General features: G+C 51.0%; 1 protein-coding gene across 1 annotated transcript; it reads right to left on the bottom strand.

Annotated features, from left to right (window-relative positions):
- Positions 1–55208: 55208 nt before the first annotated feature.
- Positions 55209–119966, bottom strand: TOR3A (torsin family 3 member A). Its single transcript, XM_069227781.1, has 6 exons — positions 118203–119966; positions 96974–97084; positions 95204–95469; positions 90424–90599; positions 63950–64074; positions 55209–56686 (listed from the first exon to the last, which is right to left on the bottom strand). Exons 1-6 carry the CDS (start codon positions 119017–119019, stop codon positions 56442–56444), a joined length of 1740 nt encoding a protein of 579 aa, XP_069083882.1. The 5' UTR covers positions 119020–119966; the 3' UTR covers positions 55209–56441.
- Positions 119967–142648: the final 22682 nt, after the last annotated feature.

Raw genomic sequence — 142648 nt, 5'->3', positions numbered from 1 at the left:
ACCCCTGACCCCCCCCCCGCCTCCCACCCCCCTGTGACATCAGCGCGCGAGCGTGCGCTGACAATCACAGAGCCTCCCCCATCGCGCTGGAAGCTCAGCTTCCAGCGCGATCGGAAGAGAAATGCTCTGCATTTCTCTTCCGATCACGTGGGGGAAGCCGAGAGAGGCTTCAAAGGGAAGGAAATGTATTTCCTTCCCTTTGAAGTCTCTCTCTGCATTTTGGCAGCCGGATTGAAAGCAATCTGGCTGTCAAAACGCCCACTAGACACCAGGGATGTCTTTTTGGAAAATGAAAGTGGCATAAGGGAGCGACCCCTTGGGCAAGGGTCGCTCCCAAGGGGGGCATTTTTTTTAAGGCCTTTTCTGCCCCCCCTGGGGGCAGATCGGCCTATTATTAGACCGATCTGCCCCCAGGGGGGGCAGAAACCTCTAGGCACCAGGGATATATATTTTTTTCTTTTGTTTTTGTTTATTTTTTTGTTTTAGGTGTGGGGTGCGACCCCTTAGGCAAGGGTCGCTCCCATAGGGGGCAAATTATGTTTAGGCCATTTCTGCAGATTGGCCTACTTTTATGAGGTCAATCTGCCCCCAAGGGGGGCAGAAACCACTAGACACCAGGGAGGTTTTTTTTGTTCGGGAGTTTCACGTAAGGGGAGCGACCCCTTAGGCAAGGGTCGTTCTCCTGGGGGGGCAAATTTATTTTAGGCCATTTCTGCCCCCCAGGGGGGCAGATCAGCCTATTTTAATTAGGCCGATCTGCCCCCAAGGGGGGCAGAAACCACTAGGCACCGGGGATTTTTGTTGTTGTTGTTGTTTTACAGATGGGGAGCGACACCTTAGGCAAGGGTCGCTCCCCTGGAGGGGCAAATTGTATTTAGGCCATTTCTGCCCGCTTTGGGGGCAGATCGGCCGATTTTAGGTCAATCTGCCCCCAAGGGGGGCAGAAACCACTAAGCTCCAGGGATCTTTTTTTTTTGCGCCGTCAGACAAGGGGAGCGACCCCGTAGGCAAGGGTCGCTCCCTGGGGGGGTGGAGGGGGGCACATATATTTTAGGTCATTTCTGCCCCCCGTGGGGGCAGATAGGCCTATTGTTATTAGGCCGATCTGCCCCCGGGGGGGGGGGCAGAAACCTCTAGGCACCAGGGCAAATTTATTTTTTTTGTTTGTTTATTTTTTTAGAGATGGGGAGCGACCCCTTAGGCAAGGTTCGCTCCACTGGAGGGGCAAATTGTATTTAGGCCATTTCTGCCTGCTTTGGGGGCAGATCGGCTGATTTTAGGTCAATCTGCCCCCAAGGGGGGCAGAAACCACTAGGCACCAGGGATCTTTTTTTTGCGCCGTCACGCAAGGGGGGCGACCTTGTAGGCAAGGGTCGCTACCCAGGGGAGGGGTGGGGGGCACATTTATTTTAGGCCATTTCTGCCCCCCTTGGGGGCAGAAACCTCTAGGCGCCAGGGCAATTTTTTTTTATTTTTTTCTTTTTTTCTTTTTTTCTTTTTTTCTTTTTTTCTTTTTTTCTTTTTTTCTTTTTTTCTTTTTGTTTGTTTGTTTTTTTAGAGATGGGGAGCAACACCTTAGGCAAGGGTCGCTCCCCTGGAGGGGCAAATTGTATTTAGGCCATTTCTGCCCGCTTTGGGGGCAGATCGGCCCATTTTAGGTCAATCTGCCCCCAAGGGGGGCAGAAACCACTAGGCACCAGGGATCTTTTTTTTTGCAGTGTCATGCAAGGGGAGCAACCCCGTAGGCAAGGGTCGCTCCCTGGGGGGGGGGGGGGGGGGGGGCAAATTTATTTTAGGCCGATCTGCCCCCAGGGGGGGCAGAAATGGCCTAAAATAAATTTTATTTAATATAATTTTTATTAGGAGATCTACCCCCAGGGGGCAGAAACCACTAGGCACCAGGGATCTTTTTTTTTCCGGTGTCATGCAAGGGGAGCGACCCCGTAGGCAAGGGTCGCTCCCTGGGGGGGGGGGGGGGGCAAATTTATTTTAGGCCGATCTGCCCCCAGGGGGGGCAGAAATGGCCTAAAATAAATTTTATTTAATATAATTTTTATTAGGAGATCTACCCCCAGGGGGCAGAAACCTCTAGGCGCCAGGGCTAATTTTTTTTTGTGGTTTTTTTTTTTTTTTTTTTTTTTCTTTTTTTAGAGATGGGAAGTGACCCCTTAGGCAAGGGTCGCTCCCCTGGAGGGGCAAATTGTATTTAGACCATTTCTGCCCCCCTTGGGGGCAAATCGGCCGATTTTAGGTAAATCTGCCCCAAGGGGGGCAGAAACCACTAGGCACTGGGGATCTTTTTTTTTTGCGCCGTCACGCTAGGGGAGCGACCCCGTAGGCAAGGGTCACTCCCCGGAGGGTGGGGGGGCAAATTTATTTTAGCCCATTTCTGCCCCCCCTGGGGCCGGCTGAGCTAGAGGGCAAAATCCACAGGTAGGCACTTTGCAAAAAAGACCTCAGTTTTCTGTGAAAAAATGTGATGTGTCCACGTTGTGTTTTGGGCCATTTCCTTTCGTGGGCGCTAGGCCCACTCACACAAGAGAGGTACCATTTTTATTGGGAGACTTGGGGAATGCTGGGTGGGAGGACATTTGTGGCTCCTCTCATATTCCAGAACTTTCTGTCACCAAAATGAGAGGAAAAAGTGTTTTTTTGACCAAATGTTGAGGTTTGCAAAGGATTCTGGGTAACAGAACCTGGTCAGAGGCCCACAAATCACCCCATCTTGGATTCCCATAGGTCTCTAGTTTTCAGAAATGTGCTGGTTTGCTAGGTTTCCCCAGGTGCCGGCTGAGCTAGAGGCCAAAATCCACAGGTAGGCACTGTTTTCTGTGAAAAAATGTGATGTGTCCACGTTGTGTTTTGGGCCATTTCCTTTCGTGGGCGCTAGGCCTACCCACACAAGTGAGGTACCATTTTTATCGGGAGACTTGGGGGAACGCTGGGTGGAAGGAAATTTGTGGCTCCTCTCAGATTCCAGAACTTTCTGTCACCGAAATGTGAGGAAAATGTGTTTTTTTAGCCAAATTTTGAGGTTTGCAAAGGATTCTGGGTAACAGAACCTGGTCAGAGCCCCACAAGTCACCCCATCTTGGATTCCCCTAGGTCTCCAGTTTTAAGAAATGGGCTGGTTTGGTAGGTTTCCCTAGGTGCCGGCTGAGCTAGGGGCCAAAATCTACAGGTAGGCACTTTGCAAAAAACACCTCTGTTTTCTGTAAAAAATGGGATGTGTCCAGGTTGTGTTTTGGGCCATTTCCTTTCATGGGCGCAAGGCCTACCCACACAAGTGAGGTACCATTTTTATCGGGAGATTTGGGGGAACGCTGGGTGGAAGGAAATTTGTGGCTCCTCTCAGATTCCAGAACTTTCTGTCACCGAAATGTGAGGAAAATGTGTTTTTTTTAGCCAAATTTTAAGGTTTGCAAAGGATTCTGGGTAACAGAACTTGGTCAGAGCCCCACAAGTCACCCCATCTTGGATTCCCCTAGGTTTCTAGTTTTCAAAAATGCACAGGTTTGGTAGGTTTCCCTAGGTGCCGGCTGAGCTAGAGGCCAAAATCTACAGGTAGGCACTTTGCAAAAAACACCTCTGTTTTCTGTTAAAAAATGGGATGTGTCCACGTTGTGTTTTGGGGCATTTCCTGTCGCGGGCACTAGGCCTACCCACACAAGTGAGGTATAATTTTTATCGGGAGACTTGGGGGAACATAAAATAGCAAAACAAGTGTTATTGCCCCTTGTTTTTCTCTACATTTTTTCCTTCCAAATATAAGAGAGTGTGGAAGAAAGACATCTATTTGAGAAATGCCCTGTAATTCACATGCTAGTATGATCACCCCGGAATTCAGAGATGTGCAAATAACCACTGCTCCTCAACACCTTATCTTGTGCCCATTTTGGAAATACAAAGGTTTTCTTGATAGCTATTTTTTACTCTTTATATTTCAGCAAATGAATTGCTGTATACCCGGTATAGAATGAAAACCCAAGGCAGGGTGCAGGTCATTTATTGGCTCTCGGTACCTAGAGTTCTTGATGAACCTACAAGCCCTATATATCCCTGCAACCAGAAGAGTCCAGCAGACGTAACGGTATATTGCTTTAAAAAATCTGACATTGCAGGAAAAAAATTTCACCTCAATTTCAATATTTTCTTTTTTCAGTTGTTATTTTCTGTAGGAAACCCTTGTAGGATCTACACAAATTACCCCTTGCTGAATTCAGAATTTTGTCTACTTTTCAGAAATGTTGCGGTTTCTGGGATCCAGCATTGGTTTCATGCCCATTTCTGTCACTGACTGGAAAGAGGCTGAAAGCACAAAAAATCGTAAAAATGGAGTATGTCCCAGTAAAATGACACAAATTGTGTTGAAAAATTGGGTTTTCTGATTCAAGTCTGCCTGTTCCTGAAAGCTGGGAAGCTGGTGATTTTAGCACCGCAAACCTTTTATTGATGCAATTTTCAGGGAAAAAACCACAAGCCTTCTTCTGCAGCCCCTTTTTCCCAATTTTTTGAAAAAAACTAAATTTTCACTGTATTTTGGCTAATTTCTTGGCCTCCTTCTGGGGAACCCACAAAGTCTGGGTACCTCTAGAATCCCTAGGATGTTGGGAAAAAAGGACGCAAATTTGGCTTGGCTAGCTTATGTGGACAAAAAGTTATGAGGGCCTAAGCACGAACTGCCCCAAATAGCCAAAAAAAGGCCTGGCACAGGAGGGGGAAAAGGCCTGGCAGCGTAGGGTTTAATACTGTTGAGTGTAGTTTATTCAAGGATACAGGCAGTAAGACGGGAAGCAGTTCATTGTTAGTGCGGTCTGTGTATTCATATTGGAGCGTGAAAGGTTGGCCGCGGACCGGATGGGCTGGTGTGCATGCCTCCGAAAACGTTTGGCCTGTTACAACAGCCTGACCGCTCTGATTATATTTGCCACCAATGCCCCACCACTTTCAAAAGTCACCAGCCGCCCCTGAGCACACTCCTACCCATCTAGTGATGTGAGAGCGCTGCTCGTGCGGCCTGAAGCCCCTCCCCGGGGGGCACACAAGACCCTGGTGTGAAAGAGCACATCAGGGATCCAAAACCACTTATGAAACACTCAAGACGGGAGGGGAGGAGGGGCGCTACATGTCAGGGTGGTCTGACAGGCGCACAGCTGCCCCCAAAAGGAAGAGTCCAGGAAGAATAAAACATTTATATCAGGTTTCAAGGCGCTACAAACCACACTCTTTGAGGGCACACATCTCTTACCCCTCTCCGGGGCACTCCATAGTTATTTAAATATTTTTATGAAGTGTACATATGCCAAGAGTCATCTAGGCGCTAGCAGTGCTAAGAGACAGCTAGGATAAATTAACAAAAAAACAATCCAGGTCCTTCCTGAACTGGTGAAAGGCACAAACGGACGTGGGAGATCAGAAGTGCGCCCCATACCTGTGCCCCTGATACTTTGATTGAGAGGCCTCCATTGCTGGTCCGATTGAACAGATGCCAGACAGCCGACTGTCAGAATTCAGAGTCCTAGCTGCAAGGTGACCAGATATCATAACAAAACCAAGCACGCCGACAGGCCCGAGTCAGGCGGGAGTCTCCCGATTTTTAAAGCCAAAAGCAGCTTTATCTGAGCCGTCCCTGCCTAAAGCCCTCCCAGATGCGCGAGCACCCCCAGATTTTGTCCCGGCCATTAACTCCCTTTCTACCCTTGTCCCCTCCCCGGCCCCACGTCATCACGGGAGTCATTGTTGGGGGTTACCATGGCCACAGTTTATTACAGATCACAAACACGGTGCATAAAACATCACATCCGGTGGTCATACATACGTTCCATCATGTTACTGCCCTTTAACATCCTTCCTGCCCAATTGTTGCCAGTGTTCCTCTTCATTCTTTGATCGTCGGCCTCGTTGGCCCCTGCTGCAGGTGTCTAGCTCCTGGCGGCCGCTAGCCTCCTCTTGCTACCAATCAATCAATCAATCAATTTGTAAAGCGCGCTACATACCCATGAGGGTTTCAAGGCCCTGGGGGGTGGGGGGGGATGGTGCTGCTACTGCTCGAAGAGCCAAGTCTTGAGGAGTTTTCTGAAGGAAAGAAGGTCCTGGGTCTGTCGTAGATCCGGCGGGAGGGTGTTCCAGGTCTTGGCGGCGAGGTACGAGAATGATCTGCCGCCTGAAGATTTGCGTCGGATGCGGGGGATGGAGGCGAGGGCGAGGATAGCGGAGCGGAGATGCCGGGTGGGGGTGTAGAAGCTGAGTCTGTTGTTCAGGTATGATGGTCCGGTGTTGTGGAGTGCCTTGTGTACGTGGGTGAGGAGCTTGAAGGTGATCCTCTTGTTGACGGGGAGCCAGTGAAGGGGGGTGATGTGGCAGTGGCGAGGGATGTTGAGGATGAGTCCGGCGGAGGCGTTTTGGAGGCGTTGGAGGAGTTTGGATGAGATACCGGTGTAGAGGGCGTTGCCGTAGTCGAGTCTGCTGCTGACGAGGGCCTGGGTTACTGTTTTTCTTGTTTCTGTTGGGATCCGTTTGTAAACTCTGCGAAGCATGAGGAGGGTGCTGTAGCAGGAGGAGGAGATAGTGCTGACCTGCTTTGACATGGAGAGTGAGGAGTTGAGGGTGAAGCCGAGGTTTCGTGCGCTGTCGGTGGGTGTCGGTGGGGGACCCAGCGTGGTCGGCCACCATGAGTTGTCCCAGGCGGAGGGGGTGGGCCCAAGGATGAGGACCTCTGTTTTGTCCGAGTTCAGTTTTAGCCAGCTGTCTCTCATTCAGTCGGCAATGGCTTTTAGTCCCTCGTGGAGGTTGGTTTTGGCGGTGTGCGGGTCCTTGGTGAGGGAGAGGATGAGTTGGGTGTTGTCGGCGTAGGAGATGATGTTGAGGTTGTGCTGACGGGCCACTTGTGCGAGGGGGCCATGTAGATGTTGAACAGCGTCGGGCTGAGGGATGAGACCTGGGGTATGCCGCAGATGATGTTGAAGGTTTTGGATTGGTACGGGGGGAGGCAGACTCTTTGGGTTCTGCCGGCGAGGAAGGATGCGGTCCATTTGAGGGCCTGGTCCTGGATTCCTGCCGCATGGAGGCAGGATTTTAGCGTGTGGTGACAGACCGTGTCAAAGGCGGCTGATAGGTCTAGGAGGATGAGGGCTGATGTTTCTCCATTGTCGAGGTGGCTTCTGATGTCGTCTGTGGCGGCGAGGAGGGCGGTTTCAGTGCTGTGGTTGCGTCTGAAGCCGGACTGGGAGGGGTCGAGGATGTTGTTGTCTTCGAGGTACCGAGTGAGCTGAGTAGTTGACGATTTTCTCGATGACCTTCACCGGGAAAGGGAGCAGAGAGATGGGCCGGAAGTTTTTCAGGTCCTTGGGGTCCGCCTTTGTTTTCTTGAGAAGGGCGATTATTTCGGCGTGTTTCCAGCTTTCCGGGAATCTTGCAGTTTCGAAGGGGATGTTGATGGCTTTCCGTAGGTGTGGTGCGATGGCTGTGTCTGCTTTGTTAAAGATGTGGTGTGGGCAGGGGTCCGATGGTGATCCGGAGTGGATGGAGTTCATGGTCTTGCGGGTTTCGTCGTCGCTGATGTTGGTCCAGGAGGTCAGTCGCTGGAGCGGGTGGAGTTCGTGGTGGGTGGGGTAGGAGCATCCGGAGTGTGAGGGGAGTTGAAGCTGTCGTGGATGTCCGTGACTTTTTGGTGGAATGCAGTTGCTAGGGCGTCCCATAGTTCTTGGGAGGGGGTGATGTAGTTGACAGTGGCGTTTGGGTTTGAGAGTTCTTTTACGATGCTGAAAACTTCTTTGCAGTCGTGGGCGTTGTTTTCTAGGCGGGTTTTGAGGGAGGATCTTTTTGCTAGCCTGATGAGTTGGTGATGTTTGCGTGTGGCATCCTTGTGTGTCGTGTGGTTGTCTGGAGTTCGTTCGAGTAGCCATATTTGCTTGAGTTTTCGGCAGTGGCGATTGGAGGCTTGGAGGTTGTCGGTGAACCAGGTGGCTTTTTTGTTGATGTGGTTGTTGGAGGGTTTTCTGAGTGGAGCAAGGTGGTCGGCACAGTCATTGATCCATAGCTTGAGGTTGTGTGCCGCGATGTCAGGGTCGGTGGGGTTGACGGGTGGTTTCTGTGCTAGGGCTTTGGTTAGTTGAAATTCGGTGACTTTGCCCCATCGACGGCGTGGTGGTTGTTCGGTGAGGTGGTGTTCTGTCTGTTTCTTGAAGGTGAAGTGGATGCAGTGGTGGTCGGTCCAGTAGAGTTCGGTGATATGGTTGAAGGTGACGTGGTTGCTTGTGGAGAAGATGGGGTCAAGGGTGTGACCGGCTGTGTGGGTGGGTGTGTTGACGAGCTGTGTGAAGCCGAGGATGGTGAGGTTTTCGGTCAGTGTGGTGGAGTTGGTGTCATTGTTGTTTTCGAGGTGAAAGTTCAGGTCCCCGAGGAGGATGTAGTCCGTGGAGGCGAGTGCGTGGGTGCTGGCCAGGTCGGCGATGGCGTTGCTGAAAGGTGCCCTGAGTCCTGGGGGTCTATAGATGAGTGTTCCTCTGAGCGTGCTGTTGGGGTCGGTGCGGACTTGGAAGTGAAGGAGTTCAGCGGCGCTGAAGGAGTCGTCCAGGGTGGTTTTGACTTCGAGGGTGGCTTTGTGGACAATGGCTATGCCTCCTCCGGTTCTGTTGGTGCGGTCTCGTCGCACGACTTTGTATCCGTTCGGGATGGCAATGGCGATGTCGGGTGCTGAGGAGTCGTCCCACCAAGTTTCGGTTAGAAAGGCCACGTCCGGGGAGGTGAAGTCAAGCAGGTCCCAGACTTCGATGGCGTGCTTGCCTGCTGAGCAGGTGTTGAGGACTATGCAACGGAGGTGGTTGGTCTTGATCCTAGGAGGTTTGTGGGCTCTGTTGCAGGTGAAGCTGTAGTTGTGGCAGGAGAAGGGTCCGTGCGTGCTCTTTGGAGAGGCCTGGAGCAGGTGGTGTCTCCGCTGGTGTTGAGTGCGTTATAGCGAATGCTGACGGGGTGGCTGTTGCCGGGGCCAGGGGTTCTGGTGCTGGGCACGGTCCTGGCACGGACGGGCGCAGACGGGCTTGCCTTTGGCGTGCCTTCGGTGCGCCAGCGGCGCGGCCGCGCTGCGGCTGCCATAAGAAGAGGGGAGGGTGGGAGTGGCAGCTGGGAGACGGGAGGGCCTGGCGAATGAGAGGGCTGAGGGGTGGGGCCGCAGGGGGCGCAGCGGCCGGAAAAAGAGGCAGGCAAAGGAAACGGTGAGAAGGAGGGGGAGGCGGGAGGGGCTGCAGTGGCGGGAAAAAGAGGCAGGCAAAGGAAACGGTGAGAAGGAGGGGGGAGGCGGGAGGGGCAGCAGGGGGCGCAGCGGCGGGAAAAAGAAGCAGGCAAAGGAAATGGGATGGAGGTGGTGCGGAAGGCGGAGCGGGGAGTGACCTGCCTGCAGAAGCAGGGTCAAAGGTTGCTCCCTGCTACAGCGCCGCGGCTGCCATAGGAGGAGGGGAGTGGCAGCTGGGAGGTGGGAGGGCCTGGCGAATGAGAGGGCTGGGGGGTGGAGCCCCAGGGGGCGCAGCGGCGGGGAAAAGAGGCAGGCAAAGGAAACAGTGAGAAGGAGGGGGGAGGTGGGAGGGGCCGCAGGGGTCGCAGCGGCGGGAAAAAGAGGCAGGCAAAGGAGATGGTGAGAAGGAGGGGGAGGTGGGAGGGGCCGCAGGGGGCGCAGCGGCGGGAAAAAGAAGCAGGCAAAGGAAACGGTGAGAAGGGGGGAGGCGGGAGGGGCCGCAGGGGGCGCAGTGGCGGGAAAAAGAGGCAGGCAAAGGAAATGGTGAGAAGGTGGGGGGAGGCGGGAGGGGCCGCAGGGGGCGCAGCGGCGGGAAAAAGAAGCAGGCAAAGGAAACGGGATGGAGGTCGTGCGGAAGGCGGAGCGGGGAGTGACCTGCCTGCAGAAGCCTCTCGTGAGCAGTCTTCAGGCCTTGCCCAGTCTGCAAGTCCTGTGCCCGCCTGACCCCCTTTTAGGTCAAGCGAGCAATCTATCAGTGGGCTTTTAACCATGCCCACCACATACCCATCACTTTCACTCATGTGTGAGCTTGCCTTTCAAAAATCCTTTGTTATTAGTAAATGCTTTATGTTTGTCCCTCCGTGGGGCAGTTTTCGTTTCCGCCTTGCAGACTACCCCGTTACATGGATAATTGCACTTTTGCCCATACGCTTGGCTACAAATGAACGTCTTTTTCCTTCTGTGTCTCTCCTTTGCGCTCATGGCGGTCGTGGCATTTTGAATAGGCTCTGTTACATCCACTGTTTTACTTTTCGTTTTCAGTTTATGTGGCAAGGAAGGTGCAGTTGGGGATTTACAAACCTATTAACCATTGCATTGCAAAATGCGTGTTAGCCATGCCCGCTCCCCAGGCCCCGGCAGTAAGGCATCCCACGGACCCTGTCAGAGAGGCTCTCCTTAGGCTGTTTATTTTCTGTCTGGCTTTTTGCTTTGTTTTGTCACGCTGCCAGTGGTTTCTTGACCATGGGCAGCTTCCCCCTTTCGTTGCCCTCATTAGAATCCTAGTAGTCCTAAAGCACTGACTATATTGAGCAAAAACATGTCTATCCCTACCGCTGTCAGATGAACGCCGTCCTCTGTATAGTACCCGGGTGTCCTGAGATTGATGGAACTATGCCTTACAAATCCCCAAGCGTTGGCCTTGCACGTCTTTCCCATGGATATGTTTAATTTTCGCCTCGATCTCTTGAGCGCCCTATGGTCCCCTATCCCCCTCCAGACCAGCCTAGCTAAAACATCTAACCACAAATCCTCTGCTTGGTGCACTAGCCTTGCCACCGGCGTGAGCCCGGATACCATAGCCCCTAGCAGGCCCTTCATCCAGAGGCAAAACAAGTAGTTGTTCCCAAGATGTATGAGCACAACGTCTGGTTTTCCATCTCAAAGTAATGTACTCTGTATGGAGGGCAGCAGCCCGGCCCATCTCATTCCTGGTTGAGACAACCATGTTACTGCTGTCACCCAACCAGATCCCTTTGGAATCCCTCCTTGCCTCTGCCCATCACTGCACCCATGCAATGTAAGTGTGGCCCAGGATCCATACTCAGCGCTCACCCCCTGGAGAGTCTGTCATGAACGAAACAAGATTCAGAGGGTTGCCAGCCGTATGTACCCCTTTGAAGCCCCTGAGGCCCATCTTCCCAGTCTGTTTATCCCTTCCTCACTCAGCCCACCAGCCGCTGCTGTAATGGCCGCCCCTATGGGGGGAGCCATCCCTGGCCCACGGCCAACCTGAGCACTGCAATGAACTGGAAGCAGCTCAGGTAGGACCCAACCATGTGTTTGAAAAGTGGTTGGCCCGCTAGTATTCCCACATGTTGCAGGATTCACTGTTTTCTAGGCAGAAGAGGTGAGAATATTTTCCCTTTGCTTCCTGGTCTGGTTTTGATCTTCTCAGTTGAATAACCATGTATCTGTCCCCTAGATGCGCATCTTCTTCCTGGAGGCAGGCCACCCCTTGATTTGTGTTGGAGGGGGCAACCAGTTCACTAGTGCGGTACACCCCGAAAAACAGCCAGTAGGAAGTCTACCCTGAACATGACAGCCTCATGCCCTGGTCTGCAAACCCGTCTAAGCTTTGTGAGCAGCTGCTGTAAAACAAACTCAAGGGGACGGCTCTTCTGTTTGCTTTTCCCTTGCATCCTCCCCCATCCTTTTTATTGTATTATATTGTAATAGTATTTATATAGCGCTTACTACCCCTGACGAGGCGTCAAAGCGCTTTTTGGGAGTAGCACGCTACTCTGGAACCCAAGAGGAATTAGTGGTGGATTAGTATGGGGAAATTAGTACAGTTTTAGTATTATTATGAGTTAATTTGAGCAGAGGATATGTGAGTTTGTTAGTTGCAAATGCTTGTTCAGCAGTGAAAAGTGCATGGTTAAAGGCATCAGTCAAACAAACATTTATAGAGCACGGGTGTAGGAAGCTGGCCTAGTGTGTGTTCGGTACCTAAGGTACTTGTACCAGGTATCCCCTATTAGTGGAGTGTAGGCAGTGTCTAGAAGCCAGGCTCTCTAGAGGTAGCTGTGGATGAGCAGCCAAGGCTTATCTAGGAGACATGCAAAGCTTATGCAATACCACTCTAGTCACACGGCACTTACACGCATGAAAGAAAACTCAGTTGAACAAAAATAACATTTGTCACACAATACCACAAGATACTAGAAGGACAACCCTCCAATAGGAGGTAAGTAATACACTAAATATATACACTAGTAAACAGTAATAGGCAGAGAAAAGGCTAGAAAACAGTGCAAATACCAATAAGCAATAGTGACCCTAGGGGGAGCCCAAAAAAATGGAATGCGAACACAAGACCCCCACCTAGGTAAGTGGAATGTGCAGAGGGGAGCTGGGAGTACTAGAAAACCACTGAGGTAAGTAACAGTACCCCCCCCCCCTCCAAGCGACCAGGAAAGCAGGAGTAAATCACTGGAATTTCCCCAAACCACCCAAAAGGAAGGAAAATAAGAAAATAAGACATCCAGACAAGACTGCAAGAAAACCAGCAGTGGATTCCTGGAGAAGATGATCTGTGGAGAGTGGAGACCAAGTCCAACAGTGTCAGTGGAGTCCAGGAGGAGTAGAAGCTACTACCCACCCAGCTGTACTTGCAGGAGTTGGTCGACGGTGAGGAAGATCAGGCCAGCACTGCAGCCCTGGAGCCGGAGAAGAGTTCCTGAAGGATGCAGAAGATGTCCCACACTGGAGTGAAGATTGCAGACAGGTGTTGGTGCAGAAATTCCACGAACAAGCCTTGGCAAAGGCAAACTCATGATTAGTGGAATAGTGGTGCTGCCAGGGACCAGCAACACCCAGGAAACCTCAACCGGACCCTCAGCGACAGAGTCCACAGGAGCAAAGGCAGCACCTACAGGAATCCCACAGGAGGGACAAACAGGAGCCCACACAGCACTACAGAAAAGGATCCCATGCCGCAGGAAAACCGCTCAGAGGGCTGTGCATCACAGGAAGGAGTGCTGGGGACTGGAGCTACACGTCGCCTGAAGATCTCTTGGAGGAGATGCAAACAAGCCTTGGCAGCTGCAAGAGATGCAGGGGGGATACTGTCCTGCGTGGGAAAGCAAAGGCTTACCTCTACCAAAGTTGGAAAGCTGGCAGAGAGGACCAAGAGGACTACTCCGGACCACCACCCGTGATGCAGTATCCATGCAGCTCATGATGAGGGGAGATCCACGCAGCCGGTTGTTGATGCAGCAGGTGGCTGCGGATGCAGGGGAGTGACTCCTTCACTCCAAGGGAGATTCCTTCTTCCTTCTAGTGCAGACTGAAGATACACCACCCTCAGTGGATGCATAGCTGGTGGAAATGTTGTAGTTGCTGGCAGGAGCCCTGGAAACAATGTTGCAGAAGAGTTCTTCTTGGAGGCAGATTGTTGGGTCCTGGAGGGTCCAGTCTCAGTTCCAGAGGCCAGACGTCGAAGTGAAGGTTGCAAAGGAATCTTGCTGGAACCTTGCAAGCTGAATCTGATGACCCACCCAAGAGAGACCCGAAGAAGCCCTGAAAGGGGGTTTGGTCACCTAGCCAGGTAAGCACCTATCAGGAGGTGGCTCTGACGTCACCTGCCTGGCCACTCAGATGCTCACAGAGTTCCCTGCCAACCTTGGAAACAAGACGGCAGAACCCAGGGACCCTCTGGAGGAGCTCTGAGCACCACCCCAGGGGTGGTGATGGACAGACAGGGGAGTGGTCACCCCCTTTTCCATTGTCCAGTTTCACGCCAGAGCAGGGGGTCCCTGAACAGGTGTGGACTGGTTTATGCACAGAGGGCACCAAATATGCCCTTCAAAGCATACCAATGGCTTGGGGAGGCTACCACTCCCAAGCAAGTCAAACCTATTTCCAAAGGGAGAAGGTGTTACCTCCCTGTCCCAAAGAAAATCCCTTGTTCTGCCTTCCTGGGCTTGATCAGATCAAACAGCTGGAGGGCAGAAACCTGCCTGAGGGGTGGCAGCAGCTTGGGCTACCCAGAAAACCCTGGAAGACTGGTGGTAGCAATGCTCTAAGGAGCCCCCAGAGTGCACGGAATCATACTTCAAATACACGCAACAGTATTGGGGTATGATTCCGACATGTTTGATACCAAATATGCCCAGGTTCAGAGTTACCATTGTGTAGCTGGACATAGGTAGTGACCTATGTCGAGTACACGCATAAAATGGCATCCCCACACTCAAAGTCCAGGAAAACGGATCAGGAGTTTGTGGGGGCACCTCTGTTAATGCAGGGGTGCCTTCATACACAGGAACCTGCACCCTGCCCTCTGGGATGAGACGGCCTACCATAGGGGTGACTTATAGTGAACTGGTGCAGTGACCTGTAGTGAAAACAGGTGCATGCACCAGTTTCACTCAGACTGAAATGGTAGGCCTGCAGAATCCTTTCTATGGGCTCCCTATGGGTGGCAGAATAACTGCTGCAGCCCATAGGGATCCCCTGGAACCTCAATGCCCTGGGTACCATATACTAAAGACTTACATGGAAAAGGGGTGGGGGGAGAAGGAACCAGTATGCCAGTTGTGGGAAGAAAAAGGTACAGTTACCAACATTTCCAGGAGAGAGCACAACCACTGGGGTTCTGGTTAGCAGGATCCCAGTGGACACAGTTAAACACAATGACAACAGGCAGAAAATGGGGGTAACCATGCCAAGAAAGAGGGCACTTTCCTACAGTGGAAAATCACTTGGGAGGGTCTCAGGCACTGGCTGGAGCTGTATGCTGCTGCATGGAGGAATGATTCTTCTAACATCAAGTTCTTTAGTTATCTTCTGAATCGCTGGAGTAACGGTGTGGTCCTGAGGTGCAGGGGGAGGTTTGTCCAAGCCTTGGCTGCCAGGTGCAAGAAGGAGTATCCTCTGCTGTTGGCACGACAGATCTGTAGGGTGTCAGAGGGATAAGAAAGCTGATTGGAGGTGTCTGGTCGGTTGGTGGAAGGTCAGGGTTTTTTTTTTTATGTATGCTGATCCTTCATTGTGCAGAGTCTTGAGGATATGGGTCCCCATGTTGAATTAACATCTCTTCTGAATCGGGAGCCAGTGTAGTTTTTATGGGCAAGCGCAAAGCGTTCCGTTCCGTGTTGTTATCTCTCTTTGGGCTTCAAACCATGGCCATGTCACATCATTGTCTTTCATTGGTTCGTGGGCATGCCTTTTAAAATCTGCTTGCTTTCATTAGTGGAAGGCATGCATAGGTCATGCCTTTTCCGGTGGTTAGCCCTCCTCGAGCGCAGCGACCAAGTACTGAAAACATACAAGGCTCACTGTTTTCTGTCCGGTTTGTGGACTACTTTTTCTCTTTTTTCGCAGTGCAATCTCGCTTGGCAGAAGTCGAGCGCTTTGCATGATATCGACCTTTTACATAGTTCATTTCACTTTTTCCGGTTACGTAGATAATTGCACTTTTGCCGATAGGTTTCACTACAAGTGAACTGTTATTTCCGTTTGTGTGTCTGCTTTGCACTGATGGCGGCCGTCAGCTCGCTTATATGAAACTTTTACTTTTCAGTTTATATGGCCAGAAAAGTCCAGTTAGCTATGTGAAACTGTTTTATTTTCATTTTCAATTTATGTGGCAAGAAAAGTCTGGTTAGGAGTTTACATTGCTAATTGCTCGAGCTCAAGCAAACACGAGACCGTTTGCATTGCAAATGCTTGTTTGAGATGGGGTGTGATTATGGGTCCTTTTGGAGAGGTTGAGTATGAGTCTTGCTACTGAGTTATGTATTATCTGGAGTCTTTTCAGGAGTCATGCTGTGATTCCTACATAGAGCATGTTTCCGTAGTCCAGTCTGCTGGTGATGAGGGCCTGCGTCAGTCCTTCTGATGTCTGCTAGGAGCCACCTGAAAATCTTGCTGATCATGCAAAGGGTGTGGAAGCAGGCAGATGTCAACTTGTTTCTTCATGGATAGCTTGCTATCCAGGATGCAGGCACGATCTGTTGTTGGGGGGGCAGGGTGGGAAATTATATATGCACACACACACATACACAACAAACAAAACATAAGTTAATACTCTAGGACAGATCCCTAATGTTTGAACATGGCTACGCTCCTAAATAAAGTTCCAACACCTCCTCCTTCTCGAGGCTTGCAATTTAGGATTTTAACGCACAGATCCGAGATAAGTTTTTGTATTTTTTTTTAACAGATTGAAGGCATGTGAAAATCTTGGTCAGATACTTGTTCTGGAAACCACCACTAGTACAGCCAATATGCACTGTACCAACAGTATGCCTCACAGCCTCAGTTTAATTAACAAGAGAATACGATATGCCACATACTGTGTGAATTACATTGACAAACCTGGGATGATGGAAGATTGTTTAACTTCTATGAAAATACCTACAATGCAGAACCAGGATTACAACGAACACTTTCCTCTGTAGCTCAAGATTCTCACTGAGTCATAAACGTAGATGTAGGAAGTTGGCTCTGTATATTCCATCTCAAAGTGAGAGATAGTGTGCACAGAGTCCAAGGGTTCCCCTTAGAGGTTGATAGTGGCAAAATTAGATAATACGAATGCTCGATTTTGTGGTAGTGTGGTCGAGCAGTAGGCTTATCAGAGGGTAGTGTTAAGCATTTGTTGTACACACAGGCAATAAATGAGGACACACACTCAAAGACTTAACTCTAGGCCAATAGGTTTTTATATAGAAAAATATTATTTTCTTACATTATTTTAGAACCACAAGATTCAGAATTTAGTTAAGTACATAAGCTGTAAGGTACTTGACCCAGGTAAGTATGGAACTTCAGATTAAAACAGTAATGTACACAGTTTTGGCAAAAATGGCAAATAGCTATTTTAAAAGTGGACACTGCAGAAACCAACAGTTCCTGGGGGAGGTAAGTATTGGTTAGTTTCTCAGGTAAGTAAAGCATTTACAAGTTCAGTCTCCTGGGCATAGGCAGCCCACCGTTGGGGGTTCAAGTCAGCCCCAACCACCCAGCACCAGCAACAGATGGCCGGTCAGGTGCAGAGGTCAAAGTAGGGCCCAAATAGCATAGGTGCCTATGGAGAACAGGGGTGCTCTGGTTCAAGTCTGCTAGCAAGTAAGTACCTGCGTCCTCGAGGAGCAGACCAGGGGGGTTTTGTAGAGCACTGGGGGGGTCCCAAACAGGCAAACAAAATACACCCTCAGTGGCACAGGGGCGGCTGGGTGCAGTGTGCAAAGTAGGTGTCGGGTTGTAGATAGGAATCAATGGAGAGACCCAGGGCTGACTCTGGCGATGCAGGCAGGGCACAGGGGGGTTTCTCGGGCCAGCCACTGACTGGGCTAGGATGAGGGCTGCCTGCTGGTCACTCCTGCACCGGTAGTTGGTTCCTCTCAGTCCTGGGGGCTGCAGGTGAAGTGCTTCTTCCAGGCGTCGGGTTCCTTTGTTACCGGGCAGTCGGGGTCAGGGGGAGCCTCTGTGTCCTCTCTGCAGGCATCGCTATGGGGGGTGCAGGGAGGTAGTCTCAGGGTGTCCACATCTTTGGAGTTGCCTGGGGGTCCTCTCTGCGGTGTTGGTTTCTCTGGACATGGGCCGGGGGTGTCAGGTGCAGAGTGTTGAGACCGGAATGAGGCTGGAGTCTCTTTAAAGATGGTTTCTTTGGGGGCATGGCCAAGATGGCGGCCGAGATGGACGCTTAGAAAGCAGCTCCGACTCGGGCCTGCGAAAATATCCTGCCAGACATCGCCATCCACCAGCCACACATAATTGGATAGTGGCAGAAATGAATTGGAGGCAATCGGGTCCCCGCAGAGACTGAGACTGCGTCCCAGGGCCATTGCTGTGGACACGCGGTCAGTGCGGCCTATGTGAAGGTGGAAGCCCTGTGCTCTGCGGTTGAACAGAGGGCAGACGTGAGAGCGGGTCGGCGGGGCACTGAAGCGGCCTGTGACCGAGCAGCACCCCGCTAGTGGCGGAATGAGGATGCAGCTTGAGCTGGCAGCAATATCCGAGATGCTGACACCAAAGTGCAGAACCTCGTGAACCACGCAACAGGGTGCTCTGTCGGCTAGATTGCCCGGACAGGCTGGGTCGGCCTCGCGCCTGGTGGGTGCAATGCAGGAGCAATGAGGAGTGGCACGAAGAATACAGCGTGGGGGCTCCCGGCTGGGACCCCACAGCACAGTGCACACGAAAGGTTCTACTTGTTGTTGGACTTACTACTTGCAGTGCGGTGGCACCCTTCGGGACGCGGCGATCAGGGGAGGTGTGGGATGCCTCCTGGGGCACCGGCCCTAAAGAGCTGAAGCTGCTGATGTTGTGGTGGCTGGCGTAGGTGGAGGAACTTGCAGGTACGGCTGGCGGCTGCCAATTGGATCTGGGCAGGAGGAACAGAGTGCATGCACAAACAAAAAAAGGGGGAATGCTCAGAAGAAGCTACTCCTTGTTCTTAATCCTGGCTGGGATAGTGCACCACGGGGCCTTGCTGTCTACTCCACTGGGAGTCTTGATCCCATTGCAGGGGTTGAAACGGACGGACTGAGACCGGAGGGGGCGACGATTTTTAGGTTGCGACGATGGAACAAACTGGGCCAATCTGGAGGGTACCCCTCCCCTCACCTGTAAATTAGATTTTCGCGCAACACCACATGGGGCCAACGCAAGAAATATTGCACAAAAAGGGAGAACAATTGGAATTATACCTACTAAAGGTACAGCGATTCTCATTCCCACGATATGGCCACGAAAGGGGTCGGACAACAGGTGTAGACAGCCTACACAAATGCGAAAGTGAACTGAGACAGAAATTTTGGGGAAAACCAAAGGTGCCAAATCCCTAACGCGGTGTGAGCAAGAAGCTTCCTCTGATGCACTGCTGGGTGCACTGACCCTGATGACTTTGCAAACTTTGGAGGCCACCCTGCACAAGCATTCAGGACAGTTTGAGAGGATACTGCAGGCTATTATGGACACCAAGCTGTCTCTGGAAAACAGAATAGATAACCGTTTCCCAAGATGTCAATTTGCTCAGAGCTGATCATCGTACTCTGGCAGATAGAGTGACGGTAGCGGAATCCAGCTTACAGGCGATGGACCCTACTGTCTCGGAACTGCAGAAACAAGTAAAGAGGCTAGATCAGGAAGTGAAGACTCTGCAGCACCGAGCGAAGGATGCCGAGGGGAGATCCCGCCGCAACAATGTTAGGTTTCTGGGATTCCCGGAAAAATCAGAAGGACACAACACAGAACTGTTCTTGGAACAATGGCTTATGAACACGGTGCTGAAAGGGATGATACCAAATGTTTTCTCTGTAGAACAGGCACACAGGATTCCGGGCCAGCCACCTGCTCCGGGACTTCCCCCTCGACCGCTTATAGCACGTTTTCTTAATTGCATTGATCGGGACATGATTCTGCAACATTTTCAGAATAATGGTCCAGAACGCTGCGAGGGGGCTTCCATAACGGCTTATCCAGATTTTATAGCGGAGGTGCAACGCCAGCACTACTCATATGTGAAAATCAAACAACGTCTCAGAGAACACAACATTAAGTATGCCCTGATGTTTCCTGCCAAGCTCCAGGTGATTGTGGATGGCCGCACTCATATTTCCCACACCGGCAGATGCCTGGACATGGATGCATGCTAAGAGTATCGCCCAACCCTTGGCTGAGGACAAGGAGCATGGGGAGTGGCTTGTGCCAGCTGCCCATCGACGTTCCCGGAGGAGTTCAAAGACACAATGCACGAAAATGCAAGCAGCCACAGATCGTGCGAAAGCATTGAGGGACATGACGATCCATACTCAAAACTCCTTGATGCCACTACAAAGCAACTCACAAGTACACTCCGACTCAGACTGGGGAAGCTCTGAGTCAGCGATCACGGGCGTGATCAAGGGACCGGATGTCACTCCCCAAACAGCAAATAATCTGTAGTATATAGACATGTATTTCTTGATTCCACTCCCACCTGAGACAGTGTTTTCATTATTCCCTACGAACTCAAGATGTAGAATATTGACTGAGGTTGTGGGTAACTGCAGAACAATTTAGAGTCTACAGATCCTCCGATTGGGATATAAGGAGGCAATAAAATTCTCAGTCCGTTCACAAACAGTGAGCCACTTTTCCTTCTCTTTATGGACGCTCTACAATAAAAGGAGTCCCTGCCCGTGGTTAATTTGGCACAGTATGAAACTGTGCTAAGGTGTTCTGAAGTGTGCCTGCGCCCAAGACTTGGTTTTCCCACCAGTGCATGCCCAATCAATAAAAAACAAAATATACTTGTTATATATTCTCTCCTCCCCTGGGGCGCCAGTCACGCTTTGGAAGACCTCCCAGCACTTACGGTATCTTGCTGCTGTTTAGGGGACCAGTGTATTGTCCAGCAGCATCTTCAGGTTGGGTCCGCAACTTCCCAGAGGTGCTACGGCACCAGTGTTATGTGTTGGTCAGCGTGCAGTGCCAATTCTCTGAACCTTTGCCATTGAAAGTGAGAAATTGCGTCAGCTACCAAATTGTCACAGCCTGGTATGTGTCTGGCCCTAAGTGCTATACTACCTTTTAGCTGGCAGTCCACCAGCTGCCTCAACAGCCTTACCTCCACCGAGCACTTTGCTGTTACTAAGTTCAAACAAAGGGGTCACCTGCTTCTGAGGGGCGCTTTGCCCCCTTTTGACCCCCTTGCCTGGCGCCAATGTCGCTCCTCATTGGCAGGCTTGAACTAAGGCAACAAATTGCCTTTGCAGGCTTGGCGCATTTGTGCTCCTGGCAGCCCACCCTCGGGAGGCGTTTTGTCGCAGGCCCCTGTCTGGTCCACCTCGTGTCCCAGCCTGTGCCATAAATTGAAGTCCAGTGATGAGCCCACACGTTGGCCAATATCATGTCGCTTCGGGCATTGACTGACCCCTCTTTACACCCTGCAGTACTACCAAGTGTAAAAAAGTAGCCTCTTTCTAGCATGGTTGCCCCCACTTCTGGCCTGTTTGTTGGTGTGTGTCAGTGTGTTTTTACTGTGTCACTGGAATCCTGCTAGCCAGGACCCCAGTTCTCATAGATAAAAACCTATATTTCAGTGTGTTTTGCCTGTCTCACTGGGAGCCTGCTAGCCAACACCCCAGTGCTCATAGTTTGTGGCCTAATGTATGTGTTGTCAGTAGTGCTTAATTGTGTCACTGAGGCTCTGCTAACCAGATCCTCAGTGCTGATGCTCTCTCTGCTTCCAAATTAGTCACTATAGTTTAGTGACTTCATTTACCAATTCCAATTGGCACACTGGACCCCCCCTAATAAGTCTCTAGTATATGGTACCTAGATACCCAAGGCATTGGAGTTCCAGGAGATCATTATGTGCTGCAGCATTTCTTTTCCCACCCATAAGGAGCTCAGACAAACCCTTTCACAGGACTGCCACTTCAGCCTGCGTGAAATAGTGCACACACTATTTCACAGCCATTTTCACTGCACTTAAGTAAGTTATAAGTCACCTATATGTCTAACCTTCATTACTGAAGGCTAGGTGCAAAGTTACTAAGTGTGAGGGCACCCTTGCACTAGCAAAGGTGCCCCCACGCAGTCCAGGGCCAATTCCCAGGACTTTGTGAGTGCGGGGACGCCATTACACGTGTGCACTACATACAGGTCAATACCTATATGTAGCTTCACAATGGTAACTCCGAATATGGCCATGTACGGTGTCTAAGATCAAGGAATTGTCCCCCCATTCCAAATCTGGTATTGGGGAGCCAATTCCATGCATCCTGGGGGCTCCACCATGGACCCCCAATACTGCCAAACCAGCTCCCTGAGGCTTCCACTGCAGCTACAGCTGCTGCCACCTAACAGACAGGGTTCTGCCCTCCTGGAGTCTGAGCAGCTGAGTCCCAGGAAGACAGAACAAAGCATTTACTTTGGGAGGAGGGTGTTACACCCTCTCCCCTTGGAAATAGGTTTTACAGGCTTGGGAGGGTTAGCCTCCCAGAGCCTCTGGAAAATGCTTTGACGGGCACAGATGGTGCCCTATTTGCATAAGCCAGTCTACACCGGTTCAGGGACCCCAGTCCCTGCTCTGGTGTGAAACTGGGCAAAGGAAAGGGGAGTGACTACTCCCCTGTCCCTCACCACCCCAGGGGTGGTGCCCAGAGCTCCTCCAGTGTGTCCCAGACTTCAGCCATCTTGTTTGTGGGGACACTCTGGAGGCCTCTGAGTGGCCAATGCCAGCAGGTGACGTCAGAGACCCCTCCTGATAGGTGCATACCTGGTTAGGTAGCCAATCCCCCTCTCAAGGCTATTTAGGGTCTCTCCTGTGGGTTCCTCTTCAGATTCTGCTTGCAAGTTTCGATTAAGAATCCCCTGCAACTACTGCTTTATCCTCTGACCTTGGATCAACCACAGACTGCTCCAGGAACCGCTTTAACTGCAACAAAGTATCCAGAAGGGCTACTTCGACTATGCAACTTCAGCTCCAGCCAGCAACTGCAACAGTTTCCACAGTGTGCACGGTCTGGGGACTCCCTCTCTTTACCCTGCACCAGAAGGACCAAAGAAATCTCCCATGGAGTAACAGTCACTTCCCTGCTCCAGCAGGCACCTTCTAAGACGACAACCGGTTCTCTTGGACTCATCTCCTGGGGACGAGCGTGCTCCTTGGAACAAAGGTGGTGGACCCCTTCGACACAGACTGTCCTAAGGACCTTCTGTCCAAATTTGGAGGAGGTAAGAGCTTGCCTTTCCCGTTTGCGACAGTATCCCTGTGCACCGCATCATCTTCACCTCCTGAGGCCTCTGTGCACTGTTCGCAAGAATCCTTTGTGCACAGCCTGGCCCAGATCCCCAGCACTCTATCCTACTATGCTCAACTCGCTGAGTTGTTCTCCGGCGGTCTGGGAACTTCCTTTGTAGTGTGCAGCAACTGCAATTTGCACCTTCTTTGTCCCTGTGTCCTGGGACCTCCGTGGGTGCTGCCTGGTCATCTGTGGGTCCCCTCCAGTATTGGGAGCTCCCTCTGCCTCCTCAGTCCGAGTTGAGGCCCCCAGGTCCCTCCTGGGTCCAGGCAGACCCATTTTGATGCAATCCTTCTGGCCTTGGTCTCCTCTCTTTGCAGGTCTTCAGGTCCAGGAATCCACCGTTTGTTGTTTTCAGTCTTGCTTGGTTCTTTCAATAACTCTAATCACGACTTGTAGTGTGTCCTAAGGAAACTTGCAGTACTCCTACTTTCCTGGGCTCCGGGGTGGGGTATTTTACTCACCTTTGTGGTTTTCTTACTTTCCCAGCGATTCTCTACACACTACACTTGTTAAGGGGGGAATCTGTGATTCGCATTCCACTTTCCACATTCCACATGGTTTGTGTTGCCCCTAGACCTATTTCTTCCTATTGAATTCTATGGTATTTTCTATTGTTTGCACTTTCCTATGACTATTTACTTACCTGATTTTGGTGTCTAGTGTATATTTTGTGTATAATACTTACCTCCAGAAGGAGCATTGCCTCTAAGATATTTTTGGCCTTGTGCACTAAAATAAAGTGCCTTTATTTTTGGTAACACCGAGTATTGTCTTTTATTGTGTGTAAGTACTGTGTAACTATAAGTGGTATTGCAGGAGCTTTGCACGTCTCCTAGTTCAGCCTAAGCTGCTCTGCTACAGCTACCTCTATCAGCCTAAGCTGCTAGAACACTACTACATTTCCCTAATAAGGGATAACTGGACCTGGTTTAAGGTTCAAGTACCTAAGGTACCCACTAACAACCAGGCCAGCCTCCTACACCAGGGTGATGCCAAGTAGCACAGCAGGCGAGACTTTTAAGAAAAGTACCTTTCATCCACATGTAAATCGTATGAGAGAGGGTCAGTGGAAATGTAAACATACATGCTCACCTGGGCCTCTCAAAAATGGGGGCCTGTATTTGAAACAGCAAAGTGTATTGTAACGTTGGGCCAGTCATAGGAAAACCAGGACAGTCTGGGGAAATCCGGGACATCTGGTTACCCTACCGGATACCCAGCTGGCACTTATCGCTAAACCGGGCTGGGCGATGAAGACGGGCTCACGGCCAATAGAAGGCCTAGTACAGAGTCTACCATTGGTTCTGATCCTTAACTGGCAGCCAATCAGGGACTTAATGTGTGGCTGAAACATCCTCCCTACATTTCAAATTGCTCATCCAGGTTTTGAAGCTCCCCTATAACACACCTGAATACTCTTGATTGGAAGCCCCAGGTATAATGATTTGCTGTAGTCTGTATGAGACACCTTGCCAGTTCCAACCACTGTCGCACGCATGGAGCAAGAAAACAAGCATTGACAAACCCAACTGGTTTCGCCATTGGGACTTATTAGCTTTGCCAAAGGTTTTACCCATGCTGCATAGCATCCCAACACTGTGCACCATGGTTTCTAAAAAAGAAAAACAGTCTTCGGCCACCGTTGTTTTCATTCTCTTTGCCAAACCAATCTGGATCAGAAAGGAGACAGAAAAAAAGTATCACCGGTAGGAAAAAACAACAAAGGGGGCATATGGGATCACAGAGTGCTGTAGATGTAATAGGATGGCAGGGAAGGGCAAAGCAAGCTGGTGGGTGAGTGTGGGGGGAGGCAAACTGAGACAGAGCAACTTGGGGGCAAGCAAACAGATGAGAGAGACTGCTACCTGGAACTGGGAGGAGAAGCATGCAGGGAATAAAATGTAAACAAGCATTAGCAATGCAACAGGTCTTGCATTTTCATGAGTTAGAGCTATTGGCTTTGTGAATTCATAACTGGACTTTTCTTGCTAAACAGTTGACATAAGCGAGCCGATTCAAAGCGCCACGGCCGCTATGAGCATGAGCACAAAGGAGAGACACAAAAAAGAAAAATAAATTTGCTCGCAGTCAAACTTATCGGCAATCGTGCAATACTTACAACAGGTCAAAGCGCTTGCGCGCTCCACCTAAAAAGGGCATCAGCTTGAAATGCACACAGGCAGCGAAAAAGCAATATGAGCAAACACAGCAGAGGGTGAAAATTACACCAGGGAGGCATCTGAAAAGCACATGCACTCTTGTAGAATGCTTAAACAGAAAGAAAAATTGACACCTGAACAAGCAAGCAGTGGAAGACACAGTAATGCGTCCATGCTTCAGGGGAGGGACAAAGACACGAAGAGAAAGGAAAGCCCACTCATGTAAGCAAGCAAATGAGAGTGACATTGAATCCAACCAACAGTAAGCCCACTGTCAGCTAACAATGTGTCCCAACAGAGAGGGCGTGCATTATCCAAGATGAAACTGAAAAAGGAAGCTTGTTGCATAAAAATGTAAGGTGCATGAATCTCATGGACCCTACCTAATGTCAAGCGCGCAACAACCATTAGGCCGAAAAGACTCCTATCAGGTGGACTGAGTCTGCTTGCCAGTGACTGAGGCCTATCTAAATTATTGCACAGGCCCTCTTAAAACCTGTCTCTGGTGTTGATAGCACTACAGTAAAGCCTAGGCTGTCCTCTGTGTATTTTTCTTTTTTCTTTCAATAGCTTCCTCTACTGGGTCTCTTGCTGCATTAGCATGATAAAAGGAAGGAGTATTCACAGGTGTGAAGTCAGCCCCTCACCTAGGGATGGGCAGGGGGCTATCTGCATGGGATTGACCATGTTGGCGCCCCCTTGATACTGGTACTGGCTGGTCAGATATCACAGCCCAGATCTGCCTGCTGCAGAACCTGAATTAAAGTTACTTCTGCAATCTGTAGTGCCCTCACCACAAACCACACCAAGCCTTTTTTGGCAGTGATATGACAGCATATGTACGTAATTATCATATGCATTGAATCTGCTCTTAATAGTGTTGCCCCCTGAAGTTTTCCTGCCCTTCAAGATCAACAACCTCATTCCTGTGGTGTTCTGAACAACTGACAAAACGCAAATATCAGGGAAAATCTCTTGAAAATACACGGTGCTAGGACTAGAGTCTCTGCTAAAGCCACCTATCATCTGGCCACTGGAGACTTTAAAAACACACAACTAAAACTGTTTGCTCTGTAAACTCGGGAGCATCCACGGACCCTTGCCCCCACCATGTTTTCAACCTCGGAAGCAAGACAATCGGCGACAAGCTCAGGAAGGTCGTGAAGACCTCCATCACCGTGGCCTCCTTCCTGGAGGTCTGGAAGCATGTGGAAGTGAGGCCCCTCCTGAAAATACCATCCGCCGACCCAGCTGAACTAAAAAACTACTCATCCATCTCTCTGCTCCCCTAACTACCAAAAGTCCTTGAGAAAGCAATCAACCAGCAACTCACCCAACACCTAGAAGTCCACAACCTCCTGGACCCCTCCCAATCTGGATTTTGAGCTAACCACAGCACCAAGACAGCCCTGATTGCAGCCACAGATGACTTCAAAGCCATTTTGGACCATGGGGAAACAGCATCCCTCATCCTCCTGGTCCTGTCTGCTGCGTGAGACAACAGGCACAGCACATTAAGGAAAGAGGTAGGTTTGTAACTGTTTCTTAAAGCACAGCCTATTCTTTTCACCTCTCAACTGGGATGAAAGAAAATTCCACAGTGTAGGAGCAAGATATGAAAATGAATGTCCGCAACACCTGGCTCTTTTTTATTATGGGTATGACTAAGAGATCATGTGTGCCAGATCTAAGGGCCCTATTCGGTAGATAGGATTTAATCAGTTGGTGCAGTATTTTGGGGCCCACTTTATATTTCACATGATGAACGACGCAAAGTGCCTTAAACTGAACTCTGCTACTTATGGGCAGCCAACGCAAAGTTCTAAGAGCTTCCCTGGCTGACTGTGATTTTGGAATCCGTAAAATAATCTGGGCTGCAGAATTCTGGATAACTCAAAGTTTCCTAATCACCACCTTATGCCTGCCTAAATAAAGTGAGTTACCATAGCCCAAGCGAGATACAATTAGCCCCTGGATCACAATTCTTCTGGAATCCAGTGGGAGCCACTTCAGAGTTTTCCTGTGTGCTCTCAGAAGAACAAAGCAGGTGCCAGCAAACTTGTCGGCCTGCGAAGTCATCGAGTGCTGTTTATCTAAGGTGAAACCCCGGCTCTTTACCTCTTCTCTGGGTGATGGGCGTTCCCCAAACCCAGTAAGCCAGCTGATTTGTTAGCAGAAGGATATGTTGTTACCTACCACCAACACCTCAGTTTTCTCTCCATTTAATTTTAGACAACTGCCCACCATCCATTCCGCCACCTTCTTCAAACAGCTGTTGAGTTTTATTGATGTGGCAAAGGTATCGTGGGATAGCGAGACTCTCAGCTGCGTATTGTCCGCTACGTATTGTTTGATAATGGGCGAACGTAAATGTTAAAGAGTGTAGAGCTCAATGATGAGCCCTGCGGGACTCCGCATCTCAGCTGTTGAGTAGTGGAGTAACATGACCTCTCACTGACTTGAATCTTCTGTCACTTAAAAAGAAGGCGAGCCATCTTAATGCATTCCCAGTAATCCCTATTCCTTCCAGAAGTTGCAATAAAATAGCATGACATACCCTGTCAAAAGTGGCACGCAGATCAAGAAGTATGAGTGCCACTGATCCACCGTGATCAAGGACCGATTTTAGGTCTACTGTCACCCTCAAAAGCTCAGTTTCTGTGCTATGGTCCACCCAGAAACCTGTCTGTACATCCCAAAATGACATTTTTCTGTCATTTGTCTGCAAATCAGGCCATTTGCAACAGGACAATTGCTTCGTACCTGTGGCCCTTAATCTTTAATGTACCTCTTTACATACAGTGTTCTGTTTATGGAGTTGGGTCCATGGCCCAACACTGCTGAGTCAGTAAATAATCTCTCCTCCTTTGAACAAATCTATTGTGTTTCATTCACTGACTTTTACTACATCCATAAACTGTGCAAAACCATCCTGTTCCTCACATCTCACTGTTTTATGATTGTTGTAAATTCAATTACCTTCTCATGCCTAGGTTATGGAAATTATATTTTGGGCTTTCAAAATATGTCGTTCACCACACTGAAAATCATGTGAAATACTGCCACATGCTTTATATGAGGGCTCTCCTCTCACTTTTCCATTTCCTCTTATGTTTCTGCTGCCCATTGGATTCCAATTCATCCACTTCCAAAGCGTTGTGTGCCTGTCATTGTTCACTGCATAAAAGAGGTACTGAGTTTCTTCAGCATTATATCACTCCTAAAGTTTTTTCTAGAACTGTCGTAGTTTGGACTGTTGCTCTGAGCAAGACTGCTAGTTTAAGGATGGCAGTACTTTTGTTTGTAGGCGACTGCGTCTTTCCTACAACAAGTCGCAACTGTTATCCCAACCTTACTGGCTCACTAGCAGCACCTCACCAGAAACACTATAGTAAAATGGCAGCCGTTTACGCATGGACTCAAAAATAAGACATCTCGGGAGTGTCGTGGTTAAACGGAGATTACCCTTTTCTCACAGATATATTATGTCTCATACAAACACAGGCAATGGCACAGATGCAGTAAAGTTATAATAGCTTTTTATTTAACATAACTGCAATTTGCGATAAGTTGCATGGACTACAATGATTAGGATAATGAATATAGCAAGTAACAGTATTGTGAAGACAAGAGTCATTGTTACGAAGACCCCCACCATTTTGCAATACATAGAAAAGATATATGAGATGTAAGATTCCCTACTATCCTAAAAAAAAGGCCTAACCTCCTACCTAAAGGAGAGCTGGGTTCGTTAAACCTAATCTGCCAATGCCGTGTCCATGAGAGGAGCCCCCAACCCTCGTTACCTTGGAGTGAGGTCTCTATCTCAGACTCCGCAGGGACACGAAGACTGGGTCAGCGTCAAGATGACTGCAGCATCGGTATCAGCGATGGTGGCGATGCCCTCTGGTCGGAATCCCTCTGATTATCTGTCTAAAGTGCGATGTATTTATACAGATCTACAAGGTCCCCTGACGTAGGTGTGTTCCTAAACAATAGATAACAGGCATGCTTGGGACGGCAATTAATATCAACAATCCCTCGAAAGTATAGAGAGGGAAAATCCCTAAGTGTGAACACCTACTGTTTGTTTGTCTTTGTCGCTTGATCTTGACGCCTTAGCGCGGTGGCACTGATAATGCAAAGCATAACAAGTGGCCTAACTATAAACAAGGCAGTCATCTTAGAAGAAATAAATAATTAAATGGGCTATGACAGAGCAAGCTAAGTAGGTTAAAAGTCACTAGGTGAAGGGGGTACAAGTCTGCAAGCCAGAGGCTAAGCTAACTCCTCCTATCCCATTAAAACGAACTAGGATTCACTACAGAACCCTACACTCTGTGACAGCCAACCTCCTCCACCAATCTAAATTTGAGAGCACAGCTCTTGGAGGTTCATCCTTTCTGTCTGAAAAGCACCAGAACTATTCCCACCTGTGCACTGGTGTGACTTCTATCTTTTGTCCTTCAGAAAATAAATCACTAAAAATTATCTATCTCACATTTGTGAACTTTCCACCTCGACTTATTGGTAACCACCAGTAGACAGTGTTGGGGTAGTGTAGGAGGCTGGCCTGGCTTATAATGGGTACCTGATGGTACTTACACCTTGTCCCAGGTCCAGTTATCCCTTATTAGTAGATTAGTAGTGTTCTAACAGCTTAGGCTGATAAAGGTAGCTATAGCAGAGCAGCTTAGGCTGAACTAGGAGACATGCAAAGCTCCTACTATACCACTTATACCATATAGCACTATATCACAAGAATCACAATACTCAGTGTTACTAAAAAATAAAGGTACTTTATTTTAGTGACAATATGCCAGAAAATATCTCAGAGGATATACTCCCTTAGAAGGTAAGTAAAATACATAAAATATATACACAAACCAAAATCAGGTAAGTAAACAGAAAAGTAGTGCAAACACTGTAGAATACAATAGGATACAATAGGCCTAGGGGCAACACAAACCATATACTAAAAAAGTGGAATGCGAACGACTTAGGGACCCCAGGTCTAGTGTAGTGTGTAGAGGGTCGCTGGGAGTGTAAGAAAACACTAAGGGTGTCCAAGATACCCCACCCCAAGACCCTGAAAAGTAGGAGTAAAGTTACCCTACTTCCCCAGAAACACACTAAAGTCGTGATAGGAGATTCTGCAAAGACCACAACAGACTGCAAAGCACTGAAGACGGATTCCTGGACCTGAGGACCTGCAAAGGAAGGGGACCAAGTCCAAGAGTCAAGCAAGTGTCAAGGGGGGGCAGGAGCCCACTAAACCCCGGAAGAAGGTGCAAAATGGCTGCCTTCGGGTGGAAGAAGCTGAAGATTCTGCAACAACAAAAGATGCCAGGAACTTCTCCTTTGCACAGAAGATGTCCCACGGCGTGCTGGAGGATGCAGAGTTGTTTCCACGCAGAAAGGCCACACACAAGCCTTGCTAGCTGCAAAGGTTGCGGTTGAAGAAAAAGGGTGCTGCCCGGGCCCAGGAAGGACCAGGAGGTCGCCACTTGGAAAAGGAGACAGAGGGGTGCTCAGCAACACAGAGAGCCCACGCAGAAGCAGCCAGCACCCGCAGAAGTATTTGAACACGGGTTCAAGAAAACTGAGCACGGTAGTCGTCTCAACACTACAAAGGAGGGTCCCACGAAGCCGGTGGTCAACTCAGCGAGTTGAGCAATGCAGGACGGAGGACCTGGGCTGTGCTGTGCACAAAGGATTCCTTGCAAAAGTGCACAGAAGCCCTAGCAGCTGCAGTTCACGCAGTACACAGGATTACTGTCTGGCGTGGGGAGGCAAGGACTTACCTCCACCAAATTCCGACAGATGGACCACTGGACTGTCGGGGTCACTTGGATCCAGCTCCTGTGTTCCAGGGACCACGCTTGACACGATGAGAGGGGATCCAGAGGACTGGTGAAGCAGAAGTTTGGTGCCTGCAGTAGCAGGGGGACGATTCCGTCGACCCACTGGAGATTTCTTCTTGGCTTCCAGTGCAGGGTGAAGGCAGACAGCCCCCAGAGCATGCACCACCAGGAAACAGTCGAGAAAGCCAGCAGAATTAGGCGCTACAATGTCGCTGGTAGTCTGCTTGCTACTTTGTTGCAGTTTTGCAGGCGTCCTGGGGCAGTCAGCAGTCGATCCTTGGCAGAAGTTCAAGAGGGAGATGCAGAGGAACTCTGGTGAGCTCTTTCATTCTTTATCTGAAGCGAAGCCCACAGGAGAGACCCTAAATAGCCCTCAGAGGAGGATTGGCCACCTAGTCAGCTAAGCACCTATCAGGAGGGGTCTCTGATGTCACCTGCTGGCACTGGCCACTCAGAGTCCTCCATTGTGCCCTCACACCTCTGCATTCAAGATGGCAGAAGTCTGGGACACACTGGAGGAGCTCTGGGCACCACCCCTGGGGTGGTGATGGACAGGGGAGTGGTCACTCCCCTTTCCTTTGTCCAGTTTCGTGCCAAAGCAGGGGCTGGGGGATCCCTTAACCGGTGTAGACTGGTTTATGCAAGGAGGGCACCATCTGTGCCCTTCAAAGCATTCCCAGAGTCCTGGAGAGGCTGCTCCTCTCAGGCCCTTAACACCTATTTCTAAAGGGAGAGGGTGTAACACCCTCTCTCAGAGGAAATCCTTTGTTCTGCCTTCCTGGGACTGGGCTGCCCAGACCCCAGGAGGGCAGAATCCTGTCTGTGGGATGGCAGCAGCTGTAGCTGCAGTGAAAACCCCAGAGAGCTGGTTTGGCAGTCCATGCTGGAGCCCCGGGGATGCATGGGATTGGCACCCCAATACCAGATTTGGCATGGGGGGGACAATTCCACGATCTTAAGACATGTTACATGGCCATATTCGGAGTTACCATTGTGAAGCTACATATAGGTATTGACCTATATGTAGTGCACATGTGTAATGTTATGGTGTCCCCGCACTCACAAAGTCCGGGGAAATTGCCCTTAACTATGTGGGGGCACCTTGGCTAATGCCAGGGTGCCCTCACACTTAGTAACTTTGCACCTAACCTTCACTAAGTGAGGGTTAGACATATAGGTGACTTATACGTTACTTAAGTGCAGTGTAAAATGGCTGTGGAATAATGTGGACGTGATTTCACTCAGGCTGCAGTGGCAGTCCTGTGTAAGAATTGTCTGAGCTCCCTATGGGTGGCAAAAGAAATGCTGCAGCCCATAGGGATCTCCTGGAACCCCAATACCCTGGGTACCTAGGTACCATATACTAGGGAATTATAAGGGTGTTCCAGTGTGCCAATTAAAATTGGTAAAAATGGTCACTAGCCTGCAGTGACAATTTTAAAGGCAGAGAGAGCATAAGCACTGAGGTTCTGATTACTAGATCCTCAGTGATACAGTTAGGCACCACACAGGGAACACATTCAGGCCACAACTATGAGCACTGGGATCCTGGCTAGCAGGATCCCAGTGAGACAGGCAAAAACAAACTGACACACAAGTAAAAATGGGGGTAACATGCCAGGCAAGATGGTACTTTCCTACAGGTAGCACTGCACTTTATATATTAGTTCCATCCATTAAATAGAACAATAACTAATTAAATGTGCTTGAACTGCATTATTTCCCCCATTTTTCCAAAGCACCTCAGGGAGGGAGAAGAGGGAGGAAGTCCAAATTTCTTTAAAAATAATTTTGGATGAAGCTGCCCCAGTGTGTTTTATAAGGCACTGTTTGCCAATAATTGTCCAGGTGCAGAAGCAGGGTGGTTGTAAGTCTTTTATGTCCCTGAGACTTCAGATCAGGAGGCCAGTCAACTAGCTCTTGGAGTCACTCTGTGCTCTGGGTTGGAGAGATGCAGGTCCAGCCGTTCTCACTTCCAGGCAAGAGGGCAGCAGGCAACAGGTCAGCATAGCAAAGCAGGTGTCCAGCAGAGTGCAGTCTAGCACAGTGACAGTCCTTCAGCAGCACAGCAGTCCTTCTTCCTGGCAGAGTATCCACAGGTCCGGAAGTGTACTGAAGCGGTGGTGCCTGAGGTCCAGTTCTTATACCCAGTGGTGCCATTAATGTGGGGGAGACTTCAGAGACATGCCTTTGAAGTACATAGAGGTACTGCCCTTCCTGCCCTGGCTCCAGACTAACTACGGGGGATGAGGCCCTTTGTGTGGAGACGGGACACAGCCTATTCAGGTGTGAGTGAGGCTATGCCCAGCTTCCTTCTACCCATCCTGCCAAGGATGGCCCATGAAGTCACACCAAAACTCCCATTGTGTGTGGCTGTCTAAGAGGATTACACAAAGCCCAACTACCAACTACATTCAGTAAGGTGACCAGAGACAGGCCGTAGGCACCACATGGCTAAGACAAGAAAATGCCAACTTTCTAAAAGTGGCATTCCAGAGATACCAACAAACATATAATCACCTCTATGGCAGTGCCTTTTTAAAGAGTGCAGGAACTGGCTAGTGAGTGGGTCAAATTCTCCCACCACCGTGCAAAAATAGCACCTAGTCAGGCAAGCAGAAGTGGACTCTGTAAAACATGAGCTTCAATCAGAAATACCATCAGGTGTAACACAGAGCAGAGGTGGGGGAATGTTTCTCTGTTTCTCCACCCCCCCCCCCCACCCAAGGCTGAGGGCCCCTATGTGATCACAGAAAGGGTATCACGCCTGTCCCTGAAGTAGCTCCCTCATACAACAAACAAGCAGGCTTCTGCCTGAACAGAGAAACAACAATTCAAATGTAAATAAATGTAATTATCAGCAGCTATATAACGAGTCTGATCACTTATAGTTAGGCTTTAAAGTAAAGACATGGCAACGAGTCGGTGTTTCTCAAAATACAGATTCAAACAGTATCTGGCGGAGAAAAAAGAAGGGACTGACGCGAAAGGAGTGGATTTCCATAACCAGATTGTCATCCACCGGGGTGGGTTCTTCAGATCTGTATGGGTAGAGGGTACAACAGAGGACAGGACGAGGGTCTTGAGGTGGGCTTATGTTCGGAATTTACTGAAGGGGTGTCAGATAGATCAGTGAGACCAGTGCTTAATTTGTAAATAAAAATGTGCCGGTGCCCAAAGTTCTCCTCTGAAACAGCGGCTGCTGCAATTCATTGTCCCAGCACAGAATACTGTGGCAGCTAATTCTAAACCATCTGGGGCCTCTTGAATCTATTTACAGCCACTTCCTGCCCCATCAGCTCACTCTTGCAGCTTTCTGCTTTCTCTCTTTGTGACGCGTTTTCGTTTTTATCTTCCTCCGTCTTTTGCTCGCAGTAAATGTTTGTGGCAGAAAAAAAAGTGCCAGCCCTCAAAAATGTGTTGGTGCCCCGCACCGGAAACCACGGGCTCAAATTAAGCACTGAGTGAGGCGCACAGAGATACGGGAATGTCGATGAAGAGCAAAGAAACTTCGGGAAATGTGAGTAGATCGAATGTAGTATGAACAGGTCAATAATCAAAGATATGTGCTTAAACAACACCATTTTCCACCATTTTGGCAAAACTTAATTGGGTGGCAACTGATGGAAAGCGCCCCTGACTAATAGCAGGGGGCGTCATCGAGCTATGGGCCGGAAGTGGAGCCCCTCCTCAGGTTACCACACCTGTTATTAGCCCTTGCACCTTATAGTAGGCGTCGTTTCCGTTTAGGGAGCATTGCAGCTTGGCAGGGGCGTAGCTTTGGGGGGGTGGGGGGGGGGGGGGGGGTTTGAGGTGTGACATCCCACAAATAATAGCATTCTTGGCTTGAGAGCTGGGTCTGGGGCACTGAGCTGGGTCTCTTGTGCCTTTGTTGGTCCTAGCTTGACTATAGATTGAATTTATTATATTTTTAATCAGGAAGTTTGACAGGGGCCCACCTCCTGCAAAAGAGTTTTCGAACCTGGGCTATCCCTAACCTTGGTCATTGCGCCACCCTTTGGCATACTTCACACACACCCCCTGTCCACGAATCTCACTGAGAGAGCTGCACCCCTGGACCCTGGGGGAGGGAAACCTGAGCCACCCCCTGGAAAACCCTCTTTCTCCTCTCTTCCCCCGGGGCTGCACAAACACCAACCCCCCCGCCTCCCAGACCCTCGTATGTGGCAATAGTTTACCAGATGCAGTGGTCGCACTATACCAGAAAAGGTGAATTTATTGTATTGTATTGTGTTAGTATTTATAATTTATGTCCTAAAATCCCTTCATTTGATGTTTTCTAACCCTATTAATAAGGGTTTGCGGTGGGCAGACGGTGGAGGGGCGTGCGCTACTGGTGCCCCAGCCCCACCCCGTGGTATGATCCTTGACGGGGTGGACCGGTGTGGGTCACGTGGTGCCCTGCGCAGAGCAGTGCGGTATGCAGTGCCCTGGTTACTGGTTTTGTAAATATACAACTGTGTGTTCATACGCAGGGCTTGTGCTAACTTTAACATCAATTATGCAAATGTGTTCCAGATCTGAAAGAAGGATGTGAATATCCTACATGTGTCATACATTAGGCCAGCATTGTGTTTGTTGTCAAGATACATAAATTGTGTTCTCCAATGTCTGCATATGGAGACAATCTGTACAGCTTGTTTGGAAGTAAATCTAAACTAAGCCCTGCCTACCACAAAGCTTGTCACGTGCGCTGCTTTCAGAACTGGTGGTGTGAGGGGCGGCGCGACATTGCACGCATGCGCGCACTAGGTGGAGACTAATGGAAATGAAGTGTCACAGAGTGGACCACAAGCCCATAGGAGTTCCAGAAAATGCCACCTCCAGCAGGGCTAATGCTTTCCTGCGATACCGCGAGGCTGGAAGGGTGGGGGGCACTTTTACCGGGGCCCTGGGGCGGTTTTCAAGCAGTGCAGCACTTTTAAAAGCACTGCAGAGTTCCTTGTAGATCCAATAGTGTTCAGGCAACAATAAAAGTGTTGTAAGAGGCTGGCCCTCTAGGTAGTGTGCAAAGCTAGGCAAACGGTGCAGGGCGTCCAGCCTACCACACGTTCGTTTAAAAACTAGACCACCTAATGCTCTAATTTTTATGGTAGCTTGGTCGAGCAGTTAGGCCAATCTTGGAGAAGTGCAAACCATTTGTTGTAATAAAATGTCAAAGTACCACAAAATGAGACCGCACACTCAAGACAATAACTCAAGACCAATTACAAAAATACTTCAGATTCTTATAAAAATTTTAAGACCAAGATTATCAAAATCGGGTAAGTACTATTTAAGTTATGAATTTTTGAAGTTTTAATAAAACAAATCTTTTTGTGCGTAATTACGCACCATAGGAATCAATGAAGAAAATAATTTGAAAATGCACATAAGATCAGGCAATGCGTTTACCCATGTCTCCTTTGGCAGGTATGTTTAGGTCAGCGCAGGGCACTAGGGACCAGCTGGAAAAGTTCAGGCAGCTCCTGTTTTCAGCGGGAGCAGCTGCAGAAATTCAATGGAGCTGGTGCCAGGCCACTGCTAGGGATCACTTGGAAAAGCACTGCACAGGTGGACTTAAAGGTAAGTCTAGTGGGTCCCCTTGGAGTGTTGAGGTCGCAAGGGGTGGGAGACCCTTAGGGCACAGCTGGATCTTCAATGCAGGGTACAGGGCAGCCGAGTGCAGAGCGAATCGGTGAGCCAGGGGCTGTGCGCAAAGGTGCCCTAGGAAGCCGGAGGAAGCTCTCTTGCAGGTCAGCATGGACACTCTGGTGGGAGGTCCTGGTGGGGGTTTCGGAAGTTCCTCAACTGGGGTTTCCTCTCGGTCATTTTACAGTCCAGGTTGTACTGTCCTTCTTGGTGTCCGACATGAGGTGATCAGTACCTAGGGCTTTTGCACGCTTTCGCCACTGGATGGCGCACTGCCACCAAACTTGGCACACTTCCAGGGTTTGTCCTCATGGCCTGTCGGGTGGAGATTGGTATAGCTGCGGCATCTGGTTCCTTGGACAGCAGCCGGTCAGAGCAGTGGCCTTCACTGGGTCTTTGGTCCTGGGTTGCAGGAGAGTGATGCCTTCACTCTCAAGGGACATCTTTGGTGATTCTGGAAGAGTGGAGGTCCTCTGGGGGTTTGTAGAGTCTGTCCAACGTCCAAGCAACCCCTCAGTGGCAATTGTCAATTCCTGGGTGCAGCAGGCAGAGTTTGGCGCCTTTTCTTGGTGCGGCAGGACTTCCGTTCTCGAGCCTTGGGTCTTCTTTGTTGCTGGTCCTCTTTTGTCCTTGGAATGATTCCTTGCTCTAGTGGTGCTCACTAAATACTTATTTACTGGGTGTTTAGGGGAATACCTGGTAGTGACCAATGGGCCACCTACCTTAGGTTACACCCACTAAGCTACCACTTCCTGTGGGCAGAGGCCACTTCCCTACACCTTATTGGCTATTTTCCTTCCATAAAAGATGGAGGAAAATGAAATGGAGAGGTCACCTCACATAAACTGTAAACTTCACACTTCTATAGCACACTACTCACCAGTTAGGGTCTCAAGGCGCTGTACGCATACTGCTGTGGAACCCCTCCTGGCTTTTCCCTGTGAGGCGCCCACTCCTGGGCACCCCCAGGGTGAAGCCAGGCATCCAAGCGCTGTTAGGGCCGTTGTGGAGATTAAGGGCCAGATGTAGCAAAGGGTTTTTCCTATTCTGTGTCAATGGGAAAATGTGTTCGTACATATGGCCCTAAGCAAGCTGTTGCCCAGAGTTACAGAGCGGGACCCATTAGTTAGATTAGGCACCGAGGCGAAAATTATCTGGTCCAAGGGAATTGAGCCCAAGACCCGCCTAGGCGGGAATTGAATCCTGGTCCCAGGCTAAATCTCTGGATCAGGGTCTGCTGCCCTAACCATTGTGCCACACTTCTCCACATACAACTCCTTAGGGGTAGTGAAGACTGAGGGTGATTCCTCCTATCCTTTGTGTGATTTCCCGCCATTGCTCCCGCCAAAAGTGAGGGTTTGCAACGGGGGTGGCCATCTGCCGCTAGCAGCAGGCTTGGGGGTCAGGTTTCTAGGGCATTAAGCCCTTTGAAGCTCGCTTGCAGGGCAGTGCACATTCCTGAAGGAAGGGGTGTAATCACCTTCATCCAGGAAGGCCTCTGTTCTGGGACCCAGAGAGCAGGATCTCTCACCCCAGCATACCTTGTCTGGTAGTGGCAGGCTGGTTGTGACCAGCCAGCAACCATGCCAAGCCAAGCCAAGCCAGTTTTTACAGGGGGGAACTCTAAGGTCACCCGGGTACATTTTGTAATAAATCCAATACTGATACCAGTTTGAATTTATCATTCTGGGTTGTCCGATACCATACAACCCAGGGTTCAGAGGGGCCATCATGTAGCTGTGAAACTTGTACTGACCAGTGTCCAGCACATGCATTAAAATGTCTCCTCTGTTCACTCACTATGTCCCAGGTGTGGCAAGGACACAGTAGAGGCATATTGCTCATGCGTCTATGCCCACACATAGTGCACCCTAGCTTAGGGCTCGAAGGCCGGCCAGAGGGTCGACTTACCTATAGTGCCTGCAGTGTGTAGTGGACAGAGAACACAGGCTGTGTGTTGTGTCGAGTTTGTCTTTTAGGATTGCAATACAACACTCAGCCTGCAATGGTAGTGCTGGGTGCTTCTGGATGCATGGCCTTAGAGAGTGGCACAATCTGTGCCGCTGTCCTCAGGGACCCGCCCTTAGTACCCCAGGCCCTAGGTGCTCGAGTACCATTTACTAGGGACTTATAGTGGCAGCTAACAGTGTTGCCAATTGTGCCAATGCATCACAACAGTTTTAGGGAAAGAGATCTGGCCCAAGGAACCTGGTTAGGAGGGGCACTAACAACTTTGAGACTACATCAAATACCAGGTAAAAGGTGGGGGCTAACCATGACAAAAGAGGCCTTTTCTCACAAGTGTAGGAGGCTGGCCTGGCTTGTACTGGGTACCAAGGGGTACTTACACTCTGTACCAGGTCCAGTTATCCCTTATTAGTGTAGAAGAGGTGTTTCTAGCAGCTTAGGCTGATAGAAGGTAGCTTAGCAGAGCAGCTTAGGCTGAACTAGGAGACATGCAAAGCTTCTACTATACCACTGGTGTCATATGCACAATATCATAAGAAAACACAATACACAGATATACTAAAAATAAAGGTACTTTATTTTTATGACAATACGCCAAAAGTATCTCAGTGAGTACCCTCAGTATGAGGATGCCAAATATACGCAAGATATATGTACACAATACCAAAAATATGCAGTAATAGCAAAAGGAAGTAATGCAAGCAATGTAAAGTTACAGTAGATTGCAATAGGAGCACATAGGTATAGGGGCAACACAAACCATATACTCCAAAAGTGGAATGCGAATCACGAATGGACCCAAACCTATGTGAGCTTGTAGAGGGTCGCTGGGACTGTAAGAAAACAGTGAGGGTTAGAAAAATGGCCCACCCCAAGACCCTGAAAAGTAGGTGTAAAGTGCACCTAAATTCCCCAGAGAGCACAGAAGTCGTGATAGGGGAATTCTGCAAAGAAGACCAACACCAGCAATGCAACCAAAGTGGATTTCCGGACGAGAGTACCTGTGGAACAAGGGGACCAAGTCCAAGAGTCGCGACAAAGTCGAGATTGGGCCGATGCCCAGGAAATGCCAGCTGAGGGTGCACAGAAGCTGCCACTGGATGGTAGAAGCTGTGGATTCTGCAAGAACAAAGAGGACTAGGAACTTTCCCTTTGGAGGATGGATGTCCCACATCGTGAAGAAGCTTGCAGAGGTGTTCCCACGCAGAAAGACCACAAACAAGCCTTGCTAGCTGCAAGGGTAGTGGTTAAGGTTTTTGGATGCTGCTGTGGCCCAGGAGGGACCAGGATGTCGTCAATTGCGTGAGGAGACAGAGGGGGCGCCCTGCAAGGTAGGGAGCCCTCACAGAAGCAGGCAGCACCCGCAGAAGTGCCAGAATAGGCACTACGAAGAGGAGTGAACCGGAGCTCACCCGAAGTCACAAAAGAAGATCCCACGACGCCGGAAGACAACTCAGGAGGTTGTGCACTGCAGGTTAGAGTGTCGGGGACCCAGGCTTGGCTGTGCACAAAGGAAATCCTGGAAGAGTGCACAGGAGTCGGAGCAGCTGCAAATCACGCGGTACCCAGCGATGCAGTCTAGCGTGGGGAGGCAAGGACTTACTTCCACCAAACTTGGACTGAAGAGTCACTGGACTGTGGGAGTCACTTGGACAGAGTTGCTGAGTTCCAGGGACCACGCTCGTCGTGCTGAGAGGGGACCCAGAGGACCGGTGATGCAGTCTTTTGTTGCCTGCGGTTGCAGGGGGAAGATTCCGTTGACCCACGGGAGGTTTCTTCGGAGCTCCTAGTGCAGAGAGGAGGCAGACTACCCCCACAGCATGCACCACCAGGAAAACAGTTGAGAAGGCGCCAGGATCAGCGATACAAGGTTGCAGTAGTCGTCTTTGCTACTTTGTTGCGGTTTTGCAGGCGTCCAGAGCAGTCAGCGGTCGATTCCTTGGCAGAAGGTGAAGAGAGAGATGCAGAGGAACTCTGATGAGCTCTTGCATTCGTTATCTAAAGAATTATTCCCCAAAGCAGAGACCCTAAATAGCCAGAAAAGGAGGTTTGGCTACCTAGGAAGGAGGATAGGCTAGCAACACAGGTAAGAGCCTATCAGAAGGAGTCTCTGGCGTCACCTGCGGGCACTGGCCACTCAGAGCAGTCCAGTGTGCCAGCAGCACCTCTGTTTCCAAGATGGCAGAGGTCTGGAGCACACTGGAGGAGCTCTGGGCACCTCCCAGGGGAGGTGCAGGTCAGGGTATTGGTCACTCCCCTTTCCTTTGTCCAGGGCTGGGGGATCCTTGAACCGGTGTAGACTGGCTTATGCAGAGATGGGCACCATCTGTGCCCATCAAAGCATTTCCAGAGGCTGGGGGAGGCTACTCCTCCCCAGCCCTGACACCTTTTTCCAAAGGGAGAGGGTGTAACACCCTCTCTCTGAGGAAGTCCTTTGTTCTGCCTTCCTGGGCCAAGCCTGGCTGGACCCCAGAAGGGCAGAAACCTGTCTGAGGGGTTGGCAGCAGCAGCAGCTGCAGTGAAACCCCGGGAAAGGTAGTTTGGCAGTACCCGGGTCTGTGCTAGAGACTCGGGGGATCATGGAATTTTCTCCCCAATGCCAGAATGGCATTGGGGTGACAATTCCATGATCTTAGACATGTTACATGGCCATGTTCGGAGTTACCATTGTGACGCTATTCATAGGTAGTGACCTATGTATAGTGCACGCGTGTAATGGTGTCCCTGCACTCACAAAGTCTGGGGAATTTGCCCTGAACGATGTGGGGGCACCTTGGCTAGTGCCAGGGTGCCCACACACTAAGTAACTTAGCACCCAACCTTTACCAGGTAAAGGTTAGACATATAGGTGACTTATAAGTTACTTAAGTGCAGTGGTAAATAGCTGTGAAATAACGTGGACGTTATTTCAATCAGGCTGCAGTGGCAGGCCTGTGTAAGAATTGTCAGAGCTCCATATGGGTGGCAAAAGAAATGCTGCAGCCCATAGGGATCTCCTGGAACCTCAATACCCTGGGTACCTCAGTACCATATACTAGGGAATTATAAGGGTGTTCCAGTATGCCAATGTGAATTGGTGAAATTGGTCACTAGCCTGTTAGTGACAATTTGGAAAGCAAATAGAGAGCATAACCATTGAGGTTCTGGTTAGCAGAGCCTCAGTGAGACAGTTAGTCATCACACAGGGAACACATACAGGGCACACGTATGAGCACTGGGGCCCTGGCTGGCAGGGTCCCAGTGACACATACAACTAAAACAACATATATACAGTGAAATATGGGGGTAACATGTCAGGCAAGATGGTACTTTCCTACACAACCCCCCCTAAACGAAGGACAATAATACTAGCCATGACCTGATGAGTCTTCATTGTCTAAGTGGAAATATCTGAAGAGTCCATCTGCATTGGAGTGGGTACTCCCAGGTCTATGTTCCACTGTATAGTCCATTCCCTGTAGAGATATGGACCACCTCAACAATTTAGGGTTTTCACCTTTCATTTGTTTTAGCCAAAGTAGAGGTTTGTGGTCTGTCTGAACAATGAAGTGAGTGCCAAACAGGTATGGCCTCAACTTCTTCAGTGCCCAGACCACAGCAAAGGCCTCCCTCTCTATGGCAGACCAACGCTTTTCTCTAGGGGTCAACCTCCTGCTGATAAAAGCAACAGGTTGATCCTGGCCCTCAGAATTGAGTTGTGATAAGACTGCCGCTACCCCTAATTCAGATGCATCAGTTTGAACAATTAATTTCTTGGAGTAACATGGGCTTTTTAGGACAGGTGCAGAGCACATGGCCTGTTTCAGCTCATCAAAAGCTTTCTGACAGCTAGCTGTCCACAATACCTTTTTAGGCATTTTCTTAGAAGTGAGGTCATTAAGAGGGGCTGCTATGGAGCCATAGTTCTTTATGAACCTCCTGTAATACCCAGTGAGGCCTAAGAAGGCTCTCACCTGGGTCTGAGTTGTAGGGGGAACCCAATCTATGATAGTTTGGATTTTCCCCTGAAGTGGTGCAATCTGTTCTCCCCCTACAAGGTGTCCCAGATAAACCACTTTCCCCTGCCCTATCTGGCACTTTGAAGCCTTGATAGTGAGGCCTGCCTTTTGCAGGGCCTCCAAAACTTTCCATAGGTGGACCAGGTGCTCATCCCAGGTGGAGCTAAAGACAGCTATATCATCTAGATATGCTGCACTAAAAGCCTCCAACCCTTGCAGGACTGTATTCACCAACCTCTGAAAAGTGGCAGGTGCATTTTTCAAACCAAAGGGCATTACTGTGAATTGGTAGTGCCCTCCAATAGTCGAAAATGCAGTTTTTGCTTTAGCATCCTCTGATAACTTGATCTGCCAATACCCTGCAGTCAAATCAAAGGTGCTTAGATACTTGGCAGATTCCAGTGTATCTATTAGCTCATCTGCCCTGGGTATAGGGTGAGCATCAGTTTTAGTTACCTGGTTGAGACCTCTGTAATCTACACAAAACCTCATTTCCCTTTCCCATCTTTGGAATGAGGCTTTGGTACAAGTACCACAGGAGAGGCCCATGGACTTTCAGAGTGCTCAACCACTCCCAGTTCAAGCATTTTCTGAACTTCTTGTTTTATGCAGTCTCTGACATGGTCAGGCTGCCTATAGATCTTACTTTTGACAGGCATGCTGTCTCCAGTATCCATAGTGTTCTCACACCAAGAAGTGGTGCCTGGCACAGTAGAAAAGAGTTCAGAAAACTGACCCAGGAGATTTATGCAGTGGTCTTTCTGCTCAGCAGTAAGACAATCTGCTAAAACTACACCTTCCACTAGAGCATCTTGTTCTGTGGAAGAGAAGAGATCAGGGAGAGGGTCACTCTCTTCTTCCTGTCCTTCATCTGTTGCCATGAGCAGGGTGAGATCAGCCCTGTCATAGTAGGGTTTTAGGCGATTGACATGGAGCACCCTAAGGGGACTCCTGGCAGTGCCCAAGTCAACCAAGTAGGTGACTTCTCCCTTCTTTTCAACAATAATGTGGGGTCCACTCCATTTGTCTTGGAGTGCTCTTGGGGCCACAGGCTCTAAGACCCACACTTTCTGCCCTGGTTGGTACTGAATCAGAACAGCCTTCTGGTCATGCCATTGCTTTTGGAGCTCTTGGCTGGCCTGAAGGTTTTTACTGGCCTTTTTCATATACTCAGACATTCTGGATCTTAGGCCAAGTACATAGTCCACCATGTCTTGCTTAGGACCTTTTAGAGGTTGTTCCCAACCCTCCTTTACAAGTGTTAGAGGACCTCTTACAGGGTGCCTAAATAGGAGTTCAAAGGGGCTGAAGCCCACTCTTTTTTGGGGTACCTCCCTGTAAGCAAAAAGGAGGCAAGGTAACAGGACATCACATCTCCTCCTGAGTTTTTCAGGGAGTCCCATTATCATTCCTTTGAGAGTTGTGTTAAACCTCTCAACCAGTCCATTTGTTTGTGGATGATAAGGTGTGGTGAATTTGTATGTTACACCACATTCCTTCCACATGGCCTTCAAGTATGCAGACATAAAGTTGCTACCCCTGTCTGATACCACCTCTTTTGGGAAACCTACCCTGGAAAAGATTCCCAGGAGGGCTTTTGCCACTGCAGGAGCTGTAGTGGTCCTTAGAGGAATTGCTTCAGGATATCTTGTGGCATGGTCCACTACCACCAACATAAACCTATTGCCTGAAGCAGTAGGAGGGTCAAGGGGGCCAACTATGTCAACCCCTACCCTTTCAAAGGGAACCCCAACCACAGGCAGTGGAATAAGGGGAAGCCTTTGGGGTGCCACCAGTCTTGCCACTGGCTTGACAGGTGACACAGGACTTACAAAAATCTTTTGTGTCCTCTGACATCCTAGGCCAATGAAACAGGGGGACAAGCCTTTCCCATGTTTTAATTTGCCCAAGATGTCCAGCCAAGGGAATGTCGTGGGCTAGAGTTAGGAGGAACTCTCTGTATTGCAGGGGAATGACCAATCTCCTGGCTGCTCCAGGTTTAGGGTCCCTTGCCCCTGTATACAAGAGGTTGTCCTCCCAGTAAACTCTATGTGAGTCACTGACATCCCCATTTTGCTGTTTGACAGCTTGCTGTCTTAGACCCGCTAGTGTGGGACAGGTCTGCTGTGCAACACTCAGCTCCTCCCTGGCAGGCCCCCCTCCACCCAAAAGCTCAGCAGTGTCTGCTTCCAGCTCCTCTGGTGAAGGTTCTGCACAGGGGGGAAATTCTTCTTCCTTAGAAGTTGAATCATCTGTAGAGGGTTGGATAGTAGGTAGTGATTTACCTTTACTAACCCCAGCTTTAGGGAGCACTTGGTCCATTGTTCCAGGATCCAAGTCACCCTGTCCTTTTTGCTTCTTGGCCTGAGCCCTGGTTAAAGCAAAAATATGCCCAGGAATGCCCAGCATTGCTGCATGAGCCTCCAACTCCACTTCTGCCCAAGCTGATGTCTCTAAATCGTTCCCTAGTAGGCAGTCTACAGGTAAATCTGAGGCAACCACAACTTTCTTTGGACCAGTAACAGCCCCCCCCCCCCCCCAGTTGAGATTTACAACAGCCATGGGGTGGCTAAGAGTGTTGTTATGAGCATCAGTCACTTGGTACTGGTGACCAAGTAGGTGTTGTTCAGGGTGTACCAGTTTCTCTATTACCATGGTAACACTGGCACCTGTGTCCCTGTAGGCCTGAACCTCAACACCATTTATTAGGGGAAGTTGCTTGTACTTATCCATATTAAGGGGACAAGCAACCAAGGTGGCCAAATCAATGGCACCTTCAGAGACTAACACAGCCTCTGTGGTCTCCCTAACAAGACCAACCCCAACTAAATTACCAAAAGTGAGCCCAGCTACTTCCTTGGTTTGGCTATTAGTAGGTTTGCTCCCACCACCACTGCTATTACTAGGGGCACTAGGTGTAGCAGTAGGGGTTGTGGTAGTGGCAGGCTTGGTGCTTTTCTTTGGACAACTGGCATCAGTTGTCCAATGGCCTTTTACTTTACATAAATAGCACCATGGTTTCTTTACTTGATTAGAAGAGGATTTGGACCCACCACCAGAGTGTTTTTGTGGGCCTGATGAAGACTCATTTTTAGATTTGTCCCCACCCTTGTCTGAAGACTTACCATCCTTCTTCTTGCCATCCTTGTCACCCCCTGTATGAACTTTTCTGTTCACTCTTGTTCTGACCCATTTGTCTGCCTTCTTTCCCAATTCTTGGGGAGAGGTCAGATCTGAGTCCACTAGATATTGGTATAACAAATCAGACACACAGTTATTCAGAATATGCTCTCTCAAGATTAGATTGTACAGGCTTTCATAGTCAGAAACTTTACTGCCATGTAACCACCCCTCCAAGGCCTTAACTGAATAGTCAACAAAGTCTACCCAGTCTTGTGAAGACTCTTTCCTGGTTTCTCTGAACTTAATCCTGTATTGTTCAGTGGTTAAGCCAAATCCATCCAAGAGTGCATTCTTCAAAACTGTAAAATTATTGGCATCACTTTCCTTCACAGTAAGGAGCCTATCCCTACCCTTTCCACTGAAAGATAGCCATAGGATAGCAGCCCACTGCCTTTGAGGGACCCCCTGTACAACACAGGCCCTCCCAAGTGCAGCAAACCGCTTGTTAATGTCATCCCCCTCCTTGTAAGGGGGAACTATCTTATGCAGATTCCTAGAAACATGCTCTTTCACAGGATTACTATCTGTAATACTGCTGCTGCCACCATGGGGTCCTAACCCCAACATCTGTCTTTCTTTTTCTAAGTCTAAAGATTCCCTGTCTAGAGCCAGCTGTTGCTGTTTAAGCTTCAGCCTGGACTCTTCCACTCTCAATCTATTGAGTTCCCTTTCTAACATTCTGTCATCAAGGTGGGTGGGTTGGGCATGCTGTGACACAGAAGAATGGTGTGAATGAACAGAGGGAGAATTGTCTCTAACAGTTGGCACTCAAACAACTTGACCTGCAGGAATGACATCCCTACTGTGATGAGAGCTCACATTAGTACCAGTTATGCTAGGTGGTCTGCTAAGGGGCAAGTTGGAAAGAATACCATCTAACATTCTTACTGGGGCTACCCCAGAATCAGAGTGTGAACCATCTGCTAACTTCTCAACTGATGTGCCAGCTAAGGCCTTATCATTTTCAATGAGCATGTTAATCAACAATTCTCTAGAGGGATTCTTCCCTACCCCTAAACCTCTATCAATGCAGAGACTCCTTACACCTTTCCAGCTAAGGTGGTCATAAGCAGAGCTGACCAGATCAAGAGTAGGGCCTGTACCAGACATGATAGAAAAAGGTTTAAGGGACAGAAAAAGAAAGAAAAAGTTTCAGAACTTTTTAAGGAAACAGAAAAAACTTTTTCAACTTTTTAGAAACTTTTTGAAAGTTTAGAGGTACTTTTCAGCACTTAGCAAATAGAGTAAGAGAAGAAAAGCAAAACTTTTTAGTTAGGTGTACATACACTGAACTTGTTTTGTATATTTTTTCTCTTATGAAAAGTACAATATGACAAAGTGGTAAGTAGTTGCAAGTACTTATCCCACCGCTGCACAACCAATGTAGGAGGCTGGCCTGGTTTGTAGTGGGTACCAAGGGGTACTTACACTCTGTACCAGGTCCAGTTATCCCTTATTAGTGTAGAAGAGGTGTTTCTAGCAGCTTAGGCTGATAGAAGGTAGCTATAGCTGAGCAGCTTAGGCTGAACTAGGAGACATGCAAAGCTCGTACTATACCACTGGTGTCATATGCACAATATCATAAGAAAACACAATACACAGATATACTAAAAATAAAGGTACTTTATTTTTATGACAATATGCCAAAAGTATCTCAGTAAGTACCCTCAGTATGAGGATGCCAAATATACGCAAGATATATGTACACAATACAAAAAATATGCAGTAATAGCAAAAGGAAGTAAAGCAAGCAATGTAAAGTTACAGTAGATTGCAATAGGAGCACATAGTTATAGGGGCAACACAAACCATATACTCCAAAAGTGGAATGCGAATCACAAATGGACCCCAAACCTATGTGAGCTTGTAGAGGGTCGCTGGGACTGTAAGAAAACAGTGAGGGTTAGAAAAATAGCCCACCCCAAGACCCTGCAAAGTAGGTGTAAAGTGCACCTATATTCCCCAGAGAGCACAGAAGTCGTGATAGGGGAATTCTGCAAGGAAGACCAACACCAGCAATGCAACCAAAGTAGATTTCCGGATGAGAGTACCTGTGGAACAGGGGGACCAAGTCCAAGAGTCGCGACAAAGTCGAGATTGGGCCGATGCCCAGGAAATGCCAGCTGAGGGTGCACAGAAGCTGCCACCGGATGGTAGAAGCTGTGGATTCTGCAAGAACGAAGAGGACTAGGAACTTCCCCTTTGGAGGATGGATGTCCCACGTCGTGAAGAAGCTTGCAGAGGTGTTTCCACGCAGAAAGACCGCAAACAAGCCTTGCTAGCTGAAAGGGTCGCGGTTAGGGTTTTTGGATGCTGCTGTGGCCAGGGAGGGACCAGGATGTCGCCAATTGCGTGAGGAGACAGAGGAGGCGCCCAGCAAGGTAGGGAGCCCTCACAGAAGCAGGCAGCACCTGCAGAAGTGCCAGAACAGGCACTACGAAGAGGAGTGAACTGGAGCTCACCCGAAGTCACAAAAGAAGATCCCACGACGCCGGAGGACAACTCAGGAGGTTGTGCACTGCAGGTTAGAGTGTCGGGGACCCAGGCTTGGCTGTCCACAAAGGAAATCCTGGAAGAGTGCACAGGAGCTGGAGCAGCTGCAAATCACGCGGTACCCAGCAATGCAGTCTAGCGTGGGGAGGCAAGGACTTACCTCCTCCAAACTTGGACTGAAGAGTCACTGGACTGTGGGAGTCACTTGGACAGAGTTGCTGAGTTCCAGGGACCACGCTCGTCGTGCTGAGAGGGGACCCAGAGGACCGGTGATGCAGTCTTTTGTTGCCTGCGGTTGCAGGGGGAAGATTCCGTCGACCCACGGGAGATTTCTTCGGAGCTTCTAATGCAGAGAGGAGGCAGACTACCCCCACAGCATGCACCACCAGGAAAACAGTCGAGAAGGCGGCAGGATCAGCGATACAAGGTTGCAGTAGTCGTCTTTGCTACTTTGTTGCGGTTTTGCAGGCGTCCAGAGCAGTCAGCGGCGATTCCTTGGCAGAAGGTGAAGAGAGAGATGCAGCGGAACTCTGATGAGCTCTTGCATTCGTTATCTAAAGAATTATTCCCCAAAGCAGAGACCCTAAATAGCCAGAAAAGGAGGTTTGGCTACCTAGGAAGGAGGATAGGCTAGCAACACAGGTAAGAGCCTATCAGAAGGAGTCTCTGATGTCACCTGCTGGCACTGGCCACTCAGAGCAGTCCAGTGTGCCAGCAGCACCTCTGTTTCCAAGATGGCAGAGGTCTGGAGCACACTGGAGGAGCTCTGGGCACCTCCCCTGGGAGGTGCAGGTCAGGGGAGTGGTCACTCCCCTTTCCTTTGTCCAGTTTCGCGCCAGAGCAGGGCTGGGGGATCCCTGAACCAGCATAGACTGGCTTATGCAGAGATGGGTACCATCTGTGCCCATGAAAGAATTTCCAGAGGCTGGGGGAGGCTTCTCCTCCCCAGCCCTGACACCTTTTTCCAAAGGGAGAGGGTGTAACACCCTCTCTCTGAGGAAGTCCTTTGTTCTGCCTTCCTGGGCCAAGGCTGGCTGGACCCCAGGAGGGCAGAACACTGTCTGAGGGGTTGGCAGCAGCAGCAGCTGCAGTGAAACCCCGGGAAAGGTAGTTTGGCAGTACCCGGGTCTGTGCTAGAGACTCGGGGGATCATGGAATTGTCTCCCCAATGCCAGAATGGCATTGGGGTGACAATTCCATGATCTTAGACATGTTACATGGCCATGTTCGGAGTTACCATTGTGACGCTATACATAGGTAGTGACCTATTTATAGTGCACGCGTGTAATGGTGTCCCCGCACTCACAAAGTCCGGGGAATTTGCCTTGAATGATGTGGGGGCACCTTGGCTAGTGCCAGGGTGCCCACACACTAAGTAACTTAGCACCCAACCTTTACCAGGTAAAGGTTAGACATATAGGTGACTTATAAGTTACTTAAGTGCAGTGTAAAAGGGCTGTGAAATAACGTGGACGTTATTTCACTCAGGCTGCAGTGACAGGCCTGTGTAAGAATTGTCAGAGCTCCCTATGGGTGGCAAAAGAAATTCTGCAGCCCATAGGGATCTCCTGGAACCCCAATACCCTGGGTACCTCAGTACCATATACTAGGGAATTATAAGGGTGTTCCAGTATGCCAATGTAAATTGGTGAAGTTGGTCACTAGCCTGTTAGTGACAATTTGGAAAGCAAAGAGACAGCATAACCACTGAGGTTCTGGTTAGCAGAGCCTCAGTGAGACAGTTAGGCATCACACAGGGAACACATACAGGGCACACTTATGAGCACTGGAGCCCTGGCTGTCAGGGTCCCAGTGAAACATACAACTAAAACAACATATATACAGTGAAATATGGGGGTAACATGCCAGGCAAGATGGTACTTTCCTACAACAAGTGCTAAGATCGTTTTGGTGATTGATGTGCCTGCTGGAGAGAGATTTTGTCTAGTGACAGTTTTGGCTCATCTAATGTAACGCAGAAGGTTAATGTGCCTGCTGCAAAGAATGTGTACTATGCAGATCACAGAATAGTATTTTATGTGCATAGCTCAGTGGGATACTGCTTTTATCAGAGAGCTCCTTTTGTTACTGTGCATTTCAGGTACAATTATAATTTAGCACAGCGAGCTATGAACTGTCATCATGTATTCTATTTGGATAGGAATACATTGTTATTAGTAAAGTCAACCCTAACCATTGTGTTATGTTCTGAATGCCAGGAGCGGCTGCTCCGCTATGGCGGAGGAGCGTCACTCCCACCCACACACACCAGCAGCAGCTGCAAAACTTTTACAGTAAAAACATAATAAATTATGTTTATTATGTTTTTATTGCAAAAGGGGTGGGGCCACAGGCATAACAGGGGTAGAGGGGGAGTGCTGTGCACATGAATGTTTTGCCTGCAGTCTCGGCCTCTCAAACATACATGCGTAGTACGCTCTGCCCAACCTGGCAGCACAGTGCCGGATTGGAGAGAACAGGCAGAGCTCCCACTCTGACTTGGAGCGCCCAACCAGGGCACTCCGTCCAATCCTACCCCTGCTTTCATGCTGCCAGCAGCATGAAAGCAGCAGTAGGATTGGATGCAGGGCAGGCTGGGAGCCTGAGCCTGTCCCTGCAGATGAGGTGCGATTCGGAGGTGGCGCAGCAAAACAGGTACGTTTTTCATTATGGTTTTTTTTGGTCACCCTACCCCACATCCCCCCATGCCACCCTTCTCCCTCCCGCGACTGCTGAATCCGGAGTTTATGCTTACCCAGACCAAACACTCTTAAAAATACCTACCAGTATGGATGATTATGCAACATTTTCTATACACTGATAAACACACGATTCATTGTCTCTGTATGTGTGAATGATGTAAAGTGCTGTAACACCCTATGCTGGTAATAGAGGGGCTATAAAACAAATGAAATACGTGTGAGGGATTGGCTCTGAAGAGATAAGAGGCACTGTAAAAAGGGTGACGATGAGAAAATCATTGAAGAATCCTCAAAAAAACTGACGTACCCTGGTGCTTTCTAAGGTTATCAATTACTATACTGAAACAAGCATTTGCAATGTAAGGGGTCTCGTGTTTGTTCGCGTTAGAGCTATTAGCGTTGTAAACTCCTAACCGGAATTTTCTTGCCACATAAACTAATAATGAAAAGTAAAACAGTTGCACATATGCGAGCCGATGGTTGCCATGACATGCAAAGCGCCTGACTTCTGTCCAGCGAGATAGCGCTGCAAAGGAAATGAAAAGATAAAGTAGTCCAGAAACCAGCTGAAAACACAGAGCCTCATATGTTTTCAGTAGTTTATCAGTGCGCTTGAGGAGGGCTAAACACCGGAAAAGGCATAAAGTATGCATGCCTTTCACAAATGGAATCAATCGATTTTTAAAAGGTAAGCTCACGAACTAATGAAAGTGACGGGCATGACATGGGCGTGGTTAGAAGCCCACAGAGATTACAACATGGTCCAGAGCACTTGCGTGCGCGCTCAACACTAAAAACTAATACAATTGAATTTATATCAAATATGTTATGAACAATCCACCGTTTTTGTATTGTATTGTAGGATTTTTTTTAAACGTATTCCGGCAAAAAAAGCATTGAAGCGCTAGTCTTCGTAAGATAAATAGAGACCGGGACCAACCCTGGAAATGAAATCAAGGAATCCCTAACTACTGGGAAAAGAGCCACGTTTTTAGTTTTTTTCTGAAAATAATGTATGTCTCCGTCTGTCTAATCAGAGAGCGCAGGGAGTTCCATAGTCTTGCTGCCTCCACCTTGAAGGCTCTATCCCCCCACCTAGCCTTATGGCAGCGGGGTACCGCAATCAAATGTCTGAATGAGGATCTAAGGGTTCTGGATGGTTGATAGTGCTGTAAGGCAGAGCTCAAGTATTCGTATCCTTCTGCATGAAGTGCCTTATAGGTTAAGCAAAGGGATTTGAACTTAATCCTTTTGTCACTGGGCAACCAGTAAAGCTGTCTAAGGCTGCTACTAGCTGAAGAGGATCGGGGTAAATTCAGGATCAAGCGGGCCGCCGCATTTTGGATAAGTTGGAGTTTATGGAGGGCGGATTTCCTGATATTTAACAATAAGGCGTTGCAGTAGTCTAGTCTGGATATAACTAGCGCAAGGACTACAGGCACTTTCAAATCATCGTCCAAAAAGCCAAAAAAAATTCTGAGAGTTTTTAAGACCCAGTAGCACATTTTAATCGTCTTGTTGACCTGTTGCTCAAAGGAAAGGGAACTGTCAAATATCATACCCAGATTCTGGCTGAGGTGCGCGGGACTGGGCATCCCCTGCAGGACTCCGGCCACCATCTGGCGTTCCAAACATTATTGTCAAGACCGAAACAAATAATTTCCGTCTTGTCACCGTTTAGTTTAAGCCAGTTACGGGACATCCAGCTGTTAATAGCAGTCATACAAAGCTGGAATCTTTCCCTCGTTTCCTCTCAGTTGCGGGAGACTGGGATAATCAGCTGCGTATCATCAGCATAAGACACAATATGGAATCCAAAAGAGCGTACCAAGCTGGCCAAAGGTGCAACATATAAATTGAAAAGGGTTGGGCTGAGGGAAGAACCCTGAGGGACTCCGCAGGACTGTTGGAAAGGTGTAGCTCTATTGACACCACAAGACACTGTAATGGATCTATTGGTCAAAAAGGACCTGAGAATACTGAGTGCCTTGTCTCTTACTCCTGCCTGATAGAGACGTTGAATGGGAAGTTGCGGTGATATAGTGTCAAAGGCTGCAGACAGGTCCAACAGGACCAGAATGGTGCCTTCCCCCTCTTCTACTCTTCTACGGATCATATTTGCCGAAGATATTAGCGCTGTTTCAGGACTATGGACACGACGGAATCCATGTTGAGAAGGATCCAGCCTTCCATTGGCTCGTAGAAAATCCGCCAATTCCATATTAAGATGTCTTTCTAAAATCTTGGCTAAGGTAGGTAAAAGGGAGATCGGATGTAAATTGGACAAGTCTGGCGCGTCCTTGCCTGGTTTCCTAATTAGTGGAATGACAATAGATTCTTTCCAGGTCTCAGGAAAACAACCTTCCTGTAAAATATCCACAAAAACAGGTTCCAAGGCAATGGAAATAAGATTTGGGACTAACTTAAGAATGCGCGGAGGGCAAAGGTCATTTGGAGAGCCAGATTTAACCACTGAAGTTAGAGGCTGGAAACTTTTTAACTGGTTTCCAATGTCAGGTTGCGGAGAATCCTTCCACCTGTCCCCCTATAATTCGGAGATGGGTTTTATAAAGTTGACCTGCAGTTGGACGATTTTGTTTTTAAAAAAATCTGCAACCTTTTGACAGAAAGTTGAAGAGTTCTCCAAACTGGGGGGCTCAGATGGTAAAGTGAGAGCGCGAACAGTTTTAACCAGTTCCTTAGGTACATTAATAGCCTCTCTAATAATACGGGAGAAATATTTAGTTTTGGCTATCCTGGACAATTTATAATTCTCAAGAGTACTCCTGAGTACATCTCTCTCCATCTTGGTTTTATTTAGCAGCCATTTACGCTCCTGCCTGCTATAAATTCTTTGTAGGTTTTTAAGATCCTCATTTGCCATTTTTTCCCAAATTTTCTTGGGGGAGACAAGCCCCCACACCCCATTGATGTGGTCCGTCTGCTCACTATACACCCTATGGGGGCTGGTCTGACAAACTTCGCCGGGGTTGCTTTGGGGTCCCAGTCCGGCCCTGTTCTTGTCACACAACGACGCGTGTGGTTCAGCTGCTGGAAATCCTTCAGGGAGGCCCTTACACCTGCTGTCAGGGTTGGGTCTGGAGAGGCTGAGGACACTGTCACTGGCAAGGGGCTTAAAATACTTCTTGACTCAGCTGCGAAGAGTTTGGCTTTGGGCACACACCCATGGGGGATGGGTTCGGGGCAGGGGGGGTGCTGGGTGGTACGTAATACTAGGGGTCGCAAGGGGAGGCCAGCTGCGGTGAATACAATATCCAAAGCAGTTTCTGTAGACTTTAAGGACAGTGTTTGGGGCAGTGGGATGAGGGAGAGAGTTTTGCAGAGGGACAGTAAGTTGGGGGAGGGGCAGTGGGACAGCATAGAGTTTGGGGAGAGGAAACAGTTTAGTAAGAGAGACACAACGTTTGGGGGAGGGAGAGGAGAAACATTGGACGAAAGGGACAGAGTTTGGGAAGTGGGAGAAGAAAAATTTAGAAGGGAGAGACAAATAGTTTGTGGAAGAGGAGAAACTTTAAAAAAGAGAGAGTTTGTGGGAGAGGAGAAACTCTAGAAGAGAGAGAGAGTTTGTGGGAGAGGAGAAACTCTAGAAAAAAGAGACAGAGTTTGTGGGAGAGGAGAAACTTTGGAAGAAACAGACTTTGTGGGAGAGAGAGGAGAAACTTTAGAAAAAAGAGACAGAGTTTGTGGGAGAGGAAAAACTCTAGAAGAAAGAGAGAGTTTGTGGGAGAGGAGAAACTCTAGAAGAAATTGACAGATTTTGGGGGAGAGGAGAAAGTTTAGAAGAAACAGACTGGTAGAGGAGAAACTTAAGAAAGAGCGTTTAGGGGAGAGGGAGAGTGACAGGCTTTGTGGTAGAGGGGAACCTTTGAAAGTAAGGGCCAGATGTATCAAAGGGTTTTACCCATTCTGTGTCTATGGGAAAATGTGTTCGTACATATGGCCCTAAGAGACAGGCAGGGATTGGGGCGGGACGACAGGCGGTGGGTGGGCGTCCGTACATCTAAGGAGAGAGACAGCTTGAGAACAGGGACAGGCAGAGTTTGGGGAGAGGAAGCAGTTTTACAGAGAGACAGGCAGAGTTTGGGGTGGAGGAGCATGGGGTGTAAAGGGACAGTGCGTTTGAGGCATAAGGAGACAGTTTGCGGGACAGAGACAGGCAGAGTTTGAAATATAATTCAGGGCCAGGGAGCTTGAGACGGAGGAGCACAGCTCATGGGCACAGACAGACAGGCAGGGTGTAAGGCAGTAGATAACAGACCTGCTGACCCCCTCCACCCCCCCCCCCCCCCCCCCCGGCTTCCCCAGCTCCTTTGGCAAACTGCCTGGCTCCGCGTGGGGCAGACGTGCCGCCACCCTCCGGCCGCATCCAGCCGGGCACTGCCCTTTTACCGTGCAAACAAATTACTGCAACACTTACAAAATAGAAACTTTAATCTGTACAATTCCATTTACAAATGTCACAATTCTTGGCGCGTGTCTCATCACGTGCCCCTGCCTCACTGTTTGTTTCCATGAAAAGCGTGACTCAGAAACTCCAGATCCGCAGGGAAATGCAGGCCAGGGGTGTGGTGAGGTTGGCATGGGCATGCAGACTGGTGGAGGCGGTGCGCGCTCAACCCAGGGAGAGGCACTAAAGGCGGCCTGTGCTCTGCTGAACCGGGGCATGCAGCCTCTCGAAGGTGGTCTGTGAAGAGTTCAGGCATTCGGGCCAGAAAGGGGTCTGTGTCGAGAGTTGGAGCCTGGTGAAGGCGGTCTGTGCTCTGCTGAAGAAGGGCATGCGACAGTGCAGCTTTTAAAGATGGTCTGTGAAGTGTTCAGTCATGCAGGCTGGAGAAGGGTCTGTTTTGAGCCAGCGCACGGAGCCCAGCAAAGATGGTCTGTGGTGAGCACAGGCATGCAGGCTAGTAAAGGGTCTGTGTTGAGAGATGGAACCTGGTAAAGGTGGTCTGTGCTCTGCTGAACCAGGACATGCAGCCTGGCAAAGATGGTCTTTCAAGACCCTTGGGCCTACCTTTCAGAATAACAACAGTTCCCCTTAACACCGCCCCTCCCTCTGTAACAGTCTCTCTGCAGTGACCCCCCCAGGGGCTCTTACAACCCTCAGGCTAACCAGAGATCTGTTTCTGCAGTGGCCCCCAAGGGCCCTTGTGCCTCTCATACTATTTGGAGATCTCTGTAACAGCTTCTGCAGTGGCCCCCAGGGGCCCTTGCGCCTCTCATACTGTTAAGAGTTCTCTGTAACATTGTTAATGCAGGGGCCCTTATAGCTCTCATACTATTTGTAGGTCTCTGTAACACTATTTCCGCAGTGGCCCCCAAGGATCGTTATATCCCTCCTACTATTAGGAGTTCTCCGTAGCACTGTTTCTGCAGTGGCCCTCAGGGGCCATTATACCTCTCAGAATAACCAGAGTTCTCTGTAACACTGTTCCTGCAGTGGCCCCCAGGGGCCCCTATACCTCTCATACTATTTGTAGTTCTCTGTAACACTATTTCCGCAGTGGCCCCCAGGGATCGTTATATCCTTCCTACTATTAGGAGTTCTCCCTAGCACTGTTTCTGCAGCGGCCCCCAGGGGCCCTTATACCGCTCAGACTAACCAGAGTTCTCTTTCAGACTGTTCCTGCAGCGGGCCCTTTAAGAGCATCACAAGTAGCTGATCCGCTGAGAGACAGACTTGCAACCACTGGCCGAGAAGAGCTTTTCCTCCTTGGGCACAAAGACCATCATCTGCGCCACCTGGTCCAGGGCGGCCTCGGTGTAGGGGAGCCCGCGTGCCACGAAGGCGTCGCGCGCACACAGCTTCACGTGCCGGTACTCCAGGGGCAGGAAGGGCACCAGGGCGTCAATGAGGCCTCCGGCCTGGAGGCGGCTCTGCGCAAACTCCTCGCCTGCGGAGAGGGTGAAAAGACAAGACGGGGTCACTAGGGGGACCTATACCTAGCTGTCAGTGAATTAACACAATTTATGCAGTCAGTACCCCCTGCATTTTTTCCATTTTCAATTTTTACAGTTTAATTTCTGTCCTCAAGTTAGTAGCTTCCCTTAGCTCTGCACACATTCCTGCACAAAAACAATCCTCTGAGGCATGTTCCTCTTTCTCTGTGGACATGGAACAACAAAGTAACCAGGAGATATAGAGATATTTCCGGAGGGCGTAGGATTTTGATGCATTCCTGGGTCTACCAGTAATGGGAAATCTAGGAATGCGCCACAATCCAGCAATTTGCACTGCGTTGTGTTACTCTAGATTTATCAAGCCAGGTAAGGCAGCACAAGGTGACCTTGCGTGGCTTGCTAAATCTAACTTAAGAGTTGCATTGCTCTTGCGCCTGTAGCATGGCGCAAGGGCGATGCAAGTCTTTAAGAAATATGCCCTCAGTGTGTCTCCTGAGGGCTCCCTCAGGAGAGGGGCATACAGACTTCACAGACCTCCAGATATCCCTTGCAGGCAGGTGCAGTCGCTCACTGGTCCACCTGCGAGAGGGTCCCTGCTCCGCCTTCACAGCGAGGCCCAGTTTCCACCTGCAGTGACCAGTGGACTGACGGCTCCAGTCAGTCCGCCTTTCACTACCACGCTGCTCACAGTGCTGGTGTGAACTTCACTCAGTGTGGTGCTTTGTCCTGGTTGGCTCCTGGCGCACCCAGGTAAAGGTCTAGCGCCAGGTGGGACAGTGCACCCCATCTGTAGTACATCCCTAGAGGCCTTATTATACAAAGCATGTGCACCTGAGACCATCATATATAAAGTGTCACTGGCGCAACGTGTATTGCTACAATTTCCACTCCCACCTCTTGCGTACACTGGGCAGTGTGGTATTACAGAAGGTTCTGCAGGCATTTGTGTGACCTCTTCTGTGATATGGACTACATCAGTGCTAAATGTACACCGTTGTGCCCCCAAGGTGGTGTGCCCCATGTGACTCTATGGAAATGAGGGGACTTTTGCCCCGGCAAATAGGCTGTCAGAAGGCTCACTGATGGTGGCACAAATATGAGGTGGCACACAGTTAGTGCTCCCCTAGGGCAAGCCTTGGAGGGCTGGTATAGGGGGCCCTAGGGACACCCCAGGGACATGGAGTCACACACTGCACCCATCTGCAGGGGATGACCCCCCCCTCTTCAGAGCAAGCTCAGGCTGATTACCTGCAGTGAAACAGCCGGTCTCCCTTTCACAAACACACTGTTCCCAGCGCACGACTGCGTTCACGCACACTGCAGTTCACACTACAGTGTTCCTAACACACGACTGAATACATGCCCACTGCAGTTCACCCTACACTGTTCCCAGTGCACAACTGCATTCACGCACACTGCAGTTCACACTGCACTGTTCCCAGCGCAAGACTGCGTTCACGCTACACTGGAATCCGCCCATTTTTTGTATTTTTCATGTAATCGGATGGACACGTGTAAAATGGGGCCACAGTTTCAAACCACATCTGTGCCTTTCAATGATGTACTTTCCTCGGTGCAGCTGTGAGCCGCCGGAATGTGCACTGGTGCTAGGGTCAGGGCATTTTTCAGTGTGACTGGGAGCACTATCCCAGACTTCAGTCCTTGGATGCTAACATTGTGGATCAGGTTCTGTGAAGTCTGAATTTAATCCCTATGGGGGTAAAGCCCACACCAAGTCCCTATGTAAGTCTAGCTTAAGGAGTAAAACCAGGCATAGGGGTCTATGAAAGTGAATTCTGGACTCAGCCTCTTTGGGGGTAAAGCCTGAGTATGGGTGAGGGAATAAAACCTTTGATCAGGGTCTGTGAAAGTGAAGTTGGGGCTCAGTGCCTCTGGGGTAAAGCCTGGGATCTGATTATGTGGGGGTGAAGTCTGGATTCAGTCTCTTTGGGGGTAAGGCCTGGGTTCAGTTTCAACATAAGTCAGGGTTCAGGAGTAAAGCCTGGGATCTGCGGAGGTGAATTCTGGGCCCAGTCCTCTGGAGGATAAAGCCTGAGGCCAGCATATATGGAGATGGAGTCTAGGTGCAGTCTCTTTAGGGGTAAATCCTGGGTTCAGTCTGGCTTCAGCCCTTTTGGGGAGTAAGGCCGGGGTTTAGTCCCTACGTTAGTCTTGGTTCAGAAGTAAAGCCTGTGTTCAGTCTCTATGTTAGTCTGCGTTCAGAAATAAAGCATGGGTTTAGTCCCTATGTCAGTCTGGATTCAGAAGTAAAGTCTGGGATCTGTAGAGCTAAATTTAGGGTCCAGTCCTCTTGGGGGTAAAGTTTGATGCCAGTATAAGTGGAGATGAAGTCTGGGTGCAGAACCTTTTGGGGTAATTCCTGGGTTCGGTCTTGCGTCAGCCCTTTGGGGGGTAAGGTCTGTGTTTACTGCCTGTGTTAGTCTGGGTTCGAAAGTAAAGCCTGGGATCTGCAGAGCTAAATTTAGGGTCCAGTCCTCTGGGGGGTAAAGTTTTATGTCAGTATACATGGAGATGAAGTCTGGGTGCAGACCTTTTGTGGGTAATTCCTGGGTTCGGTCTTGCTTCAGCCCTTTGGGGAGTAAGGCCTGGGTTTAGTCCCTATGTTAGTCTGGGTTTAGGAGTAAAGCCACATCCAGTCTCTATGTTGGTCTTGGTTCAGAAGTAAAGCCTGGTATCTGCAGATCTAAATTTAGGGTCCAGTCCTCTTCGGGGTAAAGCTTGATGACAGTATACGTGGAGATGAAGTCTGGGTACAGTCCCTTTGGGGGTACTTCCTGGGTTCGGTCTTGCTTCAGCCCTTTGGGGGGTAAGGTCTGGGTTTAGTCTGGGTTTAGTCTGGGTTCAGGAGTAAAGCCTAGGTTCAGTCTCATTTTAAATCTAGGGTCAGGAGCAAAGCCCTTATGTTCGTCTGGGTTTCGAAGCAAAGCCTGGGTTTGGTTTTATTTTAGTCTTGGTTCAGAATTAAAGCCTGTGTTCAGTCTCTAGGTTAGTCTGGGTTAAGCAGTATAGCCAGGGTTCAGTCTCTATGTTAGTGTAGGTTCAGAAGTAAGGCCTGTGTTCAGTCTCTCAGTTAGCCTGAGTTCAGAAATAAAGCCTGGGTTTAGTCTCTATTTTAGTATGGGTTCAGAAGTAAAGCCCGGGAGCTAAATTTAGGGTCCAGTCCTCTTGGGGGTAAAGTATGAAGTCAGTATACGTGGAGATGAAGTCTGGGTGCAGACCCTTTGGGGTGATTCCTGGGTTTGGTCTTGCTTCAGCCCTTTCAGGGGGTAAGGCCTGGGCTTAGTCCCTATGTTAGTCTGGGTTCAGGAGTAAAGCCTGGATTCAGTCTCTATGTTAGTCTGGGTTCAGGATTACTGCCTGGGGTTAGTCTCTATCTCAGTCTCGGTTTAGGAATAAAGCCACGTCCAGTCCCTATGTTAGTCTGGGTTCAGGATTACTGACTGTGTTTAGTCTCTATCTCAGTCTCGGTTTAGGAATAAAGCCTGAATTCAGTCTCTATGTTAGTATGGGTTCAGAAGTAAAGCCTGGTATCTGCGGATGTATACTTAGGGTCCAGTCCTCTTCGGAGTAAAGCTTGATGTCAGTATACGTGGCAATGAAGTCTGGGTGGAGTCCCTTTGGGGGTAATTCCTGGGTTCAGTCTTGCTTCAGCCCTTTGGGGGGTAAGGTCTGGGTTTAGTCCCTATGTTAGTCTGGGTTTAGAAGTAAAGCCTGGGTTTGGTCCGTATGTTAGTCATTGTTCAGAATTAAAGCCTGTGTTCAGTCTCTAGGTTAGTCTAGGTTCAGGAGTATAGCCTGGGTTCAGTCTCTATGTTAGTCTAGCTACAGAAGTAGAGCCTGTGTTGAGTCCCTATGTTAGTCTGGGTTTAGGAGTAAAGCCTGGGTTCAGTCTCCATGTGAGTCTGAGTTCAGGAGTACAGCCTGGGTTCAGTCCCTAGGTTAGTCTGGGTTCAGAAGTGATGCCTGGGTTCAATCCCTATGTTAGTCCGAGTTCAGGAGTAAAGCCTGGGTTCAGTCTCGATGTTGGTCTGGGTTCAGATGTAAAGCCTAGACTCAGTCCCTATGTTTGTCTGGGTTTAGGAATAAACCCTGGGTTTAGTCTCATGTTAAGTCTGGGTTCGGCAGTAAAACCTGTGTTCAGTCCTTATGTTAGTTTCGGTCAGTAGTAAAGCCTGGGTTTAGTCCCTATTTTAGTCCAGGTTCGGGTGTGAAGCCTGTGTTCAGTCCCTATGTGTGTCTGGGTTCAGGAGTAAAGCCTGGGTTCAGTCCCTAAGTTAGTCTGGGTTCAGAAGTAAAGCCTGGGTTCAGTCTTTTCAATTCTGGGTTCAGGAGTAAAGCCTGGGTTCATTCCCAATTTTAGTCTGAGTTCAGGGGCCAAACATAGGTTCAGTCACTTTTTAAGTCTGGGTTCAGGAGTAAAGCATGGGTTTAGTCCCTATGTTAGTTTGGGTTCAGAAGTAAAGCCTGTGTTCAGTCTTTTTTAAGTCTGGGCTCAGAAGTAAAGCCTGGATTTATTCTCTATGTTAGTCTGGGTTCAGAAGTAATGCCTGGTTTCAGTCTCCTGTTAAGTCTGGGTTCAGGAGTAAATCCTGTGTTAAGTCCTTACGTTGGTCTGGGCTCATGAGGAAACCCTGGGTTCAGTCTCTTTTTAAGTCTAGGTTCAGAAGTAAAGCCTATGCTCAGGCCCTATGTTAGTCTGGATTCAGGAGTAAAGCCTGGGTTCAGCCTATTTTTAAGTCTGGGATCCTGAGTAAAGTTTTGTTTCAGTCTCAATGTTAGTCTGGGTTCAGAAGTAACGCCTGGGCTCAGTCCCTATGTTAATATGGGTTCAGAAGTAAAGCCTGGGCTCAGTCCCTATGTTAGGATGGGTTCAGGAGTAAAGCCTGGGTTCAGTCTCTTTTTAAGTATGGGTTCAGGAGTGAAGCCTGGATAAGTCCTCATGTTAGTCGAGGTTCAGGAGTGAATCCTGGTATCAGTCTCTATGTTAGTCGGCGTTCAGGAGTAAAACCTGTGCTCTGTTCTTGTGTTAGTCTGGGTTCAGAAGTAAAGCCTGGGTTCATTCTCTCCGTTAGTCTGCGTTCAGATGTAAAGACGGGGTTCTGTCTCTATGTTGGTCTTGGTTCAGAAGTAAAGTCTGTGCTCAGTCTCTATGTTAGTCCAGGTTCAGGAGTAAATCCTGGGTTCAATCTCCTGTTAAGTCTGGGTTCAAGAGTAAAACCCGTGTTCAGTCCCTATGTTGGTCTGGGTTCAAGAGTAAACCCTGGGTTCAGTCTCTTTTTGAGTCTAGGTTCAGGAGTGAAGTCTGGGTTTAGTCCCTGTGTCAGTCTGGGTTCACGAGTGAAGCCTGGCACCACTCCCTATGTTAGTCTGGGTTCAGGAGTAAAGCCTGGCTTTAGTCCCTATGACAGTCTGCATTCAGGAATAAAGCCTGGGTTCAACCTCCTTTTAAGTCTGGGTTCAAGAGTAAAGTCTGGACTTAGTCACTATGTTAGTCTGGATTCAGGAGTACAGCGTGGGTTCAGTCTCTTTTTAAGTCTGGTTTCAGGAGTGAAGCATTGGTTTAATCCCTATGTTAGTCTGGGTTCTAGATTGAAGCCTAGTGGCAGTCCCTATGTTAGTCTGGGTTCAGGAGTAAAGCCTGTGTTTAGTCTCTTTTTACGTCTGGGATCAGGAGTAAAACCTGGGTTTATTCTCTATGTTAGTCTGTGTTCACAAGTAAAGCCTGGGTTCAGTCTCCTGTTAAGTCTGGGTTCAGAAGTATAACCTGTGTTCAGTCCTTATATTGGTATGGGCTCAGGAGCAAACCCTGGGTTCAGACTCTTTTTAAGTTTGGGTTCATGAGTGAAGTCTGGGTGCAGTGCCTATGTTAGTCTGGGTTCAGAAGTAAAGCCTGGGTTAAGTCCTTATGTTAGTCTGGGTTCAGAAGTAAAGCCTGGGTTAAGTCTCTCTGTTAATCTGGGTTCAGAAGTAAAGCGTAGACTCAGTCCCTATCTTAGTCTGGGTTCAGGAGTAAAGCCTGGGTTCAGCCTCTTTTTAAGTCTGGGTTCACAAATAAAACCTGGTTTAGTCTCAGTGTTAGTCTGGGTTCAGAAATAAAGCCTGGGCTCAGTCCCTATGTTAGGCTGGGTTCAGGAGTAAAGCCTGGTTTCCGTCTCTTTTTAAGTCTGGGTTTGTGATTAAAGCCTGGGTTCATTCTGTATGCTAGTCTGGGTTCGGATGTGAAGCCTGGTCTCAGTCCCTATGTTAGCCTGGTTTCAGGGGTAAAGCCTGGTTTACGCCTCTTTTTAAGTCTGGGTTCGTGAGTAAAGCCTGGGTTAATTCTGTATGCTAGTCTGGGGTCGGATGTGAAGCCTGGTCTCAGTCCCTATGTTAGCCTGGTTTCTGGGGTAAAGCCTGTTTTACGCCTCTTTTTAAGTCTGGGTTCATGAGTAAAGCCTGGGTTAATTCTGTATGCTAGTCTGGGTTCAGATGTAAAGCCTGGGTTCAGTCTCTATGTTGGTTTTGGTTCAGAAGTAAAGCCTGTGCTCAGTCTCTATGTTAGTCCGGGTTCAGGAGTAAAGCGTGGGTTCAGTCTTCTGTTAAGTCTGGGCACAGGAGTAAAGCCAGAGTTCAGTCTCTATGTTATTCTGGGATCAGAAGTAAATCCTGGGTTCAGTCCCTATGTTAGTCTGGGTTCAGAAGTAAAGCTTGGGATCTGTGGAGCTAAATTCTGGGGTCAGTACTCCTGGGGGTAAAGCCTGAGGTCAGCATACGTGGAGATGAAGTCTCGGTGCTGTCTCTTTTGGGGTAAATCATGTGCTCAGTATGGCTTCAGCCATTTGGGGATAAGTCTTGGTTCAGCCCCTTGGGGGTAAGACCTGGGATGAGTGTCTGTAGTGTGAGTCTGGGTGTACCCTGGAACCAGCATACGTCATCAGCAGTGCTTAATTTGAGCCAGTGGTTTCAGGTGCTCGGCACCAACACTTAATTGTCAACACTAGGACTTATGACAATCAGCCACATAGCGGCGCTGTTTGTCTAATTTTGTGATGAACACAACAGCAGCTGTTTAACAATTCTATATACATTAAAATGACTAATACCTGCCACTCACAGGTATAAAAATAGCTTACGTGGTAGGTATTAGTAATTTTTAATGTATAAAAAAGTCTAAATTGTCATTATGCTTCCATGGTCTTCTGATAAGAGAGCCCTGGCACTTATTTCTTTACAAATAAAGTAGTGGTCACCAGTACCTTTGGTGGATGACATCTCAGCCTTGAGTGGTCGCTCCAGGTCACCCTCCGTGATCTCCTCGCGCCGCCGCCCCGCGCGCCAAAAGTTGCGCACCACCTCGTTTATGGCATTACCACCAACATTACTGCATGGAGAGAGAGGGTTACAGGTTATATCCCTTCACTGGAGGGGAGATCACAAGCAGTCCTGCAGATTTAAACCAGAGAGAGCTTCAGCGGATCACCAATGAAACAGATTCCCACTGCACAAGGGGGCAGGAGTAGGGACATAAGAGAGTGTAGCGATCAAGAGGGGGCAGTGACAGGCTACAAGCAAAGGTACCCCCAGAGAGAGTAAAGACAAAGGAGCAGTGAGTAGGGTCGAGAGGCGGTGCAGCAGTGAGTAGAGAGTAGAGGCAGTGGAGCAGTGAGGAGGAAATAGAAGTGGTGGAGCGGTGAGTAGGGAGTAGAGGCGGTGGAGCAGTGAGTAGGGAGTAGAGGCGGTAGAGCAGTGAGTAGGGAGTAGGGGCGGTGGAGCAGTGAGTAGAGGCGGTGGAGCAATGAGTAGGGAGTAGAGGCGGTAGAGCAGGGAGTAGAGGCGGTGGAGCAGTGAGTAGAGTAGAGGCGGTGGAGCAATGAGTAGGGAGTTGGAGTGGTGCAGCAGTGAGTAGGGAGTAGAGGCGGTGGAGCAGTGAGTAGAGGCGGTGGAGCAGTGAGTAGAGTAAAGGCGGTGGAGCAGTGAGTAGGAAGTAGAGGCGGTGGAGCAGTGAGTAGAGTAGAGGTGGTGGAGCAGTGAGTAGGGAGTAGAGGCGGTGGAGCAGTGAGTAGAGTAGAGGCGGTGGAGCAGTGAGTATGGAGTAGAGGCGGTGGAGCAGTGAGTAGGGAGTAGAGGCGGTGGAGCAGTGAGTAGGGAGTTGGGGTGGTGGAGCAGTGAGTAGAGGCGGTGGAGCAGTGAGTAGGGAGTTGGGGTGGTGAAGCAGTGAGTAGGGAGTAGAGGCAGTAGAGCAGTGAGTAGAGATTAGAGGCGGAGCAGTGAGTAGAGTAGAGGCGGTGGAGCAGTGAGTAGGGATTAGAGGCGGTGGAGCAGTGAGTAGAGAGTAGAGACAGTGGAGCAGTGAGTAGAAAGTAGAGGCGGTAGAGCAGTGAGTAAAGAGTAGAGGCAGTAGAGCAGTGAGTAGGGAGTAGAGGCGGTGGAGCAGTGAGTAGGGAGTAGAGGCAGTAGAGCAGTGAGTAGAGGCAGTAGAGCAGTGAGTAGGGAGTAGAGGCGGTGGAGCAGTGAGTAGAGTAGAGGCGGTGGAGCAGTGAGTAGGGAGTAGAGGCGGTGGAGCAGTGAGTAGGGAGTAGAGGCGGTGGAGCAGTGAGTAGGGAGTTGGGGTGGTGAAGCAGTGAGTATGGAGTAGAGGCAGTAGAGCAGTGAGTCGAGATTAGAGGCGGTGGGACAGTGAGTAGAGTAGAGGCGGTGGAGCAGTGAGTAGGGATTAGAGGCGGTGGAGCAGTGAGTAGAGAGTAGAGGCGGTGGAGCAGTGAGTAGAAAGTAGAGGCGGTAGAGCAGTGAGTAAAGAGTAGAGGCAGTAGAGCAGTGAGAAGGGAGTAGAGGCGGTGGAGCAGTGAGTAGGGAGTAGAGGCGGTGGAGCAGTGAGTAGGGAGTAGAGGCAGTAGAGCAGTGAGTAGAGGGTAGAGCAGTGAGTAGGGAGTAGAGGCGGTGGAGCAGTGAGTAGGAAGTAGAGGCGGTGGAGCAGTGAGTAGGGAGTAGAGGCGGTGGAGCAGTGAGTAGAGTAGAGGCGGTGAAGCAGTGAGTAGGGAATGTGGCGGTAGAGCAATGAGTAGGGAGTAGAGGCGGTGGAGCAGTGAGTAGGGAGTAGAGGCGGTGGAGCAGTGAGTAGAGTAGAGGCGGTGAAGCAGTGAGTAGGGAGCTGGGGTGGTGAAGCAGTGAGTAGGGAGTAGAGGTGGTGGAGCAGTGAGTAGAGTAGAGGCGGTGGAGCAGGGAGTAGGGAGTAGAGGCGGTGGAGCAGTGAGTAGGGAGTAGAGGCGGTGGAGTGAGTAGAGGCAGTGGAGCAGTGAGTAGAGGCGGTGGAGCAGTGAGTAGAGTAGAGGCGGTGGAGCACTGAGTAGGGAGTTGGGGTGGTGAAGCAGTGAGTAGGGAGTAGAGGCGGTGGAGCAGTGAGTAGGGAGTAGAGGCGGTAGAGCAATGAGTAGGGAGTAGAGGCGGTGGAGCAGTGAGTAGGGAGTAAAGGCAGTGGAGCAGTGAGTAGAGTAGAGGCGGTGGAGCAGTGAGTAGGGAGCTGGGGTGGTGAAGCAGTGAGTAGGGAGTAGAGGCAGTGGAGCAGTGAGTAGAGTAGAGGCAGTGGAGCAGTGAGTAGGGAGTAGAGGCGGCGGAGCAGTGAGTAGAGGCGGTGGAGCAGTGAGTAGGGAGTAGAGGCGGTGGAGCAGTGAGTAGAGGCGGTGGAGCAGTGAGTAGAGAGTAGAGGCGGTGGAGCAGTGAGTAAGGAGTAGAGGCGGTGGAGCAGTGAGTAGAGTAGAGGCGGTGGAGCAGTGAGTAGGGAGTTGGGGTGGTGAAGCAGTGAGTAGGGAGTAGAGGCGGTGGAGCAGTGAGTAGGGAGTAGAGGCGGTGGAGCAGTGAGTTGAGGCGGTGGAGCAGTGAGTAGAGAGTAGAGGCGGTGGAGCAGTGAGTAGGGAGTAGAGGCGGTGGAGTGAGTAGAGGCAGTGGAGCAGTGAGTAGAGGCGGTGGAGCAGTGAGTAGAGTAGAGGCGGTGGAGCACTGAGTAGGGAGTTGGGGTGGTGAAGCAGTGAGTAGGGAGTAGAGGCGGTGGAGCAGTGAGTAGGGAGTAGAGGCGGTAGAGCAATGAGTAGGGAGTAGAGGCGGTGGAGCAGTGAGTAGGGAGTAAAGGCAGTGGAGCAGTGAGTAGAGTAGAGGCGGTGGAGCAGTGAGTAGGGAGCTGGGGTGGTGAAGCAGTGAGTAGGGAGTAGAGGCAGTGGAGCAGTGAGTAGAGTAGAGGCAGTGGAGCAGTGAGTAGGGAGTAGAGGCGGCGGAGCAGTGAGTAGAGGCGGTGGAGCAGTGAGTAGGGAGTAGAGGCGGTGGAGCAGTGAGTAGAGGCGGTGGAGCAGTGAGTAGAGAGTAGAGGCGGTGGAGCAGTGAGTAAGGAGTAGAGGCGGTGGAGCAGTGAGTAGAGTAGAGGCGGTGGAGCAGTGAGTAGGGAGTTGGGGTGGTGAAGCAGTGAGTAGGGAGTAGAGGCGGTGGAGCAGTGAGTAGGGAGTAGAGGCGGTGGAGCAGTGAGTAGGGTAGAGGCGGTGGAGCAGTGAGTAGGGAGTTGGGGTGGTGGAGCAGTGAGTAGAGAGTAGAGGCGGTGGAGCAGTGAGTAGGGAGAAGAGGCGGTGGAGCAGTGAGTAGGGTAGAGGCGGTGGAGCAGTGAGTAGGGAGTTGGGGTGGTGAAGCAGTGAGTAGGGAGTAGAGGCAGTAGAGCAGTGAGTAGAGAGTAGAGGCAGTGGAGCAAAGAGTTGGGGGGAGAGGTGGTGGACCAGTGAGTAGCTACACACAGGATCAAAGACATGGTGACACTGCAGGGTGGCCTGGAAGTGGATTTGTGAGAGTGGCAGCAGGCTGGGTTCATGCCACCTTTATTTGATTTCGAGGCAGGTACACACAGGGGTGTGTGCACACAATGCTGAGCATAGGATTAACAGGCTGAGAGGTCTCTAAAGGGGGTGTGGCCTAAATTGTAAACGATAACCCTGAACAGCAGGTGTGGCTACACACTACAATAATGACGGATTCACAGTTGGAGGGCTGCTCCATGCATGTCAGTGGACATCACAAAAGCACCATCCATCCTCATGCACCCTGGTGATGCCCTCACTGGGGTCACTTTATGGCCATCTCCGGCTCTGCAGGAAGTCAATCAATCAATCAATCAGGAATTTGTAAAGCACACTACTCACCTGTGAGAGTCTCAAGTTGCTGAGGAGGGTGGGGGGAGAAGGGGGAAACAGCCAGGACGAGAAGTTTTCAGAAGGTAAGGAGGTCTTTGGTCTGGTGCAGGTGGGTGGGTAGAGTTTTCCATGTTTTGGTGGCGAGAATGATCTACTGCCGGTTGTAGTTCTGCGGACCCATGGGACGGTTGCGAGGGCGAGGTCGACGGAGCGGAGATGCTGGGTCGGGATGTAGGAGAGCCATCTGTTGAGGTATTCTTGTCCGGTGTTGTACAGTGCTTTGTGAGCATGGGTGAGGAGTTTGAAGGTGATTCTCTTGTTGACTGGGAGCCAGTGCAGGTTTCTCAGGTGGTCTGTGATGTGGCAGTGGCGAGGAATGTCCACGATAAGGCGTACGGAGGTGTTCTGGATGCGTTGCAGCCTCTTCTGGAGTTTGGCCGTGGTTCCTGCATAGAGGGCATTGCCGTAGTCCAGTTTGCTGCTTAGCGAACCACTTAGTGAGCCACTGCTTGCACAAGAGAATTCCAACGTCGGATACCACATGGAATTTGATATTTGTGACAACAGGTAAAGCTTCCTGTCCACAGGTGTATTGTGAGAGTGGGCAAGCTCCGGTTGGCAGTGACTCTGCGGCACTGGAGTGCAGCTGGCACATTGGCACCTATGCCAAAGGAGGACATACCGGTGTCACCCTTGTGCTTTAGAGGATACATGTTTGTTGGGTGTGGAAGTGCAGATGGTTGAGGTGTGACATGGGCGGGGACATCACAATAGATAGGGCCATTTGTACAAAAAATAGCAAACTATGATTTCCCAATTGCGATTTTTACCGAATAAGAATTAGGGAATCGCCATTCCTAATGTAAGAGCAGTTACAAACTTCAAATAGCGATTCCTAATGGATTTGAAAATAGACCTGCCTCAGGAATATATAGAGGTACATTGCAATTCGTGACTCATTAGAAATTGCAGGCATCACGAGGATGATGGCGCGCTGAGGTCTGCAGACCACCATGTCCGTCACTGCTTTTTAATAAATAAATCTTTCTTTAAATGCAGCACATTTTCCTTAAAAGAAAACAGGATGTTTCAACAAATAAAATGAAACGTTTAAGTTTAATTTTTAAGAGAACCACTGCCTGTTCTTAAAAATATTTGTTTCAACGTTCATAAAAGAGAAGGGGTCATGTAGGTAGCTCGCTACATTTGAGGTGCTGGTAAAAAATAAATGTTTTGCTACTATAATTTGGTCACATAACATTCATACATATCACTGAAATTCGGTATTTGGAATCAAGGGCCTAAACACGCCTCAGCCAAATACTGAATAGATAAACCCAAATTGCAATTCGATAACGTAACCGAATCACAATTTGTGTTTTTTACATAGGAAAAGGCATTTTTTCGGTCGGAAACGCCATAAAAGTGCTTCTGTATATATGCTCAGAGCCCACTACAAAACCCTTACTGCATACTGGGACAAATAGTGTAAAGGTAGCTTAATTCAATATATTTAAAAATTATATATATTGTAATTTACCAGGGTGTAGTGGCGGGGATGTAGGCCCCACGGACGTAATAATACTCAACTCCACCCCTGCGATGGTGAGTACTTTGTACCTGGCATGAGGGTACATGCCATTTTAGTGCCTGGAGGCGTGCACGCAGCAAGGTGTCACAGGCCTATCCATGCAGCTTGTGAGGCGCTACAGTAGACGGGCAAACCCTTGGGGCAGGAGGGCGGCAGCTGGCCCCCATGACAGGTCTCCCTGGCACACCTCGTGGGGTACCGCTGTTTTTCACCTTTGGGCTGATCTCTTCCATGGGCAAAATGTTTATGAAGTGACGTACTTTAGTGACGCACGTCCCGGAAAAGCCACTTTTGGTGATGTGCGCCTTGACGTCCTTGTGTTTACTGATGAGGAGCTGATGGTGGCAGGCGTACGGTCTGCTGCAGGCCACCTCCTGCCCCTTCGTTGAGTCTGAGCTCTGGCACACACTAAGGTTTTTAACTCTGAGACTGAGGGAACACAAGGTGGTGCCATCCGTAGAGACATCTGTGGTGCTGGAAGAGGCCATCTGACCTTGAGGTAGCCTCAGATTGGCAAGGCAGGCAAGTAGCCATCAGCCGATGGGCCTCTGGATGAGGCCAGTTGGTGGGCCAGTTTTTTTGTCTACTAAGGACTCCATCCCTGGTGCACAGCGGGAAAAGCTAGTTACAGCCTTTACAAACATATACTAACCCTGACCCAATGCACATGAATAAAGTCAGGCCCTTGGGCCTACGTCAGAGGCCCCATCAGTCAAAGCACGAGGTGTGTCTACTTTCTGTCTCCCTCCAGGTGTGAAAGAGGCCACAAGGAGCTGCTGACGGGAAGCCACAGCACTTGCTGTGCAGGGACTGCAGCAGGGGAGAGGACTGGAGGGGGCTGGGGGCTGGTGAGGGCCAGTGAGGGAGCTCCTCGGTTTATCTTTGGCCCCCTCCACTCCATGCAACAGGCGGAGATAAATCAGTCTCCGCTTCTCCTCTGTCTGCCAGACTTCAGTCAACAGGAGCAGGTTGTGGTTCTTACTTGACTTTGAAGATGGAAAACCAGGCTCGAGTCACAGCATCAGCGCAACACCCTGTGATTCTGGGCAAATCACTTAATCTACATGAACCAAACAAATGAATGTGGCCCTCTGTAATGTTACCTGGTGCTAATGAAAAGTGCTCCGGTGCCTCTGGGCCAAGTTCGTGCTCTATAAAACTGCATATATGGACAAAAGCGATACTGGTTTTATTTTTGCACTTACACACTATCATAATTCCCTTTCTCAGAACGTGCATATGATGCTAGCAGAAAATAAAGCAAAAACACGGATGCACCTGTCACCGGTCTCTGAGCATTTGAGGGCCTCTCTTAAGTGCAGTAAAACAGAAGATGAATATAAACAGTGCTTTAAATGGGCCGGTACTGAGTACCGCAACTTTTCTATATTGAGCGGGAGAGTACCGGCACATCTCAAGAAAAACGTAATACTTTTAATTGGGGAGTACCGGCACTTCTCAGAAACAAGCAGATACTCTAGTACAGAGTACCTGCACTTTATTTTTTCCATTTCAAGCACTGAATATAAAAAAAGCCCAGGGTGGACGTAAAAGGCAGTCGAGGGCTGTACCATGTTTCCTGGCGAACATTAGTCACAACAGCCACAGCGAACCCATGGATAAAAAAGCAATAAAAGTGAGTTATTAGTATTTTCGATAAGTCTGTGCTTCCAAAGTATATTTTTTCCCCATTGGAATGTTAATTTCCTAGTTAAGTATTGGACCTATAGGTTTTTAAACCCCAAACGTTTGTCTCGTGTAGCTCCAAGATCCCACCAAGCGGTGTATTAGAAGGGCTGCGATCTGGGAACGTGGCCCACTTGTTCTTGGCTCCAATCCAGTCCTCTGACAGCGGAAGTGACGGAGCACCAGCAGCATGCAGCAGCCGGTGGAGTTTCCTCTGGGCACTCTAGCACCCAGAAGGCGGAGGACTGAAGTCTGAGCCAGGCCAGAGCAGCCTACAGGGGCGTGGAGTTGAGGGGACCGTGGCTGTGCCTAGCTTTCCAACAGACAAGTGCCAGGGCTCAAGGTATTTCTCACGAGTGCACTGCAGTTGGCACCGCCCACGTCCCTGAGGCCCACTGCCAGCACTGCTTATCGAGCACACTCAAACAAGTTGACTTTTTCCAGTACACCAGGCACCTCACACTGCAGGGATGGCCTGGCAGTGCTAGTTGTATGTTTCCCCTAAAAATCATTTTAAATAGTTAAACGCTCCTGATGTGCTCTTATGAAAAAATAGTTATATACCAGCTACTCTAATATGTGCAGGTGTTTAGAAATAAGTGCCGATGCCAGCAAATACGGGCAAACACCTGCACAAACTAAGCACTTGAGCAAGGTCCTATGGAAGGGGGTGCAGTGAGACGATCCAAGCCCAGCAACTGTCCCCTGCCCGCCTGCGTGTTCACTCTCTTCTTCGTGCCCACTGTCCACCCTCAAATCTGCATACCCCTGTACACTCCTGCGTCTTAACTATCAGTCTGGTACACTCCTGTGTGCTCACTTCCCATGCGTGCTCAGCCTGTCCATCCTTCACGCTCATATGTGTTCACTTAAATACTCCTGCACACTCTGTGCGTTCAGCTCTCAATGCTTTACACTCCTGTGTGTTCACTCTCAGTCCAGTACAATCCTGTGTGTTCACTCTGTCCATCCTGGGCACTCCTGTGTGTTCACTCTCAGTCCAGTACACTCCTGCGTGTTCACTCTCAGTCCAGTACACTCCTGTGTGTTCACTCTTAGTTCAGTACACTCCTGTGGGTTCACTCTGTCCATCTTGGGCATCCTGTGTGTTCACTCTCAGTCCAGTACACTCCTGTTTGTTCACTGTCCATCCTGGGCACTCCTGTGGGTTCACTCTGTCCATCCTATGCACTCCTGTGTGTTCACTCTCAGTCCAGTACACTCCTGTGTGTTCACTCTGTCCATCCTGGGCACTTCTGTGGGTTCACTCTGTCCATCTTGGGCACTCCTGTGTGTTTACTCTCAGTCCAGTACACTCCTGTGTGTTCACTCTCAGTCCAGTACACTCCCGTGTGTTCACTCTGTCCATCCTGGGCACTCATGTGGGTTCACTCTGTCCATCCTGGGAACTCCTGTGTGTTCACTCTCAGTCCAGTACACTCCTGTGTGTTCACTCTGTCCATCTTGCACACTCCTGTGTGTTCACCCCCCATTCCAGTGCACTCCTAGGTGTTCACCCTCATTCCGGTGCACCATTATGTGTTCACTCTGCCCATCCTGGGCACTCCTCTGTGTTCACTCTCAGGCCAGTACTCTTATGTGTTCACTCTGTCCATCCTGGGCACTCCCCTGTGTTCACCCTCAGGTCAGTATACTCCTATGTGTTCACTCTGTCCACCCTGCATACTTCTGTGTGTTCACTCTCAGTCCAGGACACCCTTATGTGTTCACTTTGTCCATCCTGGGCAGTCCTCTGTATTCACTCTTACTTCTGTGTGTTCACTCCCAGTCAAGTTCACTCCTAGGTGTTTACTTTGTCCATCCTCCACACTCCTGTGTGTTCACTCCCAGTCCAGTGCACTCCTGTGTGTTCACCCTCAGTCTAGTACACTCTTATGTGTCCACTCTGTCCATCTTGCACATTCCTGTGTGGTCACTCTCAGTCCAGAACATTCCTGCTTGTTCACTCTCCATGATGTACACTCCTCTGTGTGTTCACTCTCATTCCAGTACACTCTTCTGTGTTCACCCTGTCCATCCTGCACACTCCTATGTATACACTCTCAGTCCAGTACTATCCTGGGTGTTCACTTTGTCCATCCTCCACAGTCCTGTGTGTTCATTCTCAGTCCAGTGCACTCCTGTGTGTTCACCCTCAGTCTAGTACACTCCTATGTATCTACTCTGTCCATCCTGCACACTCCTGTGTGGTCACTCTCAGTCCAGAACATTCCTGCATGTTCACTCTCCATGATGTACACTCCTCTGTGTGTTCACTCTCATTCCAGTACACTTTTCTGTGTTCACCCTGTCCATCCTGCACACTCCTATGTGTTCACTCTCAGTCCAGTACAATCCAGGGTGTTCACTCTGTCCATCCTCCACACTCCTGTGTTCACTCTCAGTCCAGTACACTCGTATATGTTCATTTTGTCCATCCTGCACACTCCTGCTCTCACTTTCAGTCCAGTACACTCCTGTGTGTTCTTTCAGCACATCCTGTACACTCCTGTCTATTCATTCAGTCCAGTATACTCCTGTGTGTTCACTCTGTCCATCCTCCACACTCCTGTGTGTTCACTCAGTCCAGTACACTCCTGTGTGTTCATGCTCAGTCCAGTACACTCATGTGTGTTCACTCTCTATGATGTACACTCCTGTGTGTTCACTCTCAGTTCAGTCCCTCCTGTGCATCTGCTGGTCCGCTCCAGTACACTCTGGTGTGCTCTATGCCCCATACACTCCTGTGTGCTGCACCGGTACACTCCCTGGAGCTCCCTGCGGCCGTCCTGTACAGTCCAGTGTGTCCCTCCTGTGCATGCGCTGGTCCACTCGATGACACTCCAGTGTGCTCTATCCCCCCATACACTCCTGTGTTCCGCACCAGTACACTCCCTGGAGCTCCCTGCGGCCGTCCTGTACAGTCCAGTGTGTCCCTCCTGTGCATGCGCTGGTCCACTCGATGACACTCCAGTATGCTCTATGCCCCCATTCACTCCTGTGTGCTGCACCAGTACACTCCCTGGAGCTCCCTGCGACCCTCCTGTAAAGCCCTGTTTGTCCCTCCTGTGCGTGCGCTGGTCAGCTCCAGGACACTCCAGTATGCTCTATGCCCCCATACACTCCTGTGTGCTGCACCGGTACACTCCCTGGAGCTCCCTGCGACCCTCCTGTACAGTCCCGTGTGTCCCTCCTGTGCATGCGCTGGTCTGCTCCAGGACACTCCAGTGTGCTCTATGCCCCCATACACTCCTGTGTGCTGCACCAGTACACTCCCTTGAGGTCCCTGCGGCCCTCCTGTACAGTCCCGTGTGTCCCTCCTGTGCGTGCGCTGGTCCGCTCCAGGACACTCCGGTATGCTCTATGCCCCCATACACTCCTGTGTGCTGCACCGGTACACTCCCTGGAGCTCCCTGCGGCCCTCCTGTACAGTCCTGTGTGTCCCTCCTGTGCATGCGCTGGTCCGCTCCAGTGCACTCCAGTGTTCTCTATGCCCCCATACACTCCTGTGTGCTACACCGGTACACTTCCTGGAGCTCCCTGCGGCCCTCCTGTACAGTCCTGTGTGTCCCTCCTGTGCATGATGTGGTCCGCTCCAGGACACTCAAGTGTGCTCTATGCCCCCATACACTCCTGTGTGCTGCACCAGTACACTCCCTGGAGCTCCCTGCAACCCCCCTGTACAGTCCTGTGTGTCCCTCCTGTGCATGCGCTGGTCCGCTCCATTACACTCCGGTGTGCTCTATGCCCCATACACTCCTGTGTTCCGCACCAGTACACTCCCTGGACCTCCCTGCGGCTGTCCTGTACAGTCCAGTGTGTCCCTCCTGTGCATGCGCTGGTCCACTCGATGACACTCCAGTATGCTCTATGCCCCCATTCACTCCTGTGTGCTGCACCGGTACACTCCCTGCAGCTCCCTGCGACCCTCCTGTAAAGCCCTGTTTGTCCCTCCTGTGCGTGCGCTGGTCAGCTCCAGGACACTCCAGTATGCTCTATGCCCCCATACACTCCTGTGTGCTGCACCGGTACACTCCCTGGAGCTCCCTGCGACCCTCCTGTACAGTCCTGTGTGTCCCTCCTGTGCATGCGCTGGTCTGCTCCAGGACACTCCAGTGTGCTCTATGCCCCCATACACTCCTGTGTACTGCACCAGTACACTCCCTTGAGCTCCCTGCGGCCCTCCTGTACAGTCCCGTGTGTCCCTCCTGTGCGTGCGCTGGTCCGCTCCAGGACACTCCGGTATGCTCTATGCCCCCATACACTCCTGTGTGCTGCACCGGTACACTCCCTGGAGCTCCCTGCGGCCCTCCTGTACAGTCCTGTGTGTCCCTCCAGTGCATGCGCTGGTCCGCTCCAGTGCACTCCAGTGTTCTCTATGCCCCCATACACTCCTGTGTGCTACACCGGTACACTTCCTGGAGCTCCCTGCGGCCCTCCTGTACAGTCCTGTGTGTCCCTCCTGTGCATGATGTGGTCCGCTCCAGGACACTCAAGTGTGCTCTATGCCCCCATACACTCCTGTGTGCTGCACCAGTACACTCCCTGGAGCTCCCTGCAACCCTCCTGTACAGTCCTGTGTGTCCCTCCTGTGCATGCGCTGGTCCGCTCCATTACACTCCGGTGTGCTCTATGCCCCATACACTCCTGTGTGCTGCACCGGTACACTCCCTGGAGCTCCCTGCGGCCCTCCTCTACAGTCCGGTGTGTCCCTCCTGTGCCTGCGCTGGTCCACTCCAGGACACTCCAGTGTGCTCTATGCCCCCATACACTCCTGTGTGCTGCACCAGTACACTACCATGAGCTCCCTGCGGCCCTCCTGTACAGTCCAGTGCGTCCCTCCTGTGCGTGCGCTGGTCCGCTCCAGGACACTCCAGTGTGCTCTATGCCACATACACCCCTGTGTGCTGCACCGGTACACTCCCTGGAGCTCCCTGCGGCCCTCCTGTACAGTCCTGTGTGTCCCTCCTGTGCGTGCGCTGGTCCACTCCAGTACACTCCAGTGTGCTCCATGCCCCCATACACTCCTGTGTGCTGCACCGGTACACTCCCTGAAGCTCTCTGTGACCTTCCTGTACAGTCTCGTGTCCCCCTCCTGTGCATGCGCTGGTCCGCTCCATTACACTCCGGTGTTGCTCTATGCCCCATACACTCCTGTGTGCTGCACCGGTACACTCCCTGGAGCTCCCTCCGGCCCTCCTGTACAGTCCTGTGTGTCCCTCCTGTGCATGCGCTGGTCCACTCCAGGACACTCCAGTGTGCTCTATGCCCCCATACACTTCTGTGTGCTGCACTAGTACACTCCCTTGAGCTCCCTGCGGCCCTCCTGTACAGTCCCGTGTGTCCCTCCTGTGCGTGCGCTGGTCAGCTCCAGGACACTCCAGTATGCTCTATGCCCCCACACACTCCTGTGTGCTGCACCAGTACACTCCCTTGAGCTCCCTTCAGCCCTCCTGTACAGTCCCGTGTGTGCCTCCTGGGCATGCGCTAGTCCGCTCCAGTACACTCCAGTGTGCTCTATGCCCCCATACACTCCTGTGTGCTGCACTGGTACACCCCCTGGAGCTCACTGCAACCCTCCTGTACAGTCCCGTGTATCCCTCCTGTGCATGCGCTGGTCTGCTCCAGGACACTCCAGTGTGCTCTATGCCCCCATACACTCCTGTGTGCTGCACCAGTACACTCCCTGGAGCTCCCTGCGGCCCTCCTGTACAGTCCCGTGTGTCCCTACTGTGCGTGCGCTGGTCAGCTCCAGGACACTCCAGTATGCTCTATGCCCCCATACACTCCTGTGTGCTGCACCGGTACACTCCCTGGAGCCCCTGCGGCCCTCCTGTGCAGTCCCGTGTGTCCCTCCTGTATATGCGCTAGTCTGCTCCAGGACACTCCAGTGTGCTCTATGCTCCCATACACTCCTGTGTGCTGCACCGGTACACTTCCTGGAGCTCCCTGCGGTCCTCCTGTACAGTCCTGTGTGTCCCTCCTGTGCATGCGCTGGTCCGCTCCAGGACACTCCAGTGTGCTCTATGCCCCTATACACTCCTGTATGCTGCACCGGTACACTCCCTGGAGCTCCCTGCGACCCTCCTGTACAGTCCTGTGTGTCCCTCCTGTGCATGCCCTGGTCCGCTCCAGGACACTCCAGTGTGTTCTAGGCCCCCATACACTCCTGTGCGCTGCAACGGTACACTCTCTGGAGCTCCCTGCGGCCCTCCTGTACAGTCCTGTGTGTCCCTCCTGTGCATGCGCTGGTCATCTCCAGGACACTCCAGTATGCTCTATGCCCCCATACACTCCTGTGTGCTGCACCGGTACACTCCCTGGGGACCTCCTAGTAAGTCCTGTGTGTCCCTCCTGTGCATGCGCTGGTCCGTTCCAGGACACTCCAGTGTGCTCTATGCCCCCATACACTCCTGTATGCTGCACCGGTACACTCCCTGGAGCTCCCTGCGACCCTCCTGTACAGTCCCGTGTGTCCCTACTGTGCGTGCGCTGGTCAGCTCCAGGACACTCCAGTATGCTCTATGCCCCCATACACTCCTGTGTGCTGCACCGGTACACTCCCTGGGGCCCTCCTAGTCAGTCCTGTGTGTCCCTCCTGTGCATGCGCTGGTCCGTTCCAGGACACTCCAGTGTGCTCTATGCCCCCATACACTCCTGTGTGCTGCACCGGTACACTCCCTGGAGCTCCCTGCAGCCCTCCTGTACAGTGCTGTGAGTCCCTCCTGTGTGTGCGCTGGTCCGCTCCAGGACACTCCAGTGTGCTCTATGCCCACATACACTCCTGTGTGCTGCGCCGGTTCACTCCCTAGAGCTCCCTTCGGCCCTCCTGTACAGTCCTGTGAGTCCCTCCTGTTCGTCCGCTGGTTCGCTCCAGGACACTCCAGTGTGCTCTATGCCCCATACACTCCTGTGTGCTGCACCAGTACACTCCCTGGAGCTCCCTTCGGCCCTCCTGTACAGTCCTGTGCATGCGCTAGTCTGTTCCAAGACACTCCAGTGTGCTCCATGCCCCATACACTCCTGTGTGCTGCACCAGTACACTCCCTGGAGCTCCCTGCGGCCCTCCTGTACAGTCCTGTGTGTCCCTCCTGTGCATGCACTAGTCTGTCCCAGGGCACTCCAGTGTGCTCTATGCCCCCATACACTCCTGTGTGCTGCACTGGTACACCCCCTGGAGCTCCCTGCAGCCCTCCTGTACAGTCCTGTGTGACCCTCCTGTGCATGCACTCGTCCGCTCCAGTGCACTCCAGTGTTCTCTATGCCCCCATACACTCCTGTGTGCTGCACCAGTACACTCCCTTGAGCTCCCTGCGGCCCTCCTGTACATTCCCGTGTGTCCCTCCTGTGCATGCGCTGGTCCGCTCCAGGACACTCCAGTGTGGTCTATGCCCCTATACACTCCTGTATGCTGCACCGGTACACTCCCTGGAGCTCCCTGCGACCCTCCTGTACAGTCCTGTGTGTCCCTCCTGTGCATGCCCTGGTCCGCTCCAGGACACTCCAGTGTGCTCTATGCCCCCATACACTCCTGTGAGCTGCACCGGTACACTCCCTGGAGCTCCCTGCGGCCCTCCTGTACAGTCCTGTGTGTCCCTCCTGTGCATGCGCTGGTCCGCTCCAGGACACTCCAGTGTGCTCTATGCTCCCATACACTCCTGTGTGCTGCACCGGTACACTCCCTGGAGCTCCTTGGGGCCCTCCTGTACAGTCCTGTGAGTCCCTCCTGTGCGTGCGCTGGCCCGCTCCAGTACACTCCAGTGTGCTCTATGCCCCCATACATTCCTGTGTGCTGCACCGGTACACTCCCTGGAGCTCCCTGCGGCCCTCCTGTACAGCCCTGTGTGTCCCTCCTGTGCGTCCGCTGGTCCGCTCCAGGACACTCCAGTGTACTCTATGCCCCCATACACTCCTGTGTGCTGCACCGGTTCACTCCCTGGAGCTCCATGCGGCCCTCCTGTACAGTCCTGTGAGTCCCTCCGGTGCATCCGCTGGTCCGCTCCAAGACACTCCAGTGTGCTCTATGCCCCCATTCACTCCTGTGTGCTGCACCGGTACACTCCCTGGAGCTCCCTGCGGCCCTCCTGTACAGTCCTGTGTGTCCCTCCTGTGCATGCGCTGGTCCGCTCCAGGACACTGCAGTGTGCTCTATGCTCTCATACACTCCTGTGTGCTGCACCGGTACACTCCCTGGAGCTCCCTGCGGCCCTCCTGTACAGTCCTGTGTATCCCTCCTGTGCATGCGCTAATCCGCTCCAGGACACTCCAGTGTGCTCTATGCCCCTATACACTCCTGTATGCTGCACCGGTACACTCCGTGGAGCTCCCTGCGACCCTCCTGTACAGTCTTGTGTGTACCTCCTGTGCATGCCTTGGTCCGCTCCAAGACACTCCAGTGTGCTCTATGCCCCTATACACTCCTGTGTGCTGCACCGGTACACTCCCTGGAGCTCCCTGCGGCCCTCCTGTACAGTCCTGTGTGTCCCTCCTGTGCATGCGCTGGTCAGCTCCAGGACACTCCAGTGTGCTCTATGCTCCCATACACTCCTGTGTGCTGCACCAGTACACTCCCTGGAGCTCCTTGGGGCCCTCCTGTACAGTCCTGTGAGTCCCTCCTGTGCGTGCGCTGGTACGCTCCAGTACCCTCCAGTGTGCTCTATGCCCCCATACACTCCTGTGTGCTGCACCGGTACACTCCCTGGAGCTCCCTGTGGCCCTCCTGTACAGTCCTGTGAGTCCCTCCTGTGCATGCACTGGTCCGCTCCAGGCCACTCCAGTGTGCTCTATGCCCCCATACACTCCTGTGTGCTGCACCGGTACACTCCCTGGAGCTTCCTGCGGCCCTCCTGTACAGTCCTGTGTGTCCACCCTGTGCGTGCGCTGGTCCGCTCCAGGACACTCCAGTGTGCTCTGTGACCCCATACACTCCTGTGTGCTGCACTGGTTCACTCCCTAGAGTTCCCTGCGGCCCTCCTGTACAGTCCTGTGAGTCCCTCCTGTGCGTCCGCTGGTCCGCTCCAGGACACTCCAGTGTGCTCTATGCCCCCATACACTCCTGTGTGCTGCACCGGTACACTCCCTGGAGCTCCCTGCAGCCCTCCTGTACAGTCCTGTGAGTCCCTCCTGTGTGTGCGCTGGTCCGCTCCAGGACACTCCAGTGTGCTCTATGCCCACATACACTCCTGTGTGCTGCGCCGGTTCACTCCCTAGAGCTCCCTTCGGCCCTCCTGTACAGTCCTGTGAGTCCCTCCTGTTCGTCCGCTGGTTCGCTCCAGGACACTCCAGTGTGCTCTATGCCCCATACACTCCTGTGTGCTGCACCAGTACACTCCCTGGAGCTCCCTTCGGCCCTCCTGTACAGTCCTGTGCATGCGCTAGTCTGTTCCAAGACACTCCAGTGTGCTCTATGCCCCATACACTCCTGTGTGCTGCACCGGTACACTCCCTGGAGCTCCCTGCGGCCCTCCTGTACAGTCCTGTGTGTCCCTCCTGTGCATGCACTAGTCCGTCCCAGGGCACTCCAGTGTGCTCTATGCCCCCATACACTCCTGTGTGCTGCACTGGTACACCCCCTGGAGCTCCCTGCGGCCCTCCTGTACAGTCCCGTGTGTCCCTCCTGTGCATGCGCTCGTCCGCTCCAGTGCACTCCAGTGTTCTCTATGCCCCCATACACTCCTGTGTGCTGCACCAGTACACTCCCTTGAGCTCCCTGCGGCCCTCCTGTACAGTCCCGTGTGTCCCTCCTGTGCATGCGCTGGTCCGCTCCAGGACACTCCAGTGTGGTCTATGCCCCTATACACTCCTGTATGCTGCACCGGTACACTCCCTGGAGCTCCCTGCGACCCTCCTGTACAGTCCTGTGTGTCCCTCCTGTGCATGCCCTGGTCCGCTCCAGGACACTCCAGTGTGCTCTATGCCCCCATACACTCCTGTGAGCTGCACCGGTACACTCCCTGGAGCTCCCTGCGGCCCTCCTGTACAGTCCTGTGTGTCCCTCCTGTGCATGCGCTGGTCCGCTCCAGGACACTCCAGTGTGCTCTATGCTCCCATACACTCCTGTGTGCTGCACCGGTACACTCCCTGGAGCTCCTTGGGGCCCTCCTGTACAGTCCTGTGAGTCCCTCCTGTGCGTGCGCTGGCCCGCTCCAGTACACTCCAGTGTGCTCTATGCCCCCATACATTCCTGTGTGCTGCACCGGTACACTCCCTGGAGCTCCCTGCGGCCCTCCTGTACAGCCCTGTGTGTCCCTCCTGTGCGTCCGCTGGTCCGCTCCAGGACACTCCAGTGTACTCTATGCCCCCATACACTCCTGTGTGCTGTACCGGTTCACTGCCTGGAGCTCCATGCGGCCCTCCTGTACAGTCCTGTGAGTCCCTCCGGTGCATCCGCTGGTCCGCTCCAAGACACTCCAGTGTGCTCTATGCCCCCATTCACTCCTGTGTGCTGCACCGGTACACTCCCTAGAGCTCCCTGCGGCCCTCCTGTACAGTCCTGTGTGTCCCTCCTGTGCATGCGCTGGTCCGCTCCAGGACACTGCAGTGTGCTCTATGCTCTCATACACTCCTGTGTGCTGCACCGGTACACTGCCTGGAGCTCCCTGCGGCCCTCCTGTACAGTCCTGTGTATCCCTCCTGTGCATGCGCTAATCCGCTCCAGGACACTCCAGTGTGCTCTATGCCCCTATACACTCCTGTATGCTTCACCGGTACACTCCGTGGAGCTCCCTGCGACCCTCCTGTACAGTCTTGTGTGTACCTCCTGTGCATGCCTTGGTCCGCTCCAGGACACTCCAGTGTGCTCTATGCCCCTATACACTCCTGTGTGCTGCACCGGTACACTCCCTGGAGCTCCCTGCGGCCCTCCTGTACAGTCCTGTGTGTCCCTCCTGTGCATGCGCTGGTCAGCTCCAGGACACTCCAGTGTGCTCTATGCTCCCATACACTCCTGTGTGCTGCACCAGTACACTCCCTGGAGCTCCTTGGGGCCCTCCTGTACAGTCCTGTGAGTCCCTCCTGTGCGTGCGCTGGTACGCTCCAGTACACTCCAGTGTGCTCTATGCCCCCATACACTCCTGTGTGCTGCACCGGTACACTCCCTGGAGCTCCCTGTGGCCCTCCTGTACAGTCCTGTGAGTCCCTCCTGTGCATGCACTGGTCCGCTCCAGGCCACTCCAGTGTGCTCTATGCCCCCATACACTCCTGTGTGCTGCACCGGTACACTCCCTGGAGCTTCCTGCGGGCCTCCTGTACAGTCCTGTGTGTCCACCCTGTGCGTGCGCTGGTCCGCTCCAGGACACTCTAGTGTGCTCTGTGGCCCCATACACTCCTGTGTGCTGCACTGGTTCACTCCCTAGAGTTCCCTGCGGCCCTCCTGTACAGTCCTGTGAGTCCCTCCTGTGTGTCCGCTGGTCCGCTCCAGGACACTCCAGTGTGCTCTATGCCCCATACACTCCTGTGTGCTGCACCAGTACACTCCCTGGAGCTCCCTTCGGCCCTCCTGTACAGTCCTGTGCATGCGCTAGTCTGTTCCAAGTCACTCCAGTGTGCTCTATGCCCCCATACACTCCTGTGTGCTGCACCAGTACACTGCCTGGAGCTCCCTGCGGCCCTCCTGTAGTCCTGTGCATGCGCTAGTCTGTTCCAGGACACTCCAGTGTGCTCTATGCCCCATACACTCCTGTGTGCTGCACCGGTACACTCCCTGGAGCTCCCAGCGGCCCTCCTGTACAGTCCTGTGTGTCCCTCCTGTGCATGCGCTAGTCCATTCCAGGGCACTCCAGTGTGCTCTATGCCCCCATTCACTCCTGTGTGCTGCACTGGTACACCCCCTGTAGCTCCCTGCGGCCCTCCTGTACAGTCCCGTGTGTCCCTCCTGTGCATGCGCTCGTCTGCTCCAGTGCACTCCAGTGTTCTCTATGCCCCCATACACTCCTGTGTGCTGCACCAGTACATCCCCTGGAGCTCCCTGCGGCCCCCCTGTACAGTCCTGTGTGTCCCTCCTGTGCGTGCGCTGGTCCGCTCCGGGACACTCAAGTATTCTCTATGCCCCATACACTCCTGTGTGCTGCACCGGTACACTCCCTGGATCTCCCTGCGAACCTCCTGTACAGTCCTGGGTGTCCCTCCTGTACGTGCGCTGGTCCGCTCCAGGATACTCCAGTGTGCTCTATGCCCCCATACACTCCTGTGTGCTGCACCGACCACTCCCTGGAGCTCCCTGCGACCCTCCTGTACAGTCCTGTGTGTCCCTTCTGTGCATGCGCTGGTCCGCTCCAGGACACTCCAGTGTGCTCTATGCCCCCATACACTCCTGTGCGCTGCACCGGTACACTCGCTGGAGCTCCCTGCGGCCCTCCTGTACAGCCCGGTGTGTCCCTCCTGTGCGTGCGCTGGTCAGCTCCGGGACACTCCAGTATGCTCTATGCCCCCTAACACTCCTGTGTGCTGCACCAGTACACTCCCTGGAGCTCCCTGCGGCCCTCCTGTACAGTCCCGTGTATCCCTCCTGTGCATGCACTGGTCCGCTCCAGGACACTCCAGTGTGCTCTATGCCCCCATACACTCCTGTGTGCTGCACCGGTACACTCCCTGGAGCTTCCTGCGGCCCTCCTGTACAGTCCTGTGTGTCCCTCCTGTGCATGCGCTGGTCCGCTCCAGGACACTCCAGTGTGCTCTATGCCCCCATACACTCCTGTGCGCTGCACCGGTACACTCCCTGGAGCTCCCTGCGGCCCTCCTGTACAGCCCGGTGTGTCCCTCCTGTGCGTGCGCTGGCCAGCTCCAGGACACTCCAGTATGCTCTATGCCCCCTAACACTCCTGTGTGCTGCACCAGTACACTCCCTGGAGCTCCCTGCGGCCCTCCTGTACAGTCCTGTGTGTCCCTCCCGTGCAGGCGCTGGTCGGCTCCAGTACAATCCAATGTGCTCTATGCTCCATACACCCCTGTGTGCTGCCCCAGTACACTCCCTGGGGCCCTCCTGTACAGTCCTGTGTGTCCCTCCTGTGCGTGTGCTGGTCCGCTCCAGGACACCCCAGTGTGCTCTATGCTCCCATACACTCCTGTGTTCCGCACCGGTACACTCCATGGAGCTCCCTGCGGCCCTCCTGTACAGTCCTGTGTGTCCCTCCCGTGCATGCGCTGGTCCGCTCCAGTACACTCCAGTGTGCTCTATGCCCCATACACTTCAGTGTGCTCTATGCCCCATACACCCCTGTGTGCTGCACCAGTACACTCCCTGGAGCTTCCTGCGGCCCTCCTGTACAGTCCTGTGTGTCCCTCATGTGCGTGCGCTGGTCCGCTCCAGGACACTCCAGTGTGCTCTACGCCCCCATACACTCCTGTGTGCTGCATCGGTACACTCCCTGGAGCTCCCTGCGGCCCTCCTGTACAGTCCTCTGCATCTCTGTGTCCCTTCAGTAAGCCCCAGAGTGCTCACTGTGCTCACTGTGCCACACCAGTACACTCCCAGTACAATCCTGTGCTTTCACTGTGCCTCTCCAGTACACTCCAGGGTGTTCCCTGCCTCTTTCCTGTGTTCACTCTCCACTCCCCAATGCACTCCTCGTGCTACCTGCCTCTCTCCTGTACACTTATGTGTGTTCGCTATGCACTTCCAGTACACTGCTGGTGCTCCGTGCACCTTTTCTATACAGCCTATGTGTTCACTGTGCGCCTTCAGTACACTCACGGGTCTCCCCTGCGTCCCTCTTTTACAGCCCTGTACTTTCACTGTTCCAGTACACTCCAAATTGTTTTCTGTGCCCAGATACACTCCTGAATGTTCAATGAGTCACACCATTACACTCCTAGTACAGTCATGTGCGCTCACTGTCCACTCCAGTACACACCCGAATGCTCTTTGTGCCCCGTACACTGCTGTACATTCACTGTGCTGCACCAGTACACTCCTGTGTGCTCAGTGCCTGTCCCGTACACTCCTGTACATTCACTGTGCTGCACCAGTACACTCCTGTGTGCTCACTGTGCCTGTCCCGTACACTCCTGCACATTCACTGTGCTGCACCAGTACACTCCTGTGTGCTCACTGTGCCTGCCCCGTACACTCCTGTGCTGCACCAGTACACTCCTGTCAATTCACTGTTCTGCACCAGTACACTCCTGTGTGCTCACTGTGCCTGTCCTGTACACTCCTGTGCTGCACCAGTACACTCCTGTGCATTCACTGTTCTGCTCCAGTACATCTCAGAATGTTCTGCGAAAGTCCTTAACACTCCTGCTCCAGTATACCCTAGTGACCTCCGTACCCCCAGCACCCCTACATGCTTCCTTTAGCACACCAGTACACTCCCATTACAGTCCTGTGGGTTCACAGTCCGCTCCAGTACACTCCACTGTGTAGTGGAGCACGTCTTGAAGACACTCGTGCTCCGGTACACCCCAGTGACCCCCGTAACCTCATGCACCCTTACATGCGCCCTGTGGCACACCAGTACACTCCCATACGTTCACTGTCCGCTCCAGTACACTCAGTAGTGTACTGGGGCACATCCGAAAGACACTCCTGCAGCCGCAGTACACCTCAGTGATCTCTGTACCTCCATCCACCCCTACATGCTCCTTGTGGAGCAACAGTACACTCTCAGTACAGTCCTATGCGTCCACGGTCCGCTCCAGTACACTCCAGAGTGTACTGGGGCACTTCCTGAACACTCCTGCTCCAGTACACCACAGTGACCTCTGTATCCCCCCTGCACCCCGGCACGCTTGCTGTACAATTCCTGCCCCTCGCTCCGCCTCCTTACTACTAATACCAGGTCGCAGACTGAGGGCAGTGGGTTCAGCAGCCCTGGCGCGGTGCCCACTGGTGCGAAGGGTCACACGTCTTTAGCGTTCTGCGGAGACTGATAACGGGGTCAGCTACGGTCTGTGCCAAACAGGCCACCGGGTGCGTCCATGGGAGCCATGCGTGTCTGAGGGATGACTGGGGGGGTGGGGGGGCAGGTGGAGTGGAGGGCAGAGGACGTGGAGGAGGGCATGTTAGAGTGGAGGACTGGTGAAGTGACGGGCAGGTAGGGGTGGAGGGCAGGTGGGGTGGAGGGCACAGGATGTGCAGTGGGACGGGTGGAGGGCAGGTGGGGGTGGAGGGCACAGGACGTGCAGTTGGGACAGGTGGGTGGAGGGCAGGTGGGGTGGAGGGCATAGGACGTGCAGGGGGGCAGGTGGGGTGGAGAACACAGGACGTGCAGTGGGACACCGGGTGCGTCCATGGGAGCCATGCGTGTCTGAGGGATGACTGGGGGGGTGGGGGGGCAGGTGGAGTGGAGGGCAGAGGACGTGGAGGAGGACATGTTAGAGTGGAGGACTGGTGAAGTGACGGGCAGGTAGGGGTGGAGGGCAGGTGGGGTGGAGGGCACAGGATGTGCAGTGGGACGGGTGGAGGGCAGGTGGGGGTGGAGGGCACAGGACGTGCAGTTGGGACAGGTGGGTGGAGGGCAGGTGGGGTGGAGGGCATAGGACGTGCAGGGGGGCAGGTGGGGTGGAGAACACAGGACGTGCAGTGGGACAAGTGAGGTGAAGGGCACAGGACGTGCAGGAGGGAAGGTGGGGTGGAGGGCACAGGACGTGCAGGAGGGCAGGTGAGGTGGGGGCACAGGGCATGCAGGAGGGAAGGTGGGGTGGAGGGCACAGGACGTGCAGGAGGGCAGGTGGGGTGGAGGGCACAGGACGTGCAGTGGGACAGGTGGGGGTAGAAGACAGATGAGGTGGAGGGCAGGAGGGGCCGGAGGGCAGATGAGGTGAAGGGCAGGAGGGGTGGAGGACATGTGGGTTGGAGGGCACAGGGCGTGCAGGAGGGCAGGTGGGGAGGAGAGCACAGGACGTGCAGGAGGGCAGGTGGGGAGGAGAGCACAGGACGTGCAGGAGGGCAGGTGGGGTGGAGGGCACAGGACGTGCAGTGGGACAGGTGGGGGTGGAAGACAGATGAGGTGGAGGGCAGGAGGGGTGGAGAACATGTGGGTTGGAGGGCACAGGGCGTGCAGGAGGGCAGGTGGGGTGGAGAGCACAGGACGTGCAGGAGGGCAGGTGAGGTGGGAGCACAGGACGTACAGGGGGGCAGGTGGGGTGGAGGGCACATGTGCAGTGGGAAAGGTGAGAGGGAGCAGGAGGGGTGGAGGGCAGGTGGGTTGGAGGGCACAGGACGTGCAGGAGGGCAGGTGAGGTGGGGGCACAGGGCGTGCAGGAGGGCAGCAGCCCCCGGGCCCTCGGGGCCCCGGGGGGCGTCACTGCTGGGTCTGCCTTGCTTCTGCTTTCCCTGCATGCCTTGTGGTTTAAACCCGGAAGCATGCCCCCTCGCGTCAAGGCCCCGACACGCAAGGCACCTGACATTCCTGCAGCACGTGCAAGCGCCAGTGGGTTTTAAACCACCTGTTTTTACTCATTTTGTGTGCGGTATTACCACGAGTGCCCCGGCTCTACCCATAATGCGACCTCAATTTAAAAATGTCTTCAGGATTTGTCTGACGTTCAGTCTGTGTGCCCTCGATCATCCGGTCTGTGTGCCTCTGTCATCCGGTCTGTGTGCCCTCAGTCATCCGGTCTGTGTGCCCTCGGTCATCCGGAATGTGTGCCTCAGTCATCCGGTCTGTGTGCCCTCAGTCATCCGGTCTGTGTGCCCTCGGTCATCCGGAATGTGTGCCCCCAGTCATCGGGTCTGTATGCCCCCAGTCACTGATGATAAACAGTAATAACAGATGGTCTTCCATACAAACCTCCCCCTCACCCCCCCACCCCCGCCAGGGTCCAGTGTCATGTCACCCTCACACAGAAGCCCTGTGGGAGAACCGCATACTCTGACGGGGTGTGCTGCAGAGGCGGCTGATGAAATCCACTGGGTGAGAGGGCACTGGACCGGGGCATGAGGTGAGAGGGCACTGGACCGGGGCACGAAGTGAGAGGGGTCTGGACCGGGGCACGAAGTGAGAGGGGTCTGGACCGTGGCATGAGGTGAGAGGGGTCTGGACCAGGGCATGAGGTGAGATGGCACTGGGCGGGGGCATCAAGTGAGAGGGCACTGGACCGGGGCATCAGGTCAGAGGGCACTGGACCGGGGCATCAGTAAGAGGGCACTGGACCGGGCCATCAGGTGAGAGGGCACAATTTGTTCCATCAGAAACAGCACCTCGTCCACCAGCGTCCAACACAAACTGCTGTCAGTCTGGAGCGCGCCCCACATCCTGTGCCCAGCGTCCCGAACGACACGCTCTGCATTGTAGCCTCCTTCCCAGACCACACGTCCCAGCAGCAAACACTGAAAGGCTCTCTGCAGTCACTTCATTCAGAAACCTGAGGTCAGGTGAGGCACCTAACAAGTAACCCGGCCTTCTTCTGCAGGGGCCTCTGGGACAAATCAAGAACATGGGTGCAAAACCAGAGCTGGCGTAAAATCCCTGGCACAATAATTGTGCCATCCTAGGTACTATCACTGATCAGGAAGCTCCCCTATGTACACTACTTACAGACATGCTCCTCTAGGGGCCTGCTGGCCAGTAGGAGTCAGGATCACCAAGAATGAGCAGGAGCTTCATGGCTCTGAGGCAGAGCACAGGCTAAGGGATCTAAGGGTGAGCAGCAGCTTCAGGGCTCTGAGGGTGAGCGCCGTCTGACAGACCTAAGGGTGAGCAGCAGGTTCAGGGCTCTGAGGGTGAGCGCTGTCTGAGGGACCCAAGAGTGAGCAGCAGGTTCAGGGCTCTGAGGGTGAGTGCCGTCTGAGGGACCCAACAGTGAGCAGCAGGTTCAGGGCTCTGAGGGTGAGCGCTATCTGAGGGACCTAAGGGTGAGCAGCAGGTTCAGGGCTCTGAGGGTGAGCGCCATCTGAGGGACCCAAGGGTGAGCAGCAGGTTCAGTGCTCTGAGGGTGAGCGCCGTCTGAGGGACCCAACAGTGAGCAGCAGGTTCAGGGCTCTGAGGGTGAGCGCCATTTGAGGGACCTAAGGCTGAGCAGCAGGTTCAGAGCTCTGAGGGTGAGCGCTGTCTGAGGGACCTAAGGGTGAGCAGCAGGTTCAGGGCTCTGAGGCAAAGTGTGGGCCGATGGAGCTAAGAGTGAGTAGCAAGTTGAGGGACCTGAGTGTCAACAGCAGGTTGAGGGATCTTGAGGGTGAGTGGGGTCTGAGAGACCTAAGCGTGAGCACCGTCTGAGGGACCTAAGGGTGAGCAGCAGGTTCAGGTCTCTGAGGCAGAGTGTGGGTCGATGGAGCTAAGTGTGAGTAGCAGGGTGAGGGACCTGAGTGTCAGCTGCAGGTTGAGGGATCTTGAGGGTGAGCAGGGCCTGAGAGACCTAAGGGTGAGCAGCAGGTTCAGGGCTCTGAGGGTGAGCGCCATATGAGGGACCTAAGGTTGAGCAGCAGGTTCAGAGCTCTGAGGGTGAGCGCCATATGAGGCACCTAAGGTTGAGCAGCAGGTTCAGAGCTCTGAGGGTGAGCGCCATATGAGGGACCTAAGGTTGAGCAGCAGGTTCAGAGCTCTGAGGGTGAGCGCCGTCTGAGGGACCAAAGGGTGAGCAGCAGGTTCAGGGCTCTGAGGCAGAGTGTGGGCCGATGGAGCTAAGAGTGAGTAGCAGGTTGAGGGACCAGAGTGTCAGCAGCAGGTTGAGGGATCTTGAGGGTGAGCAGGGCCTGAGAGACCTAAGGGTGAGCAGCAGGTTCAGGGCTCTGAGGGTGAGCGCCATATGAGGGACCTAAGGTTGAGCAGCAGGTTCAGAGCTCTGAGGGTGAGCGCCATATGAGGGACCTAAGGTTGAGCAGCAGGTTCAGAGCTCTGAGGGTGAGCGCCGTCTGAGGGACCTAAGGGTGAGCAGCAGGTTCAGGGCTCTGAGGCAGAGTGTGGGCCGATGGAGCTAAGAGTGAGTAGCAGGTTGAGGGACCTGAGTGTCAGCAGCAGGTTGAGGGATCTAGAGGGTGAGCAGGGTCTGAGAGACCTAAGGGTGAGCAGCAGGTTCAAGAACCTGATGGTGAGCACCGTCTGAGGGACCTAAGGGTGAGCAGCAGGTTGAGGGCTCTGACGGTGAGCGCCGTCTGAGGGACCCAAGAGTGAGCAGCAGGTTCAGGGCTCTGAGGGTGACGTCAGAAAGAAAGAGAAGAGTGGAAAAGAAAGAAAGAAAGATGGAGTTGGAGCACAGGGAGGAGTCCGGGCGGCCCGGCCCTCAAGACCTTCCACGAGGCACCGTACACATCTCAATACGTCGTTTTTTCTTCTGCATTCCAGAAGCTTCGTGCTAATGTGTGGTGTTTATTTTATAGTTTGCTACCTGGCACCTTCTTGCCACCCGCCGTTACCTGAGGAAGAGGAAGATGGACTGGCGGTAGTCTTCTTCACCAGCCTCCTTGTAGCGAGACACATAAGGTCTGATGGTGTCCACCAAGTCAGGGTGCAACTTTTCGGCTTCATCGAAAATGAAGAGTGACCGCTTACAGCGCCAATTGGTCTCCTTCAAGTGCTTCTCCAGCTGGACCTGTAGCAAACCAGAGGACAACAGATGTAAGTAGGAGAAAATGGTCTGACCAATCAGAGGACAGCACAGTGTGTTGAAGTGGATCTGACCAATCAGGAGGACAGCAGGCTCATCCATGAGGTAACGGAGATCTGAGCAATCACATGACAACAAGCTGAGTGATGAGGAAAATTGGATCTGGCCAATGAGAGGGCGATATTCCCATCAAGGAGTCAAATAAAAGAAGAACGAATGACAAAAAATAATAATTTGTAATTCAAAATGGGCATCCTGGCTCGCCAAATGACAACATGACTATTAATGAGGCAAAGAGGATCTGACTAATGAGAGGTCACACACAATTCACATAAATGAGCGAAAGCGGATCTGACCAATCACAGATCTAATGGCCCATCAAGAAGGTAAATGTACCAGTGAATGTGCATTCAAAGAAACCAATGTGCTTTCGTAGAGTATCTGAAGATCACATTTACAGAACCCTTAAGCTGAGTCTTCTAAGCGCACTCAGGCCTCAGGGATCCAGATACTACCTACCTCACAGACTCACTTAATACAACACTCTTGCCTCACCTTCACAATGTATACCATGGAACCAAAGACCTCATCTTGGGCCTACGCCGATCCATTAGATCAACTTCAATTTGTTTTTCTCATTGGGCGTTTCATTTTCCATAACCCTCAATAACACATATATCGAGTATTGGATCAGGTTGCCGTTCAAAATTTCCTCTAACACTCAGGGGCATATTTACAAAATAATGACGCAGCCCGGCACCGCAAGCCATCGTGCAGCGCCGAGCTTCGCCATTAGGAAAGTGCAGGGGTGCTTCGTATTTACAGCAATACGACACGTCCCTGTACTTTCCTAAGCGCTGGCGCACAATTGGCAGCCTAGCGCCAACACAGGCACCAACAAGGGATACCTTCCTGCACATAAACAATCATCAATGGCGCTTTACTACTTCTGTGTGTGCTGCAGAATGTAGCGCCCATAGAAAGAGGAAAATCAAGAAGAAACAAAAGTATTTCTCCTCGTTGCACCACTTTTACACCACCCCTGGGGTGGAGTAGGAATCTGATGTATTCCCAGCCCTGTGAATTTGGGAATGCGTCAAATTCCATTGGTCGTGCATGAGAGCACCCACAGCAACACCCAGGGAATGCCCCTTTAACGCAGAGTAATGCGTGAAGAACAAGTTACTTACCTTCGGTAGCGCTTTTTCTGGTGGATACAATAGCCGTCGGATGCGGGCGCATGGGTGAATTCATAAGGTGAGGAATCCACAGGTAGTTGTATCCATCAGAAAGGGGGCTATACTTACAAGTCCATGAAACGCCATGCAAGGTGGCTTTGCGTGGCCCTGTGAAGATGGACCAGCACACTGCGCCACCGGACCGTCAAAAACAATGATGCTCCAACGGCGCTAGGGACTGATTTGCATATGGCTGGGTCCAAACTGGGGTGGCATGGTGAGCAAAAGAACGATGGATTAAACCCAGATCTATGACTGGGGGTGAGTGTTTGACATTGTTCAGCATTCCGTCCATCACTTGTTGTTTTTGCTTTGTCACCCTAAGTGGGAAGGGTATGCCCAGACGTGGGTCCCGTGCTTCCCATGCCACTGGATTCAAGCTAGCCTGGCTGATGAGGGGTGAAACCCTGAAACCGGTCCCAGGATGCTTGTTTCCGGTCCAGTGAGGACCCGGCTTGGCAGTTCGGTCTGGACTGTTCCCATGAGGAACAGGGTCAAGACTGATTTGCATATGGCTGGGTCCAAACTGGGGTGGCATGGTGAGCAAAAGAACAATGGATTAAACCCAGATCTATGACTGGGGGTGAGTGTTTGACATTGTTCAGCATTCCGTCCATCACTTGTTGTTTTTGCTTTGTCACCCTAAGTGGGAAGGGTATGCCCAGACGTGGGTCCCGTGCTTCCCATGCCACTGGATTCAAGCTAGCCTGGCTGATGAGGGGTGAAACCCTGAAACCGGTCCCAGGATGCTTGTTTCCGGTCCAGTGAGGACCCGGCTTGGCAGTTCGGTCTGGACTGTTCCCATGAGGAACAGGGTCAAGACTGATTTGCATATGGCTGGGTCCAAACTGGGGTGGCATGGTGAGCAAAAGAACGATGGATTAAACCCAGATCTATGACTGGGGGTGAGTGTTTGACATTGTTCAGCATTCCGTCCATCACTTGTTGTTTTTGCTTTGTCACCCTAAGTGGGAAGGGTATGCCCAGACGTGGGTCCGTGCTTCCCATGCCACTGGATTCAAGCTAGCCTGGCTGATGAGGGGTGAAACCGATTTGCATATGGCTGGGTCCAAACTGGGGTGGCATGGTGAGCAAAAGAACGATGGATTAAACCCAGATCTATGACTGGGGGTGAGTGTTTGACATTGTTCAGCATTCCGTCCATCACTTGTTGTTTTTGCTTTGTCACCCTAAGTGGGAAGGGTATGCCCAGACGTGGGTCCCAGCTAAAACCCTGAAACCGGTCCCAGGATGCTTGTTTCCGTATGACTGGGGGTGAGTGTTTGACATTGTTCAGCATTCCGTCCATCACTTGTTGTTTTTGCTTTGTCACCCTAAGTGGGAAGGGTATGCCCAGACGTGGGTCCCGTGCTTCCCATGCCACTGGATTCAAGCTAGCCTGGCTGATGAGGGGTGAAACCCTGAAACCGGTCCCAGGATGCTTGTTTCCGGTCCAGTGAGGACCCGGCTTGGCAGTTCGGTCTGGACTGTTCCCATGAGGAACAGGGTCAAGACTGATTTGCATATGGCTGGGTCCAAACTGGGGTGGCATGGTGAGCAAAAGAACGATGGATTAAACCCAGATCTTTGACTGGGGGTGAGTGTTTGACATTGTTCAGCATTCCGTCCATCACTTGTTGTTTTTGCTTTGTAAACATGCCACTCAGATTCCATTTGGCTCTTGCACTATTAACATTGCTTAAATGTGTGTTTACCTGACAATGTGCAGTGCTGCTCCCACACACTCACTTTTGTGACTCACTGAGGTGGTGGTTGTTGACAATGGCGTTAAAAAAATCAGGTGTCATTTTCAGTTGTATGTACTCAAAACACGATGATTTGTATTAGAAAAAAATGCAATTATTTTTTCGTACTCACATCTCAGTCTTGAAAAGGTCCAGTTGGAAGAAACAAAACGTGTCAGCTCCTCAAATGTTCTCCACAAAAAATAATCTGTAAATGTACGAAACTACACTGTGTGCAATACTGCCTTGTGCTACTGCTTGATGTAACTGCACTGCAAAACAATCTATATTAATGAAATCAGAAACTGTGCTGAAAAACCAGAATCTGTATTTAGGGCTACGAAAATAATCCTATATTTTTAGTGTGCTCCCAGTCTGAAATAAGTTTACAAGAGTCCGCTCAACACGTACTCAGTGGCCTGACAATAAAGGAAGCACCCCAGTTACTTCAGGAAAAAACATATTGTTTGTTCTTGGACTGCAATAAATACATTGGACATAATGCATCTTCAAACTGGACCATTTCATACTGTACGCTATAGATCATTTACCTAGCCCCTACCATTCACTTATTCAAAGTTCTCTATAAGGTCGAGGGTTCAAGGGGTGCAGAGCTCCACACCTATGCAAGATCTGCAGCTGACTTGCCACCAATCCACAGGCACTCTGAGCAGCCCAGGTCACTGCTGCTTCTTAGGAAGAAAGAGAGCCTGCAGGCCCAGGGGTGTACAGCTACGAACGCCTATAGCGGTGTGCGACCGGGCGGTATTCCGCCTAAATACCGCTTTCAATATATCACCCCATCAAAACATAGTGGCAAAAATATTGAAGACCAAAATATCGATGTCGTAAGAATGCGTTACTTTAGCTTTACTTTACTTAGCGCCACATATATGCACCTTAACTATAGATAGATAGCTAGATAGATAGATAGATAGATAGATAGATAGATAGATAGATAGATAGATAGATAGATAGATAGATAGATTTGGAGTGAAGAACAATAATTCATACTGATCTGTAGGCACATACCTTTTCAATATTTTGGTCCTGGAGATTCTCTCCATGATATTATGGTAGCATTATATTTATAGACAATATTTTGACATACAGGCAGTGGGAGGACCAGCAGGACACTTTGAGTGGACCTGGCCTGTCTGTTACAGCTGTGAGGTCCACTGCTGCCTCGTGGTCAGGCAGGACCTGTAAGAGCAGAGAGACCCTTTCCTACCTCTTGTTGGGGAAGCAGGGACTGTAAGAGCTCTTACTTTTACCTGATGCTTGGGGTGAGGATTGTATTGTATTAGTGGTGTAACTTCCTCAGCTGTCAACTTCAGAGCTGGGGGAACCAGATTCGAATCTCGGGGTCGGCTCAACATCCTGTGATTCTGGGCAAATCCCATAATCTCGCTGTGCCCACAATTCAGCACCTTGAGACCCTCACAGGTGGTTTGCTGCGCTTTACAAATCCAGGATTTATTTATTATAACTCAGTTCATTTTGAACATCTCACTCCCAGTGGCCCATCTGTAGGACCACAACAGCCCCTGGAGCACAGCCGAACAACAGCCCCTGGAGCACAGCCGAAGCCCCCTCCCCTCCTCACCTTGTAAAGTTCGAGGTATCTGGCATGTGGGAAGTGCAGTTGTGCAATGAAGACCTTGACACAGTCACTCTTCATACCATCACGATAAAAGTTCTCCGCCATCAGCCGTGTCACAAAGTTCTTTCCAGTGCCAGACCATCCGTGAAACGACAGTGTAAGTGCCTTCTCGGGCTTCCTATCCCGAAGGAAAGGGGGTAGGACCTTCAGAATGACCTGGCGGGCAAGGTGCTGGCCATGCAGCCTTCGGTTCAAGTCCATTTCCAGTCCTGGGAAGAGTAATACAGCGTCTGGTGAGACAGTGGGGAACAGCTGGATTCAACCTAGATGATTGTGACTTTAACCATGAGGAATACAAGAGACCCTTTGATGAGAAACTCCGACCACGCAGAGTAAGAGACAGCAGTGAGCAACCAACGCAAACCATGAGAAATATAAGTGGCCCAGAGAACCAACAGCTATCACCAACCAACTTCAGCTATCAGAGAAGAGACTTTTGTGAGACAGTTCTGAGCAATTAGAATGTACCAGAGACCCTGGTGAGACAACTGTGAATGCCCAAAGTGAACCATATGTATGCGAGACCCCGGCGAAGCAGTATCAGACGGCTTGCTCCGGTTGGAAGGAGAGCAGGATAGACCCCGGTGAAGCAGTAGTTTCATGATCCCATCCATGACTTATTTTGCCCTGACCTTTTCATGTTTGAGTGTGACTGCTAACCCAGTGCGTCCTATAAGCCCTCAGTGATTACACGCCCTCTCTATCCCCTGGTTATAGGTCATAGGTGCCTCGCTGCTAGTCTACGACACGCCGTTCTGCTCTGTAAATTAAGGCCATTGCCTTAACCAGGAGGAAATCAGTGTGTGGAAGGGATCTGATAAGTTGAGTACATCTAGGTTAGGGCCAGGGTTGGGTCGTTTAAAGCCAAAGCCCTTCCGCGGGTGACCCAGTGGATGTGGGAGTTTAGAAGGGATCAGGCTGGTCATATTTTGTGTTTATAAGGAAAGGATCTACTCTTCGGTGTCCTCTTTGGTGTGTTGGATTTATTCCCTGGGGTGATGGGACCTGTGTGTAAATGCAGCTGTCACCAGCAGCCTGCTTAAATGTACCAGGAAGAAGGTGTGTGTTCACAGGCCCAAGTGAGAAGATGAGAACTACTGACAGTTAAAAGCCTCTGTCATAGGTTGCTATGGTTACTAGACCCGAGATGTTTGGCTACACATTGTGGGATTCAATAGACCACAAGAACAGAGGAGTAGCCTTCCTTTCCCTCAGGACCAGTGACACATCTGGATTAGATTGTTGCAGCTCCTCCTTTCATCAGCGACTCTCTAGGTTCTGTGATTGCTGCTGGAGAGAAGAGAGCCCGGGCCTCTCCACACTCCAGCAAGGAGCCGTGAAAACAGTTTTTATTCATCTAATAGTACCGAGGCCTAGTGTAGGACACGCAGGGTGTCGTCATTTGCTGAATAACAAGCAACATTCAGCTCTAATCATCGGAAAATAGCCAAGTCTTTGTTTTCTGCTCTTCTAAACTGTGAATATTGTGGAATAATGCCGTCCTCTACCCACATACACACACTCCCGCACCCCCCTCCACCCACGAAGGCATGCTGTCGTATTTTGTAGTTTCTGTGTGCGGGCCAACTGGTAATCCGGTCACCTCAGACAGACGCCAGTGGAAAAGTTGATGCAGGAGTGAACACACATTAAAGGCAGAGCCGAGCACAAGTGCTTAGAAGCGGCAGAGGCGCTGGACAAACACCACATTACCTGTTAAGTTGTAGGACACCTTGCAGTCCCTGGGTTCACACCCCCACACGCCGCAGTACCAGCTGGTCAGCATCTCGAGGTAGACCTGTCCTACCAAAGGCAGGGTCCAACCTGGGGTCAAAACAGAGCAGCAGTGACCGAGGAGGCGAGACACACCGTAAGAGACAGCCACACTACATAGCCACTGTGCAGAGAGGCCACACGGACACAAGAGACACCCACAGGCGCTCCATACACACCTCGGTCACCAAGAGATGTTCAAGAGACAGACACTTAGAACCCACCCTAAAGATTCTCCAAAGACCCACACAGGTATTACAGGCTCCCCCACCACACCCCCACATCCTCCAAAGCACACCCTACACACACTCCCCAGAGACCCACAGAGATAAAACAGGCCCCCAGGCAAGACCCCAACCCCCAGGACATACACTCTACATAATCTCTCCAGAGATTCCCCACAGAGGAATCACAGGCTGCCCCACCACACCCCCACATCCTCCAAGACATACACTCTACACACACTCCCCAAAGATTCCCCAGAGACCCACAAAGGTATCACAGGCTCCCCCACCACACCCCCACATCCACCAAGACATACACTCTACACCAGTGGTCTCCAAACTTTTTTATGCTGTGCCCCGCCCAGCTGAGAAATAAAAATCATTGCCCCCCCCAGACTTTTTCTCAATTACTTTATAAAGATGGCAATATTTAAATATGACTAGACCTATTTAAACATTGCAGTTAAGTAATGCTACCTTTTAAAAAATGCAATAACATGTTTCTGCTTAAAACAAAGGCCTGTTATCTGTATAATTCTGCTTTTGGCCAGAGTCTGGTGCCCCCCCTGGGATCACTTGGGGCCCCCCAGTTTGAAGACCCCTGCTCTACACACACTCCCTAGAGATTCCCCCCACCACAACCCAACATCCGCCAAAACCCACACTCTGCACACACTCCCGAGATTCTCCCCACCATACCCCCACATCCACCAAAGACATACACTCTACACACACTCCCCAGAGATTATCCCCACCACATCTCCACATCCACAAAGACATACAATGCACACACTCCCCAGAGATTCTCCAGAGACCCACAGAGGTATCACAAGCTCCCCGGACCCCCACACCACACTAGGACATACACTGTACACCCTCCCCAAAGATTCCCCAGAGACCCACATGGGCTTCACACCACACCCCACAAAAGATACTCTGCACAGACTTTTTTTTATCTTAAACCTTTTATTGCGCATTTTGTAGAAGCCTATTGTATAATGTGTGTAGTGCGATTTTAAATCAAATAATAACCACATATTCACAGTGCTTTCTGTCACAGACTGGACCTCTTAGCACTACCCATACAAAAGTCACTATTGTCCTCTGCATCAACCAAGAGTCCGTTATGTGGCTCTCTGGTTACACACACACCTCTGCAGGACATGAATTAATACAGGTTTTATGATGTACCCTAGTGCATTGCCCACCGATTACTTCAACTTCCATTTATTTTTTAAGCTGTGCGTTATTTTATATGTAGTAACCTAAAGAAGAATTACAAAATTTACAGCATGTCTCTTTTTTTAGCCGCGCCTTTGACCCCGCCCCCTACGAGCACACTATCACACTTCCCATTCTTTATTAATGCAGGTTTACCACTACTGGACTGGCACATCTACCGCCCTCCAAATATTCCTCACCCAGGACAGAGGTATCTGAGGGAATCTTACAGGCACCGTCTAACCCCCAAATATTCCCCACATAGGACAGAGATGTCCTACTGATTCCTTCGGGCACCCCGGAGTCGACGGGGCAGGTGTGTTTAACAGAAGTGACGTCACCTGGATGCAATGATGTAGAATTTATGAGAGATGGTAGACAATGGTCATGTCCCTCCCTCCCCCCAATAGCTCTCCTCTGAAACTCGGGGCTGCTCCATTTAAATGTGCGAACACTAACTACTGAGGCAGTGTAATCCTAAAGCCATCTCAGGCCTCTTTAATCCGTTTACAGCCACTCCCCCCCACCCCCACCCCCCACCGTCTCAAATTAAGCACTGCAGGGTGGGCATTGTGCCTCAAATCCTCGATTCCAGGTACATTCGTCCATCACGGCCCTACTGCGGCTTGGCACCGAGGAAGGGGTATCCTGTGTGGGCCAAAGTCCAGTGTTACTGATCTGTGTCGGACTTTGACACGGACCACTTTTCCATCCTTTGGTGAACGGAGTATTTTTTTCATTTAGTTACTTGTGAGTGTAAAGTGTGCCGTTTTCAATAAAGTCCCTGGACCCATGCGGTGGGTGAAGGGGAGCAGGAGGTTCCACTTCCGAGGAACAGGACTATGTTCTAGTGAGTGTAAGCTAGGCGCTGTTTGTGAGCTGCTGAGATTCGCTCCTTGGTGCACAGTGGTGACTGGTGCCTCAGTGTGAGTGAGCCTTTGAAAGCTGCATGCATGGGGAACAGCACGTCTGCACGCCCACGTGCGTGACACCAGTTACATGTGCGTGACACATCTGGATTAGAATAGTGCGGCGCAGATTCCCTCCTTTCATCGTGTCTCTGTAGGTTCTGTGATTGTTACTTGCAGTGAAGAGAGCCCGGGCCTCCCCACACTCCAGCAAGGAGCTGTCAAATAATGTTTTAATTCACCAAACAGTCATGAGGCCTAGTGTAGGACACGCTGAGAGTCGTTGAGTGAATAGCAACACTGGACTCTAAACCTCGAAAAAAAGACACATCTTTGTTTTCTGCTCTTCTAAACTGTGACCATTGTGGAATAATCACCCTCCCCTCGCCCACGCAGACGCGCTGGATGTTTTGTAGTTTCTGGGTGCGGCCCCGCTGGTAATCCGGCCACCTCAGACAGACGCCGGTGGAAAAGTCGGTGCAGGAGTGAACAAGCATCCAAGGCAGAGTCGAGCACTAGTGCTTAGAAGCGCAGAGACATTGCCTGTCCAGCCGCGGGACACTTCGCACGTCCACCGGAAGTCAGCAGCGCCTCGCGTGATCCAACGCACCGGGCGGCGAGCGCGTGGAGGCGGCGTGCGCCGCGCGCACGTGGAGGACGCAAGGTGCGTCACCATGGTAACGGGAATTGGCGCGCAGAGCAGTGAGTGCGCAAAGGAGGAAAATGGTGGCACCTGCAAAGTAGGCTCCTGTGAGCATCAAGCTCTGCGCAGACCATTACACTGTATCCCCATGAGATTCTATGTCAGGACCAGAGGCTCAGATTATGCTTCTCTTACTTTATCACTCTTTTTACAGTAGCCAATAAAAATAGTTCAAACATAAAACAAATACTACATATCCCATCATGCTCTTGTTCAGACAGCCAATCCTGTACGAGCCAACCCCTGAACTATCCACATAACTTCCCCTTTCGTTGCTGCTCACCCATTGAGATTAGTGTTGATTGCTCACGCTTAGTTTGCCATTTGTGTATGTAACTCCGTATTTTGTATTTAGTGTGTTATGCTTGTACGGTGAAGTACCCGAGTTAAATTGGAGAGGGCAGTCACCACATTCTGCTCTCCTGTTACTCGCTCTGTCTCCTCACGCACACGAACCGGTCGGCGACCCGAGTTTTGGTGGAGGAAAAAATGTCTTCCCTGATCGGGCCCAATTCTTGGGAGCAATGGAATACGCGCATAGCCTGATTGGGCTATTTTTGTAGAACCGGGCATCTCACTAGTCTGTTATTGATGTTTTCCAGCCAGCATCAGGACCCTTAGGCAACGCGCGCTCATCAGTTTCCGTTGAGCTCAAAGCAGACAGTTTGGCCAGAGGCTGCAATAATTTGGGCTGATATTTTCCATATTTTGAGCAGGGTGCACGCTCGCTTTAATTTTAACACTCCACTTGACGCCCTTGGCCCAGAGTAGGCGTGGGCTGCAATAATCATACCACAGGATCCTCCTGAGGAGCACACAGTGGTACTGGTTTTGTGGGCTGAGTGAAAGCTATTCCCACTTTCTGCTTGCACCTTGAGGCAGCTCCACCCTGATTCCATGTGTTTCTTGGTCCTTAGTTCCTCCGTTATCATGGCGGATAGAGAGTCCTTTGAGCAGGTTGAATAGTACAATGAATTTCTTCATGAAGATCTAGGACAGAATTTGGGGGGAGGATGTTTTTGAGGCCTTGGACGCCTCCGTCCAACATTCCGTAAATAAGGCGTTGACGGCAGCGTTGAGATCCATCACTGCGCAACTACAGCAATATGCCAAAATACAGTAGTACACCTTCCTCCTCCAAATCGTCTGAAGAGCTTTCTGGGGTGCCGCTTAAGCACAAAGACAAATCAAGGGGTTGGCCACTCGAGGAGGTCATCTCCTTCTTGACAGAAAAGACCACGGAGGATCATGAATACTGCACATCCAAGTCCAAGAGCAGCCATCCCATCGTAAGTTCTGAGTCTGATTCCCACTCTTGTGGGTCGTAAAATTCAGAGGAAGAAGACGTAACCGTCTCAGGGCTCACATATTTGGCATCTGCTGAAGGCAGACCCTTGGTGGACATTCTCCTCTTTGAGGAGAAGTTTGTGAAGGACATGGGTAAATATGTCAATACATTTACGGCCTTGGATAAGGCCCAAACATCCCTTAAAAAAGTGTTTCAAGCAAACCTTTTTTCCAGGGCCAGGCGGGGAAGCGGCCAATTGCCAGGCCATCAGTCATTCCAAGGCACCCAGAGAGGATCTTATGGATGTCAAAGGGGAGGATTCCAGGACTCCTCTAGAGGAGGAACCTTTTTCCCCTCCTAGGCACGATTCAACAAACCAAGATCCAGCAAAGGCTCAAGGGAAAACTACCATCTTAGCAACTCCTCAGGTAAGCCTCAATGACCTGTCACAAGTTCCTTTTGGGGGCAGAGTCAAGTTGTTTGTTCACAATTGGAGGTTATTGACACAATGTGTGGCTTCTTCAGATTGTTCAGGGCTTTCATCTGGAGTTTTATCAGACTCCTTCCCAGCAGCGTCCCCCAATACCATTGTTTTTCCCAACAAGAGGCATCTTTTATAGACGCAGAAACAGAAGAGTTGCTGTGGAAACGTGCAGTGACATACTGCAAACCTCATCCTCACGGTTTCTGCAGCAACATCTTCTTAATGCAAAAGAAAGGAGGAGGTCACAATTTAGTGTTGAACTTTCACAACTTCAATTTCTGGATTGTTTATGGGCACTTCAAGATGGAGGGAATTCAGCTTTTGAGAGATCTTCTCCAGGAAGGCAATTGGATGGTTTGGACCTCAAAGACGCTTACCTGACTATTCCCATTTTCCTTCCGCACAGACGTTTACTACAGTTCCGATGGAGGGATCAGTGGTTTGATTATCTAGAGCCCCCTTTTGGACTGTCCTTAGCCCCTTGGTGCTTCACCAAGGTAATGAAGCTGGTGATAGCTTACCTAGGAGAAACAGGGATGCGCATAATCGTCTACTTGAACAACATCTTGATCATGGCGCAGTCTCGCGAGATGGTGATCGATCATTTCCAAATGACAGTAAATCTATTACAGGATTTAGGATTTGTGATCAATAAAGACAAGTTAAGTCTGGACCTATCTCAGAGTTTTTTGTTTTTTGTGGATTCCAAGAGAGTGCTACTCTTACTCCCCAAGTCCAAACTCCGAAACATCGAGAAGGAATTGAAGCTGGCCCTATCCAAGCAGACGGTGTCTTTGCGACTGATGGCGAGATTGGTGGGTCTTCTGGCCTCATCCATTCAAGCGATGTTTCCCAGTCCTCTGCATTATAGAGCCTTACAGAGGCTCAAAATTCAACATTTACGGAAAGGGTTGGCTTACACCAATCAAGTTCCTCTATCTTCAGAAGTCCAGACAGAACTGCAATAGTGGTTGGGACACATCGATGCGTGGAATGACAAGGCAATTTTCGGATCACAGTTGGACATGACAATAGAGTCCGATACCACCTGCTGAGGTGCACGTTGCGGATATGTATCTACAGGAGGCAGATGGTCCCTTCAAGAACTAGATATGCACATCAGTTGTCTGGAACTGCTTGCAGGATCCTTCGCTATTCAAGCGCTGTCGCCAAGAAAGGTGTCTTGTTGCATTCTGCTGAGAATGGCAGCATCTCAGCAGTTCGATACATCAACAAGGAGGGTACCAAATCCAAACTCCAGACGGAAATGGCGAAAGATTTTTGGCATTTTTGCCTGGATCACAGAATTTCAGTAGTAGCAGAATATATACCAGGACAGTCCAATGTTATCGCAGAGTGGAATTCCAGATATCTGATTAATCAACTTTAAACTAGCATAATCTGACCCTCCGGTCCTCCTAGCATAAAAAATTTGCTACTTTACACACCAAGACTTTTCAATTCTCTTAAGGACATGGAGGTGAGGATTATTCCACCCAGGTTTCTGTGATTTATGGTATTAATGACAGATGATATAACTGTAATTGTTTATATTAAGTATCATCATGCTTATTTGTTTCACGGTTATTATTATTTTTTTAGAAACTGAAATTGCCCACCCATGATATAAATTAGTTGGTATCTTCATGCTTGGTAACAGTCTATCTTTGTTTAGGTGCTGACCAAAAACCAGAATAAGAGGAGACTCCCAGGATTACTATATGGACAAGATTGTCCGGGGTCAGGTTTGCTTCAGCAAGGCCTTTGTTGTCCCATGGAAGTTTTGAGGTTTCGTCATCGGATATCCAGTATTTACAGTTGTGTTTGAACTAGTTTATGGACAGAGATTCTGCAAAGAAAGAGGAAGTTATGTGGGTATCTTGGGTATTAGAGGGGTGGCTCGTACAGGATTGGCTGTCTGAAAAAGAGCATAATGGGATAAGTAGTCAATATGTTTTATGCTAATGTTATATGTTTGAACTATTTCTATTGGCTGCTGTGAAAAGTGTAGTAAAGAAAGAGTAGCATAAACCTCACCTCCATGTCCTTAATAGAATTGAAATTTCTGGGTGAATAAACTGGCAAACGTTTTATTCAAACCCGCCCTGGAGAGCATAAAATACACGCCAAGGGTTCAAACCTCATCAAGAGGTGCTCAAAGAACACCATGAGTGTAACACCCATCCTGGAGTGCTTAAAGCAGCCCACACAAGTGTAACCCCAACCTGGAAGATGTAAAGAACGCACAAGAGCGTAAACCACAACATGGAAGACGTAAAGCACAACTGGGGAGTGTAAACCCCAGCCTGAAAGATGTAAAGCACACCCGGAGAATGTAAACCCCAGCCTGGAAGAGGTAAAGCACACCCAGAGAGTGTAAACCCCAACCTAGAAGATATATAGCACACCCAGAGAATGTAAACCACAACCTGGAAGACGTAAAGCACACCTGGAGAGTGTAAACTACAACCTAGAAGACGTAAAGGAAACCCGGAGAGTGTAAACCCCAGCCTAGAAGACATAAAGCACACCCGGGGCGCATAAACCCCAACTTAGAAGACGAAAAGCAAACCCAGAAAGCGTAAATTCCAACTCAGAAGAAGTAAAGCACACCCAGAGAGTGTAAACCACAGCCTGCAAAATGTAAAGCACACCCGGGGAGTGTAAACCCTAGCCTGGAAGACGTAAAGCACACATGTAGAGTGTAAACCACATCCTAGAAGACATGAAACACACCAGTGGAGTGTAAACCACAACCTGGAACACGTAAAGCACACCCAGAGAGTATAAACTGCAACCTAGAAGACTTAAAGCACACCTGGAGAGTGTATTACCCACCCTAGAAGACATAAAGCACACCCGGAGAGTGTAAACCCCGGACTGGAAGAAGTGAAGCACAACAGGAGAGTGTAAACCACAACCTAGAAGGTGTAAAGCACTCCCGTAGAGTGTAAACCACAACCTGGAAGACATAACGCACACCCGGAGAGTGTAAATCACAACCTGGAAGACATAAAGCAGAACAGGAGAGTGTAAACCGAGCCTAAAAGACGTAAAGCACACCCAGAGAGTGTAAACCACATCCTAGAAGAATGTAAAGCACACCGGGGGAGTATAAGCCCACACCCGGAGAGTGTAAACCACATCCTAGAAGAAAGTAAAGCATACACGGGGAGTGTAAACCCAGTCTGGAAGATGTAAAGCACACCCTGGGAGTGTAAACAACATCCTAGAAGAAAGCAGAGCACACCCAGGGAGTGATAACCACATCCTGGAAGACGTAAAGAACACCCAGAGAGAGTAAACCATATCCTAGAAGCAAGTAAATCACACATGGGGAGTGCACACCCCAACCTAGAAGACGTAAAGCACACACAAAGAGTGTAAACCACATCCTAGAAGATGTAAAGCACACAGGGAGAGTGTAAGGCACACCCGGAGAGTGTAAACCACATCCTAGATGAAAGTAAAGCACACTCAGAGAGTGTAAAACCCAATCTGGAAGACGTAAAGCACACACAGGGAGTGGAAACCCCAACCTAGAAGACGTAAAGCGCAACTGGGGAGTGTAAACCCCATCCTAGAAGACATAAATCACACCTAGAGAGTGTAAGTCCCAACCCAAAATACGTAAAGCAGACCCGGAGAGTGTACACCACAACTTAGAAGACATAAAGCACATCCGTAGAATGTAAACCCCAGCCTAGAAAACATAAAGCACATTCGGAGAGTGTAAATCCCGGCCTAGAAGACATAAAGCACACTCAGGGAGTGTAAACCCCAACCTAGAAGATGTAAAGTGCACCGGGGAGTGTAAACCCCAACCCAGAAGACGTAAAGCACACCCAGAGGGTGTAAACCACATCCTAGAAGAAAGTAAAGCACACCCGGGGAGTGTAAGCCCACACCCGGAGAGTGTAAACCACATTGTAGAAGAAAGTAAAGTACACCCGGGGATTGTAAGCCCCAACCTGGAAGACGTAAAGTACACCCGGAGTTTGTAAACCAAATCCTAGAAGATGTAAAGCACATACGGGGAGTGTAAACCCCAACATAGAAGATGTAAAGCACACACAGGGAGTGTAAACCCCAACCTAGAAGATGTAAAGCACACCCAGAGAGTGTAAACCACAACCTGGAAGACGTAAAGCACACCCGGGGAGTATAAACCCCAACCCAGAAGACGTAAAGCACACCCGGAGAATGCAAACCACATCAAAGAAGACTTAAAACAAAACTGGGGCATGTAAGCCCCCTCAGGCAGTACTTGCAGCATTCTTTAGCCTGACCCATCCCTGAATGCTTTAGCGCCCCCACAGGAGTGTAAACCGCATCCTAAAAACTTACAGCGCTTCTGGAGACTGTAACCCCCCCATACACCCCCCCCCCCCCAGTGCACAGAACCTCCTGGAGGGTGACACACACCCCTGGGTGTTTCACTTACCCACAAGAGTGTAAACCAAACCTAAAATACCTAAAGCACCCCCATTCTAGACCCCCTCCTCTTAAGCTGCTCTACCCTGATTAAACCTCAGACAGAGAGAGGGAGAGAGAGAGAGAGAGAACGTTGTAAGACCCTGGAGCTCTCTGTCCTCTGTGATTTATATCTCGCCAGGCCCTGGTACTCTCACAGTCCTCCCTTATGTCTAACTCTCTGCCCGGCCCTCGTACTCTCACAGTCCTCCCTGGTGTCTAACTCTCTGCCAGGCCCTGGTACTCTCACAGTCCTCCCTCTAACTCTCTAACAGGCCCTGGTACTCTCACAGTCCTCCCTTGTGTCTAACTCTCTGCCAGACCCTGGTACTCTCACAGTCCTCCCTTATGTCTAACTCTCTGCCCGGCCCTGGTACTCTCACAGTCCTCCCTGGTGTCTAATTCTCTGTGCGGCCCTGGTACTCTCACAGTCCTCCCTCTAACTCTCTGCCAGGCCCTGGTACTCTCACAGTCCTCCCTTGCGTCTAACTCTCTGTCAGACCCTGGTACTCTCACAGTCCTCCCTTATGTCTAACTCTCTGCCCGGCCCTGCTACTCTCACAGTCCTCCCTGGTGTCTAATTCTCTGTGCGGCCCTGGTACTCTCACACTCCTCCCTCTAACTCTCTGCCAGGCCCTGGTACTCTCACAGTCCTCCCTTGTGTCTAACTCTCTGCCAGGCCCTGGTACTCTCACAGTTCTCCCTTGCGCCTAACTCTCTGCCAGGCCCTGGTACTCTCACAGTCCTCCCTGATGTCTAACTCTCTGCCAGGCCCTGGTACTCTCACAGTCCTCCCTTATGTCTAACTCTCTGCCAGGCCCTGGTACTCTCACAGTCCTCCCTGATATCTAACTCTCTGCCCGGCCCTGGTACTCTCACAGTCCTCCTTTGTGTCTACTTCTCTGCGCGGCCCTGGTACTCTCACAGTCCTCCCTTGTGTCTAAATTTCTGCCAGGCCCTGGTACTCTCACAGTCCTCCCTGGTGTCTAACTCTCTGTGCGGCCCTGGTACTCTCACAGTCCTCCCTTATGTCTAACTCTCTGCCAGGCCCTGGTACTCTTACAGTCCTCCCTTGTGTCTGACTCTCTGCCCGTCCCTGGTACTCTCACAGTCCTCCCTGATGTCTAAATCTCTGCCGTCCTGGTACTCTCACAGTCCTCCCTGGTGTCTAACTCTATGCGCAGCCCTGGTACTCTCACAGTCCTCCCTTGTGTCTAACTCTCTGCCAGGCCCTGGTACTCTCACAGTCCTCCCATATGTCTAACTCTCTGCCAGACCCTGGTACTCTAACAGTCCTCCCTGATGTCTAACTCTCTGCCAGACCCTGGTACTCTCACTGTCCTCCCTGGTGTCTAACTCTCTACCCGGCCCTGGTACTCTCACAGTCCTCCCTGGTGTCTAACTCTCTGCGCAGCCCTGGTACTCTCACAGTCCTCCCTTGTGTCTAACTCTCTGCCAGGCCCTGGTACTCTCACAGTCCTCCCATATGTCTAACTCTCTGCCAGACCCTGGTACTCTAACAGTCCTCCCTGATGTCTAACTCTCTGCCAGACCCTGGTACTCTCACTGTCCTCCCTGGTGTCTAACTCTCTACTCGGCCCTGGTACTCTCACAGTCCTCCCTTGTGTCTAACTCTCTGCCAGGCCCTGGTACTCTCACAGTATTCCCTGGTGTCTAACTCTCTGCCAGGCCCTGGTACTCTCACAGTACTCACAGGTGTCTAACTCTCTGCCCGGCCCTGGTACTCTCACAGTCCTCCCTGGTGTCTAACTCTCTGCCAGGCCCTGCTACTCTCACAGTCCTCCCTGGTGTCTAACTCTCTGCCAGGCCCTGGTACTCTCACAGTCCTCCCTCGTGTCTAACTCTCTGCCAGGCCCTGGTACTCTCACGGTCCTCCCTGATGTATAACTCTCTGCCAGGCCCTGGTACTCTCACAGTCCTCCCTGGTGTCTAACTCTCTGCCAGGCCCTGGTACTCTTGCAGTCCTCCTTGATGTCTAACTCTCTGCCTGGCCCTGGTACTCTCACAGTCCTCCCTGGTGTCTAACTCTCTGCGTGGCCCTGGTACTCTCACAGTCCTCCCTTATGTCTAACTCTCTGCCAGACCCTGGTACTCTCACAGACCTCCCTGATGTCTAACTCTCTGCCAGACCCTGGTACTCTCACTGCCTTATGTCTAACTCTCTGCCAGGCCCTGGTACTCTCACAGTCCTCCCTTGTGTCTAACTCTCTGTCAGACCCTGGTACTCTCACAGTCCTCCCTTATGTCTAACTCTCTGCCCGGCCCTGGTACTCTCACAGTCCTCCCTGGTGTCTAATTCTCTGTGCGTCCCTGGTACTCTCACAGTCCTCCCTCTAACTCTCTGCCAGGCCCTGGTACTCTCACAGTCCTCCCTTGTGTCTAACTCTCTGCCAGGCCCTGGTACTCTCACAGTTCTCCCTTGCGCCTAACTCTCTGCCAGGCCCTGGTACTCTCACAGTCCTCCCTGATGTGTAACTCTCTGCCAGGCCCTGGTACTCTCACAGTCCTCCCTTATGTCTAAATCTCTGCCAGGCCCTGGTACTCTCACAGTCCTCCCTGATATCTAACTCTCTGCCCGGCCCTGGTACTCTCACAGTCCTCCTTTGTGTCTACCTCTCTGCGCGGCCCTGGTACTCTCACAGTCCTCCCTTGTGTCTAAATTTCTGCCAGGCCCTGGTACTCTCACAGTCCTCCCTGGTGTCTAACTCTCTGTGCGGCCCTGGTACTCTCACAGTCCTCCCTTATGTCTAACTCTCTGCCAGGCCCTGGTACTCTTACAGTCCTCCCTTGTGTCTGACTCTCTGCCCGTCCCTGGTACTCTCACAGTCCTCCCTGATGTCTAAATCTCTCCCGTCCTGGTACTCTCACAGTCCTCCCTGGTGTCTAACTCTCTGCGCAGCCCTGGTACTCTCACAGTCCTCCCTTGTGTCTAACTCTCTGTCAGACCCTGGTACTCTCACAGTCCTCCCTTATGTCTAACTCTCTGCCCGGCCCTGGTACTCTCACAGTCCTCCCTGGTGTCTAATTCTCTGTGCAGCCCTGGTACTCTCACAGTCCTCCATCTAACTCTCTGCCAGGCCCTGGTACTCTCACAGTCCTCCCTTGTGTCTAACTCTCTGCCAGGCCCTGGTACTCTCACAGTTCTCCCTTGCGCCTAACTCTCTGCCAGGCCCTGGTACTCTCACAGTCCTCCCTGATGTCTAACTCTCTGCCAGGCCCTGGTACTCTCACAGTCCTCCCTTATGTCTAACTCTCTGCCAGGCCCTGGTACTCTCACAGTCCTCCCTGATATCTAACTCTCTGCCCGGCCCTGGTACTCTCACTGTCCTCCTTTGTGTCTACCTCTCTGCGCGGCCCTGGTACTCTCACAGTCCTCCCTTGTGTCTAAATTTCTGCCAGGCCCTGGTACTCTCACAGTCCTCCCTGGTGTCTAACTCTCTGTGCGGCCCTGGTACTCTCACAGTCCTCCCTTATGTCTAACTCTCTGCCAGGCCCTGGTACTCTTACAGTCCTTCCTTGTGTCTGACTCTCTGCCCGTCCCTGGTACTCTCACAGTCCTCCCTGATGTCTAAATCTCTGCCGTCCTGGTACTCTCACAGTCCTCCCTGGTGTCTAACTCTCTGCGCAGCCCTGGTACTCTCACAGTCCTCCCTTGTGTCTAACTCTCTGCCAGGCCCTGTTACTCTCACAGTCCTCCCATATGTCTAACTCTCTGCCAGACCCTGGTACTCTAACAGTCCTCCCTGATGTCTAACTCTCTGCCAGACCCTGGTACTCTCACTGTCCTCCCTGGTGTCTAACTCTCTACCCGGCCCTGGTACTCTCACAGTCCTCCCTTGTGTCTAACTCTCTGCCAGGTCCTGGTACTCTCACAGTATTCCCTGGTGTCTAACTCTCTGCCAGGCCCTGGTACTCTCACAGTACTCACAGGTGTCTAACTCTCTGCCCGGCCCTGGTACTCTCACAGTCCTCCCTGGTGTCTAACTCTCTGCCAGGCCCTGCTACTCTCACAGTCCTCCCTGGTGTCTAACTCTCTGCCAGGCCCTGGTACTCTCACAGTCCTCCCTCGTGTCTAACTCTCTGCCAGGCCCTGGTACTCTCACGGTCCTCCCTGATGTATAACTCTCTGCCAGGCCCTGGTACTCTCACAGTCCTCCCTGGTGTCTAACTCTCTGCCAGGCCCTGGTACTCTTGCAGTCCTCCCTGATGTCTAACTCTCTGCCTGGCCCTGGTACTCTCACAGTCCTCCCTGGTGTCTAACTCTCTGCGTGGCCCTGGTACTCTCAACAGCCCTCCCTGGTGTCTAACTCTCTGCCAGGCCCTGGTACTCTCACAGTCCTCCCTGGTGTCTAACTCTCTGCCAGGCCCAGGTACTCTCACAGTCCTCCCTTATGTCTAACTCTCTGCCAGACCCTGGTACTCTCACAGACCTCCCTGATGTCTAACTCTCTGCCAGACCCTGGTACTCTCACTGCCTTATGTCTAACTCTCTGCCAGGCCCTGGTACTCTCACAGTCCTCCCTGAAGTCTAGCTCTCTGCCAGGCCCTTGTACTCTCACAGTCCTCCCTGATGTCTAACTCTCTGCCAGGCCCTGGTACTCCCACAGTCCTCCTTTGTGTCTAACTCTCTGCCAGGCCCTGATACTCTCACAGTCCTCCCTTGTGTCTAACTGTCTGCCCGGCCCTGGTACTCTCACAGTCCTCCCTTCTGTCTAACTCTCTGCCAGGCCCTGGTACTCTCACAGTCTTCCCTGGTGTCTAACTCTCTGAGCAGCCCTGGTACTCTCACAGTCCTCCCTGGTGTCTAACTCTCTGCGCGGCCCTGGTACTCCCACAGTCCTCCTTGGTGTCTCCTCTCTGCCAGACCCTGGTACTCTCACAGTCCTCCCTTACGTCTAAATCTCTGCCAGGCACTGGTACTCTCACAGTCCTCCCTGGTGTCTAACTCTCTGCCCGGCCCTGGTACTCTCACATTCCTCCCTGGTGTCTAACTCTCTGCCAGGCCCTGGTACTCTCACAGTCCTCCCTGGTGTCTAACTCTCTGCCAGGCCCTGGTACTCTGACAGTCCTCCCTGGTGTTCAACTCTCTGCCCGGCCCTGGTACTCTCACAGTCCTCCCTGGTGTCTACCTCTCTGCCCGGCCCTGGTACTCTCACAGTCCTCCCTTGTGTCTAACTCTCTGCCAGGCCCTGGTACTCTCACAGTCCTCCCTGGTGTTTAACTCTGTGCCAGGCCCTGGTACTCTCACAGTCCTCCCTTGTGTCTAACTCTCTGCCCGGCCCTGTAACTCTCACAGTCCTCCCTTGTGTCTAACTCTCTGCCCGGCCCTGTAACTCTCACAGTCCTCCCTGGTGTCTAACTCTCTGCCCGGCCCTGGTACTCTCACAGTCCTCCCTGGTCTCTAACTCTCTGCCAAGCCGTGGTACTCTCATAGTCCTCCCTTGTGTCTAACTCTCTGCCCGGCCCTGGTACTCTCAAGTTCCTCCCTGGTGTCTAACTCTCTGCCAGGCCCTGGTACTCTCACAGTCCTCCCTGGTGTCTAAATCTCTGCCCGGCCCTGGTACTCTCACAGTCCTCCCTTATGTCTAATTCTCTGCCAGACCCTGGTACTCTCACAGTCCTCCCTTATGTCTAAGTCTCTGCCAGACCCTGGTACACTCACAGTCCTCCCTGGTGTCTAACTCTCTGCCAGACCCTGGTACTCTCACTGCCTTATGTCTAACTATCTGCCAGGCCCATGTACTCTTACAGTCCTCCCTTATGTCTAACTCTGTGTCAGGCCCTGGTACTCTCACAGTCCTCCCTTGTGTCTAACTCTCTGCCAGGCCCTGGTACTCTCACAGTCCTCTCTTGTGTCTAACTCTCTGCCAGGCCCCGGTACTCTCACAGTCCTCCCTTGTGTCTAACTCTCTGCCCGGCCCGGCTACGTTCACAGTACTCCCTGGTGTCTAACTCTCTACCAGGCCCTGGTTCTCTTACAGTCCTCCCTTATGTCTAACTCTCTACCAGGCCCTGGTACTCTCACAGTCCTCCCTTGTGTCTAACTCTCTGTCCGGCCCTGGTACTCTCACAGTCCTCCCAGGTGTCTGACTCTCTGCCAGGCCCTGGTACTCTTACAGTCCTCCCTGATGTCTAACTGTCTGCCAGGCCCTGGTACTCTCACAGTCCTCCCTGAAGTCTAGCTCTCTGCCAGGCCCTTGTACTCTCACAGTCCTCCCTGATGTCTAACTCTCTGCCAGGCCCTGGTACTCCCACAGTCCTCCTTTGTGTCTAACTCTCTGCCAGTCCTCCCTTGTGTCTAACTGTCTGCCCGGCCCTGGTACTCTCACAGTCCTCCCTTCTGTCTAACTCTCTGCCAGGCCCTGGTACTCTCACAGTCTTCCCTGGTGTCTAACTCTCTGAGCAGCCCTGGTACTCTCACAGTCCTCCCTGGTGTCTAACTCTCTGCGCGGCCCTGGTACTCCCACAGTCCTCCCTGGTGTCTCCTCTCTGCCAGACCCTGGTACCCTCACAGTCCTCCCTTATGTCTAAATCTCTGCCAGGCCCTGGTACTCTCACAGTCCTCCCTGGTGTCTAACTCTCTGCCTGGCCCTGGTACTCTCACAGTCCTCCCTGGTGTCTAACTCTCTGCCAGGCCCTGGTACTCTCACAGTCCTCCCTGGTGTCTAACTCTCTGCCAGGCCCTGGTACTCTCACAGTCCTCCCTGGTGTTCAACTCTCTGCCCGGCCCTGGTACTCTCACAGTCCTCCCTTGTGTCTACCTCTCTGCCCGGCCCTGGTACTCTCACAGTCCTCCCTTGTGTCTAACTCTCTGCCAGGCCCTGGTACTCTCACAGTCCTCCCTGGTGTTTAACTCTCTGCCAGGCCCTGGTACTCTCACAGTCCTCCTTTGTGTCTAACTCTCTGCCCGGCCCTGTAACTCTCACAGTCCTCCCTTGTGTCTAACTCTCTGCCTGGCCCTGTAACTCTCACAGTCCTCCCTGGTGTCTAACTCTCTGCCCGGCCCTGGTACTCTCACAGTCCTCCCTGGTCTCTAACTCTCTGCCAAGCCGTGGTACTCTCATAGTCCTCCCTTGTGTCTAACTCTCTGCCCGGCCCTGGTACTCTCACAGTCCTCCCTGGTGTCTAGCTCTCTGCCCGGCCCTGGTACTCCCACAGTCCTCCCTGGTGTCTAACTTTCTGCGGGCACCTGGTACTCTCAAGTTCCTCCCTGGTGTCTAACTCTCTGCCAGACCCTGGTACTCTCACAGTCCTCCCTGGTGTCTAAATCTCTGCCGGGCCCTGGTACTCTCACAGTCCTCCCTGGTGTTTAACTCTCTGCCCAGCCCTGGTACTCTCACAGTCCTCCCTTATGTCTAATTCTCTGCCAGACCCTGGTACTCTCACAGTCCTCCCTTATGTCTAAGTCTCTGCCAGACCCTGGTACTCTCACAGTCCTCCCTGGTGTCTAACTCTCTGCCAGACCCTGGTACTCTCACTGCCTTATGTCTAACTATCTGCCAGGCCCATGTACTCTTACAGTCCTCCCTTATGTCTAACTATGTGTCAGGCCCTGGTACTCTCACAGTCCTCCCTTGTGTCTAACTCTCTGCCAGGCCCTGGTACTCTCACAGTCCTCTCTTGTGTCTAACTCTCTGCCAGGCCCTGGTACTCTCACAGTCCTCCCTTGTGTCTAACTCTCTGCCCGGCCCGGCTACGTTCACAGTACTCCCTGGTGTCTAACTCTCTACCAGGCCCTGGTTCTCTTACAGTCCTCCCTTATGTCTAACTCTCTACCAGGCCCTGGTACTCTCACAGTCCTCCCTTGTGTCTAACTCTCTGTCCGGCCCTGGTACTCTCACAGTCCTCCCAGGTGTCTGACTCTCTGCCAGGCCCTGGTACTCTTACAGTCCTCCCTGATGTCTAACTGTCTGCCAGGCCCTGGTACTCTCACAGTCCTCCCTGGTATCTAACTCTCTGCCAGGCTCTGGTACTCTTACAGTCCTCCCTGGTGTCTAACTCTCTGCCAGGCACTGGTACTCTCACAGTCCTCCCTGGTGTCTGACTCTCTGCCAGGCCCTGGTACTCTCACAGTCCTCCCTGAAGTCTAGCTCTCTGCCAGACCCTGGTACTCTCACAGTCCTCCCTGAGGTCTAACTCTCTGCCAGGCCCTGATACTCTCAAAGTCCTCCTTTGTGACTAACTCTCTGCCAGGCCCTGATACTCTCACAGTCCTCCGTTGTTTCTAACTGTCTTCCCGGCCCTGGTACTCTCACAGTCCTCCCTGGTGTCTAACTCTCTGCCAGGCCCTGGTACTCTTACAGTCCTCCCTGGTGTCTAACTCTCTGCCAGGCACTGGTACTCTCACAGTCCTCCCTGGTGTCTAGCTCTCTGCCCGGCCCTGGTACTCTCACAGTCCTCCCTGGTGTCTAACTTTCTGCGGGCACCTGGTACTCTCAAGTTCCTCCCTGGTGTCTAACTCTCTGCCAGGCCCTGGTACTCTCACAGTCCTCCCTGGTGTCTAAATCTCTGCCGGGCCCTGGTACTCTCACAGTCCTCCCTGGTGTTTAACTCTCTGCCCAGCCCTGGTACTCTCACAGTCCTCCCTTATGTCTAATTCTCTGCCAGACCCTGGTACTCTCACAGTCGTCCCTTATGTCTAAGTCTCTGCCAGACCCTGGTACTCTCACAGTCCTCCCTGGTGTCTAACTCTCTGCCAGACCCTGGTACTCTCACTGCCTTATGTCTAACTATCTGCCAGGCCCATGTACTCTTACAGTCCTCCCTTATGTCTAACTCTGTGTCAGGCCCTGGTACTCTCACAGTCCTCCCTTGTGTCTAACTCTCTGCCAGGCCCTGGTACTCTTACAGTCCTCCCTGGTGTCTAACTCTCTGCCAGGCCCTGGTACTCTCACAGTCCTCCCTGAAGTCTAGCTCTCTGCCAGACCCTGGTACTCTCACAGTCCTCCCTGAGGTCTAACTCTCTGCCAGGCCCTGGTACTCTCAAAGTCCTCCTTTGTGACTAACTCTCTGCCAGGCCCTGATACTCTCACAGTCCTCCGTTGTTTCTAACTGTCTTCCCGGCCCTGGTACTCTCACAGTCCTCCCTGGTGTCTAACTCTCTGCCAGGCCCTGGTACTCTTACAGTCCTCCCTGGTGTCTAACTCTCTGCCAGGCACTGGTACTCTCACAGTCCTCCCTGGTGTCTAGCTCTCTGCCCGGCCCTGGTACTCTCACAGTCCTCCCTGGTGTCTAACTTTCTGCGGGCACCTGGTACTCTCAAGTTCCTCCCTGGTGTCTTACTCTCTGCCAGGCCCTGGTACTCTCACAGTCCTCCCTGGTGTCTAAATCTCTGCCGGGCCCTGGTACTCTCACAGTCCTCCCTGGTGTTTAACTCTCTGCCCAGCCCTGGTACTCTCACAGTCCTCCCTTATGTCTAATTCTCTGCCAGACCCTGGTACTCTCACAGTCGTCCCTTATGTCTAAGTCTCTGCCAGACCCTGGTACTCTCACAGTCCTCCCTTATGTCTAATTCTCTGCCAGACCCTGGTACTCTCACAGTCCTCTCTTGTGTCTAACTCTCTGCCAGGCCCCGGTACTCTCACAGTCCTCCCTTGTGTCTAACTCTCTGCCCGGCCCAGCTACGTTCACAGTACTCCCTGGTGTCTAACTCTCTACCAGGCCCTGGTTCTCTTACAGTCCTCCCTTATGTCTAACTCTCTACCAGGCCCTGGTACTCTCACAGTCCTCCCTTGTGTCTAACTCTCTGTCTGGCCCTGGTACTCTCACAGTCCTCCCAGGTGTCTGACTCTCTGCCAGGCCCTGGTACTCTTACAGTCCTCCCTGATGTCTAACTGTCTGCCAGGCCCTGGTACTCTCACAGTCCTCCCTGGTATCTAACTCTCTGCCAGGCTCTGGTACTCTTACAGTCCTCCCTGGTGTCTAACTCTCTGCCAGGCACTGGTACTCTCACAGTCCTCCCTGGTGTCTGACTCTCTGCCAGGCCCTGGTACTCTCACAGTCCTCCCTGAAGTCTAGCTCTCTGCCAGGCCCTGGTACTCTCACAGTCCTCCCTGAGGTCTAACTCTCTGCCAGGCCCTGGTACTCTCAAAGTCCTCCTTTGTGACTAACTCTCTGCCAGGCCCTGATACTCTCACAGTCCTCCCTTGTTTCTAACTGTCTGCCCGGCCCTGGTACTCTCACAGTCCTCCCTGGTGTCTAACTCTCTGCCAGGCCCTGGTACTCTTACAGTCCTCCCTGGTGTCTAACTCTCTGCCAGGCACTGGTACTCTCACAGTCCTCCCTTATGTCTAACTCTCTGCCAGACCCTGGTACTCTCACTGCCTTATGTCTAACTCTCTGCCAGGCCCATGTACTCTTACAGTCCTCCCTTATGTCTAACTCTCTGTCAGGCCCTGGTACTCTCACAGTCCTCCCTTGTGTCTAACTCTCTGCCAGGCCCTGGTACTCTCACAGTCCTCTCTTGTATCTAACTCTCTGCCAGGCCCTGGTACTCTCACAGTCCTCCCTTGTGTCTAACTCTCTGCCCGGCCCGGCTACGCTCACAGTACTCCCTGGTGTCTAACTCTCTACCAGGCCCTGGTACTCTTACAGTCCTCCCTTATGTCTAACTCTCTGCCCGGCCCGGCTACGTTCACAGTACTCCCTGGTGTCTAACTCTCTACCAGGCCCTGGTACTCTTACAGTCCTCCCTTATGTCTAACTCTCTACCAGGCCCTGGTACTCTCACAGTCCTCCCTTGTGTCTAACTCTCTGTCTGGCCCTGGTACTCTCCCAGTCCTCCCAGGTGTCTGACTCTCTGCCAGGCCCTGGTACTCTTACAGTCCTCCCTGATGTCTAACTGTCTGCCAGGCCCTGGTACTCTCACAGTCCTCCCTGGTATCTAACTCTCTGCCAGGCTCTGGTACTCTTACAGTCCTCCCTGGTGTCTAACTCTCTGCCAGGCACTGGTACTCTCACAGTCCTCGCTGGTGTCTGACTCTCTGCCAGGCCCTGGTACTCTCACAGTCCTCCCTGAAGTCTAGCTCTCTGCCAGGCCCTGGTACTCTCACAGTCCTCCTTTGTGACTAACTCTCTGCCAGGCCCTGATACTCTCACAGTCCTCCCTTGTTTCTAACTGTCTGCCCGGCCCTGGTACTCTCACAGTCCTCCCTGGTGTCTAACTCTCTGCCAGGCCCTGGTACTCTTACAGTCCTCCCTGGTGTCTAACTCTCTGCCAGGCACCGGTACTCTCACAGTCCTCCCTTATGTCTAACTCTCTGCCAGACCCTGGTACTCTCACAGTCCTCTCTGGTGTCTAACTCTCTGCCAGACCCTGGTACTCCCACAGTCCTCCCTTATGTCTAACTCTCTGCCCGTCCCTGGTACTCTCACAGTCCTCCCTGGTGTCTAACTCTCTGCCCAGCCCTGGTACTCTCACAGTCCTCCCTGGTGTCTAACTCTCTGCCCGGCCCTGGTACTCTCACAGTCCTCCCTGGTGTCTAACTCTCTGCCAAGCCCTGGTACTCTCACGGTACTCCCTGATGTCTCTCTTCATGTCCCCTTCTCGGGTGCTTACAGTCTCAGCCTCCCCTCTCTCGCGCTCTCAGCCCCTCTCCTTCTATGTCCTTGTCTGTCTCTTTCTCGTCGTCTCTCTCCTTGATGTCCAAGCGCTGTGACAGCGCTAAAGACAAAGAAAGGTGAGACGGGATCTTTGATGGCACCACGTGGAGACATAAAAGAGACGGCTGCACTGTTTAGGAACAACAGAATAAGCGCCATCACTGTCATGGGAGGTTGTTAGGCGCTAAACACGGACACAAATCAAGCGCTGTGAGGCCCACAGAGACCATAGGGATAGGCTCTTACCTGGCTTTCTGACATCATCGTCCCTGGTGCACTCCTCTGGCCACAACTGGCGAGACATTTGATGCCAACAGCGCCTCGTGAAGTCCAGCGCCGCTTCTACCTGCTTCTGCACCAGCCCTGGCTTGGGACTCTCCTGCTCTTCTCCTCCTGTCCGGTAACCCTCCTGTCGCTGTGCTGGTCTGGCACCCTCTGGGCTCTGCCCTCCTATCCTGGGTACAGTTCGTTCCCCCTGAAGTCTCTGCCCTGAGGCCCGGGGCACGGGTTGTTCTCCCTGGAGTACCTGCTGCTCTTTCCTTGGCACAGCCTCCTCCCCTGGGTGCCCCACCCCTCCCGTCCTTGGCACAGGCTGCTCTCTCATGGGTACTTGCTCCTCTTTCCTTGGCACAGCCTCCTCTCCCAGGTGCCCCAACCCTCCTGTCCTTGGCACAGCCTCCTCTCCCTGGTGCCCCAACCCTCCTGTCCTTGGAACAGCCTCCTCTCCCTGGTGCCCCAACCCTCCTGTCCTTGGCACAGGCTCCTCTCCCAGGTGCCCCAACCCTCCTGTCCTTGGCACAGCCTCCTCTCCCAGGTGCCCCAACCCTCCTGTCCTTGGCACGGGCTGCTCTCTCGTGTGTCTCGGGCGTCCTGCCCCCGTCAGATCCTGCTCTCCCAGATGCTCCATCCCGCCTGCCCTGGAAATGGCCTGACTCCCCTGGTGTCTCTGCCCTGGTGCCCTGGGCTCAGCCTGCTCCCCCCGATACCCCGGCGTCCCGGATACCTCAAGCAGCAGCACGCAGAGGCATGCCAGAGCGGTGGGGGATGTGGGCACCCAACCCATCCTGGTGCCAGCAGCAGATGGGCACGGCTACCCGCTGGGACTCAGGGGGCACCCTCCTGCGAGGCTCTCCAGATCCCCTGTAGAAGTGTCTCCTCTGCAGGCAACCTTCACCTGTCTCCCTGTGCCCCCTGTCCTGCCCGGGTCTCCCTTGCGCGCTGATCTGGAGATGTCTCTCTGTCGTCCTGTCCAGAACACTCTAAGTATAAATGTTCCTCACTGTGCTGCACTTTCTCCGCAATCCCTCCTCCCACTACCCCTTCCCTGTCTGTGCTGCTGTCTCTTTCGCTGCCCGTAGTGCAGTACCTTCCCCTCTCTGCAGTGCGGTCTCTTTCTCTCTCCTTGTAGTGCAGCCTCTCCACCCTCTGTCCAGTGCTGTCTCTCTCTCTCTCTGTAGGGCAATCTCACTGCCTCTCCTCCCTCTGTCCAGTGCTGTCTCTCTCCCTGTAGTGTTGTTTCTCTCTCCTGTAGTGGTCTCTTCCTCTCTCTGCAGTGCTGTTTCTCTCTCCTGTAGTGGTCTCTTCCTCTCTCTGCAGTGCTGTCTCTCTCTCCCTGTAGTGGTCTCTTCCTCTCTCTGCAGTGCTGTCTCTCTCTCCCTGTAGTGGTCTCTCTCTCCCTGTAGTGGTCTCTTCCTCTCTCTGCAGTGCTGCCTCTCTCTCCCTGTAGTGGTCTCTTCCTCTCTATGCAGTGCTGTCTCTCTCTCTCTGCAGTGCTGTCTCTCTCTCCCTGTAGTGGTCTCTCCCTCTCTCTGCAGTGCTGTCTCTCTCTCCCTGTAGTTGTCTCTTCTTCTCTCTGCTGTGCTGTCTCTCTCTCCCTGTAGTGGTCTCTTCCTCTCTCTGCTGTGCTGTCTCTCTCTCCCTGTAGTTGTCTCTTCTTCTCTCTGCAGTGCTGCCTCTCTCTCCTTGTAGTGCAGTCTCACACCCTTTCCCCTGACCCTCGCTGACAGCTCTGACTCCAGCACACTATTTCACTCACTCACACCCTGCCTGCCCCTCCCACCCCTGCACTCCACCCCTCGAGCCCGGGCCTGACATCACTTCCCCTGCTCGGAGCAGGGTTGCTAAGGGACAGTTGTGTATTTATTTACATTCATACTTTCCAGATTAAACAGGGCATGAGCGGAGGGCGGGGTAGGCTGGGCACACTGGGCAGCAGAGGAGACCTGGGGTAGAGAGAGAGGGTCACAGCGGGGGCCGGAGGGCGGACAACAGACCTGGACAGAGTGACAGGAGGAAGGGTGGTGGGGGCAGAGAAGAAGGGCTGGTCACACTGGGCAGAGAGAGGAGATCTGGGGTAGAGAGAGAGGGTCACAGCGGGGGCCGGAGGGCGGACAACAGACCTGGACAGAGTGACAGGAGGAAGGGTGGTGGGGGCAGAGAAGAAGGGCTGGTCACACTGGGCAGAGAGAGGAGATCTGGGCAGAGAGATGTGAAGGTAGAGTAGTAGAGGAAACCTGGGCAGAGTGACAGGAGGAAGGGGGGTGGGGGCGCCCAAGAACGGGTGGGCACACTGGGCAAGGAGAGGAGACCTGGGCAGAGTGACAGGGGGCGGTGAAGGAGGGGAGAGATGGGCTCACTGCAGACAGGGAGGGCAGACAGCTGACCTGGGCAGTGTGACAGGAGGAAGGGTGGTGTGGGCACACTGGGCAGGGAGAGGAGACCTGGGCAGAGGGACAGGGGGCGGTGAAGGAGGGGAGAGATGGGCTCACTGTAGACCGCGAGGGCAGACAGCTGACCTGGGCAGAGTGACAGGAGGACGGGTGGTGGGGGCAGCCAAGGAGGGCTGGCACACTGGGCAGGGAGTGGAGACCCGGGCAGAGAGAAGTGAGGGTAGAGTAGGAGGGGGAACATGGGCAGAGTGACAAGAGGACGGGTGGTGGAGGTAGAGAAGAGATGGTGGGCACACCGGGCAAAGAGAGGAGACCTGGGGTAGAGTGAGAGTGGGCACACTGAAGTCCGCAGGCAGACTCACAGGAGGAAGGGTGGGTGGGGCAGCCAAGAAGCGGTGGGCACAGTGGGAAGGGAGATGCAACCTGGGCAGAGTGATGGGACGGTAGGGTGGCCAGAGTGAGAAGGGGGCACACTGAAAACCGGAGGGCAGATAGAAGGCCTGGGCAGAGTGAAGGGAGAAAGGGTGGAGGGGGCAGCGAACAGGAGGTGGGCTCACTGCAGAGAAGGAGGGCAGAAAGCAGACCTGGGCAGAGAGATGGTGGTGGTGTGTGTGTGTGTGTAAGGGAGGTGGAGGGTGCAGCAGCGGGGGCGGAGCAGAAGGTGAGATGTGGGCACTTTAATTTGGTGCCCGTTTTCTGTGCCATCCTGATCCTGTTTAGGCAGATAGGAGGAGTGAGAGGCTAATTTGAAGCAGTGCTTAATTTGTAAATAAAAACGTGCGGCTGTCCAAAGCCCTCCTCTTAAACACGCGGCTGCTGCAATTAAATGTGCGAACACGGAATACTGAGGCAGCGTAATCCTGAAGCCATCCCGGGCCTCTTTAATACATTTACTGCCACTTCCTGCCCCTTCAGCTCACTCCTGCAGCTTTCTCTCTTTGTGATGTTTTTTCGTTTTTCTCTTCCTCCGTCTTTCCATATGTCTTTCGCTCGCAGTAAATTCTTGAGGCAGAAAAATAAGTGCCGGCCCTCAAAAATAAGTCCTGGTGCTCAGCACCGAAAGCCACCAGCACAAATTAAGCACTGTTTTGAGGGTTGTCCAGGGAAGTTGGGGGCATGTGGGAGAGACGCAGTGCTTGCGGTATGCGTTTATTGTGTACATTCGGGTCTGTATTAACTTTTCACGGAGTCTTTCATCTCATGTATTTCCTTGTAATGAGTGTTATATTTTGGTTTTCTTGGGTTCTGATGGAGGGCTCTCCCTGCTTCTGCAGCCCCGACCTCCGGCTATACCAGAAGTTTGAGTCTTCGGTCAGCAGCGCAAAAATTTAATTTCAAGTTGATTTCCGATCGCTGACGTTCAAAATAATGCCACTCATGTTCGGATTTGTAGTTTTGCACTCAAAAATTACCCGAACAGTCCCGTCAGGTAAAAAAATTCGACCTGAAATGTTTGTTGACCGGTCCTGCATTCAAACTGCTGCTTGCATTCAAAACATAGCCGCTTTCAGTCAGATTCGTAGCTTCGTGCTAAAAAATTACCCAAACTGTCCACCAGGGTAAAAAAATCTATCTGAAATGGCGCTCTTGCTCAAAAATTACCCGAACTGTCCACCAGGGTAAAAAAATCTATCTGAAATGGCTCTCTTGCTAAAAAATTACCCGAACTGTCCACCAGGGTAAAAAAATCTATCTGAAATGGCTCTCTTGCTAAAAAATTACCCGAACTGTCCACCAGGGTAAAAAAATCTATCTGAAATGGCTCTCTTGCTAAAAAATTACCCGAACTGTCCACCAGGGTAAAAAAATCTATCTGAAATGGCGCTTTTGGTCAAAAGTTACCCGAAAAGTATATCTTGCATTAAAATTTGTCCCTGAAATTGCGTCATGTGATTTAATGAACTTTTCACATACATTTTGATATGCAAAATTAAACAACTATAGCAGCACCATTAAAAGTTTCCCCAAGCCTAGTTTAAACCATTGACCTGCAGCAGAAGAAGTGACAAAAAATCAACCTTTTTGAAAAACATAGTTCTAGACAAAATAACAACAAATGCCCTTCCAACATCTGTATTGCCTGCTCACTGCTGCGTCTGGAGCGGGACAGAGAACCGCAAAACCAGATCTTCGGGGCAATGAAAGGCCGATGGAACCTTCGGAACAAAATGAGGACCTTCTCAGGAAAAAATCTCAAAAGAGGTCCTGAATAAAAAAGAGCTCCCAATTGCCCCACTCTCCTGGCTGAGGAAATGGCGGCCTAAAACATTTATCTTATAAGAGAGGAAATCCAACTTAACCTGTTCCAGTGGCTCAAAAGATGGCCAGAGTAATTCTTGCAATACCAAAGGCAAATCCCAACTCAGTAATGGATTTAGAAAGGACGGTGTTTGAAGAAAAATACTTTTCAGTATTCTTGAAACCAAAGGGGCTAAGCTCTCAAACTCTGGATTTTGGAATGCTCTTACAGCCGCCCACTGCTGGGTAGAGAAGGCCGACTGCGGAAATAGCCATGCCCATATCTGGACCTCAAGGATCTTAACTGGTTTAACTTACTAACCAGATGGTCCTCTGTCAGTACACCACTTGTTAAGGTGAGGGGTGATGTGGCAGTGGCGGGGTGCGTTGGTGATGAGTCGGGCTGAGGCGTTTTGGATGCGTTGGAGTTGCTGTAGGTGTTTTGCTGGGATTCCTGCATAGAGTGCGTTGCCGTAGTCCAGTCTGCTGCTGACGAAGGCGTGGGTCACTGTCTTCCTGGTGTCGGTCGGGATCCACTTGTAGATCCTGCGGAGGGTGCGGAGGGTGTTGTAGCAGGAGGAGGTGACGGCGCTGACTTGTCTGTCCATGGAGAGTGCAGAGTCGAGGATGAATCCCAAGTTGCGGGCGTGGTCGGTGGGCGTCGGGGAAGTTCCGAGGGTGGTGGGCCACCACGAGTCATCCCAGGCGGAGAGAGATGTCCCGAGGATGAGGATTTCTGTCTTGTCGGTGTTGAGTTTCAGGCGGCTGTTACTCATCCAGTCGGCGACTGCTTTCATTCCCTCGTGAAGGTTGGCTTTGGCGGTGGCAGGGTCGTTGGTGAGGGTGAGGATGAGCTGGGTGTCGTCGGCGTAGGTGATGATGTTGAGGTCGAACCGGCGGGCCACTTGTGCGAGGGGGGCCATGTAAATGTTGAACAGCGTTGGGCTCAGGGAGGAGCCCTGGGGGACGCCGCAGATGATGTTGTTGGCTTCTGAGCGGAAGGGTGGGAGGTGGACGGTCTGTGTTCTGCCGGAGAGGAAGGATGAGGTCCAGGCTAGGGCTTTTTCCTGGATGCCGGCTTCTTGGAGGCGTGACAGTAGGGTGCGGTGGCAGATTGTGTCGAAGGCCGCGGAGAGGTCTAGCAGAATGAGGGCGGAGGTCTCGCCGCGGTCGAGTTGGCGTCTGATGTCATCTGTTGCGGCGATGAGGGCGGTCTCGGTGCTGTAGTTGCGTCTAAATCCGGTTTGTGAGGGGTCGAGGACGTTGTTGTCTTCGATGTGGCGTGTCAGTTGAAGGTTGACGATTTTTTTTGCGACTTTAGCTGAAGAGTCACTGGACTGTGGGAGTCACTTGGACAGAGTTGCTGAGTTCCAGGGACCACGCTCGTCGTGCTGAGAGGGGACCCAGAGGACCAGTGATGCAGTCTTTTGGTGCCTGCGGTTGCAGGGGGAAGATTCCGTCGACCCACGGGAGATTTCTTCAGAGCTCCTGGTGAAGGGAGGAGGCAGGCTACCCCCAGAGCATGCACCACCTGGAAACAGTTGAGAAAGCCGTCAGGATGAGGCAATACAAGGTTGCTAGTAGTCATCTTGCTACTTTGTTGCGGTTTTGCAGGCGTCCTGAGCAGTCAGCGGTCGATCCTTTGGCAGAAGGTGAAGAGGTAGATGCAGAGGAACTCTGGTGAGCTCTTGCATTCGTTATCTAAAGAATTCCCCAAAGCAGAGACCCTAAATAGCCAGAAAAGGAGGTTTGGCTACCAAGTTAGGAGGATTTGCCACCAAGAGAGGTAAGAGCCTATCAGAAGGAGCCTCTGACGTCACCTGCTGGCACTGGCCACTCAGAGCAGTCCAGTGTGCCAGCAACACCTCTGCATCCAAGATGGCAGAGGTCTGGAGCACACTGGAGGAGCTCTGGGCACCTCCCCTGGGAGGTGCAGGTCAGGGGAGTGGTCACTCCCCTTTCCTTTGTCCAGTTTCATGCCAGAGCAGGGCTGGGGCATCCCTGAACCGGTGTTGACTGGCTTATGCAGAGATGGGCAGCATCTGTGCCCATCAAATCATTTTCAGAGGCTGGGGGAGGCTACTCCTCCCCAGCCTTTCTTACCTTTTCCAAAGGGAGAGGGTGTAACACCCTCTCTCTGAGGAAGTCCTTTGTTCTGCCTTCCTGGGCCAGGGCTGCCTGGACCCCAGGGGGGCAGAAACCTGTCTGAGGGGATGGCAGCAGCAGCAGCTGCAGTGAAACCCTGGAAAAGCAGTTTGGCAGTACCCGGGTTCTGTGCTAGAGACCCGGGGGATCATGGAATTGTCTCCCCAATACCAGAATAGTATTGGGGTGACAATTCCATGATCTTAGACATGCTACATGGCCATGTTCGGAGTTACCATTGTGACGCTACACATAGGTAGTGACCTATGTGTAGGGCACGCGTGTAATGGTGTCCCCGCACTCACAAAGTCCGGGGAAATTGCCCTGAACAATGTGGGGGCACCTTGGCTAGTGCCAGGGTGCCCACACACTAAGTAACTTTGCACCCAACCTTCACCAGGTGAAGGTTAGACATATAGGTGACTTATAAGTTACTTATGTGCAGTATAAAATGGCTGTGAAATAATGTGGGCATTATTTCACTCAGGCTGCAGTGGCAGGCCTGTGTAAGAATTGTCAGAGCTCCCTATGGGTGGCAAAAGAAATGCTGTAGCCCACAGGGATCTCCTGGAACCCCAATACCCTGGGTACCTCAGTACCATATACAAGGGAATTATATGGGTGTACCAGTATGCCAATGTGAATTGGTAAATTTAGTCACTAGCCTGTAGTGACAAATTTGGAAAGCAGAGAGAGCATAACCACTGAGGTTCTGGTTAGCAGAGCCTCAGTGAGACAGTTAGGCATCACACAGGGAACACATACATATAGGTCACAAACTTATGAGCACTGGGGTCCTGGCTAGCAGGATCCCAGTGACACATAACAAACACACTGACAACATAGGGTTTTCACTATGAGCACTGGGCCCTGGCTAGCAGGATCCCAGTGAGACAGTAAAAACACTCAGACATATACTCACAAACAGGCCATCAGTGGGGGTAACAAGGCTAGAAAGAGGCTACTTTCCTACACAACCCCCCCGCCAAACGAAGGACAATAAGACTAACCTTGGCCAGTTGAGTCTTTATTGTCTAAGTGGTGATAAGTGGAGGGTAGCTCTGCAATAGACTGGTTACTCCCTTTATCATCCACTATATGGTTACTTCCCTGTGGAGATGTAAACCACCCTGTTTGAAGTTTTTTAGCTAGCCAACAATGTGAAGATATATTTTCAGAGTTCCTATCAGTAAGTCTTAGTTTAGAACAGTGGGAATTGTCCACTGGACCTATTTCAAGTGATGAGAATACCAGACAGGGATGCTGTCTCAGTAAAGCCATAGGTGGGCACAAACTTTGTCCATATGGCTGTAAGAGAGAACAGGGATGCTGTTTCTCTTGATTTGGAGCAGGGCAGGGATGCTGTCCTATGAGCTCCACACTAGGGCAGGGATGCTGTCCTAAGTGTTTTGAGGCAGTGCAGGGTTGCTGCACTAAAGTTTCTCTGGGAGGGTTGGAGGGATGCTCCATGTTAACTAAAATGGTGCTCTTTGTCTCACCAATAGTAGTTATCCCACAGAGAGGTACTTCTACCTCAGGGAGTGCAGCTGTGTTAGCTGATGATTCCCTTGGCACAGGTGCCACCCCAGGAGAGGTTTCTCCTACCACAGGAATGGTATCCTGTATGGCCGGGTGCTTAGGGGATACTTTGATGCCCTTTTTACCTGTTTTAGGAGAGGGATCCTGAGATTTCAGGCCTTTTTCTCTCCTTTGCTTTTTCATTTCAGCTGAAATGAGAGGAAGCAATTCCTCAGGGATACCCAGCATGGATGCATGGGTATTAAACTCTACCTCAGCCCAACCTGAGGTCTCTAGGTCATTATCTAAGAGACAGTCTACAGGTAAGCTAGGTGATACTACCACCTGCTTAGGGCCAGTAACTTCACCCCAACTAAGCTGAACTATAGCTAAGGGAAGAAACTTAGTGGAGTTATGGACATCAATAATCTTATACTGTTGTCCAATGATGTGTTGTGCAGGAGACACTAGGTTTTCAGTCACCAAAGTTATACTGGCACCTGTGTCACTGTAGGCCTGGGCCTCAACACCATTTATTGAAACTGTCTGCCTGTACTTATCCATTGTAAGGGGACAAGCAGCCAGTGTGGCAAGGCCAATGCCACTAGGTGTGACAGAAACTGTCTTGGGACTGACTACCCCAGTTTCTATGATGGACCCATAAATGAACCCAACTACACCCTTAGTTTGACTGTTGCCAGCAGTCCCACCACTATTACCACTACTGCTAGGGGCACTAGAGTTTGATGTATTAGTGGTGGTTGGCTCAGGGGGTTTACCTGGACAGGACTTATCCCTTGCCAATGGCCTTTATTTTTACACACATAGCACCAAGGCTTTTTAATGTGTGTGTTTTGTGAAGAAGAGGAAGAATATGATTTATTCCCACCCCCTGAAGAGTGTTTAAGATTTGAAGAAGGATCTTTAGTTTTACTCTTGTCCCCATGCTTATCCTGAGATTTCTCACCATCTTTCTTCTTGCCATCCTTGTCACCTCCTGTATGAACTTTTCTGTTCACTCTTGTTTTGACCCATTTGTCTGCCTTCTTTCCCAATTCTTGGGGAGAGGTCAGATCTGAGTCTACCAAGTACTGGTGCAACAAATCAGGCACACAGTTATTCAGAATATGCTCTCTCAGAATAAGATTATACAGGCTTTCATAGTCAGAAACTTTACTGCCATGTAACCACCCCTCCAAGGCCTTCACTGAACAGTCCACAAAATCTGTCCAGTCTTGAGAGGACTCTTTTCTGGTGTCTCTGAACTTAATCCTGTATTGTTCAGTGGTTAAGCCAAATCCATCCAAGAGTGCATCCTTCAATACTGTGTAATTGTTAGCTTCACTTTCTCTAACAGTAAGGAGCCTATCCCTACCCTTTCTAGTGAAAGATAGCCACAAAATAGCAGCCCACTGCCTTTGAGGGACCAACTGTACCATACAGGCCCTTTCAAGTGCAGCAAACCACTTGTTAATGTCATCCCCCTCCTTGTATGGGGGGACTAACTTGTGCAGATTCCTGGAATCATGCTCTCTCACAGGATTGCTATCAGGAATACTGCTGCTGCCACCATGGGGTCCTAACCCCAACCTCTGTCTTTCTTTCTCAATGTCTAGGGATTCCCTATCTAAGGCCAGCTGTTGCTGTTTAAGCTTCAGTCTGGTCTCTTCAACCCTCAACTTTTTGAGTTCCCTTTCTAACAAGTTATCCTCAGGGTGGGTGAGTTGGGAATGCTTTGACACAGAAGAAATGTGTGAGTTTACAGAGGGGAGCCTGTCCCTAACTGTCTGGACCCTTGTAACTTGGCCTCTAGGAATAAAGGATGCCCTACTATGATGGGAACCTACATTACTACCAACATTACTGGGTGTCTGCTAGGGGGCAGGCCCTGATCAGAACCCTCCCCACCCTTCTCAGGGAACTCTCCTGAATCAGACTGGGAAGTTGCTATATGTTCCTGCCTCTCATTTGATGGACTGGCCTGGTTCTCATCATCTACAACAAGCATATTGAACAGAAACTCTTTTGTAGGGTTCTTTCCTATAACTAAACCTCTATCTAGGCAGAGACTCCTTAAGCTCTTGTAATTTAAAATGTCATAAGTAGCATTGACAGTTTTGGGAGCAGGATCTACCACAGACATGATAGCAAAAGGTTTAGAGATAGCGAGAAAGAGAGAAAAAGTTTCAGAACTTTTTTAAAGAACAGAGAAAAAACGTTTTCTAACTTTTAGAAAACTTTTAGAAGTTTTAGGATACTTTTCAGAACTTTGTAAAAAGTTTTAAGAATAGAAAAGCAAACTTTTTTGTTATGTGTACATACACTGAACTGTTTGATATATTTTTCTCTTATGAAAAGTACACAATGACAAAGTGGTAAGTAGTTACAAGTCCTTATCCCACCGTTGCACAACCAATGTAGGAGGCTGGCCTGGCTTATAGTGGGTACCAAGGGTACTTACACTCTGTGCCAGGTCCAGTTATCCCTTATTAGTGTAGAAGAGGTGTTTCTAGCAGCTTAGGCTGATAGAAGGTAGCTATGGCAAAGCAGCTTAGGCTGAACTAGGAGACATGTAAAGCTCCTACTATACCACTGGTACCATATGCACAATATCATAAGAAAACACAATACACAGAAGTACTAAAAATAAAGGTACTTTATTTTTATGACAATATACCAAAAGTATCTCAGTGAGTACCCTCAGTATGAGGATAAGAAATATACACAAGATATATGTACACAAACCAAAATTATGCAGGTTATAGCAAGAAAAGTAATGCAAGCAGTGTAAAGTTACAATAGATTGCAATAGGAGCACATAGGTATAGGGGCAACACAAACCATATACTCCAAAAGTGGAATGCGAACCACGAATGGACCCCAAACCTATGTGAGCTTGTAGAGGGTCGCTGGGACTGTAAGAAAACAGTGAGGGTTAGAAAAATAGCCCACCCCAAGACCCTGAAAGGTAGGTGTAAACTGCACCTACAACCCCCAGAGAGCACAGAAGTCATGATAGGGGGATTCTGCAGGAAGAACTAACACCAGCAATGCAACAACAGTGGATTTCCGGACCTGAGTACCTGTAAGACAAGGGGACCAAGTCCAAGAGTCGCGACAGTGTCGAGAGTGGGCAGGAGCCCAGGAAATGCCAGCTGAGGGTGCAAGGAAGCTGCCACCTGTTGGAAGAAGCTTGGTGTTCTGCAAGAACAAAGAGGACTAGGAACTTCCCCTTTGGAGGATGGATGTCCCACGTCGTGAAGAAGCTTGCAGAGGTGTTCCCACGCAGAAAGACTGCAAACAAGCCTTGCTAGCTGCAAGGGTTGCAGTTAGGGTTTTTGGATGCTGCTGTGGCCCAGGAGGGACCAGGATGTCGCTACTTGGATGAGGAGACAGAGGGGGCGCCCAGCAAGTCAGGGAGCCCTCACAGAAGCAGGCAGCACCCGCAGAAGTACCTGAACAGGCACTTAGAAGAAAAGTGAACCGGAGTCCAACCAAAGTCACAAAAGGGAGTCCCACGACGCCGGAGGACAACTCAGAAGGTTGTGCACTGCAGGTTAGAGTGTCGGGGACCCAGGCTTGGCTGTGCATGAAGGAAATCCTGGAAGAGTGCACAGGAGCCGGAGCAGCTGCAAATCACGCAGTACCCAGCAATGAAAGTCTAGCGTGGGGAGGCAAGGACTTACCTTCACCAAACTTGGACTGAAGAGTCACTGGACTGTGGGAGTCACTTGGACAGAGTTGCTGAGTTTCATGGACCACGCTCGTCGTGTTGAGAGGGGACCCAGAGGACCAGTGATGCAGTCTTTTGGTGCCTGCGGTTGCAGGGGGAAGATTCCGTTGACCCACGGGAGATTTCTTCAGAGCTCCTGGTGCAGGGAGGAGGCAGGCTACCCCCACAGCATGCACCACCTGGAAACAGTCGAGAAAGCTGGCAGGATGAGGCGATACAAGGTTGCTAGTAGTCATCTTGCTACTTTGTTGCGGTTTTGCAGGCGTCCTGAGCATTCAGCGTCGATCCTTTGGCAGAAGGTAAAGAGGGAGATGCAGAGGAACTCTGGTGAGCTCTTGTATTTGTTATCTAAAGAATTCCCCAAAGCAGAGACCCTAAATAGCCAGAAAAGGAGGTTTGGCTACCAAGTTAGGAGGATTGGCTACCAAGAGAGGTAAGAGCCTATCAGAAGGAGCCTCTGAATCCAAGATGGCAGAGGTCTGGGGCACACTGGAGGAGCTCTGGGCACCTCCCCTGGGAGGTGCAGGTCAGGGGAGTGGTCACTCCCCTTTCCTTTGTCCAGTTTTGCACCAGAGCAGGGCTGGGGGATCCCTGAACCAGTGTAGACTGGCTTATGCAGAGATGGGAAGCATCTGTGCCCATCAAAGCATTTCCAGAGGCTAGGGGAGGCTACTCCTCCCCAGCCTTTCTCACCTTTTCCAAAGGGAGAGGGTGTAACTCCCTTTCTCTGAGGAAGTCCTTTGTTCTGCCTTCTTGGACCAGGGCTGCCTGGACCCCAGGGGGGCAGAAACCTGTCTGAGGGGTTGGCAGCAGCAGCAGCTGCAGTGAAACCCCGGAAAGGCAGTTTGGCAGTACCCGGGTTCTGTGCTAGAGACCCGGGGGATCTGATCTTAGACATGTTACATGTCCATGTTCGGAGTTACCATTGTGACGCTACACATAGGTAGTGACCTATGTGTAGGGCACGCTGCATGTAATGGTGTCCCCGCACTCACAAAGTCCGGGGAAATTGCCCTGAACAATGTAGTGGCACCTTGGCTAGTGCCAGGGTGCCCACACACTAAGTAACTTTGCACCCAACCTTCACCAGGTGAAGGTTAGACATATAGGTGACTTATAAGTTACTTATGTGCAGTGTAAAATGGCTGTGAAATAATGTGGGCATTATTTCACTCAGGCTGCAGTGGCAGGCCTGTGTAAGAATTGTCAGAGCTCCCTATGGGTGGCAAAAGAAATGCTGCAGCCCATAGTGATCTCCTGGAACCCCAATACCCTGGGTACCTCAGTACCATATACAAGGGAATTATATGGGTGTACCAGTATGCCAATGTGAATTGGTAAATTTAGTCACTAGCCTGTAGTGACAAATTTGGAAAGCAGAGAGAGCATAACCACTGAGGTTCTGGTTAGCAGAGCCTCAGTGAGATAGTTAGGCATCACACAGGGAACTCATATAGGCCACAAACTTATGAGCACTGGGGTCCTGGCTAGGAGGATCCCAGTGCCACATAACAAACGCACTGACAACATAGGGTTTTCACTATGAGCACTGGGCCCTGGCTAGCAGGATCTCAGTGAGACAGTAAAAACACTCAGACATATACTCACAAACAGGCTATAAGTGGGGGTAACAAGGCTAGAAAGAGGCTACTTTCCTACACTATATTGACCTTGAACTATTTGCAATACTAAATTACTTCCAGACATAGCCAAATCACAAGATCCTTTATTGTTCGCTGTTTACAAGTTTGGATTCTGCAATTTCTATAAATTTAAGAAACTTCCCAGTAAACATCACGTCTTCTCCTTGTAGGCAGGCAATATACACCTGCCGACACGTACATACGCTATTACTAATAAAATACTGTTTTAATAGACCTTTTCGTTCCATCATGAACGCAGGGCAACTACATACAATGTGGCACATGGCACATGTCCTCTTTGAAATAATTACAGAACCTACATGTGATCTCCATTGAGGATCTCTTCCAAATCGGAGAATTAAATTAGGTTTGAAAGTCCCCCATGTTTACAGCTAGTAATTTAAGCTTAGGTTTTAGTCCAAACAGATCCAATAAATATGTCTGAGGCTGCAGGAGGCCATATGAGGCAGCTACCATCCAAGAATATGATCTCTTTGACAACACTGCTTTATCTCAAGTAGAGAGATCTTTTTCCCAGGGAGTTGCTAACCCTGTTGAAAGCAAGGGCTGAAACGGCTAAGGCCCAGGGCTCCTCCGCCTTAAAAGTGGTGACTGCCTGATTTAAGCAGTTGTGTGCCTCTATATTGCTTGGATCATTTATAGCTTTTCACACAATACTACTTAAGTTAGGTCTGGGGAGTTCTTTAGCTTATAGCAGAATTTCAAATACGCACCCAGACTACCAATGTTCTGTCTCCGGAGACCGAACTCCAGACACATTTGTGGTGTAGAGGCAGTGGGTGGGAGATTAAACACACAACAATATGTCCTTGTAACAGCTTTATCAGTTATTTTGTCAGCTCCACCTCTTAGCACCTCAGTTCCATATGTAAGAGAAGGTACATGTTTTGCGATCATAACCTGCAGGAGAGACTGAAAAGACATTACTTTTAAAGTGTTCCTCAAGGAGCAAATAGCAGAGGTTAAAGTATGAATTCTTTTTTGTATGGCACTGCATTGAGTGGCGATAGATCCTTAAGATAAAAAAATGACTCCCAAATATTTGTATTCTGACACAGGATCTAACGCTGAGCCATCCAGATAGTAAATCGGTGGTGGATGTCTTCCCTTGGTTACTAACATTGTTTTTGTTTTAGATAAATTTACTCGTAGCTCCAGTTTTGTGGTGCACTGAGCCGTTGCATTGATTAAATGCTGTAGGCCAACCTTAGCATTACCAATCAGTACTACATCATCGACATAGGGCATATGAGACGCACTAAAACCAGACACCTTAGGAGAACGTGAGTTAGTGCGGTTAAGTAACATAGTTCACTCCGCCAGGTACAAATTGAAAAGGTATGGAGCCAGAACACATCCTTGTTTAAGGGCTCTGTTTGTTATCCATAAGCACCGCTCACACTATGCCAATCCTGAGTCAGTATTCCTTACCTTGGCTATGCATTAAAACATGTCATACATCACAACATCAGGGCAGGAGTCACAACAGTTAGGTTACAGCAAAGAATACATAAGTCACCATGTAGCATAAGCACCATACATGCAATGCTGGTACTAAAATGGAATCCATTAGCCTGTCCCAGCAAGGAAAACGGCATAGGTGATAAAATGTAGCAGGCAACACAACGGCTCCCATGTCACCATAACCATTGAGTTACCAGCACAATGCAGTTGGGTCCCACACAAACCCCCAAGAGAGTGGTTTTTGTTCCTCAGCGTCTGGAGCGTGGGAACTGTCCTGCATATGGGATCCTTAAAGAAGGATCCCACTTGCACCATCTGCTACCTGCCGCGGGGCCACTTGCTAGTCTGCAGTGGGTGGGGCGCTTTGGTAGTATCAGTGTGTGCAGACTGCCCTGCTGAACGTCCCCAGGCAGCGTGTGCTCCAGGACGACAGAGGCTGCATCTGCCAAGAGAAGTGTGCACAACGACCAGGATTAAAAAATTTCTAGCTATTGCGTCAAGAATTTTAGATTCTATTAAGGACACGGAGGCGAGGATTATGCTTTCTCTAACTTTACTGATAAACACAGCAGCCAATAAAAACAACAATTTTTTCAAAACTACAAGTCCCATGAGCCTTAGCCCACCAATCATAGCACGAGCACTGTCCATAAATATCCAGAACTCTATAGTCCTTCCTCTTTCTTTGCGGGAAAACAGATCAAACATGCGTAAACTTGCGGAACTTGATAACGAAATCCTTGCCAGATCTCTGTAAATAACTCCCAACGTTGAAGATAACTGCATTAACGATGCTTCGTTGAAGTCCTTCACGATGTCGTGCTGGGTGTCCCTGAGTGAGAACAAAACAATCAACTAATATCGGATATCATGGGAGGGTACATAATTCACGTTTTTAAATTAAACCAATTTTAATCAATTACCATATAAATGACATAAAATTACAATACATCCTTTATCACATTAATGAAATAAATGTACCACTGGGTGGGATAATCCTTGCCTCCGTGTCCTTAATAGAATCTAAAATTCTTGACGCGATAGCTAAAAAATTTTTTATTCTATGTCAGGACCGGAGGCTTCGGATTATGCTAGTTCAAAGTCTATTAACTACTTCCGACACAACGTCCACAATAGGTTTGTGGTAGAAAACTTTAAAAGTGGAATCGTTTGACCAATCAGCTGCAGCCATAATGTCTTCAAGTCTGGCTCCTGTCGCAAAAGCTTTGGAGGCCATAGCTCCTCTAACCGAATGAGCCCCAGAAACACTTATGTCAATGCCGGATTCGGCTAATAACCATTTGACCCAACGGGCCAAGGTTGCTGCAGTGACCGGATTAAACGTTTTTTGTAAGGAAATCAGCAACTGACCCGAAACATTCTGCCTGAATTCTCGAGTGGCATCCTCATAACTCTTCAAGCATTGAACCACGCATAATTTCTTGTTATGCGGAAAAGATGGATATGAAATACATTTGGATGCAGTTTTTGTACGTCTAGAAATGGAAAAAGATACTCCGCTAGGAGTGAATACTCTACCTGATAAATCCATAGCTTTAACATCTGAGACCCTTCTGCAGGAGAGTAAGCATAACAGCATAGTCAACTTTGCGGATAACTGCTTGCGAGATAGTCTGTCATTATCCTGCCAATTTCTAAGGAAACGTAAAATAATGTTAACATCCCATAAGGAGGTATACTTAGGCTGAGGGGGTTTTACCATGCGAATGCCTCTAAGCAACTTGCAAACCAAGGGATGTTCTCCTACCGGTCTGCCCTGAATATGGGGATGTCCTGCTGACAGAGCTGAACGACAATTGTTAATTGTCCTATAAGCTAAACCCTGAGAGGCCAATTCAGACAAAAAATTGGCTATGACATGAATCTCTGACACCCAAGGGATCCACACTCCTTGTGTCGCACCAACGTATCCACTTCCTCCAGGCCTGCTCGTATCTCTTCTGAGTGGAGGGGGCCCAAGATTGGGATAAGAAAAACAATGCTGAGTCCGAAACTCCAGGCACTTGCCATCGTCTCCTGAAAGTCTCCATGCCATCAGAGTTAACAGCCCCTGAAGGATCAGAGGATGATAACTGTTCGATGGATCTAAAAGAAGGTCCACCGACCACAGGAGCCTCACCGGAAAGTCGCATGACTGGTTCATTGCGGAAGGGAACCATGGTTGAGCACTCCACCACGGGGTCACTAGAATGATTTCCGAGCGTTGGCGACGCACTTGTGCCAGGACGCGAGGAATCATCACAAAAGGAGGGAAGGCATAAAGAAGGTCTTTCGGCCATGACTGCAAGAACGCGTCCGTCCCCTTCGCTTGAGGGTCCGGCCTCCAACTGAAGAAGCAAGGGACCTGACTGTTCAAACGGGATGCAAATAAATCTATCTGACATGTCCCCCACCGAAGTTGGAGAGCTTGGAAAAATTTCCGTTTGAGCCTCCAGTCGCTGCCATCCCGAAGGAAACGAGAGTTCCAGTCTGCTGTTGTATTGGTAATGCCCGGAATGTATTCCGCTATTACCGAAATTTTCTGGTTGAGGCAAAAATGCCAGAATTCTTTCGCTATCTCCGCCAGGAGACGAGATCTGGTCCCTCCTAGGCGATTGATGTATCTGACTGCGGAGACATTGTTCATCCGCAGGAGAATGCAGCAATGAGCCTTGCAGGGAGCCAAAGATTTGATGGCGAACGATCCTGCCAGGAGTTCCAGGCAGTTGATGTGATAAGATAGTTCCCCCGGGGACCAATGGCCTCCGGTCTCCACTGGACCGCAACGAGCCCCCCAGCCCCACCGGCTGGCATCCGATTCGATCACTACATCCGGATTGGAAGGGAAAATCGCTCTGCCATTCCATGCATCCATGTGATCTAACCACCATGTTATCTCCGTCCTGGCTTCCTCCGAGAGGGGAACTAGCTCTGAATATTGAAGACCTTTTTGGAGGTGAAGAATCTTCAATCTCTGAAGGGCTCTGTAGTGAAGAGGCCCCGGGAAAATTGCCTGAATGGATGAAGCTAAAAGGCCGACAAGTCGGGCAAGTGTCCTCAACGATATAGTCGGAGAGGCAAGCGCTCTCCTCAATTCTTTCTTGATTAGATTCCGTTTGGTGATCGGGAGAATTAATAATGATGCTAGAGAATCTATCTGAAACCCCAGAAAATCCATACTCTGTGAAGGAATCAGGTTGGACTTTTCCGAATTTAGGATAAAACCGAGGTCCTGGAGCAATTTTATTGTCCAATTTAGGTGAATCATCACCAGATCTCTGTCCTGGGCCATGATGAGAATATCGTCCAGGTAAATAATTAGGCGCACCCCTCGTTCTCTTAAGTATTGTACCACTGGGCGAAGGAGTTTGGTGAAACACCAGGGCGCTGAGGAGAGGCCGAAAGGGAGCACCTTGAATTCGAACCACTGGGAATCCCATTGGAATTGTAGGAACCGTCTGTGAGGTGCAAAAATCGGGACTGAGAGATAGGCGTCTTTGAGATCTAGCCTTACCATCCAGTCCTTGTCCCTTAAAAGATCCCTGAGAAGGTGAATGCCCTCCATTTTGAAGTGGCGATACACCATCCAGGAATTGAAATGTTTTAGGTTTAGGACCAGTCTGGATCCGCCGCCCTTCTTTTGAACCAAAAAGATAGTGCTGGCGAAACCCCGAGGATGGGGTGAGGTTTCCACCACTGCCCCTTTTTGAATGAGAGAGATAATCTTTTCTTTTATGAAATTGTGATCTGCGCGGGAAAAAGTGAGAGGCATAGGAGGACTCGTTTGCCTTGGGGGAGCGTAAAATTCTAGTTGAAAACCCTGATCTGACTGGAGAACCCAAGGGTCCTGAGTAATGGACTCCCAAGCCGGGAGAAACAGTTGAATCCTGCCCCCCAGTGTTACTTCTGAGGGAAGAATAATTCTCACCTGAATTTGAGCTGTCTTGGATGGAGTTGCCTCCACGATATCCTCTTGAGTTTCTACCTCGCCCTCTATAACGATTGGGGTAGAAGTTGCCTTGGTTTGAATAGTTTCCTCGGTTGCCTTGGGATGCATATCTCGGGGCCTGATATCTACGGCCTGGCGCTCGACCCCTGAAGCGTCCGGCCAGTATAAAAAGAGCATTATTGAAGACTTTTTTGATGTTAGATTGGGCTTTATCGAGGGCTGTGAATGTAGCTACGTATTTGTTCAAGTTTGAAATAAATTTATCGCCGAAGAGCATTCCGTTAGCCGCTGGACCGGCTTCGTTAATGGCCAACTCAGCGAGCTTTGGGTCTAAACGCATGAGGAAGGAACGTCTGCGTTCCGTTGACATGGCGCAGTTTGCGTTCCCCAGAAGGCAGATTGCTCTCTGGGTCCATTGAAGAATCGCTTCCGTATCCAAGGGGGTTTCCGTTTCCTTGGATTCTACAGCTAAATCCAATATTTTTGTTAGCGGGCCGGATATGTCTAATAATTTGTCCTGGCAACCTTTCCAGGCACGGTCTAAACCCTTTTTAGGGTCCTTGGCGAATTTACGGAGAAAGGTCATCATGTTAGGATCCAGTTCTGGTGTGTCCGCTACCTTGCCTAGGAGGGAGGGGCGGGGACACTCTGATCTAAGAGTGTTGCGTACCTCCTTCTCAAAACTTCTGCGCAGCCTGTCTTGGACGTAGTTTGCCACCTCCTGTTGAGGAACCCACTCAGTAGAGCGAGGGTGAATGATATCCTCTGGAGAGAATAAGAGGTTCTTGCCTTGCGGGATATCATCATTGGATGTAGTATGCTTCGCCTTGCGCTGCTTTTTGCGCGGTTGAGGGTCCGCTTGTGATTCATCCGAATCTGATTTTGAAGAAGAAGGGTCGTGGTAACTGGTTTGTTGGGAAGATGGTTGCACAGGATTGGAAGGCGAAGTTTGAGGGGGAAGAAATCCTCCATATGCATGGTCACGCAACACGGAGGTTGCCATTTGTGACCAAATCTCTGCAGAAGAGGTGCCACCTGAGCGCTGCAGTTTAAGACCCAACACGTCACCGGAATCCCCGGTTTGCGAGCGAGGTTGCTGACTACTCTCGCCCAAAAGTTCTCTTCTAGCGAAGTTGGACAGAGGTTGGGTAAATGGCTTGAGGGCCTGGATAAGCGCCCAATTCACGGAATCTTGCACATGATAACCCAGTGCTTCCACCAATCTTTCCTCCAAAATATGTTCTGAGGGTGCCTCTTGCAGTTCGTCATACTGCTCTTCCTCATTGGCGTAGTACGCCATCATAAAATAAGTGAGCAAGTCTTTGATAGGAGGAGTTGACAGGGGGGGGCCACACCCTGAGCAGGTATGCAATTTTATCTGTAAAGAGCTTTCAAGTGGAGGGAGCCACCTGCCCAATTTTTTAATCTTATGTTAGTATTATTATTCCAATTGAAAATATATATATATAAATATATATATGCCCCCTGAGCCAAGCTCTGTAAGTATTATTTCAGCCCCTACGGGCGCTCTGAGGCCGATTGCAGTGGGGAGATGTTGCTCGCGTGTTCACCCCGCAAAGAAGCCGGTCGGAAGCCTCCGATCGGTTCAGTGCGCGTGCGCACGCATGGGCAACAAAAGAGGACTGCTTCCTCTGAACGAGCGAGCGCTCGTTCTCACGGCCTGCTCCCGCTCCACATCGGTGGTAAAAAAGCTGAGGGGCACTGAAGAAATGGATTCAAAGGCCCCGGAATACCCCTGAATTAAACAAGACAATTCCGACGTTCGCGCTGTATAAGAAACAATACACATTCGCTTATGGCACTAAGGCGGAGCGACGCTCCAGGTCATTAACGCAAGAAAATAGAGCGCGATATTGCTAAGCGCGCTGCTTACAACTAAATATTATCACAATACAACAAAATTATTCTAGCATTTCGCGCGTGACTTAACTGGCTGCTGGAGCAGCAAAGAAAGAGGAAGGACTATAGAGTTCTGGATATTTATGGACAGTGCTCGTGCTATGATTGGTGGGCTAAGGCTCATGGGACTTGTAGTTTTGGAAAAATTGTTGTTTTTATTGGCTGCTGTGTTTATCAGTAAAGTTAGAGAAAGCATAATCCGAAGCCTCCGGTCCTGACATAGAATTACCCCTCCGTCCACATGACTCGTGAGGCTGACCTGGAGGGAGGCCGGAGTGATGTGTGGAAGTTGTCAGATGGGAGCGAGAGAAGTCTTCCGCGTGCTCCCCGGAGGAAGAGCTGGGACCGCTGCGCCGCGAGTGCGGGGGCAGCTGCGTGTTGTTATTCAGGCTGTGTGGGGGGCTAAACATGCATGGTCTCTGCATGATTCTGGAGTTGCGCCCCCTCCCCGCACCTTCCGTGTTGAATCATACCTGAGGATCATTGGCGGCATTATAAGGAGGGAAGTTCTCTTTCACTCGGGAACCCGCCTCTTATCACCAAAGTACCCCATCACAAGTAGTAGACACGCAGGGGCTCCTTCGGTTGACTGCTTTTACTATGAGATTTTTTCCTGCCAGGACAATTTAAAAGTACCGTAATAAGCCTAACAGGAGTGAAGAGCTCCCTGGTCTGTGTGGAATTGTTGTCACGGTTCGACTTATGTGCTAGTCGGGGTGCCATGAAAATTGCAGGAAAAGTCACCAGGAGAGGAAAGAGGCAAAGCGCTCCTCTGCACTAGGTCTGCCACAGAAAGCCATATGAAGTGTTCACTGCACCCTAAATTCAGGCACAAGTACAAAATATGGCACTCCCTGGGCGCTATGGTTGCAGGCCCAGGGGCAGGAAATGGATAACAGTAATCCCACGATGGCCTGTGGGAGAACACTGAAGAGAGCCCAAGGCAGGCAGCAGGGGGCAGGGAGGCCCGCACAATAAGGCACTTAGGGCCATGTGTACAAACACATTCTCCCATAGACACAGAATGGGTAAAACCCTTTGCTACATCTGACCCTTAGGCCCATATTTATACTTTTTTAGCGCTGCATGTCTGTCATTTTTTGATGCAAAAGCGGCGCAAACTTACAAAATACAATTGTATTATGTAAGTTTGCGCTGCTTTTCCGTCAAAAAATGGCGCAAACGCAGTGCTAAAAAAGTATAAATCAGGCCCTTAATGGCAGTTCCTCCTGGCCAGAGAACAGGCAGTCCAAGACGAAGGGGTACACAACCGAGAAACCAACCACAACAGGAATAGATGACAACAAGAAACCAAAGATATTGGCAGTAGATAAAGCCCCAGTGGTAAATTTATCACAAAGAATTTTGACGAATAGTGAAATAGAAGTTTTAGAAAAGGGTTTGAGCTTTGTACCGACAGCTGGGGTAGATAGGGTAGAATTACAGAAGGACATTAAGGACTTTTTTCGGGAAAGTGAGGTTACATAAGTCCTTTGAGGGACGTGAATATGTGAATGATGGGGAAAACATCTCGGGGTTAAAGCCTAAATCTAGGTTTACGCCGTCCCTTGCACAAGTAGGGAAAGAAGTGGAGTTATTTGAAACTCTTGTGGAAAAAGATATTCCGAAAATCCTTCGTAATCCTTTTAGATCTAAGGACAATTTATCGAATGAACAACGTAATGCCCTGCCCTGCCCTTCAAGAAGACATTAACATCACCATAAAACCTGCAGATAAAGGGGGTGTGTCGTGATCTTTGACACCCAGGATTATGAAAGAAGAGCTGAGGAGCTCTTGTCCGTGAAGGAACATTATCAACAAGTCCCCCTGACGACAATGGAGAAATTGGGAAAGGAAATTGGAGAAGTAATTAATGAGGGCCTGTCGAAGGGTTGAATTTGTGAGGTAGATTTCTCAAGGATGAAAACCCCATTATTCCAGCATTCTATGGATTACCCAAAATTCACAAACAATGGTTAAATGCACCTCTGAGACCCATAATATCATGTATTGGATCTTCATTGGAACCTCTTAGTAAATATGTAGATAGTTTTTTTAAAATGTTGGTCCCACAACAAAGATCATATATTAGAGATTCAGCCCATACGATATCTACTGTGTAAGGTCGGGAGTTTAACAAACTGAGACAACTCCTGATCACTTTAGATGTAGAAGCTTTATATAATGTATAAAAATACAGTAAGCTAATATATACAGATATATATACACATTCCAGAATTGATACATTACGATTAGTAGTGCAGGTATGCACATATCAATGTCCGTGCACCACTGGGCCCAAAATGCATGGGCGAGGCCCACACTAGATACCTGTCCACAAACGGAGAGAACACTGCAGGGGCATCAGATAGAAATACAACAGGCACCTCAGGGGGAAGCGAAGGGGGGGGGCACCTCAGCCGGATTACAGCACCACGCCAGATCCACGACGGGGCTCCATGCCATTGATGTATCCTGGGGAGTGCAAAGCCACAGTCTCTCAAGTCTCTCCAGTGGGTGGGTTGCCCACTGTACCATCCTGGGGAGTGCAAAGCCACAGTCTCTCAAGTCTCTACAGTGGGTGGTTTGCCCACTGTACCATCCTGGGGAGTGCAAAGCCACAGTCTCTCAAGTCTCTCCAGTGGGTGGGTTGCCCACTGTACCATCCTGGGGAGTGCAAAGCCACAGTCTCTCAAGTCTCTACAGTGGGTGGTTTGCCCACTGTACCATCCTGGGGAGTGCAAAGCCACAGTCTCTCAAGTCTCTCCATTGGGTGGGTTGCCCACTCTACCATCCTGGGGAGTGCAAAGCCACAGTCTCTCAAGTGGATAACAGTCTCCACTGGTTCTGGAGGGGGACTGGTGCCCAGACTGCATCAGGCTCCCTGTGACAGTTCCTGTTCCGTCACTGTCCAAGCTGCACATGGGCTAACGATGCTTGATTTGGCGGTCTTTTCCCTGTTCAGCGGTGCTTTGCCATGGCGGTCTGTGCCCTGTTCAGCGGTGCTTGACTTTGCAGTTTCTGACCTGTTCAGCGGTGCTTTGCCCTGTTCAGCGGTCTTCACCATGGCGTTCTGTGCCCTGTTCAGCGGTGCTTGACTTTGCAGTTTCTGACCTGTTCAGCGGTGCTTTGCCCTGTTCAGCGGTCTTCACCATGGCGGTCTTTTCCCTGTTCAGCAGTGCTTGACTTTGCAGTTTCTGACCTGTGCATTGGTGTGTGGCATGACGGTCCCTCAATGCCCAGCGTGGCCCTCCTGGGCACTGACTCTGGCGGTGGTCTCCGGACCAGTGTCGACAGTGCTGCCCTCCTGGGCAATGACTCTGGCGGTGGTCTCCGAACCAGTGACGACAGTGCTGCCCTCCTGGGCACTGACTCTGGCGGTGGTCTCCGG

This window comes from Pleurodeles waltl, chromosome 4_1, assembly GCF_031143425.1.
Source record: "Pleurodeles waltl isolate 20211129_DDA chromosome 4_1, aPleWal1.hap1.20221129, whole genome shotgun sequence".
NCBI lineage: Eukaryota > Metazoa > Chordata > Amphibia > Caudata > Salamandridae > Pleurodeles > Pleurodeles waltl.
This window is presented reverse-complemented; position numbering and strand designations above follow the sequence as displayed.

Coding starts and splice junctions, on each gene's coding strand:
- TOR3A (XM_069227781.1), bottom strand. CDS start 119,019: ATGGGTTGGGTGCCCACATCCCCCACCGCTCTGGCATGCCTCTGCGTG. Junction 97,085..118,202: donor CGATGATGTCAGAAAGCCAG/GTAAGAGCCTAT, acceptor TTTTGACCCCAG/GTTGGACCCTGCCTTTGGTA. Junction 56,687..63,949: donor TGAGATGTCATCCACCAAAG/GTACTGGTGACC, acceptor CCCTCTCCGCAG/GCGAGGAGTTTGCGCAGAGC.